The 122,113-nt window shown below is 42.4% G+C and overlaps 3 protein-coding genes, 2 long non-coding RNA genes and 3 pseudogenes across 10 annotated transcripts; 4 read left to right on the top strand and 4 right to left on the bottom strand.

Moving 5' to 3' along the window:
• Positions 1–17,566: 17,566 nt before the first annotated feature.
• Positions 17,567–34,666, top strand: LOC116532071. The gene is made up of 4 exons (XR_004260700.1): positions 17,567–17,581; positions 28,789–28,795; positions 29,241–29,245; positions 34,584–34,666. It is a non-coding gene; the product is annotated as an uncharacterized LOC116532071 (long non-coding RNA).
• Positions 27,296–59,923, bottom strand: ELOC (elongin C). Of its 3 annotated transcripts, none has more exons than XM_032251132.1 (4): positions 59,887–59,923; positions 40,190–40,245; positions 36,147–36,290; positions 27,296–27,716 (listed from the first exon to the last, which is right to left on the bottom strand). In XM_032251132.1, exons 2-4 carry the CDS (start codon positions 40,191–40,193, stop codon positions 27,526–27,528), a joined length of 339 nt encoding a protein of 112 aa, XP_032107023.1. In that variant the 5' UTR covers positions 40,194–40,245; positions 59,887–59,923; the 3' UTR covers positions 27,296–27,525. The 3 variants fall into 3 exon arrangements, with proteins under 3 accessions (XP_032107023.1, XP_032107014.1, XP_032107030.1); XM_032251123.1 differs by having other exon boundaries at positions 59,719–59,907; XM_032251139.1 differs by lacking the exons at positions 40,190–40,245; positions 59,887–59,923 and adding an exon at positions 59,719–59,835.
• On the bottom strand, positions 56,023–64,342 carry LOC116529936 (annotated as a pseudogene).
• Positions 64,220–74,326, top strand: TMEM70 (transmembrane protein 70). Its single transcript, XM_032251110.1, has 3 exons — positions 64,220–64,562; positions 67,241–67,346; positions 73,694–74,326. The coding sequence occupies exons 1-3, from the start codon at positions 64,353–64,355 to the stop codon at positions 74,146–74,148; spliced, it is 771 nt and encodes a 256-aa protein (XP_032107001.1). The 5' UTR covers positions 64,220–64,352; the 3' UTR covers positions 74,149–74,326.
• On the top strand, positions 64,569–65,432 carry LOC116532068. The gene is made up of 2 exons (XR_004260695.1): positions 64,569–64,951; positions 65,102–65,432. It is a non-coding gene; the product is annotated as an uncharacterized LOC116532068 (long non-coding RNA).
• A 5,848-nt stretch (positions 74,327–80,174) lies between the features above and the next one.
• On the top strand, positions 80,175–112,865 carry LY96 (lymphocyte antigen 96). Of its 2 annotated transcripts, XM_032251093.1 has the most exons (5): positions 80,175–80,394; positions 89,553–89,642; positions 95,744–95,872; positions 110,304–110,356; positions 112,744–112,865. In XM_032251093.1, exons 1-5 carry the CDS (start codon positions 80,283–80,285, stop codon positions 112,840–112,842), a joined length of 483 nt encoding a protein of 160 aa, XP_032106984.1. In that variant the 5' UTR covers positions 80,175–80,282; the 3' UTR covers positions 112,843–112,865. The 2 variants fall into 2 exon arrangements, with proteins under 2 accessions (XP_032106984.1, XP_032106991.1); XM_032251100.1 differs by lacking the exon at positions 89,553–89,642.
• On the bottom strand, positions 84,433–85,307 carry LOC116532022 (annotated as a pseudogene). The gene has a single exon (XR_004260679.1). The product of XR_004260679.1 is annotated as a 40S ribosomal protein S2 pseudogene (transcript).
• LOC116532028 lies at positions 105,159–106,651 on the bottom strand (annotated as a pseudogene). The gene has a single exon (XR_004260681.1). The product of XR_004260681.1 is annotated as a dnaJ homolog subfamily C member 8 pseudogene (transcript).
• Positions 112,866–122,113: the final 9,248 nt, after the last annotated feature.

Raw genomic sequence — 122,113 nt, 5'->3', positions numbered from 1 at the left:
CCAGCCTGGCCAACATGATGAAACCCCATCTCTACAAAAAATACAAAGATTAGCCAGGTGTGGTGGCGCTTGCTTGTAATCCCAGTTACTTGGGAGGCTGAGGCAGGAGCACCACTTGAACTCAGGAGGCTGTTGCAGTAAGACGAGGTCATGCCACCGCACTCTAGCCTGGGTGACAGAGTGAGACTTTGTCTCAAAAAACAAACAAACAAAAAAGAAAGAAACACGTTTCCTCTTAACACAACTTTTATGTATATTAATATACTCTAGTGTATTTAGTCTTTGTATAAAATGTAAGAAGCCAATGACAAACTTGTATTTACATTCAGCAATTTCAGGGTTTTTTTTTTTTTTTTTGAGATGGAGTCTTGCTCTGTCCCCAGACTGGAGTGCAGTGGTGCGATCTTCACTCACTGCAACCTCTGCCTCCCAGGTTCAAGTGATTCTCCTGCCTCAGCCTCCTCAGTAGCTGGCATTACAGGCACGTGCCACCACACCCGGCTAGTTTTTGTATTTTTAGTAGAGAAAGGGTTTCACCATATTAGTTAGGCTGGTCCCAAACTCCTGACCTTGTGATCCTCCCAAAGTTCTGGGATGACAGGTGTGAGCCACCGCGCCTGGCCAGCAATTTCAGTTTTTAAAAATCTTATGTGAAAATGATCCAGATATTTCTGAGTATTTATCACTTAATTTAACATAACATTAAGATTTCAAATTACGGGCCGGGCGCGGTGGCTCAAGCCTGTAATCCCAGCACTGTGGGAGGCCGAGGCGGGTGGATCACGAGGTCAAGAGATCGAGACCATCCTGGTCAACATGGTGAAACCCCGTCTCTACTAAAACTACAAAAAATTAGCTGGGCATGGTGGCGTGTGCCTGTAATCCCAGCGACTCAGGAGGCTGAGGCAGGAGAATTGCCTGAACCCGGGAGGCGGAGGTTGCGGTGAGCCGAGATCGCGCCATTGCACTCCAGCCTGGGTAACAAGAGCGAAACTCCGTCTCAAAAAAAAAAAAAAAAAAAAAAAAGATTTCAAATTACATGGAAATCTTATTAACATTTCTCATTTACATTTACATAATCTATTTGTAATTGTTATAACAATTATACCTAGATTAGTTACGAAAACTGATATATTAAATAAAACTAGTTATTTCAAGTTGTTTCCCTGTTAACCATTTTTATAGAGTATGACTATCAAGTGTTCACCTAAATAAGAACCTTAAGTTTAAATATATAGGTATTTTACCTATAACTCAGAAGATACCATTATTTTCATTATACCAACAATATTAAGACTATTCTGATTTTAGGTTGAATTTATGATTTGATAACCTTTGTGTCAAGCCCTTACACTTAAAACATCTAGTAGGCACAAATATAAAACTGTCTGACCGGTAAATCCAGACAAAAATATATACTGACAATTCTGAAGACATTTTTATTTTACTACCAAATTTAAAATCAGCTTGTCAAAATTTACTTAAGTCACATGAACCAAAAAGCATTGAGTTAATTACTTCATATGTTTATATGTATGCTAATTTATCTAAGCCAATCTGAATAGAATTTCTTAAGGGAATTTTGGTTGATAATGCCATATTTTACCATGTAAACACAACATATAACAATACACATGCATGTACACAAACATACCTAAACACATACACACACAACCCTCTCATAGTTTTCATTTTAGAATTTTAGTCATGTGACAGCAAAACAAACACATGAGTTTATAGAAGACAATTGGATCCAAATTACCTTTGGACAAAATGGGACCTGTTCACATGGCTAAATTTTTATTTGACCCAAAAAGTAATCTAATGAAGGCTGTGAACCAAAATTTTAGGCCAAACAGTTCCCACAGAAGTTTCAATTAAAAACAAACTGTTTTTACCCTTTTTATAGCTTCAAATGAGTTTAGGGTTAAATATTTAAAAGTTTACATTTTAAACTGGCTAAAATATATAAGAAAAACAAAATCTCCAAGAGGCCTGGAATTAGTAACAAATTTGTCTTTTGTTTACTGGTCTGGCTTGCTTGACTAGTCAATGCAGGCAGGGAAGCCTTTTAGCAGTTTTTCCCCATTGGCTTTTGCTTGTTTTAGCCTGTAAGACAGACAAAACAATGTTTATGCTGGACAGAGATTTATTATTATTGCTCTGAACTCAAGACTTCAACTTGTTTAACCTAAGAGCCTAACTTTTATTAACATTTATCTAGTTCTTTTTCTTTTAGGATAGCAATCCTTCAATTAACTGTTTTACTACCGGAAGCAACAATCAGGCAAACCTACTTTTACATTTTCAAATGGTGTCCTGGTTGTTGGTTATCATGGAGTTGTTGTAATTTATAAAGTCATTAATTTTTTTTTTTTTTTTTTTTTTTTGAGATGGAGTTTCAATTTTGTTACCCCGGCTGGAGTGCAATGGCAAGATCTCGGCTCACCGCAACCTCCGCCTCCCGGGTTCAGGCAATTCTCCTGCCTCAGCCCCCTGAGTAGCTGGGATTACAGACAGGCGCCACCATGCCCAGCTAATGTTTTGTATTTCTAGTAGAGATGGGGTTTCACCATGTTGACTAGGATGGTCTCAATCTGTTGACCTCGTGGATCCACCCGCCTCGGCCTCCCAAAGTGCTGGGATTACAGTGAGCCACCGCGCCCGGCAAAGTCATTAATTTAAAAGCCCTTTAAGACTTTTAAGCCAGGCATGGTGGCTCACGTCTGTAATTCCAAAACTTTGGGAAGCCAAGGTGAGTGGATCGCTTGAGTCTTGGAGTTCAAGACCAGCCTGGGCAACATGGGGGAACTGCTGCTCCACCAAACCAAACCAAACCAAACTGAACCAGAACCCAAAAACAGAAATTAGCTGGATGTGGTAGCACAAGTCTGTAGCCTTGGCTACTTGGGAGGCTGAGGTGAGAGGATTGCTTTAGCCTGGGATGTCAAGGCTGCAGTGAGCCGTGATCATGCCACTGCACTCCAGCCTGATTGACAAAGTGAGACTACGTCTCAAGAAAAAAACATGACCAGGCACAATGGTTCACGCCTGTAACCGCAGCACTTTGGAAGGCCAAGGCAGGAGGATCTCTTGAGGTCAGGAGTATGATACCAGCCTGGGCAACATGGTGAAAGCCCATCTCTACTAAAAATACAAAAATTAGCCAGGCATGGTGACACCTCTATAATTCCAGCTATGCGGGAGGCTGATGCTGGAGAATCACTTGAACCCGGGAGGCAGAGGTTGCAGTGAGCCAAGATTATACCACCGCACTACAGCTCGGGAGACTGAGCAAGACTCTGTCTCAAAAAAAAAAAAAAAAAATCTTGGCTAGAATGCCATAAGCAGTGAGTTTCACCTCAACACTTGAGGAAGAGTCAACTGATTCAAGGTAGGCAGAAAAAAAATAGAGAACTTCAAAGGCCCTACATGTTAGCTATAGTTGCAGGGCTTTCTTTAGAGAGTTCAAATAATGATCATATGAGCTCTGAATTTTCACTGATGTAATTTATTCAACAGTTTTAAAATGTGCATGAGAATGAGCTATAATATAGCAAGCTGGAGTCTCAGAAAATCTAGCATACCTTAATGTTTGAAAATCCTATCCTATTTCTTATAAGTTCTCAAGAGCAAAGAAAATCCTATAAATCCTTTCAGAGAATGTCAGAAGTTTGGACCAATGTTTTAGATGGTGGCAATCATCCCAATCATTTTTAGTTAGCCATACTGCACCCACCATTGAGAATGTTTGTTTTTGCTCTTGGGAGATTTTTAGAAACAAGGAAGGAAAAAGAGCCAAATAATTTAGAGGCACACATAGTCAAACCCAAATGAAACCAAAATCAGAGTGCTCACAAAAATTTTAACCCAGGCATGCAGATTAAACTATTAAATCAGATGTGCAGGCAGAAACAAAAATTAATATACCAGAAAAGACATGTCTCAGAGACAGAATGTAAATTCTATATACATTAGACTATTTAGATAAGAAAAACTTTTGTAGACTTTTTTTTTTTGAGACGGAGTCTCGCTCTGTCACCCAGGCTAGAGTGCAATGGCATGATCTCGGCTCACCACACTGCCTCCCGGTTGAAGTGATTCTCCTGCCTCAGACTCCCGAGTAGCTGGGAATACAGGCACGCGCCACCACACACAGTTAATTTTGTATTTTTAGTAGAGATTGGGTTTTGCCATGTTGGTCAGGCTGGTCTCGAACTCCTAACCTCAGGTGATCCACCTGCCTCACAAAACACTTTGCCTCCCCAAGTGCTGGATTACAGGTATGAGCCACCATGGCTTTTCTGAGACAGAGGGTCACTCTGTCACCCAGGCTGAAATTCAGCAGTGCCATCTCAGCTCATTTAACCTCTGCCTCCTGGGCTTAAGTGATTCTCTTGCCTCAGCCCCCTGTGTAGCTGGGATTACAGGCGTGCACTATTACACCTGGCTAATTTTTGTATTTTTAGCAGAGATGGGGTTTTACCCGTTGGCCAGGCTGGTCTTGAACTCCTAACCTCAGGCGATCCACCTGCCTCGGCGTCCCAAAGTGCTGGAATTATAGGCATGCGCCACCGTGCCCAGCCAACTTTTATATTTATACCAGAATGGATTTATCAGGAAACACAAAAAGTCTTTGATCATCCCAGGAAAAATGTATGGTTCTATATTAAGGCCGCCTTATACCCAAAACAAATCCAGAATAAAGTCAGAGTACCTCTACTAAAAAAGGAAGGTTTGGCCTGGGAGAAGATTCACCAGGACAGAAAGATGAGCTATAGAAGCAGAGAACTCAAAGGGCTCAAGTGAGTACTGCACACTGATTCTAAGAATTGCTGCTTCCTTCTTTTTCTCTGAGTCAGAGTCTGACTCTGTTGCCCAGGCTGCAGTGCAGTGGCAGCATCTTGTCTCATGGCAACCTCCTCTTCCCTGGTTCAAGAGATTCTCGTGCCTCAGCCTCCCGAGTAGCTAGGACCACAGGTGTGCACCATCACACCTGGCTAATTTTTTTTTTTTTTTTTTTTGCTTTTTACTTTTTTGAGACGGAGTTTCGCTCTTATTACCCAGGCTGGAGTGCAATGGCGCGATCTCGGCTCACCGCAACCTCCGCCTCCTGGGTTCAGGCAATTCTCCTGCCTCAGCCTCCTGAGTAGCTGGGATTACAGGCACGCACCACCATGTCCAGCTAATTTTTTTGTATTTTTAGTAGAGACGGGGTTTCACCACGTTGACCAGGCTGGTCTCGATCTCTTGACCTCGTGATCCACCCGCCTCGGCCTCCCAAAGTGCTGGGATTACAGGCTTGAGCCACGGCGCCCGGCCCATTTTTTTTTTTTTTTAAGCTGCAGTCTTTTATTGTTTTTTTTATTATAAATTTTGTTTGTTTGTTTTGTAGAGACAAGATCTCGCTCTGTAGCCCAGGTTGGTCTCAAACTCCTGGGCTCAACCACTACTCTCACCTTGACTGCTCAAAGTGCTGAGATGACAGGTGTGAGACACCGCACCAAGCCCTGGTTTTTGTTTGTTTGCCTGTTTTAAACACAAATGACTCCATTTAAAATCTGACAAGTTTCACAGTGCCTTATACAGGTACACTATTTTATTTTACTTTTTTTAATCTAGTTTTTTTTTTTTTTTTTTTTTTTGAGACAGAGTTTCACTCTTGTGGCCCAGGCTGGAGTGCAGTGGCACAATCTCGGCTCACTGCAACCTCCACCTCCCAGGTTCAAGTGATTCTCCTGCCTCAGCTTCCTGAGTAGCTGGGATTAGAGGCGCCTGCCACCATGCCCAGCTAATGTTTCGCATTTTTTTAGTAGGGGCAGGGTTTCATCATGCTGGCCTGGCTGGTCTTGAACTCCCGACTTCAGGTGATCCACCTGTTTCCGCCTCCCAAAGTGCTGGGATTACAGGCATGAGCCATCATGCCCGGCCAATTAAAAAAAAAAAAAGTCTTTTATAGCGCATTTGTACTGCACCTTTTCTATGGTTAGATAGATTCAGATACACAGACACCTACTATTGTGTTATAATTGCCTACAGTATTCAGTACAGTAACATGCTATATAGATTTGTAGCCTTGGAGCAATAGGCTGTACAATACAACTATAGTAGGCTAGACCATCTAGGTTTGTGTAAGTACAGTCTATGATATTCATATTCACACAACAAATTGCCTAACTATACATTTCTTAGAATGTATCTTGCCGTTAAGTGATACATGACTTACTGTGACTACACTTATATAAAGTACCTAGAATGGTAAAAATCATGAATTAAGACAAAAATAGAATGATGATTTTCAGGGGCTTGGGGGAGGGGGAAATAGAGAGTTATTGTTTAATGGGACTATTGTTTCAGTTTTGCAAGATTTAAAGAGTTCTGGAGATAAAAGGTGGTGATGGTTGTATAATATTAATGTACTTAATACCACAGATCTATACAATAGAAACTGGTTAAGATGGGCGAGGCGCGGTGGCTCATGCCTGTAATCCCAGCACTTTGGGAGACCGAGGCGGGCAGATCACCTTAGGTCAGGAGTTTGAGACCAGCCTGACCAACATGGAGAAACCCCTTCTCTACTAAAAATACAAAATTAGTCGGGCATGGTGGCCCATGCCTGTAATCCCAGCTACTCAGGAGGATCGCCTGAGGCAGGAGAATTGCTTCAACCCGGGAGGCAGAGGTTGTGGTGAACTGAGATCCTGCCCTTGCATTCCAGCCTGGGCTACAAGAGCGAATCTTCAATTAAAAAAAAAATGGTTAAGATGGTAAATTTTGTGTTATGTGCATTAACTTCAGTATAAAGTATTGGAAAAAACTAGTCAAATGATATAATGAAAAAGATCCAGGTATACAGCAACAAACAAGAAAAATACTTAAGTATAAACTTCATGAGAAACGTGAAAACCTATATGAGGAAAATGTTAAAAAGACACAAAAGTAGGATTGAACAAATAGCCACTCTTTGTTGTTGTTGTTGAGACAGAGTCTTGCTCTGTCACCCAGGCTGGAGTGTAATGGCGAAATCTTGGCTCACTGCAACCTCCGCCTCCTGGGTTCAAACAATTCTCCTGCCTCAGCCTCCTGAGTAGTTGGGATTACAGGTGCCACCTAGTAAAGATGGGATTTCCCCATGTTGGCCAGGATGGTCTCGATCTCTTGACCTCATGATCTGCCTGCCTTGGCCTCCCAAAGTTCTGGGATTACAGGCATGAGCCACTGTGCCCGGCCAATTCTGGGTTTTTTTTTTTTTTTTTTTTTTTAATATACAGGGCCTACCCTTGGGAGAAACTACCCCATAGTTTCTGTGCCAGAAAGTAAGAAATTGCTCAGAAAATAACAAGGGCATGTAAAAAACATCCATGATGCATCTTCAAGGGATTTCCATTGGCCATTTTTGAGATGCTTTGGATACCAAAGCAATAATAATAGTAATGGATTATAAAACACTGATTTATTTAAAAATTATAAATCATAATGTTACAGAATATCCAGGAGACCGGAGACCAATGGGTGAAACAGGTGGCCACTGGCTCTCAGAGGATTAGCATCCCAAGGCTGAGCACAGGAAAAAGAAAATAGGGTACTTTTTATACATCCAGGATGACATAGCAGCTAACAAGTTTACAGAAGCCAGAACAAAGAACAGTTAACTAATTTGTAACATGTTTTGTGCTGTATGTTACATTTGAAAAATAGCATTTTGATAAAAGCATTGTACATTCTTTGGGTGTTGTTTTGCCCTGTGACCTTGCAGCAAGGACGACAAGAAAAACAGGAATTTTGAGATGCCTGGGAACTTTGCTGTGAATGTGAGGAGAAGAGATAAGGTAAGTAGGTTTTACAGGAAGTTAGTTAATTTTAAGCAGAGTTGGGGGTTAGGTTTTATATTAAACAGCTCACAACACAGCAAAATTTACCTTATTATATAGCAACTATAAATTGTAAGGTTTTGTTTTTACTATTATTGCTATTGTTTAATTCCCTTCTTCAATAGCAATAATCTAAAAGAAAGAGGAGAGGAGAAAGTTCTTTTTATAGGAGAATGTCAGCTAATAAATGAAGAAGCAATTACAGAATTAGAAAATCACCATTTTGCAAACTCTGATGTAGTAACTGATTCAAGCAAAGATCATCAACGGACGCTAGTACCGTTAGATGAAATGTTGTTGAAGAGCAAAATAGTCACGAACTGTCAACTATCTGATCACTTGTACATTTCAAAGCCAGAAACACATCTTTATTAATAGAGAAATCTCGCAAATAGAACATGACCCAAGTGATCAAACTTAGCATTACTAATGATAGGACTGATACTATGTGTCTCTTGATGGGAGAGCATACAGCATTGCTTATTGTTGCTATTCACTCAGGGTGGTTGGCAAAATATTAAAGATATATTGGGAAAAGTTATAGATTCGTCTCAAACCTTTTGGAAGGCCGAAAGATTTTTATTGGGGCAAGCTGAAGGCTGCTGGCAATTCATTAAGTTAGGGAGAAGATAGGGACGAGGCTTTCTCAGTTAAGTCTGTTTACCCCACATCCCTTTGTCTCCACTCTGTTTACTTACGTGAACTTTGTGCTGGATGGCCTCCTCAGGGGGAGATCAAAGGTGAATTAACTGTAAATAGGGTTTACTCTGGGTCCAGAACCTAAAGCTTTATCACTCGAAAAACCACCCTTTTAACCATGTTAATTATCTACACGTGTGTTGACTTAGAACCTTTGTTGTGAATAAATGTGTGGATAGACAAAGGGTCTTGGTTGATTGGTTGCATTTCCCCCTCTGAAAGCAGCCAATGGCCATCCCTAGCCCACTTAAATCACTGCAATGGTATGAGAGTACATTCATTCATCCTTCCTTAAGTCAGGGTTTGCAGGCGGTGAATGTCTCAGCTTGTATAGTATAATTTGAGTAAAGTTTTAACCAGGGCCGGGTGCGGTGGCTCACTCCTGTAATCCCAACACTTTGGGAGGCTGAGGTGAGTGGATCACGAGGTCAAGAGATCAAGACCATGGTGAAACCCCGTCTCTACTAAAAAATACAAAAATTAGCTGGGCGTGGTGGCACCCGCCTGTGGTCCCAGCTACTCCAGAGGCTGAAGCAGGAGAATTGCTTGAACCCAGGAGGTGGAGGTTGCAGTGAGCCGAGATTGCGCCACTGCACTCCAGCGTAGCGCCTGGCAACAGAGTGAGACTCTGTCTCAAAGAAAAAAAGAAGTTTTAACCTGAATCAGTCATAAAGGAAAAAGTCAAACTCAAACATAGCTTGTGAGAGATTCTATAACAAAGTTGGCTTGGGCTCTTCAAAAATGTCAGTATGAGGCCAGGCACTTTGGGAGGCCAAGGCAGAAGGATTGCTTAAGCTCAGCAGTTGGAGGCTGCAGTGAGCCATGATTGTGCCCTTGCACTCCAACCTAGATGACAGAGAAAGATTCTGTCTCAAAAGAAGGGAAGAAAGGCCAGGTGTGGTGGCTCATGCCTGTAATCCTAGCACTTTGGGAGGCCAAGGTGGGCAGATCACTTGAGGCCAGGAGTTTGAGGCCAGCCTGGCCAACATGGTGAAACCCTGTCTCTAGTAAAAATACAAAAATTAGCCAGGTATGGTGGCACACACCTGTAGTCTCAATTACTCAGGAGGCTGAGGCAGGAGAATGGCTTCTACCTGGGAGGAAGAGGTTGCAGTGAGCCAAGATTGCAGCATTGCACTCCAGCCTGGGTGACAGAGAGAAGCTCAATCTCAAAAAAAGAAAAAAAGAAAAAATTCAATACGATGAAAAAAAAAAAGGTGGAGGATTGCTCTATAATTAAAAGATTAGAGACAACAATGAAAGGCAATAACTAATCTTCAGTAAATTCTGTTTTTTAAAAAGTTATTGGGATAATTGGGGAAATTGTAATGTTGTTGTATGAAAGTTAAATTACCTTGTTGTGCCAATAGTAAAGGAAGTCCCAATCCCTAATAGAAACATGTTGACATATTTGCGGATAAAGTGTAAGGATTCTGCAATTTACTTACAAATGGTCCATCAAAAATACAAATTTTGTGGATGGGCACGGTGGCTCACACCTGTAACCCCAGCACTTTGGGAGGCTGGAGTGAAGTCAGGAGTTCGAGACTAGCCTGGCCAACATGGTGAAACCTCATCTCTACTAAAAATACAAAAAGTAGCCATGTGTGGTGGTGGGCGCCTATAATCCCAGCTACTTGGGAGGCTGAGGCAGGAGACTGCTTGAACCCTGGAAGCAGAGGTTGCAGTGTGTCAAGATCATGCCACTGCACTACTGCCTGGGCAACAGAGCGAGACTCCATCCCCCCACCAAAAAAAAAAATTGCTTGGCATGGTGGCTCACGCCTGTAATCCTAGCACTTTGGGAGGCCAAGGCGGGTGGATCACCTGAGGTCAGGAGTTTGAGACCAGCCTGACCAACATGGAGAACCCCACCTCTACTAAAAATACAAAATTAGCCAGGCATGGTTGCACATGCCTGTAATCCCAGCTACTCGGGAGGCTGAGGCAGGAGAATCACTTGAACTCGGAAGGCGGAGGCTGTGGTGAGCTGAGATCGCGCCATTGCACTCCAGCCTGGCCAACAAGAGTGAAACTCCATCTCAAAAAAAAAAAATTTCATGGACACTTACAAACATATATGTATTTATGTTATATACAATGAGAGATGGAGAAATATATATCATTTTGATGGTTAATTTCTTTCTTTCTTTTTTTTTTTTTTTTTTTTTTGAGGCAAGTTCTAACTCTGTTGCCCAGATTAGAGTGTGGTGTCTCAATCACTGCTCACTGCAGCCTTGAGCTCCCAGGCTTGAGTGATCCTCTAACCTCAGCCTCCCAAGTAGGTGGGACTACAGGCATATGCCACCATGCTGAGCTAATTTTTGTATTTTTAGTAGAGACAGGGTTTCACCGTGTCGCCAAGGCTGGTCTCAAAGTCCTGGGCTCAAGCAATCCACTTGCCTTGGCCTTCCAAAGTGCTGGGATTACCAATGTGCGCCACTGCACCTGGCCTGATGGTTAATTTCAAGCATCAATTCTTCTAGGCTACAGTATCTAACTTATAATCAAATATTAATTTAGGTGATTTTGTAAACCTAGTTAACATCTATAATCTGTTGAGCTTCATAAAGTTTACCTTCAGTAATCTGTGTGAGGCCTCATTCAATCAGTTGAAGGCTTTTTTTTTTTTTTTTGAGACGAAGTTTCCCTCTTGTTACCCAGGCTGGAGTGCAATGGAGTGATCTCGGCTCACCGCAACCTCCGCCTCCTGGGTTCAGGCAATTCTCCTGCCTCAGCCTCCTGAGTAGCTGGGATTACAGGCACGCGCCACCATGCCCAGCTATGTTTTTGTATTTTTAGTAGAGACGGGGTTTCACCATGTCGACCAGGATGGTCTCGATCTCTTGACCTCGTGATCCAACCGCCTCGGCCTCCCAAAGTGCTGGGATTACAGGCTTGAGCCACCGCGCCCGGCAGTTGAAGGCTTTAAGAGCAAAAACAGGTTTTTCCTGGAGAAGAAATCCTCCCTTAAGATTGCAGCATCAACTCATTCCTGAGTTGCCAGCTTGCCACCCTACCCTCCAGATTTCAGACTTGCCAGCCCCCACACTGCATGAGCCAATTCCTTAAAATAAATATACATACAGATTGAGAGAATTTTTTCTATATAGAGATACAGATAGGTGATAGATATTGATATACATACATTCTCTTGGTTCTGTTTTTTTTTTTTTTTTGGACAATCTTGACTGATAGAATGATATAGATACATATACATAACAGATACATGTATGTGTATATAAAGACAGACATACAGCTAATGTGGTGAGATGTTAACAACTGACACACATGTACTGCTCTTTCAACTTTTTTCAAAGTATGAAAATTTTTATTACAAAAAATTGAGAGACAAGATTTTAAAAATGTAATTTAGGCCCTGTGTGGTGGCTCACACCTATAATCCCAGCACTTTGGGAGGCCAAGGTGGTGAATCACCTGAGGTCAGCAGTTCGAGACCAGCCTGGCCAACATGGTGAAAACCTGTCTCTACTGAAAATTCAAAACTAGCTGGGGGTGGTGGCTCACACCTGTAATCCTAGCACTTTGGGAGGCGAGGTGGGTGGATCACCTGAGGTCAGGAGTTAAAAACCAGCCTAGCCCATCATGGTGAAACTCCATCTTAAAAAAAAAAAAAGAAAGAAAATTCAAAACTAGCCAGGGGTGGTGGTACACACCTATAATCCCCAGCTGCTCTGGAGGCTGAGGCAAGAGAATTGCTTGAACCTGGGAGGCGGAGGTTGCAGTGAGCAGAGATGGTGCCATTGCACTCCAGCCTGGGCAACAGAGGGAGAATCTGCGGGATCAACTGAATCTCTGCCTCAAAAAAAAAAAAAGCCAGGCAGTGACTCTCACCTGTAATCCCAGCACTTTAAGAGGCTGAGGCAGGCAGATCATGAGGTCAGGAAATCGATACCATGCTGGGCAACATGGTGAAACCCCGCGTCTACTAAAAATACAAAAATTAGCTGGGTGTGGTGGCGTGTGCCTGTAATCCCAACTACTCAGGAGGCTGAGGCAGGAGAATCACTTGAACCAGGGAGTCAGAGCTTGCAGTGAGTTGAGATCATGCCATTGCACTCCAGCCTGGCAGCAGAATGAGACTCCATCTCAAAAAATGTAATTTAATAAAATTTTTTATCAGGGTAATACTGTTCAATTAGCTCAGAGACCTATCCTAATGAAAATACTAAAATTTAAATATAAATGAGAACTCTTATAGAGACTGACTTAAAAAATATCAAGAACAAATCAGTCTGGCATCAGAATTCTCCATGTTAGCCAGGCGTGGTGGCTCACACCTGTAATCCCAATACTTTGGGAGGCCGAGGCGGGCAGATCATGTGAGGTCAGGATTTCTAGACCAGCCTGGCCAACATGGTGAAACCCTCTCTACTAAAAATACAAAAGTAGCCGGGTGTGGTGGAGCATGCCCATAGTCCCGGATACTGAGGAGGCTGAGGCACAAGAATTGCTTGTGCCCAGGAGGCAGAGGCTGCAGTGAGCCAAGATTGTGCCACTGCACTCCAGCGTAGGTGAAAAAGTGAGCCCGAAAGGACATCTCAAAAAGCCAATCTTCATTTTTACAACGGTGCTGTTATTTACAGGAGTAATTGGGGAAGTTGCAAATTAATGACCTCCACAATAATGGTTGAATTCAGGCCACTCTCATTCACCTAACTTGGTGGGCTTTCATTAGTTTTGTGAGGGTAGGTTAGTTTTGAGGAGGATGATCATCTTCGCTTTTTTTTCTTCAGCTTTTAAGTTCAGGGGTACATGTGCAGGATGTGCATATAGGTAAACATGTGCCGTGGTGGTTTGCTGCACAGATCACCCCATCACCTTGGTATGAAGCCCAACATTCATTAGCTATTCTTCCCAATGCTCTCCCTGCCTCACCCCATCCTGTTTATTAATTTTATTATTATTATTTTTTGAGATAGGGTCTTGCTCTGTCTCCTAGGCTGGAGGCTGGAGTGCAGTGGTACGATCTCCATTTACTGCAACCTCTGTCTCCTGGGCTCAAGCAATCCTCCCACCTCAGCCTCCAAGTAGCCAGGACTACAGGGGTGCACCACCATGCCGGGCTAATTTTTGTATTTTTTGTAGAGACTGGTTTCGCCATGTTGCCCAGGCTGGTCTTGAACTCCTGAGCTCAAGTGATCCACCTGCCTCGGCCTCCCAAAGTGCTGGGATTACAGGCGTGAGCCACAGCGCTCAGCCCTCTTCCTGTTTTTTATAGGTGCATTGCAAGCATCCAGAGCTCTGTCCTCAATGAGCATTATGTGTGTGTGTGTGTGTTTGTTTGTTTGTTTTTGTTGTTGTTGTTGAGACAGATTCTCACTCTGTTGCCCAGGCTGGAGTATAGTGACGTGATACCAGCTCACTGCAACCTCCACCTCCCAGGTTCAAGTGATTTTCCTGCCTCAGCCTCCCGAGTAGTTGGGATTACAGACATGGGCCACCACATATGGCTAACTTTTATATTTTTAGTAGAGACCGGGTTTCACCATGTTGGCCAGACTGGTCTGGAACTCCCGAACTCAGATGATCTGCCCGCCGTGGCCTCCCAAAGTGCTGGGATTACAGGCGTCAGCCATAGTGCCTGGCTCATCTTTGGTTTCTTAGAATAAACATTACTGAAACATGGTGTAGTGGTCCTTGACGTCTGGGTTTAATTTGTATTTTATTCAGGATTATTGCTTCTATTTGCCTGTGGACCTCTTTTTCAGGGAGTGGCATTCTCAAGGTTTCTCAGAATTATATCAGTTTCGTACCATTGACTTGGAATTTGCCATTTTTGACTATATGCTGGAACAGTTTAGTGTGGGAATCATGTTACTTAAAAACTAAAACTATACTCAACTATAAAACAGTTGTATCGGCAGGGTGCAGTGGCTCACACCTATAATCCCAGCACTTGGGGGCCCGAGGCAGGCGGATCACGAAATCAGGAGTTCGAGACGAGCCTGACCAATATGGTGAAACCCCGTCTCTACTAAAAATACAAAAATTAGCTGGGCTTGGTGGCGCGTGCCTGTAATCCTAGCTACTCAGGAGGCTGAGGCAGGAGAATCAGTTGAACCTGGAAGGTGCAGGTTGCAGTGAGCCAAGATCGTGCCACTGCACTCCAGTCTGGGCAACAGAGTGAGTGAGACTCTGTCTAAAACAAAACAAAACAAAACAAAAAAACCAGTCATATCATTCCCCTTTGGAAGAGATCTCTTAACAATGACTTCAATTTCTTCCATGGTTGTTGGTCTATTCACATTTTGTCTTAGGTTAAATTTCATAATTATTTTTCCAGAAATCATGCACTTACAATTTAAATTTTTTGGGTATGGTATAAGTAATAATCTCTTACAATCTAAAAAAACTTTTCTCTATTTCTGGGTATATAACCTTTCTCATAGCAACATATCTATGCATTTTTGCTTTCTTATTTTCCTCCTGGTATGTCCTACAAATTCATCTACTGTTTTGAACCAGCCCTCTTATATTCTTCTGATTTACTGAGTCCCATTGTCTAATTGTTTCTATTTTTGCTAATGCTTTTTATCTTACTTTCCTTGGCATTTTCTTCAGATTTTTTGAATTTAATCACTTTTTTTTTCACTAGTTATTTTGATGTTTGAATGTTTAGTAATGTCTTTTGAGTTTATAACTAGCAGAATGGCTGCTCATATGGTAATTCTATTTAACTTTTAAAAGAACTACCTAAATTTATCATGGCAACTGCACCATTTTACATTCCCACCAGCAATGCATACATCCTGGACAATATTTGCTATTGTAGCTACAGTATCTTTGTGGTTTTGATTAGAATTTCCCTGACGACTAATGACTTGAGCATCTTTCATATACTGTTTATATGCGCCTTATTTGTGTATCTTCTTTGAAGAAATGTCTATTCAGAAGCTACTATCATTTTTCATAGAACGCCAAGTATCTAGATTGGCAACTAACAATCTAGAACCCAACTTTCCTCCTTCCAACTCAGTATCCTTTCTGGCAAGTGGGGGACTGGATGATGTGTAGACATCCCCAGTTAGGCTACTTCAGACCAAATCTTTTACTTCAACACTTACACATAGACAGTTAAGATGTAACACTAAAGAACCCAGAGGAATATACTTGAGACACTACCCTTATATACCAATAAGTTTAATTCAACTCCGTAAACATTTCCTGAATGCTCACTATGTGTAAAGCGTCTGTGCTTGGCACTGGGGGAGATACTGAGATAAACACTATCTCAAAAAATAAAAATAAATAAAAAATAAGGTCGGACCTGGTGGCTCACGCCTGTAATCCCAGCACTTTGGGAGGCCAAGGTGGGTGGATCACATGAGGTCAGGAGTTCATGACCAGTCTGGCCAACATGGCAAAATCTCATCTCTAATAAAAATACCAAAAAAAAAAAAACAAAAAAAAAAAAAATTAGCTGGGTGTGGTGGCAGGCGCATATAATCCCAGCTACTTGGGAGGCTGAGGCAGGGAGAATTGCTTGCACCTGGGAGGCAGAGGTTGCAGTGAGCTGAGATCGAACCACTGCACTCCAGCCTGGGCAACAGAGTGAGACTCCATCTCAAAAGCAAATAAACAAACAAACAAACCCCACCCCTACTCTCATTCCTGCTATCTCACAATCTAGTTTTCAGAAGATATCCATAGGACAAAAGTTGCCACTAGGCAAATAATGAAAACATAGTTACATTTGAAAACAAATAATGTAACTTCAAACTGTGGTTTCATAAGCCTTTGGCCTTTTATGATTCAAAGTACAGCCATTCCACCAGTCCATGTCACTTCATGGACCCAAATCTTTAGGAGTAGGTTTTTGTAGATCCTATTCTTGTCCAGAACAGGAAAATCATATTTCAGTGTGATGTGGCAAAAACAGCAACACGTTGGAAGCACAATGCTTACGCCCTGTCTACTGTGAGTGGAGTAACAGAGATGGTGTTTTGCATTCTAAGACAGCAGTTTTATCAAATCTGTTTGAATTACAATTTTGATGCAGCTATTTTCTTTAAAAAGCAAATACTTGGTGACTGCTTTAACAAAGAAAATTGAATAGAGGCTACCCTGTGAAATTACTGTTTTCACAAATATACCAGAAAGAAATATTTGAAGTCATGTTAAAGACAATTTGATTACTTACTTTTATTTCCAAGGCTAGGCTTGCAGCTTTAAATTTGGTTCTGTGACATGCCGGTTTTAGTTGTGCATCTTCTTCCAATCCAGCCTGGCCACTCATCTCTATTCAGTAGGTGTGGATAAAAAACATTTACTGACTATTCAAAACACTGAAAGGAAAGCATCTCCTACCACTGAGGCTATTCAAAAGAACATTTATTACACACTCTAAAGGCAGTTCCAGAAATGTTTCAAGCAACAATAGCCCTATTAAATGAAGGATGATGTTCATTTATATAGAAATATTATATATATTTCTTAAAAGATTTATGTTACAGGCACATCTCATGCATTAATTTCCTACCTCAATTTGCCATTTTAATATTCTGTATATTGTATATTTGAATACTTTAACAAAGATGACTTTCACTTCTTGGTGTGGGTCTCTAAAATCTAAGCACCATGTTTATTCTAATTAACCTGAACTACAATATGGATCTAGAATCTCACTGCAAATCAGCCTGTGACCTTAAACTCTCATGGGTTTGTCTTGAACATTTGTTTTTAAAAAAACCTCTAAACTGAAAATCAAAAGGGAATATGATGGGATTCAAATGGTGGCTTTAAGACACTAAAGAAACCTGAATTTTCAAAAATCGTTGAATGAAATTATGGAAAGACAAAAATTGGTTTTGATGGTCTGAAGGAAATGCACTTTCTAATTCAAAATTATACTTCATGGAAGCCCATTCTTGCAGTTTTCTAGAGCAAAAATGACACTACACTGATTTAAAAGATATTTGGTAAGTCTACATCAAATTTTAACAGGCCTATAGTTAAAATCCTACTGATGTATTAAAAAAACACTAACAGTGGATCTAGGCCAGTTAGGATGTATAGGTTGGATTAACCACAAGCATTACATCATGTTAAAAGGAGAATCTGATGAGATCTTAGACAATTCTGATTACACCAAAGTTGAATTATTCTTCTTATTCTAACCTGTCATATTATGCATGATTTTCTAAATAATAAAGCAACAAAGCCTAGCTCAAGTCTTACCATATAAATACATGTAGGTCAAATGTAACAAGATACTTTTGAATTAAAATAACTGCAAACATCTATTACTATAAAGAGGGTGATATGGTTTGGCTGTGTCCCCATGCAAATTTCATCCTGAATTCCCACATGTTGTGGGAGGGACCCAGTGGGAGGTAACTGAATCATAGGGGGCAGGTCTTTTCCTGTGTTGTTCTCATGACGGTGAATAAGTCTCATAAGGGCTGATGATTTTAGAAAAGGGGAGTTTCTCTGCACAAGCACTCTTCTCGTCTGCTGCCATGTGAAATGTACCTTTTACCTTCTGCCATGATTGTGAGGCCTCCCCAGCTGCATGGAACTGTAAGTTGATTAAACTTCCTTTTTTTTTTTTTTTTTTTTTGTAAATTAGCCAATCTCAGATATGTCTTTATCAGCAGCATGAAAACTGACTAATACAGTAAATTGGTACCAGGAGGGTAGGGCACTGCTGAAAAGATATCCAAAAATGTGGAAGTGACTTTGGAACTGGGTATCACGCAGAGGTTGGAACAGTTTGGAGGGCTTAGAAGATGACAGAAAAGGTTGGGCGCGGTGGCTCAAGCCTGTAATCCCAGCACTTTGGGAGGCCGAGGCGGGTGGATCACGAGGTCAAGAGATCGAGACCATCCTGGTCAACATGGTGAAACCCCGCCTCTACTAAAAATACAAAAAATTAGCTGGGCATGGTGGTGCGTGCCTGTAATCCCAGCTACTCAGGAGGCTGAGGCAGGAGAATTGCCTGAACCCAGGAGGCGGAGGTTGCAGTGAGCCGAGATCGCGCCATTGCACTCCAGCCTGGGTAACATGAGTGAAACTCCGTCTCAAAAAAAAAAGAAGATGACAGAAAAATGTGGTAAAGTTTGGAACTTCCTAGAGACTTGTTGAATGGCTTTGCCCAAAATGTTGATAGCAATATGGACAATAAAGTCCAGGCTGAGGTGGTCTCAGAGGGAGATCAAGAACTTGAGAACTGGAGTAAAGGAGATTATTGCTATGTTTTAGCAAAGAGACTGGAGGCATTTTGCCCTGCACTAGATTTGTGGAACTTTGAAGTTGAGAGAGATGACTTAGGGTATTTAGCAGAGGAAATTTATAAGCAGCAAAGCATTCAAAAGGTGGCTTGGGTGCTGTTAAAGGCATTCAGTTTTATAAGGGAAGCAGAGCATAAAAGTTCAGAGAATTTGCAGCCTGAAAATGTAATAGAAAAGAAAATTCCATTTTCTGAGGAGAAATCTAAGCCTGCTGCATAAATTTGCACAATAAGGAGTGGAATGTAAGTTCCCAAGACAATGGAAAAAAATGTCTCTAGAGCAAGTCAGAGGTCTCCACAGCAGCCCCTCCCATCACAAGCCTGGAGACCTAGGAGGAAAAGTGGTTTTGGGGCCGGTGCAGTTGCTCACACCTGTAATCTTAGCACTTTGGGAGTCCAAGGCAGGTGGATCACTTGAGGTCAGGAATTCGAGAACAGCATGGCCAACATGGCAAAACCCCATCTCTACAAGAAATACAAAAATTACCTGGGCATGTCAGCACGGCATGTGCCTGTCAACCCAGCTACTCAGGAGGCTGAGACAGGAGAATCACTTGAACCTGGGAGGTGGAGGTTGCAGTGAGCTGAGATTGTGCCACTGCACTCCAGCCTGGGTGACAGAGCAAGACTCTATCTCAAAAAAATGTGATTTTGGGGACTGGGCCCAGAGTCCCTGTACTGTGTTCAGCCTAGGCACTTGGTGCCCTGTCCCAGCCACTCCAGCCATGGCTGAAGGGGGCCAACATAGAGCTTGGGCCGTGACTTCAGAGGGTGCAAGCCTCAACCCTTGGCAGCTTTCATGTTGTGTTGAGCCTGCGAGTGCACAGATGTCAAGAAATGAGGTTTGGGAACCTGTCTAGATTTCAGAAGATGTATGGAAATGCCTGGATGTCCAGGCAGAAGTTTGCTGCAGGGGCAGGGCACTCATGGAGAACCTCTGATAGAGCAGTGTGGAAGAAAAATGTGGGGTCAGGGTGAGGTGTGGTGGCTCACTCCTGTAATCCCAACACTTTTGGAGGCCAAGGTGGGTGGATCACCTAAGGACAGGAGTTTGAGACCAACCTGGCCAGTGTGGTGAAACCCTGTCTCTACTAAAAATACAAAATATTTAGCCAGGCGTGGTGGTGCATACCCAGCTACTTGGGAGGCTGAGGTAGAATTACTTGAACCTGGTGGAGGTTGCAGTGAGCCAAGATTGCACTACTGCACTCCAGCCTGGACAGTGAAACTGTGTCAAAAAACAAAAACAAAAATGAAAAATGTGGGTTCAGAGCCCCCAGACAGAGTCCCTACTGGAGCACTCCTAGAGTAGCTGTGAGAAGGCCACTGTCCTCCAGATCCCAGAATGGTAGATCCACTGACAGCTTGCACTGTGTGCCTGGAAAAGCTGCAGACTCAGCACCAGCCCATGAAAGCGGCTGGGAGGGAAGCTGCATCCTGCAAAGCCACAGGGGTGGAGCTTCCCACGCCCATGGGAACCCACCTCTTGCATCAGCATAACATGGATGTGTTTGACATGGAGTCAAAGATCATTTTGGAGCTTTGACTGCCCCATTGGATTTCAGACTTGCATGTGGCCTGTAGCCCCTTTGTTTTAGCCAATTTCTCCCATTTGGAATGGCTGAATATACCCAAAGCCTAAACCCCCATTGTATCTAGGAAGTAACGAATTAACTTGCTTTTATTTTACAGGCTCATAGGTGGAGGGGACTTGCCTTGTCTCAGATGAGACTTTGGACTGTGGACTTTTGAGTTAATGCTGAAATAAGACATGGGGGACTGTTGGGAAGGCATGAGTGATTTTTTTTTTTGAGACAGGGTCTTGTTCTGTCACCCAGGCTGGAGTGCAGTGGTACATTCTCAGTTCACTGCAACCTCTGCCTCCCAGGTTCAAGCAATTCTCCTGTCTAAGCCTCCTGAATATCTGGGATTATAGGCATCCACCTGTAATCCCACTGTAAAATTAGCCTGGCTAATTTTGGTATTTTTGGTAAAAATGGGGTTTCGCCATGTTGGCCAAGCTAATCTCAAACTCCTGACCTCAAGTGATCCTCCCACCTTGGCCTCCCAAAGTGCTGGGATTACGGGCATGAGCCACTGTGCCTGGCCCATGATTGAGTGTGAAATCTAAGAACATGAGATTTGGGAGGGGCCAGGAATGGAATATGGTTTGGCTGTGTCCCCACCGAAATCTCATCTTGAATTTCCACATATTCTGGGAAGGACTCAGTAGGAGGTAACTGAATCATGGGGGCAGGTCTTTCCCACGCTGTCCTTGTGATAGTGAATAAGTCTCACGAGATCTGATGGTTTTAAAAATGGGGAGTTTCTCTGTACAAACTCTCTTCTCTTGTCTTGTCACCATGTGAGATGTGCCTTTCACCTTCCACCATGATTATGAGGGCTCCCCAGCTATGTGGAACTGTAAGTCGATTAAACCTTTCTTTTGTAAATTGCCTGGTCTCAAGCATGTCTTTATCAGCAGCATGGAAATGGACTAAACAGAGGGGAAAAAGTCTAATTCTGACGTGCTTTTGTCTGTCCCATAAGAGAGTACCATCATACAAAAATACTAAATTTATAGAATAATTTGACGATTAAGACCATGACACCTATCTCAAAGCAACTTTAAAATTTCCCTAGCTGGGTGGAGGTGTGTGTGCCTGCAGTCCTAGCTATAGGAGGTTGAGGCAGAATGATTGCTTGAGGCTATGAGTGGAAGGCTGCAGTGTGCTATGATTGTGCCTATGAATAGCCACTGCACTTCAGCCTGGGCAACATAGTGCACCATATCTGTTAACAACAACAAAAAAAAATTACCAATTAAAAACTCTAAGGTGAAGGAATCAAACAAGAGAATAAGGATGATGTAAATGGAATATTCCAAAGGGCATTAAAAATTTGTCTTCTGGGGCAGGCGCGGCGGCTCACGCCTGTAATCCCAGCTCTTTGGGAGCCCGTGGTGGGTGGATCATGAGGTCAGGAGTTCAAGACCAGCCTGGCCAAGATGGTGAAACCCTGTCTCCACTAAAAAAAAAAAAAAAAAAAAAAATTTGTCTTCTGTTTTCAGCTAGTGATCCACAAAGGAGATAAAATATGTATGTGCCTAATTCAGGAGGTTAACGAAGTTAGTACATGAATGCAAAATAAGCTGGAGGTTCACTTGGCATTAAATATATTGGTATGAAATAGCACATACATTTCTTTTTTTTTTTTTTTTTTGAGATGGAGTCTTGCTCTGTCGCCCAGGCTGGAGTGCAGTGGCATGATATTGGCTCACTGCAACCTCTGCCTCCTGGGTTCAAGTGATTCTCCTGCCTCAGCCTCCTGAGTAACTGGGACTACAGGTGCCTGCCACCACCCACAGCTAGTTCTTGTATTTTTAGTACATGGGGTTTCATCATATTGGCCAGACTGGTCTTGAACTCCCGACCTTGTGATTCCCCCCACCTCGGCCTCCCAAAGTGCTAGGATTTTAGCTGTGAGCCACCGTGCGTGGCCCATACATTTCCTTTTATATCAGCAATTACTGACAACAATTGCTAAAACAGGGTTTTCTCTATATAGCAGGCAATAAAAACTACAAGAATTCTAAATTCATTTAGCTAATATATTTAATAATGACTGTAATATTTTGTGCCTAATCCAGAGGCAGCAAAAAGCCCTATTTTCTCTCTAGTTCATCACTCTCATCTAATCATCTGCAATGTTATACAATCTTAGGTTTAAACAACAGCCACAAACACAAGCTTGTTCATCAATTTTTTAAAAGTTGGTATTATCCTATAGACAGATGTGCAAACTCCTAATTCTCTAGATGTAAAATGGAGGCACAGGGACTTGTTCAAGGTCACATGGCTAATAAACACAAGATGCCAGACTTTCACACTCCCAGGCTAGTGTGCTAATATACAATATTTCTAGGCTAATAAATGTTTGTTTAAATAAATACACCAGGGCCGGGCACAGTGGCTCACGCCTGTAATCCCAGCTGAGGCGGGCAGATCACGAGGTCAGGAGATCGAGACAATCTTGGCCAACATGGTGAAACCCAACTCTACTAAAAATACAAAAAAATTAGCTGTGGGTGGTGGTACACGCCTGTAGTCCCAGCTACTCGGGAGGCTGAGGCAGGAGAATCACTTGAACCAAGGAGGCAGAGGTTGCAGTGAGCCGAGATCACACCACTGCACTCCAGCCTGGTGACAGTGCGACTCTGTCTCAAAAAAACAAAACAAACAAAAAAGACCATTAGGTTTAATACTTAAGAGTTTAGCCTAATAGGAATATAAAACCTTACAACAAATGACTGGCCTGGAATTAAACCAGATATTGCAAATAAAACACAATACACAAAAGATTAATGGCATCTCTGACTACCAGACATTAAGTGCTCTATGGAACTTAGATTCAGGCAATCAGAGGCTCAACTTAGCACTACTAAATTTGGATACATTAAAACTTTAATTTGTATGAAACTTCTATAGACAATTAAAAAAAATTTTATTTTTGAGATGGAGTCTCACTTTGTCACCCAGGCTGGAGTGCAATGGCATGATCTTGACTCACTGCAACCTCTGCCTCCCGGGTTCAAGTCATTCATTCTCCTGCCTTAGCCTCCCAAGCAGCTGGGATTACAGGCATGCACCACTATGCTTGTCTAATTTTTGTATTTTTACTAGAGGGATTTCACCATGTTTCCAAGGCTGGTCTTGAACTCCTGACCCCAAGTGATCCACCCACCTCAGCCTCCCAAAGTGCTGGGATTACAGGTGTGAGCCAGTGCACCCAGCCAAGAATTTTTTCTTTTACAGACAGAATCTTACTATGTCACCCGCTGGAGTGCTACATTGTCATCTTGGCTCGCTGCAACCTCCACCTCCATGGCTCAAGTGACCCTGCTGCCTCAACCTCCTGAATAGCTGAAACTACAGGCACACACCACTGCACCCAGTTAATTTTTGTATTTTTAGTAGAGATGAAGTTTCGCTGTGTTCTCCAGGCTGGTTTTGAACTCCTGGCCTCAAGTGATCCTCCCAAAGTGCTAGGAAAACAGGCGTGAGCCACTGCACCTGGCCATTAAACCATAATTTTGTATTATTTCTCAGAATATGTGCACTATTTTCAAAGAATAATATTGATAAACTTAGCAAAATTTCACTAAGATGACAGCTCCATGTTATAGTAAGATGTCTCTAAATGTATTTCTGTTATCATGAGCTGAATTTACCACCTAAGATAAATCCAATAAAAAAAGTAAATTACCGAGTGTCACCAAGTATCAACAAGTATCTCCCTACTTTTAAGAAGAGAGATTGGCTGGGTATGGTGGCTTACACCTGTAATCCCAGCAATTTGGGAAGTTGAGACGAGAGGACTGCTTGAGCCCAGGAGTTCGTGATGAACCTGAGCAACAAAGTGGGACTCTGTCTCTACAAAAGATTAAAAAGAAAAAAAATTAGGCACAATAGTGCATGCCTGTAGTTCTAGCTTAGGAGGCTGGGAGGATCACCTGGGCCAAGGCTACAGGTGAGCCATGGCTACAGTGAGCAATGATCAAACCAATGCACTTCAATGTGGGCAACAGAGCAAGACTCTCTAAAAATAAAAAAAATTGAAAAAGGCAGATTGATAACTGCATGAAAGATAAGCAACTTAAAAAGCACAACCTAAGCCATGTGTGGTGGCTCACGCCTGTAATCCCAGCACTTTTGGGAGGCCGAGGTGGGTGGATCACCAGCCTGGCCAACATGGTGAAACCCCATCTTTTTTTTTTTTTTAAAGCATAGCCTAGTGTAAAAATCAAATAAGTGAATAAAGTAAAGCATTTTGTGGTTATATTTATGTAGAAAAAATAAGATCTGCACATAATTTGAAAAGTAAACTACCAAGTGTCACAAAACTTAAGATTTCAGTGTTAGGTCTTAAATTTAACCAAGTAAAAACTACCCATATTCAGTCATATGGCAGAACGTCCTGAGACAAAGTTTAATGAATTCTCAGAAGAAAATTAAGTCTAAAAGAAAAGAAATTAAGGCTAAAAGAAAAATAGAAAAAAAAAATTGGACCAGGCATGGTGACTCACACCTGTAGTCCCAGCATTTTGGGAGGCCAAGGTGGTGGATCATGAGGTCACGAGTTCAAGAGCAGCCTGGCCAAGATGGCGAAACCCCCGTCTCTACTAAAAATACAAAAAAAAATTAGCCAGGTGTGGTGGTGGGTGCCTGTAATCCCATCTACTTGTGAGGGGAGGCAGAGAACTGCTTGAATCTGGGAGGCAGAGGTTGCAGTAAGCCAAGATTGCGCCACCAAATTCCAGCCTGCAAGACAGAGTGAGATTCCACCTAAAAAAATTAAGGCTAAAAAAAAAAAATCAAACACAAAGTGTTCATCACACCTTTCAGTCAAAACTCAGCCTTTATTAACATGCAAGTACCATGTGCTTCAAGATATACAGGTTTACCTAATCTTTGATTCAGTTTTAATGCCTTCAGCTTAAGGTTACTTCAATATCCAACACATAAAATAACGTATAAAAACTGGTCAAAGTTAAACTTTATTTCTAGCTATGACTGTGCCTTTTTTTTTTTTGAGATTAAGTTTCATTCTTGTTGCCCAAACTGGAATGCAATGGCGGTCTTGGCTTACCACAACCTCTGCCTCCCAGGATCAAGCAATTCTCCTGCCTCAGCCTCCCAAGTAGCTGGGATTACAGGTGTGTGTCACCATGCCCAGCTAATTTTTGTATTTTTGTAGAGATGGGGTTTCACCATGTTGGCCAGGCTGCTGTGGAACTCCTGATTTCAAGTGATCCACCCACCTTGGCCTCCCAAAGTGCTGGGATTACAGGCGTGAGCCACCTTGCCCAGCCTGACCTTGACTTTGGAAATTCACCATTCAGGTTTATATTTGGTATTATTTGTCACTGTGGCAGAATATAATTCTTGTACTTGATAAATAATCTTCTATACTAACACATGTACCAGTATAGCTTAAGAAGTTACTAAGGCGGCTCTGGGCACACTGCCTAGAAGTTAGCCCTGCTCTGCAAGGAACAGCTTAAAAAAAAAGTTACTAAAAATAGGTAATTTATATTTAAATGCTTTCAATAAACTGGAATGTATAACGTTTAAGAGGAAAATTTACTTTTGTGTATGGTTTTTGTAGTTTCCAGAAAAGCTGGTCCATATTAAGCCAGTCTTTTTTTTTTTTTTTTGAGATGGAATCTTGCTCTGTCACCCAGGCTGGAGTGCAGTGGCGCAATCTCAGCTCACTATAACCTCCACCTCCCAGGTTCAAGCGATTCTCATGCCCCAGCTTCATAAGTAGCTGGGCTAACAGGCGTATGCCAACATGGCCTGGCTAATTTTTGCATTTTTAGTAGAGACAGAGTTTTGCCTTGTTGGCCAGGCTGGTTTCGAACTCCTGGCCTCAAGTGATCTGCCCACCTCATCCTCCCAAACTGCTAGGATTACATGCTCGAGCCACTGTGCTCAGCCATATTAAGCCAGTCTTAAATAAGCTATAGAGTTAAGTTTATGGACCCTATAATGACAGCTTTGTTCCACCTCTGAGATAAATACTAAATCCATCTCCAGTGCTGCTTTTCCCATGCACAAAGATGCTGTCAATACTTTTTCAAAAAAATTTTTGGCTGCTAAATAGAAAAGCTGAATGAGCTTGACTTCAGTAGAAGACCCACTGATTATGGGCATATTTATTGGGACATATTTTAATAAAAGTAATTCATGTAGGATATCTTAAGTGGATTATAAGATTTTCACTGTATCTCTTCACGTTATTTCATAATATCCAAATTCGAAGGAGAAAGACTAAAATCGTTCAGAAAGGTGTAGCTTTTAAGATCTGAATAAAGTTAATAGTGAGTCTTTTAAAATACATTTAAACAACTCGAAGTGTAATCACAAGGGATTATGAAGGAAGAATAAAAACTGCAAAGGAAGCTTTACAGTCAATGCAAATACAGTACTTTGAATTATCCAAAATGTATAATGCAGAAGAACTCTAAGTTATGTAGTTTGCTTGTTGACCATGGACTACAGTTCAAACAGTTACTTCTCCAAAAGCTAGTACCTAGTAACCTTCCAAAATTGTTTTTAAATAAAGTTCTTAAATTGTAACAATAAACAAAATGACAAGGTACACTTAAAGAATACTGCAGTTTATCAAAAGACGTAAGAAATTTCAGCTCATACTTGGAGAGTTATAAAAATCAATGTTTTGTCTAAGTTATAAACATGTTTATAATGCAATTATTTGCATAACTCTAGTAATGCTAACGGCGGCTGTAAGATCAGAACAGATTTCTAAAGAAAACCACTAAAAACACAAAAGTACTTAGCCCCATTATTTCCCTGTAGAATGTGTTCATTTATGCCTAAATTTCAGTATTTACTATATCATCATTGCTGATTTTAAGTCACATTCAAAGGATAAGGCAAAACCACCTACGAATTGGCATATTTGTTTATTTCTCAGTTTGTGAAAATGTCCTTAATTTGTTGATGTAGCAAACGAATTCCAACTTTGATTGCTATGCAAAAAACAGAAGATAATCTGCTTTGCACTGAACTATACAGTTCAACTGCATACAGGCAACATGCTATATAAGAAAAAATTACTAACTGAACTACAGGTATTAAATACTGAAAAGAGTTAACAGTTTATTATAATTTATTTTATTTAACAATCTAGGAAGTTCGCAGCCATCAGCAGTTCTAGTGCAATTTCAGGTGCAATTGGGAATTCAGGAATCTCAGTGGAGCTGTTAGTGTAGCGAACCTTGTACGTAAAATACATGCATACTTTTGATAGCACATGTGAAGGTATCTCTCTAAAATTGACCTCATTGGTTTCGTTCTCAGCAAATTGACCTGTAAAACAAAAGAATTATGTATGTTACTGGCTGAACTGGGTCCCCCAAAGTCATATGTTGAAGTCTCAACCCCTAGTACCACAGAATGTGACTGTATTTAGAGATAAGATCTTTAAAATGGTAATTAAGTTAAAAGAGTTCATTAGGTGACAATCCATTATGATTGGTGTTCTTATAAGAAGAGATCAGGACAGAGATGGGCAGAAGGAAAATCGCGTGAAGACAGGGAGAAGATGGTCGTGTACAAGACAAGAAGAGAGCCTCAGAAGAGACCAACTGTGCCAACACCCTAATTTTCAACGTCTACACTCCAGAATTGTGACAAAATAAAAGTTCTGTTGTTCAAGCCATCCAGTTGTGGTTTTGGCAGCCCTAGCAAACTAATCATCTTTAAAATAACCTTAATTAGCACCAAACAAATTATGGAATTCTAATTTTTTAGTATTAACAACATAAAAAAAGTGTTGTTTTTTTTTTTTAAGTTTTAATTTTGAGACAGGTCTCACTCTGTTGCCCAGGCTGGAGTGCAGTGGCATGGTTGCAGCTCACTGCAACCTCTGCCTCCTGGGTTCAAGTGATCCTCCCATCTCAGCCTCCTCGAGTAGCTGGGACAACAGGTGAGCGCCACCACACCAAGCTTTTGTATTTTTTGTTGAGACAGGGTTTTGCTGGTCTTGAACTCCTGGACTCAAGTGAATCCAAAGCTTTAGGAGCCTGCCTCAGCCTCCCAAAGTGCTAAGGTTAAAGGCTTGGGCCATTGCAACTGGCCAAAAACATTAAAAAAAAAACCTTTATTAAGATAGTACTTGAGGGCCAGGTGCGGTGGCTCATGCCTGTAATTCCAGCACTTTGGGAGGCCAAAGTGGGCAGATCATTTGAGGTCAGAAGTTTGAGACCAGCCTGACCAACATGGTAAAACACCGTCTCTACTAAAAACACAAAATTAGCCTGGGCAACAAGAACAAAACTCCATTTCAAAAAAAAAAGAAGATAGTACTTCAAATTCTTCAAGACTGAATTTTAAAATTCTAATTCTCTGTGGGTTGAAAACTTAAGTAGCTTTTCCCAAGAATCTTGGTGGCATGATTACTGAAGGGTAAGCAGGATAAAAAAGTAAAATCATTTTTGAAAAAGGTCAGTCCAGTGAATCAAGTCTTTATGGATTATCAGGATCCCTGTGTTGTACTGAATTGCCATGTAAAAATCAAGTCAGGGTCCGGGTGTGGTGGCTCACACCTGTAATCCCAGCACTGGAAGCCAAGGCGGGTGAATCACGAGGTCAGGATTTCAAGACCAGCCCGGCCAACAAGGTAAAACCCAGTCTGTACTAAAAACATAAAAATTTAGATGGGTGCAGTGGTGGGTGCCAGTAATCCTAGCTACACGGAAAGCTGAGGCAGGAGAATCACTCGAATCCGTGAGGCGGAAGTTGCAGTGAGCGGAGATTGTGCCACTACACTCTAGCCTGGGCAACAGAGCAAAACTCCGTCTCAAAATAACAGTAAATAATAAATAAAGTCAGGGCAAGTAACAGGTTTTCTGATTTGGCTTTTCTGAGAATGCGTGAATATATAAAATCACTTGGAATCCTGGAGGTGGAAGTAGCAGTGAGCTGAGATCATGCCACTGCACTCCAGCCTGGGTGACAAAGCGAGACTCCACCTCAAAAACAAAACAAAAACAAACAAAAATCTATTTTAACTATTTAACTAAAATAATAAGAAAAATACTAAAAATAAATGGTCTGAGCATGGTGGCTCATGCCTGTAATCACAGCACTCTGGGAGACCCACTTGTAGTCTTAGCTACTGAGGAGCCTCAGGTAGGAGGATTGCTTGACCCAGGAGTTTGAGGCTGCAGTGAGCCATGATGGCACCACTGTACTCCACAGCCTGGGCAACAGAGGGAGACCCCTGTCTCAAACAAATAAGCAAAAGAAACATTTCAAGAAAGGAATTCCATTGTTTCCCCCTTTAGTGTTTTTTTTTTTTTGGGAGATGGAGTTTTGCTCTTGCTGCCCAGGCTGGTGTGCAATGGCGTGATCTCAGCTTCCTGCAATCTCTGCCTCCTGGGTTCAAGCGATTCTCCTGTCTCAGCCTCCCGAGTAGCTGGGATTTCAGGCATGTGCCACCATGCCCGGCTAATTGTGTATTTTTAGTAGTGACTGGGTTTCTCCATGTTGGTCAGGCTGGTCTCAAACTCTTGACCTAAGGTGATCTGCCTGCCTCGGCCTCCCAAAGTACTCGGATTACAGGCGTGGGCCACCGTGCCTGGCCTCCTCCTTTAGTTTTTTAAAAAAAATATGATCATGTTAATGAGATTGCATTAGGGATTTTTTTTTTTTTTTCCCCTTGTTGCCCAGGCTGGAGTGCAATGGCACAATCTCGGCTCACCCAAACCTCCCAGGATCAAGCAATTCTCCTACTTCAGCATCCTGAGTAGTTGGGATTACAGATATGTGCCACTACGCCTGGCTAATTTTTTTGGTATTTTTGACAGAGACAGAGTTTCTCAATGTTGGCCAGGTGATCTCAAACCCCCAACCTCAAATGATACACCTGCCTCGGCCTCCCAAAGTGCTGGGATTACAGGCATGAGCCACTGTGCCTGGCCGACATTTTCCTTTGTTTAACAGCATTTCATAAACAGTTTTTCAGTCATTCCTCAAAATTTCTGTAGCTACATAAAGGTTCTATCATTTAGCAGTCTAGTACTAGCACTGTGTACTGAATATAAAATGCATTTAACATCTACAAATATACTTTGAGAATACAGTATTTTAAAACTTTTATATAGTATTTTAAAAAGTTTTAAGTATTTTATTTTAAAATACTATATAAAAGTTTTAAAATACTGTATTCTCAAAGAATATTTGTAGATGTTAAATGCTTTTTATGTCTCTGTTGTTTGGGGGTATAGTGGAGGAGAGAGAAAGGAGTACAGAAGAACTCAGCAAATAATTCACAATAATGAGGTAAATGTTTGGTTTGCCAATAACTAGAACTCCCTTTTTCTTGACTCCATGTCTGAAATATTGCCAATAGGCACTTATTAAAGCCTTTGATACTAGACAAACATTAGTGATTTTAAAAGGTGAGATTCATATAACACAAAATTAACCATATTTTTTTTTTGAGACGGAGTCTTGCTCTGTCATCAGGCTGGAGTGCAGTGGTAAAATCTCGGCTCACTGCAACCTCCGCCTCCTGGGTTCAAACGATTCTTCCACCTCAGCCCCCTAGAGTAGCTAGGACCACAGGCGCATGCCACCATGCCTAAATTTTTTGTATTTTTAGTAGAGATGGGGTTTTATTGTGTTGGCCAGGATGGTCTCGATCTCTTGACCTTGTGATCCGCCTGCCCTGTCCTACCAAAGTGCTGGGATTACAGGTGTGAGCCACCACGTCTGGCCAAAATTAACCATTTTAAAGTGTACAATTGAGTGGCGTTTAGCATATTTACAATGTTGTTCAACTATCCCTTCTATATAGTTCCCAAACATTTTCATCATTCCAAATTAAAACCCAGTAATCCATTAAGCAGTTATTCCTTGTCTTCCTCACCCCCTAGCCTCTGGCAAACACCAATCTGCTTTCTGTCTCTATGGATTTACTTATTCTGGATATTTCACATAAATGGAATCATACAAATATGTCACATTTTGTGTCTGGGTTCTTTTACTTAGTATGCTGTGGAGGTGCATATGCGCTGTAGCATGTTATCAGTACTTCATTGCTTTCATGCAAACAGTAGTTTGGAGCTGAATGTTTTCCTGATCCTTCCAAGATAAAAATCTTGTGTTTAAATTAAAGAAGATCAAATTTATAAAAAGCAAAAGCTCTTTGTTTCTAGCCTCTTGTTATAAAATGAAATTAATTTTCAATTAAAATTCTGTTGGCATTTGTGATTTTTTTCCCCCCTAAAGTACTTCCTTGCATTGTCCTGTGGAAAAGCCCAAAAGCAATTAATCAGATTATCACAGCCATCGGGTGGGTAAGTGTGTGTATGTTGGGGGGTGCAATTCAACCAAGGAGCAGATTGCCATGGGGGGTGTGTGTGTGTCTGTGTGTGGAATGGGAGATGCAATTCAACCAAGGAGCAATAAGTATCTTTAGCACCCAGATTGGGGCCCCTAATTACCATTTTATCCTAAAACACAACAGGGATTTTTTGAGAAACAGCTGTTTTCAGGACTGGGGAACAATGTACATGACATGCCTAAAATATCTTATTACAGAAAGTAGTACAGCTCTTCAAGACTAACAGAGTCACGTCAAAAGGACACAGGAGCTAACACAATGTGGCTCTTTCTGACATAAAAATGAAGCAAGTGGCTGAGTATCACTAAGAGTGACTGCAACAGACAGAAAAACATTAAGTATAAAGTCATGAGTTCATGATGACATGCAAACACTCAAAACAAAAACAAAGCACTCTTTACTATTGGATGATGTTGAAGAACTAATCCATTACTCTGAAAAATTATATTTAAAAGGAAAAAAAAAATCAAGTCTTTATTGTCTTTCCCATAGAATGTATTTCAATGTAACCAAATAGTATCTTATAGGAAAATTCTAGCTAATAAATGCAAAAAAATTTTACAGAATTGGGAAATCACTGTTTTGTAATCTCAAAGTAAATCTCAACAACAATCACAACGAGTGCTAAATCAGAGTAGGGAATTTTTCATGAATGAATCAGCCTTACCACTCTGGAACCCACGATCAAGCTTGACACTGCTCAAAGACGTGATACAATAGGAATACAAGAGTGCTACCTACAAAGGATCCTTTGCCTAGAAAAATGAACCAGCATCTTATCAAGTCTCTGGAATTTTAACTATGAGTTTACAGAATAAAACTCAAATATAATTCAATCTGAAATACGGACAGCACACACAAATGACCTTGCTTCTCTGTAAAGTTAATGGACTTAAAAAAAAAAAAAAAAAAAAAAAGGAAAGGTACAGGGGAACTACTGCAGATTTTGCAACTGAAATGACACAACATCAAGCACGTGCTTGAAATACTCCAAAAAAGTAGGGATAATGAAATGACTTAAGATTGGCAAAACAGGCTGGGCGCAGCAGCTCACGCCTGTAATCCCAGCACTTTGGGAGGCCGAGGCAGGTGGACTGCTTGAGGTCAGGAGTTCAAGAGCCGCCTAGCCAACATGGTGAAACCCCGTCTCTACTAAAAATACTAAAATTAGCTGGGTGTAGTGGCGGCATGCCTGTAATACCAGGTACTCAAGAGGCTGAGGGAAGAGAATCGCTTGAACCTGGGAGGTGGAGGTTGCAATGAGCCAAGACTGTGCCATGATACTCCAGCATGGGAGACAGAGCAAAAGATTGGCAAAATGTTAATAACTATTGAAGCTGGATGATGGAGACATGGAGGTGTATTACACAGTTCTCTTTACTTCTGAGTAGGTTTTAAAATCTCCATAGTAAAAACACAGAAAAAGAATTGTGGCCAGGCTCACACCTGTAATCCCAGCACTTTAGGAGGCCAAGTCGGGAGGACTGCTTGAGCCAGGAGTTCAAGGCCAATCTGGGCCAACGTCACTTAAAAAAAAAAAAAAAAAAAAAAAAAAAAACAGGTACATGCCTGTGGTTCCAGCTATTCAGGAAGTTGGGGTGGGAGGATTACTTGAGCCTAGGAGGGCTTGTGCCACTGCATTCCATTCCAGCCTGGGCAACAGAGCAAGACCCTGTCTCAAAAACAAACAAAAAAACTCAACAACAACAACAACAACACAACAAAAACCAGAAAGAAAAGAATTGCACAGGATCCCAAATAGCCAAAACAATCTTGAAACAGAAAAACAAAACCGGAGGCTTCATACTTTCTGATTTTGAAACTTACTACAAAGCTACAGTAATCAAAGCAGTGTGGTACTGACATAAAGACAGACATATAGATCAATGGACTAGAAATGAAAGCCCATAAATACACACATCTACAGTCAACTGATTTTCAACAATGGTGCCATGGAGAAATGGTTTCTTCAACAAATGGTAGCGGGATAGCCACATGCAAAATAATGAAGCTGATCTCTTACCTCACAGCATAAACAAAAATTAACTCAAGACCAAATACCTAAATTTCAGAGCCAAACCCACAAAACTCCTCTAAGAAAACACAGGGTTACATTCGACAACAGATTCTTAATATATGACACAAAAACCAAAGGAAAAATAAATCACACTTCAAAATTAAAAATGTGCTTCAACTTTGGGAGGCTGAGGTGGGTGGATCACTTGAGGCTAGGAGTTTGACACCAGCCTAGTCAATATGGCAAAATCCTGTCTCTACTGAAAATACAAAAATTAGCCAGGTGTGGTGTCAAGTGCCTGTAATCCCAGCTACTCAAGAGGCTGAGACAGGAGAACTGCTTGAATCTGGAAGAGGGTGCAGTAAGCCAAGATCATGCCACTGCACTCTAGCCTGGGCGACAGAGCGAGATTCCGTCTCAAAAAAAAAAACAACATCAGATAGGCTGGGTGTGCGGGGGCTCAAGTCTATAATCCTAGTACTTTTTGAGGCCCAGGTGAGCTGATCGCTTGAGGCCAGGAATTCAAGACCAGCCTGGCCAACATAGCGACAACCGTCGATACCAAAAATACAAAACAATTAGCTGGGCGTGGTGGTGTGCACCTATAATTCCAGTTACGAAGGAGTCTAAGGCACGACAATCATTTAAACGTGGGAGGTGGAGGTTGTGGTAAGTGGAGATTGTACCACTATACTCCAGCCTGGGTGACAGAGTGAAACTATCTCAAAACGCAACCACCAACAACCAACCAACCGAAAACCCACTAGATAACCACTTCACACCCATTAAGACAGCAGTAATAAAAAAGGACATATACAAACTGGAAGAATAGGACACTGTTGGCAGAAACGTAAAACAATTCAGTCACTGTGAAAACAATTTTGTGGCTCCTCCGAAAGTTAAACAGAATTGTCATTATGATCAAGCAACTGCACTTCTAAGAAGACATCCAAAAGAACTGAAAGCTGGTATTCAAACAATATTTGTAAACAAATGTTCACAGAACTACTCATGGTAGCCAGAATGTGTCAACAGCTCAAATATTTGTCAACTGATGAATAAACAAACTGTAAAATATTCACATCTGGATGAATGGAATATTATTCAGTCATAAAAAAGAATGAAGTACTGTACATACACCACATGAATGAACCTTGAAAACATGACAAATAACAAAAGCCAGATACCAAAAGGCCATATACTGTTATGATTCAATTTATATAAAATGTCCAAAACAGGCAAATTAGAAAGCCGACTGGTGGCAGTCAGACACTGAGGGTAGAGAATGGGAAGGGACAGTGACAGCTGATGAGTGTGGGGTTTGATTTTGGAGTAACAAAAATGTTTTGGACCTAGACAGAGAAGATGGCTGCAAAATACTGTGAATATAGCAAATGCCACTAAATTGTACACTTTAAAACAGCTGCTTTTATATTATGTGAATTTTACTTCAAGGAAAAATGTTCAGAATAGATTTGGAAGGTGGCAACTTGTATCAATAAACTTTTTATCTAGCTAGGAACACAAATCGCCAGTTTGGTTAAAAGGCTGACTATGGAAACTAATGTAGGGAAATACTTTCTTACTACAAAATAATCAATTCGGTCTTGTTAAAACTTATAGGATACATGACGGAAAACAGAAAATGGCAGAAAACAATTTTTTCCCAATGCAACATTATCAGGCCAAAGGCCGGGTGTGGTGCCTGCCTGTAAGCCCTGCACTTTGGGAGACCAAGGCGGGCAGATCAACTAAGGTCAGGAGTTCAAGACCAGCCAGGCCACGGATCACCTGAGGTCGGGAGTCCGAGACCAGCCTGACCAACATGGAGAAACCTTGTCTCTACTAAAACTACAAAAAATTAGCTGGGTGTGGTGATGCATGCCTGTAATCCCAGCTACTCAAGAGGCTGAGGCAAGAGAATCGCTTGAACCCTGGAGGTGGAGGCTGCAGTAAGTGAGATCGCACCATTGTACTCCAGCCTGAGCAACAAGAGTGAAACTACTTTTCAAAAAAAAAAAAAAAAAGACCAGCCTGGCCAATATAGTGAAACCCTATCTCTACTAAAAACACAAAAGTTAGCCAGGGGTGGTGGCACATGCCTGTAATCCCAGCTACCTGAGAGTCTGAGGCAGGAGAATCACCTGAACCCAGGAAGTAGAGGTTGCAGTGAGCCGAGATTGCACAATTGCACTCCACCCTGGGCGACAGAGTAAGACTCTGTCTCAAACAAAAAACAGAAACATAATCATACAACAATGTTAGAAGAGTTATTCCCTCTCTTTAAATGCTGAATCATTTAATTCAACCTAAAAATATCCACCAAACATTAAAGGTGAATATATGAAGAAAAAGACAGAACTGTACTTACCTGGGCCACTCAACATGGCTTTTATTGTGCCTGATGTTAATGCATGTTCTCTTTTTACAATAAATTCATGGCCATCAGATGATATCAATTTGACATACATGGCATCGGGTCCTTCACAGCCACCATAGGTTTTCTCCTCTCCATCTAAAGTAAAGTAAGTAGTGAAACAATTTTTGAATAACACAATGTTATTAAAAATAAATAGGTTTGGGCAGGTGCGGTGGCTCATGCCTGCAATCTCAGCACTTCGGGAGTCCTAGGCAGGTGATTGCCTGAGGTGAGGAGTTTAAGAGCAACCTAGTCAACATGGTGAAACCCCCGTCTCTACTAAAAATGCGAAAATTAGCTGGGCGTGGTGGTGCATGCCTGTAGTCCCAGCTACTTGGGAGGTTGTGTGAGGCAGGACAATCGCTTGAACCTGGGAGACAGAGGTTGCAGTGAGCTGAGATGATGCCACTGCACTCCAGCCTGGCCGACAGAGCAAGACCCTGTATCAAAAAATAAAATAAAATAAAAAATAAACAGGATTATTACTGAGGTTAACGTGGAGAACTCAGACCAGAAACATTTCTGGAAGGTAGTAGTCACCAAGACTTTGACAGGTTTAACTCCTTGTTTTATAATTCTCCAAGCATCTTCCAATGTCAGAATAAACTGTAGATTTAAGAATGCTACTTCAGGTGAAATTTTACTAGTATTTTTCAAGGAGGTATTAAGAGTTTTTGGTAACCAAAGCAGTCCATTCAAATTTGAAGACTAAGACAAAATATTTAAATAGTATAACTTTAATTCTATCACCTGAGATAGATTTTTAGAAATAAAAATGCATAGCACATTTATGAATCAGTGTTTACATACCATGTGAGCTCAGCTTCCTTTGACAAGCCCTAAATTCTAAAAGTTACGACTTCTTTTCCTCAGCATTTTACTCTTGATGGTTAAAAATAATGACCAAAATATGTATTTAAACAATACTCAGTTTAAACTGGTGCATGAATAAAAATAATATGGACAAAATTTTATTCTTTAAGCTGACATGGAGACAGAGTGCACAGATGTTACTCTGCTACTACCATTGCTGCTGTACTGACTTCAGTCACACTAGCCAAATACACAGAGTAAAAGTTACATATGTAAGTTAAAGATCTCCTTGATTTTTACAATTTTGTATTGTAACATAATTTTAATTTTTATGATGATCAACATGTGAAATAAAATATCTTAAGGTTTATCCTAAAAACTTAGGAAGCCCTAAAAAGAATGAGAAGGATGAAGCTGAAGTACTGTTCAGCCACAAATCTCCATTTATTAATTAATTCAGAAATCTCTAAAATTAAATATCAAAATCACTCATGTGCTACCACTGCCAAAAATTGTTTGATTCAAATCACAAGAAAACAACCACACAAATTTGAATTGAGAAGAGTCTTTAAGAGACTAAAGAGACAAGTTAATGCAGTATGATCATTTTAAAAACTTTGTCAGTCCATCCATCCATCCATCCATCCATCCATCCATCCATCCACCCGCCCATTTATTTATTTATTCATTCATTCATTCATTTATATTTTTTGAGACAGAGTCTCACTCTTGTTGTGGAGTGCAGTGATATAATCTTGGCTCACTGCAACTTCTACCTTCTGGGTTCAAGAGATTCTCCTGACTCAGCCTCCTGAGTAGCTGGTATTACACGTGCCCACCACCACGCCCAGCTAATTTTTGTATTTAGCAGAGATAGGGTTTCACCATGTTGGCCAAACTGGTCTTGAACTCCTGAAATCAAGTGAAATCAAGTGATCTGCCTGCCTCGGCTCCCAAAGTGCTGGAATTATAGGCATGAATCACTGTACCCAGCCTACTTACTTACTTGCAGTTTATTTTTTTTAGGAGATAGGGTCTTGCTCTGTCACCCAGGTTGGAGTGCAGTGGCACAATCATGGCTCACAGTAACCTGGAACCCCTGGGTTCAAGGGACCCTTAGGTCTCAGCCTTCAAAGTAGCTGTAGCTGGGACCACAGGCGGGCACCACTATGCCTGGCTTTGGTCACTGTTATTTTAAAATGGGCTTCCATTCCATGTAAAACTTGTAATAAATATGTATGCCGACTTAATTCTGAGACCCAGCCAGGACTCCAAGAGGACTGAGATGGAGTTTTGCCAACTCTACAATATGAAAACATAGACACACACACATGAACACACACACGCACGCGTGTGTGAAAGCAAATGTGGCAAAACGTTAACAATCTGGTGAAAGCTATGTTAGTATCTTTTTTTGTCTAATTTTTCATAAAAAGCTGGGGGACCCATAAAGATGTAAGTAGCTTCTAACTTATAGACTATTCAAGTATACAGATTTTTAGCAGTTTCTGCCAACCTCTAAGAAGAAAAATAAAAATAGTTACTTCAATTTATGCTTCTAATGTTTTTAACAACAGAAATCATTTTGTTGGAAGAGTTTCAAATTTCTTAAGGTAAAACTACTCACTAGAAATCACAAATTGGAGTTAGCACGATATTATTACTGATCTGCCTGTCAGGAATATACAGTCATGCATTTCTTAACAATGGGGATACCTTCCAAGAAATGTATCAATTAGGCAATTTTGTCATGACGCAAACATCTTAAGAGAGTACTTACAAAATCTATAGTATACTTACACCGAGGCTATATGATACAGCCTGCTGCTCCTACACTACAAACCTGTACAGCATGTTACTGTCTGAATACGGTAAGCAACTATAACATGATGGTATTTGTGTATCTAAACATAGATAAGGTACAGTAAAAATACAGCATAAAAGATTTTAAAAGGTATACCTGTATAAGGCACTCACTAATTTCCAGGACTAGTTTGCAGGACTGGAAATTGCTCTTTGTGAATAGGTGAGTGAGTGGTGAGTGAATGTTAAGGTCTAGGACATTACTATACTACTATAGACTTCGTAAATATTGTATACTTAGGCTACAGTACACCGATTTTTTCTCCAATAATAAATTAACTTTAATTTTTGGTTTATAAACTTTAATTTTTAAAACTTTTTGACTCTTGAAATAACACTTAAGCTTAAAATAAATATACTATACACTGTATTTATATATATATAAATATGTATTTTTAAAAATTCACTTCCCCAAAGAACCTCAAGCATTTTACTTATGTATTTATTTTATATTTTAGAGACAGGGTCTTAACCTGTTGCCCAGCTGGAGCGCAGTGCCACAATCATGGCTTATTTCTGCCCCAAACTCCTGGGCTCACTCCAACTCTCTCATCTCAGCCTCCCAGGCAGCTGGGCTCACAGGTGTGAGCCATGTACCCAGCGCTATTTTTATTTATATTCTTTTTTTTTTGAGATGGAGTTTCCCTCTTGTTGCTCAGGCTGGAGTGCAATGGTGTGATCTTGGTTCACCACAACCTCCACCTCCTGGGTTCAAGTGATTCTCCAGCCTCAGCCTCCCAAGTAGCTGGGATTACAGGCATGCGCCACCATGCCTGGCTAATTGTGTATTTTTAGTAGAAGACAAGGTTTTTCCATGCTGGTAAGGCTGGTCTCAAACTCTCGACCTCAGATGATCCACTGGCCTCAGCCTCCCAAAGTGCTGGGATTACAGGTATTAGCCACCGCACCCGGCCTATATTTTTAATCTATAAGCTTTTTTCTATTTTAAAAACTTTTAAATTTTGTTCTACTTTTAAAAGTTTTCTGTTAAAAACTAAGATACAAACACACATTAGCCGAGGCCTACACAAGGACAAGATCATCAAGATGTCACAGTAAGCAAAAGGAAATTTTCAGCTCTATTATAATCTTTCTGAGACCATGTCACACATTGGTCCAACACTGACTAAAATATCATTATACAGGGCATGACTGTGTAGTAGACATTAGCTGTTGATGTGGACAACTATTTTCAATCTACTGAAATTTACTTTGCTTACTGAAATTTTACTTGCATTCACTGATTTTGAAGATCTATCTTTGAAATGAAAAACCAGTTTCTACTAATGAAAACACAAAATTAATTATCTTTAACTTACCCATTTTGTTCTTATGAAAAATTCTACTTTGCTTCCCCAGGAACTTTAGCAGTTTCCTGAAAATATAATAATATCATATTAAGATTAATGCTGCAAGAGAAAACTTTTCCATTCACTGTTATTTAATATGTCCTCGGTGTTAAAAGTTTAAGAACTCTCCCTTCTGGTTACATTAAGAGCTCACCATTCCAACACAGCAAAAACACTGCATCTTTATGGATCAATTGAAGAGTACCAAAATGCTTTGTGAGCTTGATCAGCTGGCACTTTTGAATTGGAAAAAGACTACTTAAAATAGAAACATAATATATAATCATTATAAACTGACTGGGGATGGGGTTGTTGAAGAGGTTGTAAAGTATGACATGTTAAAAGCAACAGACATGTAAAAATGTTCATTCCATTAAAATACATATATAGATCGTAACTATCAAGAAAAAACTGCTATACTGACATGTTCTAAGGCATGGTCCTTTATTCTTTTTCTGGGTATAGGCCTTTGTTGAGAGTCCAAAGAAAACTATAGGTCCTATTGTATAACAAAGAATTTGGCTGGTTTTTTACCTTCATTTTGAAAGGTGGTCTCTAAATCCTTGTAATTTCCCTAGTGATACAAGTCTTTGCTATTCATCATAGGTCCTGGTAGTTTGTTAACCAGGTAACTAATAGTGGGCTTCTGAATAAACTAACAAGAGGACTCAGGACAAAGGGCTTTGAAGTGCCTTTTTTGATATCAACACGGTCTCCAGTTGGAGGGGTGCTGAAGACTGAGCTCAACCCTGTTGCTTAAGACTCACCAACTGTGTCTACAGAATGAAACCCCAGGAAAAATCCTGGACATCAAAGCTCAAGTGAGCTTTTGAGGTTAGCAATGCTCTGCACACCTTGCTATGCTACACATCAATGTACTGGAAGGATGATGTATCCTCACTTAACATAGTTAGGACACAGCAAGTTCTGGTTCCTGTATTTAGTACACAGTGGTAGACAATAAGCACATATTTGCTTGGATGAATGACATGATAAATCAAGGACAAAAAGTAACTTCCATGAAAATAAAAAAAAGACAGGGCTGGGTGCAATGGCTCATGCCTGTAATCTCAGCACTTTGGGAGGCCAAGGTGGGAGGACTGCTTGAGCCCAGGAGACTGAGATCAGCCTGGACAACATAGTGAGACCCTGTCTCTAAAATAAATAAATAAGAAAAAAAGAGAAGTCTTATATATTTTTATGCTTCCATCTCTTCCATATGCAGGCTACCTAAGTTTTTGAAATTTAATCATAAAGTGGTTAAAAATTCACAATTTTTAATATTTTGACAAAATAACAAGATGACTGCTAAAGGAAGTGGTTTCACTTTCCCAGTAATTTGTATTTTAGCAACACACTACAGCATTTATTCAAAGGAGGATCTTATTTATACTGGTATTTCTTTTTACGTCATTAACAGGAAAAAAGCATTTCCTAACTGTCCTGCTCTAGGAAATTCCTGACCAATTTTAGTTCTAGCCTTAAGATAAGGGTCAAGGAAATGAACCATAAATACTTCAGAGCAGAAAAGAAACTTGCAAGTAACCTCTCTAATACTTCAGGTTTGAATAATGCCATCCATGTAGAGAGGCTACACAGTTTGTTTCACATAGTGACAGCAGGAACAGAAATCAAATCTTAGTCTAGAACACTGGCTAAGCAAGAAGACAGATATTCAAAGTACTGTCTCTCTCTCTCTTTTTTTTTTTTTTTTTTTTGAGATGGTGTCTTGTGCTGTCACCAGGCTGGAGTGCAGTGGTGCAATCCTGGCTCACTGCAACCTCTGCCTCCCAAGTTAAAGCAATTCTCCTGCCTCAACTTCCTGAATAGCTGGGACTACATGTACACAACCACACCCAGCTAAATTTCGTATTTTTAGTAGAGATGAGGTTTTGCCATGTTGGCCAGGATGATCTCGATCTCTTGACCTCATGATCTGCCTGCCTTGGCCTCCTAAAGTGCTGGGGATTACACGCATGAGACGTTTGAGAGGGAGTCTCGTTCTATTGCCCAGGCTGGAACTGCAGTAGCGTGATCTCAGCTCACTGCAACCTCTGCCTGCCAGGTTCAAACCATTCTCCTGCCTCAGCCTTCCCAGTAGCTGGGATTACAGACATCTGCCACTGTGTCCAGCTAATTTTTTTATTTTAGTAGAGACAGGGTTTTGCCAGAGATTAAGAGGAAGAAGAAGAGACCCACCCTTTCTCCCGACATTGAAAGGGAAAATCAACATTAAGAAATAAAATTCTGGCCAGGCACAGTAGCTCACACCTGTAATCCCAGCACTTTGGAAGGACAAGGCAGGCAGATCACGAGGTCAAGATTTCAAGACTATCCTGGCCAACATGGTGAAACCCTGTTTCTACTAAAAACACAAAAATTAGCTGGGCGTGATGGCACGTGCCTATAGTCCCAGCTACTCGAGAGTCTGAGGCAGGAGAATCCCTTGAACCTGGGAGGTGGAGGTTGCAGTGAGCCAAGATTGCACCACTGCACTCCAGCCTGAATGACAGAGCAAGACCCCCTCATTAAAAAAAAAAAAAAAAAAAAAAATTTTGAAATTCCTAATTCTCAAGAAGTTAGAAATATTTAAAATATGATTAAGTTTGCACCTAACCTTTAAGTTATCTAAAGAAATCTAAGTTTGAGGAGACAGAAATCTCAGCTTGAGTATCTATTCCATGACAGAGTTGAATTCTGGAAATATCAATTGGGCAGGTAAAAGCCAGCAGTCATAGGGGAACTGTTGGATTGAGAGCAGTTCTAGGCAGAAGAAAGAGCATGAACAAAATGGCCTGAGACATCATTATGCTTTCAGGGTGTTACATATAAACATTACTCCTTCTAGTTTTTTTGTGTATGTGTGTGTTTAATAACAAATATTTAGAAAATCTGGATGAGCCTACGGCCTACACTGAAATTGTGTTGAATCTAGGAACAGTGAATATAAGATATCTGAAGCCTATCTTTTCTCTGATTTGAAATGTTACCTTTATCATATTCTATGTTGCTACATGGATTTCTAACTATCTTCTGTACATGAACAGAGTAAGTCCCCCATTTTGTTCTCATGTTTCTTGGTAGGTCTACTTTTAGGTACTTTTAAGTTTCCATCATGAATGGGGTCTGTTTTACTATGGTATTTTCTGAAAGGTTATTGCTGGTGTTGTGAAAAGCTTTAAAATTTTCTAAGTTGATTTTGTATCCCACCATTTTTTTGCAGAACTTGTATTAGTTTTAATAGTTTTTCAGTTGATTTGCCTGAATTATCTAAGTAGGTAACAGACACTCTGCAAATCTGTTCTTTGTATCATTTTGTCTTTTTACATTGACTATTTACTTGGATAAAATAAGGTTAGAACAGATCACTCACAAAAATGCACTACACATTCAAGAACCAAATGTAAAAAAATCCATGAGCTCTGGAAAAATAGCAGAAAAAAAAAAAAACTACCTTAGACAGGTATAAAAACGCTTGATGGGCTGGGCGAGGTGGCTCACACTTGCAATCCCAGCACCTTGGAAGGCTGAGAGGGCGGATCACCAGACTTCAAGACCAGCTGGCCAACATGGTGAAATCCTGTTTCTACAAAAATACAAAAATTAGCCAGGCATGATGGTGGGTGCCTATAATCCCAGCTACTAGGGAGGCTGAGGCAGGAGAACTGCTTGAACCCGGGAGGTGGAGGTTGCAGCGAGCCAAGGTCATGCCATTGCACTCCAGTGAGACTCTGTCTCAAAAATTTGAAAAATGCTTGATGGCTGGGTGTCGTGGCTCACCTCTGTAAACCTAGCACTTTGGGAGGTTAAAGAGGGAGGATCCCTTGAGCCCAGGAGGTTAAAGCTACAGTGAGCTGTGATCCTGTTACTGCACATCAGCCAGGGCAACAGAACAAGAGCTTGTCTCAAAAAAAAACAAAACAGCCTGATTCCAAAGATAATCAGGAAAATGCAAATCAAAACTTTAAAATTTGCTAAAAAAAAAAAAAAAAAAAAAAAAAATCAAGTAGGGGGAACTGGGCAATAATAAATAAATGGCACCAAGTTTAGAAGGGTAGCAATAGAGTACATTTTTAAACATACATAGCAGGAAATTCTATTTCTTGGTATTACTTTAGGGAAACACTAACATTGCATGCAAAGGCAAGTAGAAGAACATTTACCACAATGTGTATACATGAAAAACTTAAAATGCCTTAAAAGGTTCAGCAATTAGAGAACGAGATAAATACAATTATATGCATCTTTATGAAATATTATGGGGCAGCAAAAAAAAAAAAAAAAAAAAAAGGCAAATTAGTATATAGAAAGACCACAAAACAAATTTTAAAAAAAGAGGTTATAAGGGCCAGGTGCAGTGCCTCATGTCTATAATCGATCACAAGGTCAGGAGTTCAAGACCAGCCTGGCCAATGTGGCGAAACCCTGTCTCTACTAAAAATATAAAATAAGCTGGGTGTGGTGGCACATGCCTGTAATCCCAGATACTTGGAGGGCTGAGGCAGGAGAACTGCTTGAACCTGAGAGATGGAGGCTGCAGTGAGCCGTAATTGCGCCTCACACTAGCGACTAGGGAGGCTTAAGTGGGAGGATTGCTTGAGCCCATAAGGTCAACACTGCAGTGAGCTGTGATTGCGCCACTGCATTCCAGCCTGAGCAAGAGTGAGACCCTGTCTCAATAAAATAAAATAAAAATAAAAACAACTAGACAACGGTCTTGAAAGGCACTCTCCAAACTAATAATCCTTACCACTAAGGTAGACATAGGAAAAAAGAGGTGGTCAACAGAGAATAAAGGCTTCTCTGAAATATTTTTATTTTTCCATCAGGAGAATATATTCATATGTTATTATTTAAAATTGACTTTTAAAAATAAACAAATATGTAGAACCAAGGGGGTCATACATAATTGGAATAATGCTCAGCCTGGTGATTAGTTCCTATCTGTTAGAATGTGACTGATTTGGAAAACAAAGAAAATTACATTAACTCAAAATAATATAACAATCAGGGCTATTTGAAGGGGCAAGGAGAGACTTCATAATACAAACTGACAGTTGTAGAATGCAATTCTATTGCATAACAAGACACCAAAATATCCTGCCTCCAAAATGTGTTTATGCTGTGGTTGAATTTACCTCTTTTAGGAAGAGCTGAAACTCTCATTCTGATCTGTTTAACTTACAACAATGCTCACATTTAACTCTTGCCCAGGTAGTTTTTGTTTGTTTGTTTTTAGACAGAGTCTTGCTCTGTCACCCAGGCTGGAGTGCAGTGGTGCAATCTCCGCCTGCCAGGCTCAAACGACTCTCCTGGCTCAGCCTCGAGTAGCTGGGATTACAGGCACGCGCCACCAAGCCTGGCTAATTTTTGTTTTTAGCAGAGACAGGGTTTCACCACATTGGTCAGGCTGGTCTCCAACTCCTGACCTTGTGATCTGCCCACCTCAGCCTCCAAAAGTGCTAGGATTACAGGCATGAGCCACTGTGCCTTGCCTTGTTTTTTTTTTTTGAGGCGGCAGGGTCTTGCTCTCGCCTGGGCTGGAGGGCAGTGGTGTAATCACAGATCACTGTAGCCTCAAACTCTTGCCTGGGTAGTCTTAATACCTTTAGCCAATAGCCAATAGTCCCCCCTTCCTCCTTTTTACCTCCATTGAGGAATTTATAGTTTTCTTTTCTATGGGTACCAATGCTTGAGAGCTGCCTTGCTTTTTTAGATGCATTTTGTCCCCCACAACTAGCTGTAATTTTGCAAAAGGCAGGGAGGTTCTCCCCCTTTATGACCCGTGCATCCGGTACAATGGTAGTTACATAATAATGTTAATAAGGCAGAGCTTCATACAATGATGTATCTACTGCTGATATATTGATAGTATTGTCCTAAGCTTTCTAACAGAATAAAGTTACTAAACAGCACATGCTTTTGACCAAGACTGATTTATGTTTTACCTTGATGTTGGCATTTAATAAACTTAGAACTTTTACACAAACATAATTAAAATGGCTACTTCTAGAAAACATCTGTTTAGGCCAGGCACAGTGGCTCACAGCTGTACTCCCAGCACTTTGGGAGACCCAGGTGGGTGGATAATGAGGCCAGGAGTTCGACACCAGCCTGACTAACATGATGAAACCCCGTCTCTACTAGAAATATACTAAAATTAGATGGGTGTGGTGGTGCGAGCTTGTAATCTCAGCTACTCGGGAGCCTGAGGCAGGAGAATCACTTGAACCTGGGAGGCACAGGTTGCAGTGAGCTATCGCGACCCTCCACTCCAGCCTGGGCGACACAGTGAGACAAGAAAAAGGCAAAAAGGCAAAAGGCAAGGCAAGGAGACATCTATTTAAATTTATTGGAATATTTTGGATTTTTTTTCTTTTTTGAGACGGAGCTTCACTCTTTCGCCCAGGCTGGAATGCAGTGGTGCGATCATGGCCATAAATTGTTAATAAATGCGAGCGTATGAAACGTGTATTCCTGTATAAGATTTCTGGAGTTTCATGTTTCTTAGAACAAATTCAGTTATTTGAAGATGTTAATTATTTGATATGTCCTCAAATTTCCCAGTATTAAAGCTTGCTCTCGGCTGGGTGCAGTGGCTCACACCTCTAATCCCAGCGCTTTGTGGGGCTGAGGAGGGCAGATCATGAGGTCAGGAGTTCAAGACTAGCCTGACCAACATGGTGAAACCTCGTTTCTACTAAAAATACAAAAAACAAAACAAAACAAAAACTAGCTGGGTGTGGTGGTGCACACCAGTAGTCCCAGTTACTTAGGAGGCTGAGGTAAGAGAATCGCTTGAACCCAGAAAGTGGAGGTTGCAGTGGGCTGAGATCATGCCATTGCACTCTAGCCAGGGCAACAGAGGGAGACTCCATCTCAAAAAAAAAAAAAAAAAAAAAAAGCTGGCCGGGCGCAGGTGGCCCACGCATGTAATCCCAGCACTTTGGGAGGCTGAGGCAGGTGTATCACGAGGTCAGGAGATCGAGACCATCCAGGCCAACATGGTGAAACGCCATCTCTACTAAAAATACAAAAATTAGCTGGGCATGGTGGCGTGCGCCTGTAGTCCCAGCTACTTGGGAGGCTGAGGCAGGAGAATTGCTTGAACCTGGGAGGCGGAGGTTGCGGTGAGCCGAGATCGCACCACTGCACTCTAGCCTGGTGACAGAGCGAAACTCCATCTAAAAAAAAAAAAAGAGCTTGCTCTCTTAGCATAAAATCTCTAAGTTTCTGTTCTGAGCTTGTTCTAGTTTTGTCTTCAGTGGCAGTGGGTCAAAAAGGGAAGTTGTCTGTTTTTACTAAGAATTCTATCAGGTCATTTAAAGTAAAAGTACTTCTCTCTTGAGGGGAGCTCTAAAAAAAATTAAAATTAAAAAACAAAATAAAAGCACTGATCTCAGTTTCTAATTTGTTTCTGATAGGTAATACTTAGTAACAGCTGAACTGTTCTCCCAAATGATCAAACTTTTAGTAATGAAATAACGACTCACCTAATAATAACGAGTAATCAATGTTATAATATCTCATTAGCAGGGTGTCTATTTCTAGTAACACACCCTCACATATGCCAGTCCTATGATCTGTCACGTATTGTAGGGCCTAAGGAATTTTGATTAGAAGAAATCTCTGATACTTAAGAACTCTATTTTAGACCGGCCACAAATGATTAATCAGAAATATTACATATGGGCTGGGGGCGGTGGCTGATACCTGAAATCCCAGCACTTTGGGAGGCTGAGGTGGGTAGATCACCTGAGGTCAGGAGTTTGAGACCAGCATGGCCAACATGGTGAAACCCTGTCTCTACCAAAAATACAAAAATTAGCTGGGTGTGGTGGCTGTGCCTGTAATCTCAGCTACTCGGGAGGCTGAGGCAGGAGAATGGCTTGAACCTAGGAGGCGGCAGTTGCAGTGAGACGAGATTGTGCCACTCCACCACAGCCCGGGTAACAAGAGCAAAACTTCATCCCAAAAAAAAAAAAAAAAAAAGATATTATTTGTGGCAGTGTGGATTGCAACAATCACAGTAATGTTAGGTGGTCCCTGGAGAGTGAATGATGGTTCTCATTTATATTTTGGCGGGCTACAGTTGTCTCATATCAAATTATAAATAGCAAAAATAATAAGCATAGATTTCCTGAGTCCTTAGACTGGAAAAGTGAGTCAAAGTGTATGGCAAGAAAGGACAGTCTCTTCAAAAAAGAAAGCTGGAACAATATCCATATGGATAAGAAGCAGCTCACTGGGCCGGGCGCGGTGGCTCAAGCCTGTAATCCCAGCACTTTGGGAGGCCGAGGCGGGTGGATCACGAGGACAAGAGATCGAGACCATCCTGGTCAACATGGTGAAACCCCGTCACTATTAAAAATACAAAAAATTAGCTGGGCATGGTGGTGCGTGCCTGTAATCCCAGCTACTCAGGAGGCTGAGGCAGGAGAATTGCCTGAACCCAGGAGGCGGAGGTTGCGGTGAGCCGAGATCGCGCCATTGCACTCCAGCCTGGGTAACAAGAGCAAAACTCCGTCTCAAAAAAAAACAAAACAACAACAACAACAAAAAAAACACCATAGCTGGGAGCAGTAGTTCACACCTATAGTCTCAACACTTTGGAAGGACAAGGCAAGCCGATTGCTTGAACCCAGGGGTTGGAGACAAGCCTGGGCAACAGGGTGGTGAAACCCCATCTCTACAAAAAACAGAAAAATTAGCTGGGCATGGTGGTGCATGACTGTAGTCCCAGTTATTTGGGAGGCTGAGATGGAAGAATCAGCTGAGCCCAGGAAGGTTGAGGCTGCAGTGTGCCCTGAGGGTTCTACTGCATTCCAGCCCAAACAACAGAGTAAGCCTGTCTCAAAAACAAACAAAAAGAAAACCCCTCATAAACCAAAAATAAAAATGAAAAGTCATGCCATGAACTGGAAAAAAAAAAAAAATTCACAACACATATCTGACAATGGATTTCTATCCAGAGTAAATAAACAAATTCCTGTATATCAATAAAAAGAAAATCCAATTAAAATTGGGCCAAAAAATTGAACACATTAAAAAGTGCTCAACAGCCAGGTGCAGTAGCTCACACCTGTAATCCCAATGCTTTGGGAGACAGAGGTGGGTGGATCACCTGAGGTCAGGAGTTTCACAGCAGCCTGACCAACATGGAGAAACCGCATCTCTACTAAAAATACAAAAAATTAGCAGAGCATGGTGGCACTTGCCTGTAAACCCAGCTACTCGGGAGGTGGAGGCAGAAGAATTGCTTGAACTCAGGAAGCAGAGGTTGTGGTAAGCCGAGATCACACCACTGCACTCCAGCCTGGGTGAGAGAGAAACTCCCTCCCCCGTGTCAAAGAGAAAAAAAAAAAAAAAAAAAAGTTTTCAACATTATTACTTATCAGTGAAATGAAACTCAAAACTGCAGTGAAATACTACTATACAGCCAACAGTATAGCTAAAATTAAAAAGATTATCAACATTAAATGCTGGAGAGGATGTGGAGCAAACGAACTCTAATACAATGCTGATGGGGAGTCCATCATAATAAGAGAATGAATAAATAAGCTGTGACATATTGATTTCATACAGAGCAATACTATTCACAATATATATTTTTTTCTTCTTTATTTTATTTCTTAATGGAGTATGATCACAGAATACTATTTACAATAAAAATGGATGATCTACTGACAACATGGAAGAATATAAAAATGTTACACTAAGTGGAAAAGCCAAACAAAAAAGTATACACTGTGTTATCCAATTTATATAAAATTACAGAACAGGCAAAACAAACCAATGGTGAAAGCTCAGCAGGTGAATAGAGAGGAACATTCTGGAGTGGTAAAAATGCTGTCTTGCTATACATTTGTCAAAACTAAATGGTACAATTGGGATTTCACTGCATGTAAGTTATACATCAATTTTTTAAAATAAAGCTAGAGTTAAAAAAATTATTGATAGTTTGGCTGAGTACAGTGGCTCACACCTGTAATCCCAGCACTTTGGGAGGCCAAGGTGGTCAGATCATGAGGTCAGGAGTTAGAGACCAGCTTGGCCAACACAGTGAAACCCTACTAAAAATGCAAAAATCAGTCAGACGTGGTGGTGTGCACCTGTAGTACCAGCTACCTGGGAGGCTGAGGCAGAAAAATTGATTGAATCTGGGAGGCGGAGGTTGTGGTGAGGCGAGATCAAGCCACTGCACTCCAGCCTGAGTAACAAGAGTGAGACTCCTGTCTCAAAAAAAAAAAAAAAAAATTGATAGCATTTCTGAAGTTTATTTTACCTTAACTCCAAAGACATCATTGCTCTAGGATGGTTTTCTGCCTAATTAAGCTTTTGAAAGTGACACTGGTACAAAATAAAATGAACCAAAATTCTCTGGATATGCACATGCCAACAGAGGAGGAAGTTGGTTGTCCCAAAGAAAGTAAATATGAGACTACAAATGTGCAACAGAAAAACTGTTAAGTGGACAGCTATAAAGGAAAGCAGCTTTTCATCTGAGTCTCTATGGGTGTATTTTCACCAGGCAAAACTGGAAGAAGAAGATCCAGGCAAAGCGAACAGTACGAGCTGAGTCAGACGGCTTGGGGCACACAAGATAACTCAGTGTTGCTGGAAATCAGTTTACAAATTCATTCATTCAATAAATATTTACTGAGGATTAGTATGCTAGATGCTTGCCTAGGCACTGGGGACAGAGATGAACATAAAGATCCTAACCTCATGGGAAGAATGGTGGGGACAGAAAACCAAAACAAAATAGTATAAACAGGATGGTGAAGAACTAACATTAACAGAGACCTGAAGAAAGCAAGGAAGTGAGTCACAGATATCTGAAGGAAGAGCTTTATGGAGGGAGAACAGCCAGGAGACTAGTCTGGCCAGAGGAGTGAGTCAAGGAGAGAGGGCAGGAAAATTGGAAAAGAGGTGAGAGATTGAAGTTGGATATTATCAAACAGGGGAACGGTGATACATAAGGAGCACATGCTGAAATACTGACCAAGCCATGGGTCTTGTTTTGTTTTGTTTTGAGACAGGTTCTTGCTCTGTCACCCAGGCTGAAGTAGTGGTACAATCCTGGCTCAGTGCAGCCTCCACCTCCTGAGCTCAAAGGATTCTCCCATTTTTGCCTCCTGAGTAGCCTGCTACCAAGCCTAACTTTTTTTTTAAAGTAGAAGTCTCCCTTTGTTGTCCAGGCTAGCATTGCTGAGCTCAAGTAATCCTCCTGCCTTGACCTCCTAAGGTACTGCAATTACAGGTGTGAGTCACCACACCCAGCCCAAGGCAAGGGTCTTGAATGCCTAACAGTAAACAACACTACAGCAGAATGTATTCATTCTTTGCTACATTACCCTGTTTCATCACTCCTATCCTTTTGCGGCTTTCTATCATTTCTTAAGACTTGATTTCAGCCCTCCATATAATGTAGTGCTTAAAATCAATCAATTTTGGCCAGACACGGTGGCTCAAGCCTGTAATCCCAGCACTCCGGGAGGCTGAGGCAGGCAGATCACCTTAGGTCGGGAGTTCAAGACCAGACTGACCAACATGGAGAAAACCTGTCACTACTGAAAATACAAAATTAGCAGGGCTTGGTGGCAGGTGCCTGTAATCCCAGCTACTTGGGAGGCTGAGGCAGGAGAACCGCTTGAACCGGGGAGGCAGATGTTACAGTGAGTGGAGATCAAGCCCTTGCACACCCCCTTGGGCAAGAAGAGTGAAACTCATCTCAAAAGAAAAAAAATTAGTCAAGTCTTAGCTATGCCACTGTGGGAGAAGTTATGTAATCTTTCTGTGCGCCTAGTTTCCTCAACGGTAAAATGAGGATAATACAGCATCTTCCTCATAGAGCTGTTCTGAAGAATAAATAGCTTTATATATAAAGTACTCAGAATAGTGCCTAAGCATACATTAAAAGACTGGTCATAGCCGGGCGCGGTGGCTCACGCCTGTAATCCCAGCACTTTGGGAGGCTGAGGCGGGTGGATCACGAGGTCAAGAGATCGAGACCATCCTGGTCAACATGGTGAAACCCCGTCTCTACTAAAAATACAAAAAATTAGCTGGGCATGGTGGCGCGTGCCTGTAGTACCAGCTGAGGCAAGAGAATTGCCTGAGCCCAGGAGGCGGAGGTTGCGGTGAGCCGAGATCGTGCAATTGCACTCCAGCCTGGGTAACAAGAGCGAAACTCCGTCTCAAAAAAAAAAAAAAGACTGGTCATTATTCTATTTTTGAACCAGGATGTATTGAGGGCCTACTATGCGCTAGGCACTTCTCTACATGCTTGGGAGGAATCTGTGGACAAAATAAACCCAACAACCTCTCCTCCACCCGTACCTTGGAATTTACATTTTAGTGTCAGAATTGACACACTTTCTATAAAGGACCAGAAGGTAAATATTTTTTTTCTTAGCAGGCCATAAGGTCTCTGTTACAACTACTCCAACTCTGTCACTGTGGTGGAAAAGCAGCCACAGAAAAGATGTAAATGATCGAGTATGGCTATGATCCAACAAAACTTTATTTATGGGCAAGAAAGGTAAATTATATATATATATATATTATTTTTTTTTTCTCAAGACAGAGTTTTGCTCTTGTTGTCCGGGCTGGAGTGCAGTGGGGCAATCTTGGCTCACTGCAACCTCTGCCTCCCAAGTTCAAGAAATTCTCCTGCCTCAGTATCCTGAGTTGCTGAGATTATAGGCACACACCACCATGCCTGGCTAATTTTTTGTATTTTTAATGGAGATGGGGTTTCACCATGTTGGTCAGGCTGGTCTTGAACTCCTGACTTCAGATGATGTGCCCACTTTGGCCTCCCAAAGTGCTGGGATTACAGGCCACTGCGCCCAGCCTATAATTTTCATGTTACAAAATACATACTTACTTTGAATTTTGTCCAACTATTAAAAATTTTAAAGACCATTCTTAGCATTCTTAGCTTGTAGGTAGTGGGCCAGATATGGCCAGTGGTTGTAACTTGCTGACCCTGTTCTAGCAAGTTCTTAATCCGCAGTCCCCCACTCCCAAGGTTCATAGATTAGCAGTAGAATCCCAAATCCTTGCATCTGTATGTACAATTTTGTGCATATGTGCAGTTCGGGTAAGAGGAATGAGAAGGTACACAGCTTTTATCAGATTTCCCAAGGGGTCTCTTATCATAAAAGTCCATTCTGGCTCTTACGATTTCATGACTAAATCCATCTGAAACTCATCCTTCCCCTACAACCACCTGTAACTCACCTTCCCATATTCATTACACAGAGTCACCCTCACACAACACAGAACTTAAGGGCTCCAGAGTACTGCACGTTCTCACTAGTCTGTCTGCCTCACCCCTGCAAATGACCTCGTCATTCTCTCAGAAAGTATCTCCAAACTCCTTTGTTTCAGTTTTAAAGGAGCAGATATTCTCAACATATAATGTGTATTAACCTTAGACTCTACATATCATAATTAACAGAACCTTTAGAAAGACGGGCTAAAAAATAACCTGAAACCAATCACTTCAGTTGCCTTGTCTCTCCATCTTCAGCGTACCTGTATTTATATAACATATATTTTGTCCACCTTGCTGTTTCAAATATTGAATAAAAACCGTCCTTCCTACCAAAGGTCAGTATTTCCACTCAAGCACTGACTGCTATCCCCTCACCTAACTAAAGACTCTGCTAAGGCCATTATTCCTATCCACACACCAAACTACCATCTACTTCTTAACCTACTCTGATCAGCCTTTTGGCCCACCCGTCTCTTTAAGAGGTTCTTATCAAATTTCAACTACATCACTTAATAACATGGTCAATTTTTAATCCTCATCTTATTCTTAGCAGTATTTTATACAGTTGACTACTTCCTCCATCTTGAAACTTTCTTCCTTAGTACTCCAGATGTCACACCCTCCTGGCTTTTCTGCTCCCATTACTCTACGCTTCTCTTCTGACTGGAGGGCTACTAGTCATCTGCCTTCTTCTCCATTTAATATTCTCTATTTCATGTCCGCCAGACCACAGGTTAGTATCTATAAAATATGGCTCCCAGATCATCTCCCTAGTCCATAATTTAACTGCTGTTGTCCAGTATAATTTCAAAAATCACTATAGTTCCCACCACCACCAGTTACCACCGCCAGAATTTCCTCCTTCATTATAACCATCATATCCTCCACCACTGCCACCATATCCACCACCCTGGTTTCCCTATCCTGGCCCGCCACCACCATAGCCCCCTCTACTACTATAACCAGGACCATCACTATAGTTGCCACCACCACCTCCAAATCCATTATATCCACCATCACCTCCTCCTTAACTACCTCTGCTGCCACCACCTCTACCACCATAGCTTCCTCTTCCACCAAAGTTTCCAGCATGGCCAAAATTACCTCCACCACCTCCAAAGTTTCCTCTGCGACCCATGAAATCGCCAGGTCCACCTCCACAACCTCTCTGTGATCCAGCAGACTGAATCTCTTGTTTAGAAAGGGTCTTTTTCAGCATCCACAGCCATGAAGGAAGTAAGTGACCTAAGTGACAACATGTCAGAGGGTAGTGATGATTCTGGATTACACGGAGCCAGTTCCACAAGAAACCTAACAGAAAAAATGCAAAGGGAGCCTTGGCAGTCAAAGTGGCTAAGGGAGATTTTGTTTGTATTTTCTGCAATTGTTCTTTCAGAAAGGGAAAAGATTACAGCAAACTTTTCAATTGCTATTTGGTTAATATGTACTATCTCGAAGAAGTACATATTAACTCAAGGGCAGGAGTAATGAAACTTTGAACAAGGTTTCAGTTCTTAGTTTGTAAGGTACATTACATTTTATATTCATTTATAGTAGACAACCTTTTAAGATTGCTTTAATTAGTATCTGAGGCTGATTTTTAAGTGGCATTCTTTTCAACCATCTATAAAAAAAGGTTTTCTTCAAATGTTTAACACTAAAATTAGGAATTAGCTGTACCAATACACACACACACACACACACACACACACACACACACACAAAACTGATGGTTGGTATTTGAGATAAAAATTTGTTCAATATGGAACCTAGTGGTTTATTTACTGCAAAATCAAAACAGAGCTGTGAATTTACTACCTCCATTCAAAATAAATAAGTTATATGAAATACAGATTCTGGCATAGACATGATATAAAAATCAAAATCAGTGGATTGAATCTCTGTATTTCATTTGCTCACAAACTTGCACACACTATTATTCTGCAAAATAAACAACTGCAGCAAAGAAAACAAAAACTGCCTTTTTGCAAACAAGTCTAAAAGCATCCTTCCAGAAAAGCCAAAATAAACATGCACATATATATATACATGTATAAAGTGTTACTGTTCAATACAAATGCTCTATCTTGGAAAAATTTAACTGCATGGTTAAAAAAAAACCAAAACAAAATAAAATGTACAACGTCTTAAGCCATTAAAGTGGCAAAATACAAAACACACCAAAATCACTGTTTTTATGACAATTAACATACACAAAAAATACTGATCAAAACTGAGGAAGTAAATACTTGGACTGATAAAATATCTATTGTTGGGAGAATTTTTCTTCAATTTAAATGTCTTCTCATCTCTAAAAAAAAAATCTTAAAAGTGCTAACTTTGTATAAAGCAGGCAAATTCTTCAAGTAATTTGCTATTAATGTAAGCCAGTTTTTAATAAATCTCAATAAAAAAAACTAAGAAACTAAAGTGAAACAGGAAGATAGACATGGAGAAAAAAATGACAAGTTGTAGCTGGACAAAGCAATAAAACACTGCTGTACCATCTTAGCCTCATTTTAATTAGACACATAAGCTGAGAAATTTAGGTATCTGCTGATTTAGCACACTAACTCTTTTAGATTTGCTAAAATGTACACAACAGTCAACAGGTATACATAAAAAGTCCGAAGGAAAAGAATGCCACTTAAAAATCAGCATCAGATACTAATACAGTGAAAAAGGCTGGTGAAACAAATACCGTCCAGACTTTTTAACATCATACATTCTCAGGGATCTCCACAAACTAGTAGGTGTCCTGGCTGTCTCTGTTATAGTCTTTCTTTCTACGGGTGAGGCCTCAAATGAATTGCAGCTATCCTGGTATTCCTGTGGTGGCACTTTGTATGAAAAAGGGCATGTACTCCAAAATATTTTTGTAGGGTCTTTGGCCCATCACCAAAGAGTATGAAAGAAACTAATATAGAATTTTTCTTACTGATAGCAGTTACTCATTGTAGTAAAATAAAATATGATCCTAGGAGCGAATCTTGGAGGAAAAAAAAAAGGGCTTTCCACTTCACAATTATGCCCATTCATAGTGTGGTATTTCTGAAGAATTTTATCAACTGTATCATGATCATCAAAATTCACAAGGGGAAATCCTCTTTTTTCCACTCTGCCTATCTTCCATAACTTCTATGGTTTCAATCTTGCCATACTTTTCAAAGTAGTCTCTCAAATTATACTCCTCTGTATCTTCAATACCACCAATAAAAATTTTCTTCACCGTTAGATGGGCATCAGGCTTTACAGAATCATCTCTAGAAACAGCTCTCTTTTGGTTCCACCACACGCCCACCAACCTTGTGTGGCCGACCACACACTGCTGCATCCACCTCTTCAACACAAGAATAAGTCACAAAACCAAAGCCCTTGGAACATTTTGTTTGGGGGGACGGGGTCTCTCATTACCACACAATCTTTGAGCGTGCCCCACTTCTCAAAATGTTCTCTTAGGCCGGGCGCGGTGGCTCAAACCTGTAATCCCAGCACTTTGGGAGGCCGAGGCGGGTGGGTCACGAGGTCAAGAGATCAAGACCATCCTGGTCAACATGGTGAAACCCCGTCTCTACTAAATATACAAAAAATTAGCTGGGCATGGTGGCGCGTGCCTGTAGTCCCAGCTACTCAGGAGGCCGAGGCAGGAGAATTGCCTGAACCCAGGAGGCGGAGGTTGCGGTGAGACGAGATCGCGCCATTGCAATCCAGCCTGGGTAACAAGAGCGAAACTCCGTCTCAAAAAAAAAAAAAAAATGTTCTCTTAAACTATCATCTGTAGTTTCAAAGCTCAGACCACCAATAAACACTATTTTCAAATGCTCTGGTTCCTTTAAATCATGGTCCTCCTCCCCCCAGCGGCAATGGCGAGTGGGACAGAGTGACTAGGCGGGGCTTCACCTCCATTTTGAGATCGGATTTTCCTCTTCCAATTTGAACTCAATATCGCTAAAAAGCTTTTAAATCTTCATTATTTAGGTCCCTAGGTAATACATCAACTCCTCTGGGAGGTCTTCCTTCCCTAATGATCCCACCAAAATTAGACACCCGCATCCCCAGTCACCTAACCTTGCTATATTTTTTTTCATATTTATCGCTTCCTGAAATTATACTTACACACACATATCCTTTCCTCAAGTTCTTGAGAGTGGGCCTACGATAGTGCCTAGCACTTAGTAGATGCTCCATAATTATTTCTTGAGTGAATGTACTATTATTTTTCTAATCGCTGAGGCTTGAAATTTCAGGCATTACTGGATGAGCTTTTTCTGATTTTTTTTTTTTTTTGAGACGGAGTTTCACTCATGTTACCCAGGTTGGAGTGCAATGGCGCTATCTCGGCTCACCGCAACCTCCGCCTCCTGGGTTCAGGCAATTCTCCTGCCTCAGCCTCCTGAGTAGCTGGGATCACAGGCACGCACCACCATGTCCAGCTAATTTTTTGTATTTTTTTTTTTTTAGTAGAGACGGGGTTTCACCATGTTGACCAGCATGGTCTGGATCTCTTGACCTCGTGATCCACCCGCCTCGGCCTCCCAAAGTGCTGGGATTACAAACGTGAGCCACCGCGCCCGGCCTTTTTTCTGATCTTAATAACAGAACAATAAAGAATTTAGAATAGCAGTTTAGCTGAAATGCATTAATACATAAGTATGAGCGTAGCTGGCCAGACTTGGAGGCTCATACCTGTAATTCCAGCAGCACTGTGGGAAGCAAACGCAGGAAAACCACTTGAGCCCCCCAAAACAAAAAATTAGCTGGGTGTGGTGGTGGGCACCTATAGTCCCAACTACTGGGGAGGCTGAGGTGGGAGGGTGGCTTGAGCCCAGGAGGTTGAGGCTGCAGTGAGCTGTGATGATGCTACTGCACTCCAGCCTGGGAATGCAGAACAAGTGAGACACTGACTCAAAAATAAATATGTGCATAATAGCAAATATTTCCCTGATTAATTTCCAGTACTAAAAAATCTACCGAAAAAACAAGATAGGCTGGGTCGGGTGGCTCACGCCTCTAATCCCAGCACTTCAGGAGGCCGAGGAGGGCGGATCACGAGGTTAGGAAACCGAGACCATCCTGGCCAACACGGTGAAACCCGTCTCTACTAAAATACAAAAAATTAGCCAGTGTTGGCGCATGCCTCAAGTCCCGGGACTCAGCCTCGGGACACAGCGAGACTCTGTATCAAAAAAAAAAAAAAAAAAAAAAAAGGCAAATAACACAGTTTGAAGGTGAGCTTCTAAGACTCTATAAAGAATTTTGAGGCCGGGCGCAGTGGCTCACACCTGCAATACCGGCACTTTCGGAGGCAGAGGGGGGTGGATCACTTGAGGTCAGGAGTTCGAGACCAGCCTGGCCAACATATCGAAACTCCATCTTTACTAATAATAGAAAAATTAGCCAGGCGTGGTGGCACGTGCCTGTAGTCCCAGCTATTTGGGAGGCTGAGGCAGGGGAATCAACCTGGGAGGCGGAGGTTGCAGAGAGCGGAAATCGCACCACTGCACTCCAGTCTGGACAACAAGAGCAAGAGTCTGTCTCTCCCCGCCCCCAAAAAAGAATTTCGGTTGTTTTCCACACTCTAAAAGCACTGTGAAGAAGAAATGCTCACTCGGTAAATGACACAAACTCCACCGTTATGTTACTAAACAATCTCAGCTCCTTAAGAGAAACTCAATGGGAACAGTATTTTACCCTAATTACCTCCTTTCAGAAAAGACTGGGTGGGGGTGGTAGATGCACGAAACCCCCAACTCATCAAGTCGAGCGCGCCCAACAAGTTAACCCAGAAGGTAAACTTGTCGGGATACCGTAGCTAGATGAAGCGAGAGAACTCTCCTTGGGCTAGGGACTGACTTCAAGAAAATAACGAATCGGAGCGGACACGAGGAAAGCAAAAAGGGAAGGCGACAGGGCTGCCATGCTCCTAACTCCACCCTCCCGCGCTCAGCCTGGAGAAGGCCCAGTCTCGCTGGCTACTGCCCCTCCTTCCACCTCTTCCCAAACCCACCGAGCGGCGGCAGGAAAGGTCCCGCAGCCCTCTTCTCCCCTCCCCCAAACCGGGAGCTGGGGAGGCCCAGAGAGGTTAAGAGCTTCCGTTCCTTCCCCGCCCAGAAGTGAAGAGGTGGGAAGTGGAATTGCGAGTTCGTCCCGTCTCGGCCTCCCTCTCCCTCCACGCTTACCCGGGGCTCCGTTTCCGCCCAAGCCCGAGACTTACTCGTCAGCCCAGCAGCCACCGCAGCTGGGTCCCCGCGTACCGCCACAGCCCCTATTCCAGTGCCGCCCCCCCCACCCCCAGCTGCAAGCTCCCGTGGGTTCCGGGGCAGTAGGAAGAATTACTTCCGCTGGGTCAGGCCGCTTTCTGCGAAGCGCGGGAGACACGTACCTGGTGAAGCGAGGACGCAGAGTGTGTCGCTACTTCCGTCTGGAGGAAGTGCATACGCCCTACTCTCTTCTCCTATAGTAGGCCAGCCTATGAACGCCACCGGCAAATTTCGACCAATCCGAGTCTAGCTCTTCTGGATTCCCAGAATGCAGCGCCAACCCAGATCCAATAACTATAGGGACGCATCCTTAGAGAGGCTCTATGGAGTCGGAGACAGCACTGCATTCTGGGATTCGTAGTTTCTTTGGTGGATACCGTCGGCGTTGCGACCAAGGCAGGCCTGCATCCTGGAACTTGTAGTTTCTCGTACTGAGTGTTAAGATTTTGATGGTTTTAGAGATTGTCCTTGCCTCTCCTGTAGGGGTACGCTTGGAGGTGGGAGACTGCACAGCAAAGATTGAAAAGTGGGAGGGCGGTTTATTTGCTAACAAGATCGTGCTCTTTATGAAGCATTATCTGTCCCTTGTGAAAAATAGCTGTGCGTGCTGAAGAGCCAGCACAGCAATAACTAGCTCAATCGGCTGACCTCATTTCCTCTCTTCCCGGTAGAATTCAGTGTTAACTGAAAACTAACCATGCCCCCACTCCACCCCCGAGGGTCCTGCCTCTGCCTCTGTTTGCTCAGGTATCTTGGATTCTGAGCTCACGAACAGAAAATCCAACAAGTTTTGGGACCTTCTTTCTCACTCCACGCTCCACTTCACACCCCCTGTCTTTCCTGTGGTAAGATATACAGGCACCTTTCCTGGAAGGCTGAAACAGCTAAATAAAGTTCTCCATCTACTGTTTTCCAGGAGTGTCGCCTGAAGAGAATGTATGTAGGGCCAAGACAACATTGCAAGTTGCTCAACGAGGCACTCTGCGTGCTCAAAAAATAGATAATAGGCTATCCGGAGTTTATTGAACTAATTGAGAACTTGCCTGAAAGGATTTTTTCTTTTTTAAATTTAGTTGATTTGGTAGATAAAATGCATTGTTTCTTTTTTTTTTTTTTCTTCTAGAATTAATTGCAATAATCAAGGAGATTGTCCTGTATGAACTTTTCAAAGACTTTGTAGAAATCAGAACAAATATTTAAATATTTTTTGGCTGTAATGGTAGCTCGAAGTAGAGTTCGGTGGGGAGGACAGGCGTGGAGATGCAGATGAAGAGGCTGTAGGTCCATTTTCTTTTTTTCTTTTATTGAGAGGGAGTCTTGCTTTGTCATCCAGGCTGGAGTGCAGTGGTGCAATCTTGGCTCACTGCAGCCTCCACCTCCCAGTCTCAAGTAATTCTCGTACCTCAGCCTTCTGAGTAGCTGGGATTACAGGTGCGCACCACCACGCCTGGCTACTTTTTAGTGTGTTTTTCGTAGAAGCAGGGTTTCACCGTGTTGGCCAGCCTGGTCTCAAACTCATGACCGCAAGTGATCTGCCCACCTTCACCTCCCAGAGTGCTGGGATTACAGGCATGAGCCACTCTGCCCGGCCTAAAAAATCCTTAGATTCATACTAAAATCCCATTAAAGTAATTTATATTTAACAAATGTCTCTAAATTACTGGAACTGGAAAATCCCGCTAACATAAATAACAATTCTATGTAAATCTGTAGTACAGAGTTTTCAGAATATAATCTCATTTTATCTATTTAGAAATTTTGAGAAATGGATCAAATGTTTTTATTTTCATCTATTTACAATATCTGTAGGGGAAACAGCTTTACAGAAGATAAAGAAATTCTGATTCTCTCAATATACTTAAGAAAAACATTTTTATATGAAAAGTTTAGGGCCGGGCGTAGTGGCTCACGCCTGTAATCCAAGCACTTTAGAGGCCAAGGCCGGCGATCACCTGAGGTCGGGAGTTCAAGACCAGCCTGACCAACATGGTGAAACCCCGTCTTTAAAAAAAAAAAAAAAAAAAAGATAGAAAAAAAGAGAAAAATTTAAATATATTAGCAAAATAACAGAGTGAATATTGTGAATGAATTATCATAAACAGAATAATTTTTTTTTTTTTTTTTTTTTTTTGAGACGGAGTTTCGCTCTTGTTACCCAGGCTGGAGTGCAATGGCGCGATCTCGGCTCACCGCAGCCTCCGCCTCCTGGGTTCAGGCAATTCTCCTGCTTCAGCCTCCTGAGTAGCTGGGACTACAGGCACGCGCCACCATGCCCAGCTAATTTTTTGTAGTTTTAGTAGAGACGGGGTTTCACCATGTTGACCAGGATGGTCTCGATCTCTTGACCTCGTGATCCACCCGCCTCGGCCTCCCAAAGTGCTGGGATTACAGGCTTGAGCCACCGCGCCCGGCCAAACAGAAGAATTTTTAAAATATAAGTAGGCCAGGTGTGGTGGCTCAGTTTTATCCCAACACTTTGGGAGGCCCAGATGGGAGGATCCCTTGATTCCAGGAGATCAAAACCAGCCTGATCAACAAAAGGAGACCCTGTCTCCACTAAAAATACAAAAATTAGCTGGGCATGGTGGCATGGCCTATAGTCCCAGGTACTTGGGAGGCGTAAGTGGGAGGATTACTTGAGCCTGGGAGGTCAAGGCTGCAGTGAGCTATGATCATACCACTGCACTTCAGCCTTGGTGACAGAGCAAGACCCTGTCTCCAAAACAAAATAAAAGGTGGACACTGTGGCTCACCCTTGTAATTCCAGCACTTTGGGAGGCTGAGGTGGGCAGATAGCTGAGCCTCAGATGTTTGAGACCAACCTGGGATATATGGTGAAACTCCATCTCTACTATTTAAAAAAAAAAAAAAAAAAAAAAAATATATATATATATATATATATAAATTAAAAGAAACAAATATAAGTAGAAGCTTTTCATAAAATAAAGTTATTCATATAGAAGTGTTATCATTATCTCTTTCTGGATACTCCCTCCAATAGTAGACAGGATTTGGAGTTGCCAACATGATCATATTCTATTTATTTATTTTTATTTGTTTTGAGACAGGGTCTAGCTCTGTCACCCAGTGCAGTGGTGCAATCAGGGCTCACTGCAGCCTCAACCTGTTGGACTCAAGTGATCCTTCTGCCTCAGCTTCCCAAGTAGCTGGGTCTACAGGCAGGCACCACATGCCCGGCTAATTTTTAATTTTTTTTGTAAAGACAGGGTCTCACTTTGTTGCCAGGCTGGTCTCAAACTCCTGGAATCAAAGGATCCTCCCACCTGGGCCTCCATATATTACTGGAATTGCAGGCGTGAGCTCCTGCCCCTGGCCACACATTATTTTAGACTATGAATTTGTTCCTCTCCGGTGCAAATAATATGCCAAATCTAAAACAGTTATAGTTCTGTAAACAAAAGAGTGTCGCTATTACTAAGATGCTCATCCTTTAAGACTAAGCTGAATGTGAAGTCAGTCTGGAGACATACTGAGGCAAAATTAATCATATTCTTTGTACTTTTGTGGCATGTTTGTTATTTTTTTGAGATGCCGGGTCACTTTGTGGTCTAGGCTGGACTGCAGTGGTTTGTTCTCGGCTCACTGAAGCCTCGACTTTGAGCTCATGCAATCCTACCGTGGTCTCAGCCTCCTGGGTATCTGGGACTACAGGCACTCACTACCATGGGCCGCTTAGTTTTGTTTTAGGTTTTTGGGTTTTGTTTTGTTTGTTTTTGTAGAGACGGGGTCTCCCTGTATTGCTCAGGCTGGTCTCAAACTCCTGAGATCAGCGATCCTCCTGCCTAAGCCTCCCAAAGCTGTGGGATTACAGGTGCAAGCCACCAAGCCCGGCTACATTTTGTATATTGCGGTGTGTTAATTATATTACATTATATTGTAGCCCATTTTCAGGTGTTTCCTCCACTATTTAAGCACCGTGCATTCCCAATTTTATCTAGTATCTTTGTATTCTCTGCTACTAGCTTAGTCCTGGCAATAGGCACTCAGCGCCTGTTTAACAAGTAATTAATCAATGTGTATATGGATGTGAATGATGTCCGAACACAAATCTGATAAGACGTATCACTATTACATGAACAAATTCCATTTATTTTCCTTCAACCCGATGACTGAATTAAGCTATCATTCATTTTTGTTCAAATAGTATATTCTTCCTTCTGTGCCAACAGGCTAGAATCATTTTCCGCAATGAAAACCGTTTTTAGGGCTTAAAAAGTGTCGTCCACGAGAAAAAACGATTTAACCCTGGATTCTAGGTTTTGTCATTCTCACACAGCCCTTTACCCTTCCCCTCTGCCCTTCCACACTGTTAAAATAACATAGAACTATAGAAAGAGGAGCCGCTCAGCCAACAACAGAGCGGCGAGCTCACAGCTCACGGGACAGGTTACACGGACCGCCGGGAAGGCAGCAGGCGGGAGGCAGATTCTGCGCACGCGCCGACGGCGGCCCGCCAGGCGTCCCGGGGCTGGGCCTGCGCCGCTTTTGCAGCAGTCGGGTGGGAAGCCGGGTGTCTTCCGCGTGGCCTACTGAAGCTGCGGCGTCCCCACCGCTCATCACTCGCGGGATGCTCTTTCTGGCGTTAGGCCGCCCGTGGGCGGTCGATCTGCGGCTCGGCGGGAGGAGGACGGCATTGTGGGCGGCCGCCGCGTTCCTAGGCCCCAGGGCCTTTGTCTCTCGAGCGGCCTTCTGCAGCAAGCTCTCAGGGCCGGTCGCCGGCGGGAGCACGGGACCCTGGAGAGCCGCGCGCCTTCTCCAGCGTCCCGGCCGAGCGCAGGTCGGACGTCAGAGGGCCAGTGTCCCGAGTGAGGCGGGGAGGGCGGGCGTCGCGTCAGGCCTGGGGAGCCCTGGGAGCTCTCCGCGATCTTTCCGGGTTGTCCTTGACTGGAGCGCGTGGGAGCCCCCTCTGCGGGGCTTGCAGAAGTAGCAGTCCGAGGGCCCCGGGATGCTCAGCATCCGCGATCTAGGAGAACGGCTGGAAAGTGCTTACTTTTATGGTGGTTCCAAATCCAGCGGGTTTTGTGGTGACAGCTGTATGTAGTTCCTTTTCTACCCTTGAGCAGAAGCTTAGAAGTGTAACTTTGCAAAGAAAATTGGATGCAGCACCTTGAAATAGAACGGAGAGCCAGGTTAAACCTGACTTTGAGCTTGCTCTACTTTTAGTAGGTAGCTGTACTTTTTTTTTTTTTTTTTTTTTTAAAGACGGGGTTTCACCATGTTGGTCAGGCTGGTCTTGAACTCCCGACCTCAGGTGATCCTCCCGCCTTGGCCTCCAAAGTGCTTGGATTACAGGCGTGAGCCACCACGCCTGGCCAGGTAGCTGTGCTTTTAAGACTTACTTTGGTCTCTGGGAAAAGGGGTGATGCAGATGTTAATTCTTTAATTTTGATTTGAATAAACTGTCTCCCAATTCTAACCTGTAAAATATCAGGATTGGCAAACCTGCTTAAAACCTGGAAGAAATGCATAAAATGGAAATTGGAATCTAACTAAATTTCAGCATTGAGGAATTAGACATGGCTTTTACATTTTGAAGTGTATACACTGTGAAACTCATTTTCAGATGTTTGGGGAACCCTTCTGTTCCCTTGAAATTTGATGTAGGATTTCAAGTAAATTTTATTTCTTTTATATTTATTTTTTTTTTGAAAGTGGTCTCGCCCTGTCGCCCAGGCTGGAGTGCATTGGCGCGGTCTTGGCACACTGCAACCTCTGCCTTCCCGGTTCAAGCGATTCTCCTGCCTCAACCTTCCCAGTAGATGTAATTACAGGCGCGCTCCATCACACCTGGCTAATATTTTTGTATTTTTAGTAGAGACCGGTTTCACCGTGTTGGCCAGGCTGGTCTCAAATTCCTGACCTCAAATTATCCACCCTCCTTGGCTGGGATTATCCACCTTCCAAAGTTCTGGGATTACAGGTGTGAGCCGCTGCCCTGGGCCAAATTTTATTTATTGTCAAGAAATAAAAAAGGACCAGGGAATACACGGTATTTACAAGGTATTTAGAGAAATAGTTGATCTTGGGGCCGGGCATGGTGGCTCACGCTTGTAATCCCAGCACTTTGGGAGGGCGAGGCGGGTGGATTACCTGAGGTCAGCAGTTCAAGACCAACCTGGCCAACACGGTGAAACCCTGTCTCAAAAAAAAAAAAAAGAAAAAGAAAGAAATAGTTGATCTTTTTTTTTAATACTAACATATAAATATTTTAGAAGTCTTTAAAAAAAAAAAAAAGGCCTGGACTTTAAATATAATCTGAGTTTGCAGAGTGTTTTATTTATTTTAGTAAAATTTTGGTTTTTTTGAGATGGGGTCTTGCTGTGTTGCCCAGGCTGGCCTTAAACTCCTGGGCTCAAGTGATCCACTTCAGTCTCCCCAGTAGCTGGGGCTACAGACATGTTCCATTACGCCAGCTAAATGTATTTATTTATTTATTTTAAAGATGGGGTTTCACCATGATGGCCAGGCTGGTTTTGAACTCCTGACCTCAGGTGATCCACCCACCTCGGCCTCCCAAAGTGCTGGGATTACAGGTGTGAGCCACCAATGTATTTATTTTTTGAAAAGGTGTTGCATTTAAATAGAGTGGAATGATGTCCTCATTAACAGTGGAGTAGAAGAAACTTCCACGATTTTTACTTGTTCAACATCACTCTAGACCTAGAAACCTGAGAGCTGGGATGCAAACCTAGCAGACTCCAACTCTGCAGTTTTCTACTTGTGACTAGAATTAAGGCAAGCCATTCTGTCAGCTAATTGATTTCTTTAGCTCTAGATTATTTGGGAGAATTCCTTATGTCACCTCACATGACAAGTTCTCTTCATTACAATTTTATTTTTTTGAGACAGCGTCTCGCTCTCTTGCCCAGGTTGGAGTGCAGTGGTGTGATCTCAGCCCACTGCAACCTCTGCTGCCTGGGTTCAGGTGATTCTCCTGCCTTGGCCTCTTGAGCAGCTGGGATTACAGGCACCCTATTGGCTGGACTGTTCTTGAACTCATGACCTCAAGTGATCCACCCTCCTCAGCCTCCCAAGGTGCTAGGATTACAGGCATGAGTCACCCTCCTGCTCTCTTTACTGCAATTTTAAAAATAAACTTTAGGCCGGGCACGGTGGCTCATGCCTGTAATCCCAGCATTTTAGGAGGCCAAGGTGGCAGATTACTTGATGTCAGGGGTTCAAACCAGCCTGGCCAACATGGTGAAACCCCGTCACTACTGAAAATAAATTAGTGGGCGCATGGTGGCGGGTGCCTATAATCCCAACCCCATGGTGGGGTGCTGAGACAGGAGAATCGCTTGAACCCTGGAGGCGGAGGGAGGTTGTAGTGAGCCGAGATCATGCCATTGCACTCTAGCCAGGGCAACAGAGTGAGACACTGTCTCAAAAAAAAAAAAAAAAAACTTTAAAAAATTTAAGAAGGTTGATTGACCATAATGGTCTCTGTTTCAATAGATCCCTGTTTGTTGGGAAGGATGTGTTCGATGCTCACATACGCCATCTGACAAATCAGAAGATGGAAGGCTTATTTATACTGGCATTATGGCCCGAGCAGTGTTTGGTGAGTAATTGGAAGTGAGGATATTTACTCTTTTTTTTTTCTTTTAATTGTCAAAATATTCTTACCATATGTTATTTGTTATGGCATCCCTTAATTACAAGACATAAGGAAAATTAGATTTTCTTTTTTTGTTGTTGAGGTGTGTTGATAAGATGCAGAGACATTTGCATTTTTAGATTTTTTTTTTTTGAGACAGAGTCTCACTCTTTTGTCCAAATTGGAGTGCAGTGGCACGATCTTGGTTCACCACAACCTCTGACTCCCACCTTCAAGCGATTCTCCTGCCTAAGCCTCCTGAGTAGCTGGGATTACAGGCGTGCGCCACCACACTTGACCAATTTTTGTATTTTTAGTAGAGACAGGGTTTCACCATGTTGGCCAGGCTGGTCTTGAACTCCTGACATCAAGTAATTTGCCACCTTGGCTTCCTAAAGTGCTGGGATTATAGGCGTGAGCCACCATGCTTGGCCATTTTTAGGTTTTAAAAAGATGTTAGAAGGCTGTATTATTTGTGATGTTATGACTAGGCACTCAGACTTTCTTTGGTCATCTCTCACAGGATGTTTAACAAAATAAAAACAAAAAGTGTCTATATATGGCCGGGCGCAGTGGCTCACGCCTGTAATCCCAGCACTTTGGGAGGCCGAGGCGGGTGGATCACGAGGTCAAGAGATCTAGACCATCCTGGTCAAAATGGTGAAACCCCGTCTCTACTAAAAATACAAAAATTAGCTGGGCATGGTGGCGCATGCCTGTAATCCCAGCTACTCAGGAGGCTGAGGCAGGAGAATTGCCTGGACCCAGGAGGCGGAGGTTGCGGTGAGCTGAGATCGCACCATTGCACTCCAGCCTGCGGAACAAGAGCGAAAATCTGTATCAAAAAAAAAAAAAAAAAAAAAATTGTCTATATAATGTTTGAATATGCAGCCTTAGCCCCCAGGTAGCTGGGACTACTGATGCGTGCCACTACGACGCACAGCTAATGTTTGTATTTTTTGTAGAGATAGGTTTTTACCATGTTGCTCAGGCTGGTCTCAAACTCCAGACCTCAAGTGATCCGCACACCTCGGCCTCCCAAAGTACTGGGAGTACAGGTGTGAGCCACCATGACCAGCCCATTGCCAGTGATTGTTAATTGAGCAATAAATAATTACTGATATCATCATAGTATTCATTGTGAATTTTGTCAGGAACTTTGTGTCAGGGATGTTGCTCAAAGATAATGCAGAATCCTAAGGTCTGGTAGAAAAAAAGAATACATCATAATAATCATAATAAGTAATTTATTAGAATAGATTTGAGTTCAGAAGGCAGATACGTTATTTTCAGGTTAGGGAGAGGATGAGATAGGACAGACAGGATCAGGATAGAATTTTAGCTGGGTCTTTTAAGATAAGTAGGATATGAATATGAAGATGTACAGGAAGGGCACCCCAAGCTTGGAAGTCGTGTGAGCAAAGACATGAAGATGGGAAGTCCCAGAATACGTTTAGAAATAGCAATTATTCACAGCAGGCAAAATAATAGTGTATATGTATATTAGTTTCCTCTGGTTTCTGTAAAAAATTGCTACAAGTTTGGTGAATTAAAACCAACTGATACCTTAATTTTATACTTCCAGTCTCCAGAATTGGGAGAAAATACAGATTTTCTCCCAATTCTGGAAAGTATAAAATTAAGGTATCAGTTAAGGCCTCCTGATATCCTAGAGCCTTCAGATCTTTTGAAGCCTTCAGGGAAACATTCTTCCTTGTGTTTTCCAGCTTCTGGTGGCTCCTGGCAACCCTTGTCATTCCTTGGCTTGTAGCATGTAACTCCAGTCTCTTCGTCAGTCTTCACGTGGCCTTCCCTGTGTCTACTTGTCCTTTTCTGCATACACTGAATTTAGGGTCCATCCTAATCCAGCATGATCTCATCTCAGTCCTTAGCTAAATCTACAGAGACACTGTTTCCAAATAGAGTCACATTCTGAGGTTGTGGGTGGACTTGAAGTTTGGGGAGATACTAATAACCCACTACAGTGTGACAAAAGTAAGGAGGGAAAAGGTATTTTGGATGGGCTGAGGGTACTTTTTTTTTTTTTTGAGACGGAGTCTTGCTCTGTCACCCAGGCTGGAGTGCACTGGTGTTATATCGGTTCACTGCGACCTTTGCCTCCCAGGTTCAAGCGATTTTCCTGTCTCAGCCTCCCGAGTAGCTGGGACTGCAGGTGTGTGTCACCACCCTGTGTTTTTGTATATTTAGTAGAGATGAGATTTCACTGTGTTAGCTAGGATGGTCTTGATCTCCTGACCTTGATGTCTGCCCACATTGGCCCCTTTTTAAAAAAATTATTTTATTTTATTGAGATGGAGTTTCGCTCTTGTTGCTCAGGCTGGAGTGCAGTGGTGTGATCTTGGCTCACAGCAACCTCTGCCTCCTGGGTTCAAGCAATTCTCCTGCCTTAGCTTCCCAAGTAGCTGTAATTACAAGCATGTGCTACCATGCACGGCTAATTTTGTATTTTTAGTAGAGATGGAGTTTATTCATGTTGGTCAGGCTGGTCTCGATCTCCCAACCTTAGGTGATCTGCCCGCCTCAGCTTCCCAAAGTGCTGGGACTATAGATGTGACCCACCATGCCCGGCCTGGCTGAGCATAGGTGTCAACTTGATTTCTGTTGTTTCTCATGCAGTTAGCAATGTCATTGCAACTACCTGTGGGAAGAGGGAAATTTAAAATATTGTTAAGTTTCTGACACAAGATAATTAGGCTTTCAGCCAATAGCAATGTATAAGAGTGTTTACTTTGTTATAGCTTCACCAATAGTTTGGTGTCAGACTTTTGTGCTTTTGCCAATTTGGGGGGAAACCAGTATCTTACTGTGGTTTTAATAGCATGTTTCTTATCAATAAGGTTTAGCATCATTTTTTTTTTTTTTTTTTTGAGACGGAGTTTTGCTCTTGTTACCCAGGCTGGAGTGCAATGGCACGATCTCGGCTCACCGCAACCTCCGCCTCCTGGGTTCAGGCAATTCTCCTGCCTCAGCCTCCTGAGTAGCTGGGATTACAGGCACGTGTCACCATGCCCAGCTAATGTTTTGTATTTTTAGTAGAGACGGGGTTTCACCATGTTGACCAGGATGGTCTCGATCTCTTGACCTCGTGATCCACCCGCCTCGGCCTCCCAAAGTGCTGGGATTATAGGCGTGAGCCATCGCGCCCGGCCTAGCATCATTTTTTATCCGTTTAAGGGCCATGTACATTTGTCTCTTTAAAATACGGTTGTTCTCATATTCCAGAAGCCTTTTATGTATTAGAGATACTAACCCTTTGTGATATAAGTTGAAAATATTGTTAGCTGGGCACGGTGGCTTACTCCTGTAATCCTGCACTTTGGGAGGCCAAGGTGGGCGGATCACGAAGTCAAGTTCAAGAGCAGCTGGCCAACATGGTGAAACCCTGTCTCTACTAAAAATACAAAAAAGTTAGCCAGCGTGGTGGCGTGCGCCTGTAATCCTAGCTACTCAGGAGGCTGAGGCAGGAGAATCGCTTGAACCCAGGAAGCAGAGGTTGTAGTAAGCCAAGATTGCACCATTGCACTCCAGCCTGGGTGACACAGTGAGACTCTGTCTCAAAAAAGAAAAAAAAAGTATTGTCTCCATTTTTTCACTTGTCTCTTTGTTTATGGGTTTATGTCCATGTACTTTTTTTATGTAGTCAAACTGTCAATCTTTCCCCTTGATTGCTTCTGTATTTTTGAGTCATAATTAGAAAAGTTTTCCCATTCTCAGATTATAAGGGACTTCATGGATGTTTTCTTCTTATCTCTGTATGATTGTACTTTTTACAATTAAATCTCTGAACTATTTGGAATTTTCCTGGTATATTGTATGAGGGATCGATTGAAATTTGTCTTCCCTGTAGCTATCCAGTTGTCCCAACACATATTATTAAAAAGCCCGTCTGTTACTCACGGATTTTCGGTTATATCTTTACCCTATACTAAATTTCTGTATGCAGTTGTGTTTATTTCTGTATTTTCCATTTTGTTCTATTGATCTACTTATGCCCCAGTAATACACTGTTTTAATTATATAGGGTCTTCTATTACGGGTTTTTTTGTTTATTTGTTTGTTTTGTTTTTTTTGAGACAGAGTTTCCCTCTGTTGCCCAGACTGAAGTGCAGTGGCACAATATCAGCTTACTGCAGCCTCCACCTCCCTGGTTCAAGTGATTCTCATGCCTTGGCCTTCCAAGTAACTAGATTACAGGTGTGTGCCACCACGCCTGGCTGATTTTTGTATATTTTAGTAAAGACGGGGTTTGGCAAAGCATCTCAGCCAGGCTGGTCTCGAACTCCTGAGCTCAGATGATCTACCCACTTCGGCCTTCCAAAGTACTGGGACTACAGGCATGAGTCACCACACCTTGCCTCTATTATGTTTTAATATTTGGAATGTTTTATTTATTCATTTATTTTTTGCTGCTTTTGTTTTTTCCAAATGAACTTTATGATCAATTTGTTTAGGATCTCAACTTATTTTCCAACAGATGGTAATTTTTATTATGATCATGTTAAAATCATAAAGCTAAGATAAATTTACATTTTAAGTCTTTTTTTTATTGTGGTAAGATAAACATAAAATTTTTCATTTTAATCATTTGAAGTATATCAAAGGCATTAAAATTTTTTTTTAATTTTTATTTTTTAGAGACAGGGTCACACTCTCATCTAGGCTGGAATGCAGGGGTGTGATCATAGCTCACTGCAGCCTTAAACTCCTGGGCTCGAGTGATCCTCTCACCTCAGCCTCCCAGATAGCTAGGACTACAGACATGTGCCACCACACTTGGCTGTTGTTTTTTTTTTAAAGCCAGTCAAATTTAGCAGTGTGGGGGCTGTATACCAACTTTAGTGACACCAATGTTCTGATAACTCATAATCCATCAGACCAGCCTTGGCTAATTTTTTTTAAAAATTTTTGTAGAGACAGGTCCTCCTATGGTGCTTAGGCTGGTCTCAAACCGGTCTCAAGCACTCCTCCTGCCTAGGCCTTCCAAAGTGCTGACATTACAGGTCTGAGTGACTGTACTCCGCTAGAAGTCATTCGTTTTTTATCTTTCTAAGGTAATAGGTGAAAATGGTATCTCAGTGTTGTATTTTTATTTATTTATTTATTTGTTTATGTATTTATTGAGACAGAGTTTCACTTTGTTGCCTAGGCTGGAGTGCAGTGGCATGATCTCAGCTCACTGCAACCTCCACCTCCCAAGTTCAAGCAGTTCTCCTGCCTTAGCACCCCCAGTAGCTGGGATTATAGGCGCATGCCACCAAGCCCGGCTAATTTTTGTGTTTTTAGTAGAGACGTAGTTTTGCTACGTTGGTCAGGTTGCTTATCTCATTGTTTTAACTTGAATGTCTTTCCTTACTAAAGAAGTTACCTTTAAAGAAGAATACCTTTCCCATATGTTTCTCTTTATTTATTTATTTTTTTTTGAGATGGAGTCTCACTTTGTTGCCTAGGTTGGAGTGCAGTGCGCAATCTTGGCTCACTGCAACCTCCACCTCCTGGGTTGAAGGATTATCCTTCTTCAACTTCCTGAATAGCTAGGACTACAGGCATGTGCCACCATGCCTGGCTTTTTTTTTTTTTTTTTGTATTTTTAGTAGAGATGGGGATTTACCATGTTGGCCAGGCTGGTCTCAAACTCCTAACCTCAAATAACCCACCCGCCTCAGCCTCCCAAAGTGCTGGGATTACAGGCATGAGCCAATGTGCTTGACTGTCCCATGTGTTTTTTAACCAGTGATGTTATTTCTTTGGTGATTTGCTGTTTTAATCCTGGGCACTTAGCCTGATAGAATTTCCCATGTTTTAATATTTATGTTAGGTGTACTGGAGTGCTTATTAATAGAGAGTTTTGTTTGATAATCTGCTGTCTGAATCAACTTTGATAGTAGAGTGTTAGTAAGGATCTTTAACTAATATTAACTACTTTATTGTGGAACTGAGGTAGAGGCCACTTAAATGCTAAAGCAGATTTCCTGTGTGGAGAGGCAGTGCGTTCTAATGGTCAATGGCATGGACATTGGAGTCAAAATATGTAAAGTCCTTAAAACAGAGCTTGGAATGTAATAAGCACTGTATTTATGGTTTGATTTTATCATCTTGATCTGATACAGTAAGAAGAAAGATGGAAGAATTATTGGGATAGATTGATTTTTTTTTTTCTTCTTTTTTTTTTCCTTCATTTGACATGCAGGTCAAAGATCGATTCTTTTTTTTTTTTTTTTTGAGACGGAAAAGATCTATTCTTTTATAAATTTAAAAGTATTGATCCTCTCTCTTTTTTTTCCCCCATTTAGGTGTGAGATGCTTCTCTTACTCCACGAGTCTGTTTAGCCTTATATGTCTGCCATACTTCGTTATATACAATAGTGATTTCTTTGAAAGTCTGCCTCTGTCTGTTCAAATCGTATTTTGTGGCACCCTAGGAGTCTTTACGGTGATCTCCCCAGTGGTGCTTCACTTTGTTACAAAAAGCTATGTCATTCGGTTGTACCATGATGCCACAACAGACACTTATAAAGCCATTACCTACAATGCTATGCTTGCAGAAACGACTACAGTGTTTCACCAGAATGACGTGACGATTCCGGACACTACACATATATTTACCTCATTTCATGCTAAATCAAAAGCACTGTTAATTAATCCAATGCACTTTCCAGAGCCTGATGACTTTGTCCATCTAATGGGTTATGACCAAGAATTCCCTGAAGAAGCCAGTGAAGAGAAACAGCATAAAGATGAGAAATGAGCCTATTTTTTAATGTTGGTACTTAAATGTGATTTATGTTTCAACATATAGTAATAAAATTGCCTTTTGCATTCTGTTAGTGGCTGATTGTTAAACATAATATGAAACTATCAAAGCTTTTAAATTTCAGAGAATGATGTTTGTTTATAATAAAACAAGCTCTGTTTGAAAGCCAAAACGTAGTATCTACCATTTTTGTTTTAGAAAAAGGTGTGTGAGTCTGGGCATGGTGGCTCACTCCTGTTATCCCAGCACTTTTGGAGCCTGCGGTGGGCGGATCATGAGGTCAAGAGATTGAGACCATTCTGGTCAACATGGTGAAACCTCGTCTCTACTAAAAATACAAAAATTAACTGGGCGTGGTGGCATGGGTCTGTAGTACCAGCTACTTGGGAGGCTGAGGCAGGAGAATCGCTTGAACCCAGGAGGCAGAGGTTGCAGTGAGCCGAGATCGCGCCACTACACTCCAGCCTGGCAACAGAGTGAGACTGTCTTAAAAAAAAAAAAAGAGGTGTGTGAATAAATATGTTTATGCTGGTGTAAGAGTTCTGTATAACTGTGGTTGACTCTAAACTGGGCATCTGATGCCAGTAGCAAATGGGAGAGTTACTTTATTCTCTGTATGGATTTTTCTAAGTGTATGAATGATTTCCTACATTAAAAAAAACATGTTCTCTCTTGAGGAAGACAGTCATAGGTGGTGTGAAGCTGTGGTCCACTTGCTCCTGCTCTTGACTCACTGCTGTTTGCTCCTGCCTAGGAACCAAGTCACTCAGGAAGCTGGTCAGGAAGCCTTGTAGTACCCATGGCTTTTTTTCTGGGGAGGATGGAGTTTCGCTTTTGTTGCCCAGGCTTGAGTGCAATGGTGTGATCTCAGCTCACCGCAACTTCTGCCTCCCTGGTTCAAGCGATTCTCATGCTTTAATCTCCTGAGTAGCTGGGATTACAGGCATGCACCACCACGCCTGGCTAGTTTTGTATTTTTAGTAGTGACAGGGTTTCTTCATATTGGTCAGAGTGGTCTCGAACTCCCGACCTCAGGTGATCTGCCTGCCTCTGCCTCCCAAAGTGCTGGGATTACAGGTGTGAGCCATTGCCGGGCTTACAGCCATGGCTTTTAAAGATATCGGGAAACACCCGTGGAACCGGAGGTGGCAATTCGCCGAATTCAGATCACTCTAAAATGAGTCGCAACGTAAAATCCCTGGAGAAGGTGTGTGCTGACTTTATCAGAGGAGCAAAAGAAAAGAATCTGAAAGAACCAGTTTGAATGCCTACCAAGACTTTGAGAATCATTTCAAGAAAAACTTGTGAAGGTTCTAAGACACGGGATTGTTTCCAAATGAGAATCCACAAGCGACTCACTGACTTGCACAGCCCTGAGATTCTTAAGCAGATTACTTCCATCAGTATTGAGCCAAGAGTTGAGATGAAAGTCACCATTGCAGATGCTTAAGTCAACTATTTTCATAAATTGATTACTGGTTGTTAAAGAAATTTTTAAAAACCCCAGATTTCAAGAAATTCACAAATTACGGGAGCAGTTTTAAGTCTCCTTTGGTTCATAACACAGGTTTTTGCCTAACCCCTGGCATGATTGCCCATAGGAACATTCATGTACAGTTGAATTGGTGGTTAGCTCTAAGGGAAATAAGTAGTGTTGTCTTTGGTGGTCTTAATTTGTTTCTCCAGCTGTGCACTCCTCCTTTGGTGGCACCCTATGGGTGTAGGAAAACCACTGATACTAAATAGGTAAAAATACCTTGTGTAAAATTGCTATCTCTATGCTAGCCTTATCAAGAATATCCATTGTAAGATTTTTAACTCTATTGTAAAGTCTTGCCAAGGATTTTCAGCCAGGAACAAGAAGCCTCAAACCACACTGTTTAGATCAGTAGATATTTACTAAGTACCCAGTACTGTGCTAGTTACTAAAATCACAGTTAAGAGCAAAACACCCAGCCTGTCTTTATGGAGCTAACTAACATTGTCTATGGCCATCATGATAGTAAATTTAAACTTTATGGAGTACATGTGTATGAGGGATGTCGATGGGGAAGCAGCAGGGGCATCTCTTCAAAGAGAAAGATCACTCAAGTCCCAGGCTGCTAAAACTTATTCATAGGAGGTAAGACAGAAAAGCCATCTTTCTGAAACCTAGAGCCTGCCTTCTGCTCAGATTGTCCAGCTCACCAGATTCAGAATTCCCAACTCCATTCCTCTGTACCATCTTCTGCTCAGATTGGGCCTCTCCCTGCTTGTTCCTCTGTCCTTTGTTCCCTAGATGTATCCTAGCAATGAATGAGAGATGTCTTCCTGGTTTTTTGTTTTTTTTTTTTCATAGCAACCTACTAGACAAGGCAAGCTTGTCCAACCTGCAGCCCAAGACAGCTTTGAATGTGGCCCAACACAAATTTGTAAACTTACGTTTTATTTTTGAGATTTTTTTTAAAGCTTAACAGCTATCATTAGTGTATTTTTTTTTTCTTGAGATGGAATTTTGCTCTTGTTGCCCAGGCTGAAGTATAATGGTGTGATCTTGGCTCAGCGCAACCTCTGCCTCCTGGGTTCAAGAGATTCTTCTGCCTCAGCCTCCTGAGTAGCTGGGATTACAGGCATGTACCACTATACCCGGCTAATTTTTTGTATTTGTAGTAGAGACAGGGTTTCTCCATGTTGGTCAGACTGGTCTCAAACTTCTGACCTCAGGTGATCTGCCCGCCTCTGCCTCCCAAAGTGCTGGGATTACAGGCATGAGCCACTGCGCCCGGCCATCATTAGTGTATTTTATGTGTGGCCCAAGATAACTCTTCCAATGTGGCCCAGGGAAGCCAAAAGATTGGACACCCCTGAGATAAGAGATATCTTTCTATAAAAAGTTATTCCATGATCAAATGTTCACTATGGCCATATTAGAAAGTAGAAGGAAAATATGAAAATAGATTAATATGGAAGCTAAAGTTAAAAAAAAAGGTAGAAGAAAGAAAGAGGCTGGTTGTGGCTCTCTCCTGTAATCCCTGCTACTTGGGAGGCTGAGGTGGGAGAATTGCTTGAACCTGAGAGATCAAGGCTTGCAGGGAGCTGGGATTGCACCACTGCACTCCATCCACAGTGACAGAGCAAGAACCCTATCTCAAAAACAAGGAAAAATCACTCCTAGTTCCCCCCAGAAAAAAATAGCATTTTTTACATTTTAAAGTTCTCTTCCAAGATGTTGAAAATGGGTTTATAACGCCAGGAAGAATTCACAATGAGAAATTGATCGCTCAGCAAGGCCAGTTTACTTTCTGCACAAAAGGTGCGACTCACCAGCAGTCTTGCTGTGAGAGCACGCCTGAACAAAGGAGACGGACATTTATAACTTCCATAACCTGAAGCAGTTGCTCTACTGCTGTATCCAGTTTTCATTGGCTGGAATGGGGCCTCACATTCTATGCTTGACCCGATTGGCTAAAAACTTGAAAATTTCCTAAACAGATAAGGGGGAAAGAAGACAAGGAAGAAGACGAGGAAAAAGAGAAAGCTAGTCAAGAGAAGGTCGGGAGGGTTTCCAAATAAGGAATGGCATGCACCAGGGTTTGGAGCTTGCCCAGTTCTGTTCAGACATGCTGGAGCGAGTCAAGGTAGCTGATTTAAGACATAGCTGATTTAGAGAATATACATGGGTATATGTTTATGCTAATAGCAGATAATGGCCATTGAGCAAGAGATTGTAACTCCTTATAATGTAGTCTAAAAGATAAACTTTGAAGAACTTTCTCATCTCTCACACAGGATTACCTCTCTTTCTAACTTGTTTTGAGTACAATGTATTTTTTCTTTACATGTTCTATATCCATGTGATCATTTTCTCACTGTGTAGCTGAGTGAAAAACTTGTTTTTATTGGTTGATATCAGAATAATTCTTCAGAAGACAATTTAGTAGTCTAGCGGAAAAATACACTTACACTAAGTGGGAGGGGTGACCTCTCAAGGGCATGATCTGGAACGAGAGGCTAGGAAGGAGAGAAGATCAGCATGCATAGGATAATAGGGTGATTCATCCCTGAAATAATCAGCAGAATCAACTCAGGCCAAAGTTAAAAGGAGAAACATACGCACCTCCCTCATGCCACTTTACTACCCTACCCCAGGCAGAGTAATCTCAGGAAGACAGGGAAGGTAATGAATCTCTCACTGTCTCGGGAAGGTGAATCACTTTTTTGCATCTCAAAAGTCATCTATTTGCATCTGAAAAGGCAGGGTGATCCTAGCTGACATCTGGGTTATATCAGGTAATAACCCTGCTAACAATAAAATATTGCAATATTTTCCGTAATGTAGATCTCACTGTACCGAAAAGGCTTTTGGAAGCAAAAGTAACGAGATGGCCATTAGAAATGAATGACAGTCTTAGTGTGGATGTATTTGTAAAAATTTTATTCTGATTCTTTTAGAACACCTTGTACTTTTGTTGTTGCTTTTATTTTATCGAGAATTTCAAACACACAAGTAGAAGATTACAGTGAACCTGCATGACTCTATCATCTAGATTCAACAATGACCAATTTGTAGTCAATATTGTTTCATCTAGACCCTAATCATTTGCCGTCTACTTTTTTGGGAAAGCAAATTCCAGTCACAACAACATTTCTTTCTTAAATATTTATTTTGATAACTCTACAAAATGAGGACTTCTTTAAAAATGTAGCCACAATACCATTATCGGATCTACAAAAACAAAACAACCCCACAACCCTAATGTCATCAAACATCAGTCTGTTTAAATTTCCAATTGCTTCATAATTTTTCCCACATTTGGTTTGATTTAAGATTCATATAATCAGACCAGAATAAGGAGTTGGTTAAAAAAATTACATACAATTAGCTGGGCATGGTGGCGCGTGCCTGTAATCCCAGCTACTCAGGAGGCTGAGGCAGGAGAATTGCCTGAACCCAGGAGGCGGAGGTTGCGGTGAGCCGAGATCGCCCATTGCACTCCAGCCTGGGTAACAAGAGCGAAACTCCATCTCAAAAAAAAAAAAAAAAAAAATTACATACATATCTCCAAATAAGTTTTATATCTTACATACACCAATTGTTTAAATATCTTTTAAGACTTCTAAAAGACATTAAGAAGACATTCAGACACATCTTTTAAAAGATGGCCAGGCATGGTGGCTCACGCCTGTAATCCCAGCACTTTGGGAGGCTGAAGCAGGTGGATCACCTGAGGTCAGGAGTTTGAGACCAGCCTGGCAAACATGATGAAACCCCGTCTCTACTAAAAATACAAAAAACTAGCCAGGCGTGGTGACACACGCCTGTAATCCCCGCTACTCAGGATGCTGAATCAGGAGAATCGCTTGAACACGGAAGGCAGAGGTTGCAGTGAGCAGAGACAGCACCACTGCAGTCCAGCTTGGGCAATAGGAGCAAATCCCTAAACTGTATTTTAACTCTTGTCTTGGGAAAAAAAAAAGACATTTAGACGTTGAGTCCACACTTCCCAGACTCAAACAATATTCCCACCTCAGCCTCCAGGGTAGCCAGGGACTACAAGTATGTTTCACCATGCTGGGCTAATTTTTTTTATATAAATTGAGACAGAGTCTCGCACTGTCACCCCAGCTGGAGTGCAGTGGCACGATCTTGGCTTACTGCAGCCTCCACCTCCCAAGTTCAAGCGATTCTCCCTCAGCCTCCGGAGTAGCTGGGATTGCAGTCGTCTGCCACCACTCCCAGCTAGTTTTCTGTATTTTTAGTAGAGATGGAATTTCACCAAGTCAGCCAGGATGGTCTTGAACTCCTGACCTCAAGTGATCCATCCGCCTCAGCCGCCCAAAATGCTGAGATTACAGGTGTGTGCCACTGCGTCTGGCCGAAGTGTCTTGTTTTCTTTTTAAAGCTTTGATCACTCTCATTTATATTAAATGTTAGAAAAGAGTACATTCTGAATAATTTTCCTCTCTTACCTTGCAGGAAGTACTCAAATGTTGAACACACACACACACAAAGAGGAAACAGTTGGATAGGAACTCAGAAATCACGTGACTGATGACTAAGTTAAATCTTTTCTGCTTACTGAAAAGGAAGAGTCCGATGATTAGTTACTGATCGTCTTGCATTTGTAAAGTTTTGGAGATACTGAATCATGCTACCATTTATATTTTTTTCCACCCTATTTTCTTCCATGTTTACCGAAGCTCAGAAGCAGCACTGGATCTGCAACTCCTCCGATGCAAGCATTTCATACACCTACTGTGGTAAGTAAAACAGCAATAACAAATAATTGTAGCATCAACTATGTCGAGGGTGAGTTTTCACAAGATCTTTACACTGTTGTGGCTGGAACACAGGAAACGTCAGTGTGTTCCAGCTGCTGTGGCGGAAGCTGCCAGCAGGAAAAGCAATAGCTGGCAGCTGCCCCGTGAGAAACTTCTCGACACCTCCCAGAGCTCGCGAGTGTCTAAGCGGTGCTGTGGTTGACCTCCAAATGCTTCTGCTGCTGTCTGCGTCATCTATCTCTACGCTGAGCCCAGTTTCGGGTTCTGCCTGGTTTCAGTAGAACCGTCTGCTTCTGAGCTTTCGCCTCTGCCTCAATCCCTACTAGTTCTTCTTGAGATGGTGGAGCAATCCCAGCTCCTTCCTGGAGTTGATTTCTGCTCCAAGTTGTGACTTTTGAGGGCTCTTGGAATCCTCTCCCTAACGATGTAAGCCTGGTTCTGTCCCTAGCTGTGTGGCCTTAAGCAAAGTATTCCAGCTGTTTTAGCGCTAAAGCGAAAGTGATTTTGAGGCTACTTGATCAGGGTGTTGTGAGGTGAAGTTTTTTAGCATAGGGTCAACATAGAGTCAATACTATTAATTTCTTTTTTTTGAGTCAGCCATACCCTAATGCTATTCACTGGTTGTATCACTGTCCCCTGCCCCAGCTGCTCATTAGCAAACGTCCTCAGGTCTGAAGGCACAGTGTCAAGGCCTGACAGCTGTTTTGGTTAGGTACTTTCCACTGCACTGCCCTTGTCCACCCACTAGCGATATCCAGAAGGTTTAAAGTGATGCTTCCCAAAATACCAGTTCTTTGAGATTCTTTTGGGAAAATAGGATCTATGACCTAATCATCCGTGAGAGATTTACAGGTGTGCTTTGAGTTCTGAGAAGTTCTGCAATAAAGGCACCTGTTTAACCGCAACATTTTCAATTCCATTTGTTTTCTGTTTTTTAGTCTGGAGTGTATGCTAACCGGCTTGAGAAACATGCTCTGGCCAGTGCTGACGTAAAGTGACTTTCGGGGAATTAGGATAATTGCCACATATGAGGAGGAGACTTAGGAGTGTGGCCAGTCACACACCGTGGCCCTTCTCCTCCTGGTGGCTTGCACTGAATTCCCTCTCAATGTATCTCTAAAATCTCTCCATGCTACAAGATCTGTTTGCATTCCCCTCTTCGAGCAAGGCTCCTACTCTACACGGCCCCCACTTTCCTCTCCCCCTTTGGCTCTTTTGTACCATGTGTGGATTATGCCACTCTTTTTGTTTTTTTTTTTTTGAGATGGAGTCTCGCCCTATTACTCAGACTGGAGTGCAGTGGCGTGATCTCTGCTCACTGCAACCTCTGCCTCCAGGGTTCAAGTAATTCTCCTGACTTAGCCTCCTGAGTAGCTGGGACTACAGACATGTGCCACTGTGCCTAGCTAATTTTTGTACTTTCAGTTGAGTCAGAGTTTCACCATGTTGGCCAGGCTGGTCTTGAACTCCTGACCTTGTGATCTGCCCACCTTGGCCTCCCAAAGTACTGGTATTATAGGCCTGAGCCACTGTGCCTGGCTGGATTATGCCATTCTTTATATGGTCATTATGGATATAACATTTTGTATTATTATTTAGCTTTTAATCTTTCTTAATAACAATTTGTCTTTTAAAAAAATTTCACATTTTATTTTATTATTTATTTTTGAGACAGGGTTTTGCTGTGTCATGCAGGCTGGAGCGAGTGGCTTGATCTCCACTCACTGCAACCTCCACCTCCTTGGTTCAAGCCATCCTCCCAGCTTAGCCTTCCAAGTAGCTGGGGCTACAGGCACATGCCACCACACTTGGCTAATTATTAATTATTATTATTGTTGTTATTTTTGAGTTTTGCTCTTGTTGCCCAGGCTAAAGTGCAATGGCGTGATCTCGGCTCATCTCAAAAACTACCTCCTGGGTTCAAGCGATTCTCCTGCCTCAGCCTCCCAAGTAGCTGGGATCATAGGTGCCTGCTACCACGTCTGGCTAATTTTTGTGTTTTTGGTACAGATGGAGTTTTGCCATGTTGGCCAGGCTGGCCTCAAATTCCTGACCTCAGGTGATCTGCCTACCTCGGCCTCCCAAAGTTCTGGGATTTCAGGCATGAGCCACCACACTTGGCCTAATCATTAAATTTTTTTAGAGATGGAGTCTTGCTATATTGCCCAGGCTGGTCTGGAACTCCTGGGCTCAAGTGATCATCCCACCTTGGCCTCCCAAAGTGCCGGGATTACAGATGTGAGCCACTGCACCTGTTCTAAGATTTCACATTTTAATCATTTTTGAGTGTTTGGCTCAATTGTATTAAGTATATTCAGATTGCTGTGAAACCGTAACCATTGGGTGTCTTTTGATTTGACTAATTTTTTTTTTTTTTTTTTTGAGACAGAGTCTTACTCTGTCATCTAGGCTGGAATGCAGTGGTATGATCTCAGCTCACTGCAACCTCTGCTTCCTGGGTTCAAGCAATTCTCGTGCCTCAGCCTCCTAAATAGCTGGGATTACAGGCGTGCACCTCCATGCACGGCTAATTTGATCTGACTTACTGAAGGAAGATCTTACCTCTTCCTCTCTGAGAAACCCTGTGGTCCTTTCCTGCTACCCACTGACAAAAAGACTGTGGCAAGCCACTGGGGTACACATGTACAGCAAGATGCTGCTTACTGCCATCCCCACTGCCATGTGACTGCCTTCCTGGCCTGAGAAATCCATCCTGCATGGCCGGAAATGCATTACCTGTGGGAAGCACTGACTTTTCTAGGTACTATTGTGAGGGTGGTGGTGACAACAAACTCTAATTCACTGTAAGGATGATTTCCATGAAAAAGAATAGATAACTTTCCATTTGGCCAAGCTGCTGGGCGCATGAGTCTATTTTTTTTTTGAAGTCAGGGTCTTGTTCTGTTACCGAGACCGGAGTGCAGTGGTGCAATCATGGCTCACTGCAGCCTCAACCTCTAAGGCTCAGGTGATTCTCCCACCTCAGCCTCCCAAGTAGCTGGGACTACAGGTGTGCACCACCATGTCCAGCTAATTTCTAAATGTTTTGTAGTGACGGGGTTTTGCCATGTTGTCCATGCTGGCTTTGAACTCCTGGACTTAAGCAATCTTCCTGCCTCAGCTTTCGAAAGTGCTGGAATTACAGGCTCCAGCCACTGATTCCTGGCTGCAGTGTCTTAATTAGGTCAGGTGCTGTAACAAAATAGACTGGATGGCTTAAACAACAAAAATTTATTATTTCATAGTTCTGGAGGCTAGAAGTCCAAAATGAAGGTGTCTGCGTAATTGGGTTCTTCTGAGTCCACTCTCCTTGGTTTGCTGCTATGTTTTGAATTTTGTGTCCTTGCAAACTCAGGTTGAAATTTAATTGCCATTGTGATGATGTTAAGAGGTGGGACCTTTAAGAGGTGGTTAAGCCATGAGGGCTCTTCCCTCATGAATAAATTAATGTCATTTTTAAGGGAGTGAGTTTCTTATAAAAGGATGAGTTTAGCCCCCTTCTGTCTCTTGCTTTTGTCTTCTCTTGCCCTTCTGCTCTTCCACCATGGGATGAGACAGCGGGAAGGCCCTTGTCAGATGCCAGCACCTTGATAACGGAACTTACCAGCCACCAGACTGTGAGAAATAAATTTCTGTTCTTTATGAAGTACCCAGACACCAGTATTCTGTTACAGCAGCACAAAGTGGACTAAGACACTCGCAGCTGGCTGCTTTCTCACTGTGTCCTCACATGGCGTTTCCTCTGTGTGTGTCCTAGCTTATCTCAATGATCTTTGAAATGCCTTTCAGGTCATTCTCCTATTGTCTTGATATAGAAGAACACCTGGCTCCCTTCTATCCATACTAATTTTCTTTATCGAATGACCACTTGGCCACACCTTTGGTTTGCTCTCCTAATGATGCCTTTTCACTATATTTACAGCTAGGCTGTGAATTTTCCAAATCTTTTCACTCTGATTTCCCTTGAATTATAAATTCGGTTTTTTGTTTTGTTTTGTTTTGTTTTTTTGCAATGTCAATTCACTTTATTTTTCTTGTATAAAAACCCTATGTTGTAGCCACAGCTGGAGCTTGGGTCCTCTGCATGGAGACTCTGGTGTGGGTCTTGATGAGGTGGTCAGTGAATTCCTGATAGGGAGACTTGGTGAATACAGTCTCCTTCCAGAGGTCAGGGGTCAGGTGGCTGTAAGTCTTAGAGATGGCATCAAACATGGCCTTGGCGAAGTTGCCCAAGGTGGCAGTGCAGCCCCTAACTGAGATGTAGCAGTCATCGATACCAGCCATCATGAGCAGCTTCTTGGGCACAGGTGCCAGTGCCCCTGGGTGCGGGGATACCACTGCCCCTGGGAGCGGGGATGAGGCGCACCAGCACAGAGCCACAGCGGCCTGTCACCTTGCAAGGGACAGTGCGGGGCTTGCCAATCTTGTTCCCCCAGTAGCCTCTGCGCACGGGGACAATGGAGAGCTTGGCCAGAATGATGGCCCCACGGATGGCAGTGGCCACCTCCTTGGAACACTTAACACCCAGACCGACGTGACCATTGTAGTCCCCAATGTAGTCCCCTGGTGCACTGGCCAGCACGGGCCTGCTTCTGCACCGGCATAATCTTCAAAACCTCATCCTTGAGAGAGGCCCCCAGGAAAAAGTCAATGATCTCAGATTCCTTAATGGGCAGAGAGAAGAGGTAGATCTCCTCCGGAGACTTAATCTTCACGTCTTTGACCAGGCGGCCCAACTTGGTGACAGGCATCCACTCCTTATCCTCAGCTTTGCCTCCGTGAACTCCGCGACCTCGGCCCCGACCCCCATCCACGGCCGCGACCCCGGCCCCGATACCACTGTGGAAACCTCCGCGGAAGCCACTGCGGTTCCCCATCCCAGGGCCCCCGGGCCCCCCTCCACCCGCCCTCCGCTGCACCGGCGTCAACCGCCATTTGGTGTTTTATCCGAGAAGAAGCTAAATTCGGTTTTTAAGTCACTTCTCTCTTCTGTCATTTTATTACACGTGGCCAAAAGAAGCCGTGCAGCACCGTGAGCACTTTCCTGCTTGGCTGTTTCTTCTACCAGATAGTATAGATCTTAAGTTCTACTTTGCACATAGTTTTAGGACACAGACAGGAGTCCATCAAATTCTTTGCAACTATGTAGCAAGATGATCTTAATTGTAGTTTCCAATACCTTGTTTTTCATTTGTGTCTGAGACCTCATCAGAATTGCCTTTACTTTACATATTTCTACCAACATTCTGATTATGACCACTGAAGTAATCGCTAAGAATTTCCAGATTTTCCCTACATTTCTTCCCTTCTTCTGAGCATTCATCAGAATTGCCCTTAATACTCTGTTCATGGCAATATGGACTTTTTTCTAGCTGTTCCTCCAAACTCTTCCAGCCTCTACCTGTTACCCAGTTTCAAAGCTGCTTCCATATTATTAGGTACTTCTTATAGCAACACCCCACTTCTCTGGCACCAATTTTCTATATTCATCGGTTATGTGCTGCTATAACAGAATACATAAGACTGGGTAATTTATAATAAACAGAATTTGTTTGGCTCGTGGTCCTGGTGGTTGAGAAATAAAACACTGAAGCATTCCATCTAGCAAGGGTCTTCTTGCTGCATCATCCATGGCAGAAGGGCAGAAGGCCAAAAGGCACGTGTGAGGAATGAGGAAGGAGGCTGTACTCATCCTTTTATCAGGAACCCACCCCCACAATAACTTATCAGCTCCTGCAACAACAGCATTAATTCATTTGTAAGGGCAGAGCCCTCATGAACTGATGACCTCTTGGAGGTTCCACCCCTCAATACTCTTGCATTGGGGATTAAATTTCCAATGCATGAACTTTAGGGAATACATTAAAACCATAGCAACATCTTATAGTTATGACAGTCTGGTTTAAGCTGATAATAACTTAAATTGAATCACATAACAGCTCTACACTTTAGGAGTTGGAGACCAGCCTGGGCACCAAAGAAAGACCCTATCCTTCATTTAACACCAAACTCAGTGCCTCAAAAAAAAAAAAAAAAAAAAAAAAAAAAAAAAAAAAAGAAAGTCCCTATCGCTACAAAAACAATTTTTTTTGTTTTGTTTTGTTTTTGTGACAGTCATCTAGGCTGGAGGCTGGAGTACAGAGGTGCGATCTCAGCTCACTGCAACCTCTACCCAATAAGTTCAAGCAATTCTCGTACCTCAGCCTCCTGAATAGCTGGGATGACAGGCACGTGCTGTGCTGACATGCCCAGCTAATCTTTGTATTTTTTGCAGAGATAGGGTTTTGCTGTGTTGGCCAGGCTGGTCTTGAACTCCTGACCCCAAACCATATGTCCTCCTTGGCCTCCCAAAATGCTGGAATTACAGGCATGAGTCATCTGGCCTCTCCAAAAAAATTTTTTTAATTAAAAACAAAACAAAACAGGCCACGTGACGTGACTTATGCCTGTAATGCCAGCACTTTGGGAGGCTGAGGCAGGAAGATCACTTGAGTCTAGGAATTCAAGACCAGCCTGGGCAACATAGTGAGACCTCTTCTCTACAAAAAACAAACAAACAAACAAATAGATAAGCATGGTGGTATGCACGTGTAGTCTCAGCTATTGGCAAGAAGATCACTTGAATCCAGGAAGTAGAAGCTGCAATGAGACATCATTGCATCACTGCATTCCAGCCTGAGTGACAGAGCAGACCCCTGTATTTAAAAACAAACCAACAAACAAACAAAACTGTTTCATTGGGCTTCTTGGGTTTGTATTTCCATTATCTTCCCTAGATTTGGGAAGTTTTCAATCTTTCTTTCTTTCCTTTTCTTTTTTCTTTTTTTCTCTCTCTCTCCCTCCCTCCCTCCTTCCTCCCTTTTTCTTTCTTTCTCTCTTTCTCTTGTTCCTTCAGCCAGGCTGGAGTGCAGTAGCATGATCTTGGCTCACTGCAACCTCTGCCTCCCAGGCTCAAGGGATTCTCATGCCTCAGCCTCCCAAGTAGCAGAGTTTGTAGCCATTATTTATTTGAATAAACTTTCTGTAGTCTGTTCTTTTTTCTTCCACTTCTGGAACTCTCATAATGCATATATGGTTCTGCTTGGTGGAGTCTTATCAGTACCTTAAGCTTACTTCACTCTTTTAAATTATTTTTTCTTTTTGATTCTCTGATTGAACTCTTTTCCAGTGACCTGTCTCTGAGTTCACTGATCCTTTCATCTACTTGGTCTAGTCTGCTGCTGAACCCTTCTAATGAACTTTTTTAGTTCAGTTATTGTGTTCTTCAGCTCCATGATTTCTTTCCTTTCCTTTCCTTTTTTTTCTTTTCTTTTGAGATGGAGTCTTGCTCCGTCACCCAGGCTGGAGTGTAGTGGTACAATCTCAGCTCACTGCAACCTCCACCTCCCGGGTTCAAGCTATTCTCCAGCCTCAGCCTCCCAGGTAGCTGGGATTACAGGCACATGCCACCATGCCAAGCTAATTCTTGTATTTTTTTTAGGAGAGACGAGGTTTCACCACGTTGGCCAGACTTGTCTCAAACTCCTGACCTCAGGTGATCCTCCCCCTTTGGCCTCCCAGAGTGCTAAGATTACAGGCATGAGTCACTGTGCCCGGCCTTCAGTTCCATGATTTCTGTATGGTCCTTTAAAATGTTTTCTTTCTTCTTGCTGAAATTCTCACTGCATTCATGTATTGTTCTCTTGACCTCAGTGAGCATCTTTATGAGAGGTATTTTACATTGTCTGTCAGGTAAATCATATAACTTCATCTCCCTAAGGTCAGCGAGGGAGATTTGTCTTGCTTCTTTGTTTGAAACATCTTTGCCTGATTTTTCTTTTTTTCTTTTTTTTTTTGAGACGGAGTTTCACTCATGTTACCCAGGCTGGAGTGCAACGGCGCCATCTTGGCTCATCGCAACCTCCGCCTCCCGGGTTCGGGCAATTCTCCTGCCACAGCCTCCTGAGTAGCTGGGATTACAGGCACGCACCACCATGCCCAGCTAATTTTTTGTATTTTTAGTAGAGACGGGGTTTCACCATGTTGACCAGGATGGTCTCGATCTCTTGACCTCGTGATCCACCCGCCTCGGCCTCCCAAAGTGCTGGGATTACAGGCTTGAGCCACCGCGCCCGGCCTTTGCCTGATTTTTCATTTTCCTTGTCTGTTTGGCATCTGCATGTTATGAAGCAGACATTTCTTTCAGTCTTCACAAGTTGGCCTCAAACAGGAAAACACCCTCATCTATTAGCCTGGTTGGAGATCCTGGGAGCCTCTACCAACTCTTTCTCACTTCAGGGAGAAGCAGGCAGCTGTGTTTTTTTTGTCCTCTTATTCTGTACTGAGCCAGAGACGGGGTGGTAGAGGGAACTGTGGCATCTACCAGCCCAAGCTGCTGTCTCCATTCCCCTGCCAGGCAGCTAGACTATGGCAGACCTGTCAGAGCTCCAGGACTGATGAGAAAGATGTAAATTTTGGGGGATCCCCAGAGAAGTTGGGGTGCTGGATTCATGGATTAACTCTTTCCCACCCCAGGAGAAAGCTGAGAGCTAGGATTTTTCATCTGCTCACTCTGTGCTGAGCAGAGGGGAGGATCAAGGATGCCTGTCTGTTCAAGCCACTGTCTTTATTCTCCCCTGGGTGGTAGACTGTGCCATACTAATCAGAGCTCCAAGACTGGCAAGACAGAAGCCAGTCCTCTGGGGAGCCCTTGTGAAAAAGCTGGGGTGCTAGACATGTAAAACAACCTCTTTCCTCCCCTGGGTAAATCTAGGAGCTAGGGAGGGTCTCTTCCTGATTATCTGACACCACACCAGGGTAATAATCCCTGGATAGAGAATGTCCCAAGGCTCCTACTGGCTTTGCTGAATCTGGTTTTGTGTTCTCCTTGGCTGCAGGAGTCTTTCGATTAGTTTGATTTCTCACAAAGGGAATTTGTCTGTAAATTGTTGTGTTAGTGGAGGCAAGGAGAGTTCAGGGCTTCTGATTCTGCCACATTGCTGATGTCATTCCTCTGGGGAGATATTTTCAGCCTCCGTCAATTTTTCTCATGTTATAGTTTTAATGCAAAATTCAGCTTAAAAGGCTGATATCCAGAGCACTATACTTATTGGAGGGGATTTGCAATAATTTATTGACATTGTCTTTATTGCTTTTAGATAAAATGCAATACCCAATTTCAATTAATGTTGATCCCTGTATAAAACTGACGGGAACCAAAGGATTGTTGCACATTTTCTACATTCCAAGTAAGTACAAATTTTGCTTTTATAGGCAAATTGAAAGAGTTAAGAAATATCAATGATGGCGGGCATGGTGGCTCACGCCTGTAATCCAAGCACTTGGCCAAGGCGGGCGGATCACCTGAGGTCAGGAGTTCAAGACCAACCTGACCAACATGGTGAAACCCTGTCTTAAAAAAAAAAAAATCAATGATAAATGATTGTGTTCCAAATATACTTATATTCATTATCTATTGCTATGTAACAAATTACCACAATCTTTGTGGCTTAACACAGCACACATTTATTATCTCATCATCTTTGTCGACCAGTATTCTGGGCATGGCTTACCTGTGTCTGCTTCAAGGTCTCCCATAAGGCTACAATCAAAGTGTTTGCCAGGACTGGAGTCCCTTCTGAGGCTCAACTAGGAAATATATACTTTTTTTTTTTTTTTTTCTGAGACAGAATCTTGTTCTGTCACCCAGGCTGGAGTGCAGTGGAGCAATCTCAGTTCACTGCAACCTCCGCCTCCTGGGTTCAGGTGATTCTCCTGCCTCAGCCTCCCAAGTAGCTGGGGCACCTGCCACCATGTCTGGCTAACTTTTTGTATTTTTCATAAAGATAGGGTATCTCCATGTTGGCCAGGCTGGTCTCAAATTCCTGACCTCAAGTGATTTGCCCATCTCGGCCTTCCAAAGTGCTGGGATTATAGGTGTGAGCTACTGCGCCCGGCAGGAAATATACTGTATACGTCTAAGCTCACGTGCTGCTGTCAGTATTCAGTTGTCAGTATTAAGTCCCTTGCTGGCTGCTGACCATCCCTCAGTTCCTTACCACATGGGCATTTTCAACATGGCTGCTTGCTTCTTCAAAGCCAGCAAGGGGGACAGACAGCTAAATAGACAAAAGTCACAATCTTATGTAGCATAATCATGGAAGTAACACTCCATCACCTTTGCTGTGTTCTATTGGTTAGAAGCAAGTCACTAGGCCAGCCCATACTACTGGGAGAGGATTACACAAGAACATATGGGTGGAAATGGAAATAACTTAAGATGTCCAACGATCTTACAGGCATATCCTTTGTCAATCATTAGCTATAAGTAATATTGGGTTTTCATTAGTCAAAGATCTGTGTGTGAGCAAGCCGGAACTTCACTTTTTTTTTTTATTCTTTTAAGGCAGAGTCTTGCCCTGTCACCCAGGCTGGAGTGCAGTGGCACGGTCTCGGCTCACTGCAGCCTCTGCCTCCCAGGTTCAAGTGATTCTCCTGCGTCAGCCTCCCAAGTAGCTGGGATTACAGGCACCCACCACCATGCCTGGCTAATTTTTGTATTTTTAGTAGAGATAGAGTTTCACCATGTTGGCCAGGCTGGTCTCGAACTCCTGACCTTGTGATCCGCCCACCTCAGCCTCCCAAAGTGCTGAGATTACAGGCATGAGCCACCATGCCCAGCCTAAAAATTATTAAAGTTGATCTTTTTAGAGAAAAATACAGTAATAACAGGATGACAGAAGGCAATGTATTTTGTTTTGCTTTGTGTTGTGTCTTGGTTTTTCTCTCTATGACTTTGCTTGTTATCAGCTTACTAAAAACTAATGCATGGGGCTGTAACTGAGTCTCTGTGGAGACACAAAATTTTATCCTCTACCAGTTACCTAGCATTGCTTACTGCCTGTAAACTCTGGAATCCCAGAAAACTTTAATTTAGTCTTTATCGTCATCATTATCACCATAATTCACATCCTAGGTTAGATTTGGGGCTTGTTTTATATTAATACTTTACAAAGTAGTTTTACGTAAATAAGCTTAAACATTTTCCCCCTGATTTTAGTTATCTGACTTACCAGAAAAATGAAAAAATAGCAACAAACTCCCCAAAACTGAGAACCCAGGAATGATAGACAATAAACTTGTGTTTTAATTTTTATAATTCTAGTCATTCAACCTGTTTTTTTGACACTCTGTATCTGCATTCATTTATTCACTAAAAAATGCATAGTAAATGTATAGTATATTATAAGTATTGTGCTAGGCACTGTGAATTCATTGATAAGATATTCTTTTTTTTTTTCTTTTTTTTCTGGAGATAGAGTCTCTCTCTGTTGCCCAGGCTGGAGTGCAGTGGTCAGATCTTGGCTCACTGCAACCTCTGTCTCCAGGGTTCAAGCCATTCTCTTGCCTCAGCCTCCTGGGTAGCTGGGATTACAGGTACCCACCACAATGCCCTGCTAATTTTTGTATTTTTAGTAGAGATGGGGCTTCACCATGTTGGCCAGGCTGGCTTTAAACTCCTGACCTCAAGTGATCCACCTCAAGTCTCAGCCTCCCAAAGTGCTGAGATTACAGCTGTGAGCCACCACGCCCAGCCAATAAAATATTCTCTTCGTCTTCAGGAATCCATCAGTGCAATAGGAGAGACAGATCTGCAGATAGTACAGTGTAAATGAAGTGATAGCAATAGGGTTTAGTGACAGCACGGAGCAAAGGATGATTAACTCTATTTCCCCCACCTTCCTGCCCAAGGATAAAATAAATAATCTAAATTTTGCTTGGCTAAGGCTCTACAGTTTCTTCCTTTTTCCTAGGTTCTGTTTTCTGGTCTGTTGGCAGGTTTTACCCCTTTGGCTTAAAGGATGGTTTACATAATGAATAATTTCACTTTCAAGTGAATTCTTTGCCCTTACACACAGGAAACAGGTTGTATCCTTCCATGCCAAAATAATAAGACAGTACGAAATCATTTGGAGTTATCTGAAAAGCAGACACTAAGAAGGAATTAGACAGGCTTGAGATTTCTTGGAGGAAATGCTTGTGAACAGTAAAGGGGAGAGGAAGCCAGAGTAGGCTGGGAGAAAATTCAGGCTGGGGTACAGGTCTGATACCTTTGAAAAGAGAGTAGGGAGGGATGCCGGGCACAGTGGCCCACACCTGTAATCCCAGCACTTTGGAAGGCCGAAGCGGGTGGATCACGAGGTCAAGAGATCAAGAGATCAAGACCATCCTGGCCAACATGGTGAAACTCTGTCTTTACTAAAAATACAAAAATTAGCTGAGCGTGGTGGCACACACCTATAGTCCCAGCTACTTGGGAGGCTGAGGCAGGAGAATCACTTGAACTGGGGAGGCGGAGGTTGCAGTGAGCCAAGATCACACCACTGCACTCCAGCCTGAGTGACAGAGCGAGACTCTGTCTCCAAAAAAAAAAGAGAGTAGGGAGAAAGGATTAGGTAGGATAATCCTCAGACCAGATTGCATCCCTGAGACATTCTTGGCCTGGGGAATGGGGAGCCCCAGAGCAGAATGCCTGTCATAAGAGTCCTATGATAGGCGGAGTAGCCTGGATCTAGGATCCTTGCAGTGCTCAATCATTATAGGAGCAGCCTATGAGAGTGTGGCCTCTGGCTGAGTGCTGAGATAGATGGGAAGTGCTGCAGCTGCAGGCTGTCTGCCAGCTACTCTCCTCACAGCAGCTGCTTTTGAAGGGAACTTTGAGGGACATACCTCCATGGCCATCACAAATGTTATATAATTTCTCACTAAATATGACATTTATATAAGAAATTATATTAATTCATTAGCAAACTATTCAGTCATACATTTATCGTGCAATTATGACCCAAGTTGCCATAGAATATACTATAATGTTGGTATAAAGTGTGGGGCCACATTCCTGAAAAGCAACCTTATTTTTATGACCTTATTTCTGCTTGAATTCAGGAAAAGATATAAGTACAAACTGGAAACAAAAATAGGTTGGGAATGGAAATGATATATTTTGAGATGTCATAGCCTTGCTAGTTAATTGTTTGTATATTATTAACTGATCGACAGATAAAACTGGAGCATAAGCTTCCTTCGAGGTTATTTCTGGAAGTTCCTGGAATTGTCTTAGGTGAGCTAAAAAATAATCCTCTTTTATACCACATGACAGCCACCATGTTTTTTTAGTTTTTTTGAGATGGAGTCTCACTGTCTTCCAGGCTGGAGTGCAATGGCATGATCGCGGCTCACTGCACCCTACGCCTCCTAGGTTTTAGCAATTCTCTTGCCTCAGTCTCCCAAGTAGCTGGGATTACATGCACACACCACCACACCTGGCTAATCTTTGTATTTTTAGTAGAGACGGGGTTTCCCCATGTTGGCCAGGCTGATCTCGAACTTCTGACTTCAGGTGATGTGCCCGCCTCAGCCTCCCAAAGTGCTGGGATTACAGGAGTGAGCCACCGCACCCGGCCCATGTTTCTGGTCTCTCACTCCAACACCCACATTGACATCCCCAGCCTGCTGAGCCACAAAAGTGGTGTCTCATTATTGCCATTGTTCATGTTCTTAACATGACCACAGTGGTGTCCAAGGCCAATGAGCCTCTCACAATGTAAACTATAGAGTTGTCAAAGCAGGACTTCTTTCCCTGGAGTCATTGAAGCCTGGAATCATGCTGTGTTTCATGAAGAAATGGAAGAAGGTCCTTTGTCCTGCATTGTCACTGCACACCACAGTGGCTCTGTCTTGTGCTTCTGTGTCTCCAGGAATTTCTTGTGAAAACCGTCTTTCAATTTCTACGCACAGCCTCACTTTTAGAAAAGTTCCAGCCCAAGTCCATGGAGTAGGCCATGGGATCACTGTTTGAAAAAGACTCCATGATATTCTCCACACCCTACTCTGAAAGTCCAGAAGTGAAGACAAATTAGGAAGGTTGGTGGTGCTTCAGGCTCAGAGCAATGGGGGCCTGCATGAAGGCAGTGGTAATGGGGATGGAAAGGAAGTTAGAAAGATTTACTGGGACTGGGAATTCTAGTGCCAATTTGGTGATGAAGAGGAGGAAATCACTTTTAGATCTGTTGGGTGAGGTAACTGGGTAGAGATATTGAATAAATACATGGGATAGGTGCTAAGGAGAAAGGTTGAGTCTAAAGTTGATTTGAGAATTGTCACCTTATGTGGTACTTGGCTCAGGAGAGTGTGCAGAGTGAAAATTGAGGAGAACTGAGGATAGAACACTGAGGAAGAGGAGTCAGTGCAATAGGCTGAGGAGGAGGAGTCAGAGCGGTTGGAGGACACCTGGAAGAGAGTGGTTGCACCAGCACCAAAGAGGGTTTAGGGAAAGGAGCAGTAAGTTCTGTTAAACAACCAATTTCACATTAAAGTTAGAAAAGTTGTCTTTTGATTATGGCTACAAGGAGTCATGGTGATCTTACTAGGAAAATATTTTCCAGTGAGGTGGTGGTTACAAAATTGTTTTCATTATAAAAAGGACTGTGCATCTTTTTCACTTGGGCCAACTGAATACGTTGAAAGAGTTGAGAAAAATGCATTGATTACTGGAATTTTTCATGTTAATTAAAAATAGGGAGATCATAAGGAAATAAAAAATAGCCGTATATTTAATTTTTCATCAAAAGATTCAATGTTATTGTAAAAAACTTTCATTACAACTCCTAGTGAGTTGACTGTCTTACTGTTCCTTTCTTTTGAATTTTCTAGCAGAACCATGACTAGAACTAGATATTTTCTGTCTTTATTTGATAGTTTTCTCAATGAAGTTATGAAGGCTCTTCTATTTTTAGGCATAGCATGCATAGTTTTACTGTGGAACATTGTGTTTGATTATGATCAAGTGCATTTGCCCTCTCAGAACTTCAGTTTTCTCATCTGCAGAAGAGTAATAATTCCCACCTTATAGATAGTTGTGATGATTTAATGAAATAATGTAAGAAAAGCACAGAGCCCCTTTTAAATATACAACAAATGTTAATTATCATGTATAAAATAACCTGTTGGCTGGGCACGGTGGCTCAAGCCTGCAATCACAGCACTTTGGGAGGCCGAGGTGGGCAGATCACGAGGTTAAGAGATCAAGATTACCCTGGCCAACATGGTGAAACCTCGTCTTTACTAAAAATACAAAAATTAGCTGGGCATGGTGGTGCACACCTGTAGTCCCAGCTACTCAGGAGGCAGAGGCAGGAGAATCACTTGAACCCAGGAGGCAGAGGCTGCAGTGAGCAGAGATGGTGCCATTGCACTACAGCCTGGGCAACAAGAGCAAAACCCCCTCCCCAAGAAAAAAAAAAAAGAATCTTGGTATTTGAGGGCCTAATGGGATTTTTTCTTTTTTAAGGGAGAGATTTAAAGCAATTATACTTCAATCTCTATATAACTGTCAACTCCATGAATCTTCCAAAGCGAAAAGAAGTTATTTGCCCAGGATCTGATGATGATTATTCTTTTTGCAGAGCTCTGAAGGGAGGTAAGTGTTCAGTTCATATTACTTTTATAATAGGAAATAATTTTTTATAAAAAAGTTACAAAAATTATACACATTGAAAATATGAAGTTCCTTTTCTGCTGATAATTCTTTTTCCAGCCAAAGTTTTTACTTTTAGCAGCTTAAATAGCATTTTACAATTATGTACCTGACTTGTTAAGACGAACTTATATGATTTGTATTATTAATATTTTTCATAGTAACCCACCAGATTTTCTATGCAGTCATTGGTTTCTTCAATGACTTCTCCCTTTATGTTCCTCCTTGGAATTATTTACAAAATCATAACATTCAGAAATTAGGACCCTTACAGAGATCTTGCACCAAGGGATTAAAAAAAATAAAAATGAGGCTGGGCGCATGGCTCACGCCTGTAATCCCAGCACTTTGGGAGGCCAAGGCAGGCAGATCACCTGAGATCGGGAGGTTGAGACCATCCTGGCCAATGTAGTGAAACCCTGTGTCTACTAAAACACAAAAAACTAACAACTGGGCATGGTGGCTCATACCTGTAATCCTAGTACTTTGGGAGGCTGAGGCGGGCAGATCATGAGGTCAGGAGATCCAGATCTACCTGGCTAACACGGTGAAACCCTGTCTCTATTAAAAATACACAAAATTAGGTGGGAATGGTGGCACGTGCCTGTAGTCCCAGCTACTCAGGAGGCTGAGGCAGGGGAATCACTTGAACCCGGAGGCAGAGGTTGCAGTGAGCTGAGATCGCGCCACTGCACTCCAGCCTGGGTGACAGAGCAAGGCTCCTTCTCAAAAAAAAAAAAAAAAAAGAGGCCGGGTGAGCAGGTGAGGTGGCTCACAGGGGGGCTCACATCTGTAATCCTGGCACTTTGGGAGGCCAAGGTGGGTGGATCACAAGGTCAAGAGATCGAGACCACCCTGGCCAACATGGTGAAACCCCCTCTCTACTAAAAATACAGAAATTAGCTGGGCATGATGGTGCACACCTGTAGTCCCAGCTACTCAGGAGGCTGAGCAGGAGAATCACTTGAACCAGGAAGTCAGAGGATGCAGTGAGCTGAGAATGTGCCACTGCACCCCAGCCTGGTGACAGAGCAAGACTCCGTCTAAAAAAAAAAAAGAGAATAAAAAAAGAAATTAATCACTTTAAAGCTATATTCCAGCTTTTCCATTTACCAGCAATGTGACTTTCAGCATGTTATTCACATTTAACCTTTCTTGGCCCCATTTTCCTCAGCTGTAAAATGGGAAAGTAAAACACATCATACATCGTTTTAAGAATTAGAGAATGTGGGCTGGGCGCGGTGGCTCAAGCCTGTAATCCCAGCACTTTGGGAGGCCGAGGCGGGTGGATCACGAGGTCAAGAGATCGAGACCATCCTGGTCAACATGGTGAAACCCTGTCTCTACTAAAAATACAAAAAATTAGCTGGGCATGGTGGTGCGTGCCTGTAATCCCAGCTACTCAGGAGGCTGAGGCAGGAGAATTGCCTGAACCCAGGAGGCGGAGGTTGTGGTGAGCCGAGATCGCACCATTGCACTCCAACCTGGGTAACATGAGTGAAACTCCGTCTAAAGAAAAAAAAAAAAGAATTAGACAATGTGTATTAAAAAAAAACAAACTAGAACAGTGTTCAAAATAAGAATCCTTCTTTTTTTGTTGTTTTTCCAGTCCCGTTATTTTTGTAATTGAAGGAACTGATGTCTGCAATGGTTCAGTCATGTGTCCACGGTCATTTGGAGAACTAGTAACAGAGCAGTCTCCTAACTCTAAGGCATCACTCTTCTACTGTGCCATGCTTTCTCTCTGAAAAAAAAAAAAAAATCCCTTAGCAGATTACTGGCTTTTAAAAAATTGTACATTTCTTTTCTTTTTCTTTTTTTTTTTTCTTTTAGATGGAGTCTCGCTGTATCACCCAGGCTAGAGTGCATTAGTGCAATCTTGAAGCCCACTGCAGCCTCTGCCTCTGGGTTCATGTGGTTCTCCTCCCTCAGCCCTCCCAAGTATCTGGGACTACAGGCGCATACCACCACACCTGGCTAATTTTTGTGTTTTTAGTAGAGACAGGGTTTCACCATATTGGCCAGGCTGGTCTCGAACTTCTGACCTCATGATCCACCTGCCTTGGCCTCCCAAAGTGCTGGGATTACAGGCATGAGCCACTGTGCCCGACCTAATCGTGCATTTCTTTTGCGCAACTGTTTTATAATTATTTCATGCAATCTCTGTGGGGTTACATTGATATTTTATCTGAATCTTCAAAGTGTCTCTTTCTTGAGATCTCAGAGGTACCAGACTCAAGTCAACTTGCCTGTGTTTTCTTTCCCTCCTCCCACTTTCTTCCATACACATCTGTTAAACCTAATTTTAGCAAATCATGATTTAGGTTCTGGTTATCTGAAGTTGAATGGTAGGATCTCCTTCCTCAGAAAGTCACTCGGGGAAAACTGGATTGCCATATGCAGAAGAATGAAACTAGACCCCAACTCTCACACATTCAAAAATCGACTCGAGATGGATTAACAACTTAAGTACAAGATCTGCAATTATAAACATACTAGAAGAAACCTAGGGGGCTGGGCGGGTGGCTCACGCCTGTAATCTCAGCACTTTGGGAGGCCAAGGCAGGTGGATCACCTGAGGTCAGGAGTTCAAGACCAGCCTGGCCAACATAGTGAAACCCCATCTCTACTAAAAATACAAAAAGTTAGCTGGGCATGGTGGCAGGTGCCTGCAATCCCAGCTACTTGGGAAGTAGAAGCAGGAGAATTGCTTGAACCTGGAAGGCAGAGGTTGCAGTGAACTGAGATCCCACCATTGCATGCCAGCCTGGACAACAAGAGCAAAACTCCGTCTCAAAAAAAAAAAAAAGAAACTTGGGAAGATTCTTCTGGACGTTGGTCTAGGCAAATAATTTATGGCAAAGCTCTCAAAAGCACAGGCAATAAAGACAAAAGTAGACAAATGGGATTTAATTACATCAAAAAGCTTCTGCATAGCAAAATAAATAATCAACAGAGTGAACAGACAACCTATAGTACATGAGAAAATATTTGCAAACTATTCATCCATCAGGGGACTAGTATTCAGAATGTACAAGGAACTCAAACAACTCAACAACAACAACAAAAATGAATAACTTCGTTAAAAAGTGGGAAAAATACATGAATAGACACTTTTCAAAAGAAGATACAGAAATGGCCAACAGGTATATTAAAACATGCTCAACATCACTAATTATTAGAGAAATGCAAATTAAAATTGCAATGAGATATCATCTTACCTCAGCCAGAATGGCTATTACTAAAAAGACAAAAAGTAACAGATGTTGGCAAGAATATGGAGAAAAGAGAACTCATCCACTTTTGATGGGAATGTAAATTAGTACAGCCTCTATGGAAAGCAGTATGGAGATTTATCAAAGAACTAAAAATAGACCACCATTCCATCTAGCAATTTCACTACTAGGTATCTACCCAAAAGAAAAGAAGTCAATATATCAAAAAGATACCTGTACTTAATGTTTATTGCAGCACTAGTCACAATAGCAAAGATATGGAATTTACCTAAGTGTACATCAACAGACGGATGGGTAAAGAAAATGTGGTATATTTATACAATAGAATACTAGTAAGTCGTAAAAAGAATGAAATAGTGTATTTTTCAGCAACACAGATGGAACTGGAGGCCATTATCTTAAGTGAAACAAGACAGGCACAGAAAGTCAAATACTGCATGTTCTCACTCATAAGTGGGTACTAAAAAATGTGTACACATGATAGACCATGAAGACCTGGAAGGGTGAGGGGTGAGATAGGGGTGGAGATGAGAAATCAGTTAATGGGTATATGTTACTTGGGTGATGGACACCCTAAAAGCCCTGACTTAACCACTACACAACCTATGCGTGTAATGACATTGCACATGTACCTGATAAATCAGTATAAATAAAAAAAAAGTCACTTCATTCTGGGAAAGACAGTCATAAGAACAAATTTACAATGAAATTATATGTAATTTTATTGTAAAAAAGTATATGGTAAGAACATATAATTCTAGGGCCAATAGAACTATATGTTATTAGTTTTAAGTATATAGTCGCTAAATAACTGTGACAGAAGAACTGGGACAAGATTTTTTTTTTTTTTTGAGACAAGATCTTGTTCTGTCATCCCGATTGGAGTGCAGTGGTGCAATCATAGCTCACTGCAGCCTCAAACTCCTGGGCTCAAGTCATCTTCTGGTCATAGTCTCCTGAGTAGCAAGGACTACAGGCACAGGTCACCATGCCCAGCTGATTTTTTTTTTTTTTTTGGGTTGGAGTGTCACTCTGTTGCCCAGGCTGGAGTGCAATGGCACAATCTCAGCTCACTGCAACCTCTGACTCCCAGGTTCAAATGATTCTCCTGCCTCAGCCTCCCGAGTAGCTGGGACTACAGGTGTAAGCCACCATGCACAGCTAATTTTTGTATTTTTAGTGGAGATGGTTTTTCACCATGTTAGCTAGGCTGGTCTTGAATTCCTGACCTCAGGCAATCCACCTGCCTCAGTCTCCTAAAGTGCTGGAATTACAGGCATGAACCACCACACCCAGCCCTAATTTTTCATTTTAATTTATTTTAATTAAGAAATAGAGATAGGGTCTCACTATCTTGCTCAGGCTGGTCTTGGACTCCTGGGCTCAAACGATCCTCCTACCTCAGCCTCCCAGAGTGCTGGGATTATGGGAGTGAGCCATTGCTCCTGGCCATTTTAAAATTTTTTGTAGAGATAGGGTCTCACTATGTTGCCCAGGCTGATCAGACAAACTTTCATAGAGTATTTTATTACAGTCTTGAATCTGAGAACATCAGAGAGTGAGGGGGAAAACATTCCCTGGAGAGGAAACAGCATATGCAAACACATCTAGTCATAAAACAGTATGGTTTATTTGGAGAGTAGTTTTTTTGTAGTTGGAGCAGAATGTGCTTGTGGGGAATTGCTGGAGATAAGCCTAGAAAAGGGGGCAGTGTGAGCATGTAAGTCATGCGCAAAATATTGGCCTGTATCCTATAGTCAGTGGGCAGGGATGACCCACTGAGATTTCCATTTTTGCAGATAACTAGCATCCATATGGCAGGAGGCGGGGGTAGGCTGAGGCAGGAAACTTGGGTGGAAGGAAGAGCATCCAGGAGGTTCTGTGAGAGACCATGAGGGCTGAATGAGATGGCGGCCTGGGAGTAGCAGGGAGGAGATGAAAGAGCTTTTTGGGAGACAAAAGAGGCAGGATACACTGATTTAATATGGCAGGCAAGGATTAGGTAAAATTAAGGATCCTGTGGGTTGGGTGCCTGTAATCCCAGCACTTTGGGAGGCTGAGGCTGGGAGTTTGAGGCCAGCCTGGGCAATAAGGTGAAACCCCATCTCTAAAAACAAAAAAATTAGCTAGGTGTGGTGGTACCAGCCTGTAGTCCAGCTACTTGGGAGGCTGAGGCAGGAGGATCACTTGCGCCTAACAGGTCCAGGCTGCAGTGAACTATGATCCACCACTGTGCTCCCAGTCTTGGAAAAGAAAAAGAAAAAGAAAAACAGCACCACTTGAGGGCCAGTGATTGGATGTATGGAAGTGGCATTATCTGAGATGATGTGTACAAAAGAACAGGCAGGTTTTAAAAGGGAAACATAATGAGTTCTGTTTTGGGCATGTTAAGCTCAAGGTAATTTTGGAACATTCAAATAAACATGCCCATCTGGCGGCTGAGTATGTGGGCCCAGATCTTGGGACCTTCTGATTTAAGAAGCATTGACGTATCAAGAGACCCTTGAAATTTGGGAGTCAAATTTGCAAATACCATACATATCTATTTTTAAAATAACTTTCCTTTTTGTTGTTATGAAAGTTATATATCTTTATGATATGATATTTAGAAAATATGAATAAGCAATAAAAAGTAAGTTACCCATTCTCTTACCAGTTTTTACACACACACGCGTGCACACACACACACACACGTGCACACACACACACACACACACACACCTGTTTCTTTCAAAAACACATTTATGAATCAATAGATGGATATTTCAAAGCATCTTAAATTTAATAAGCCTTAGCTGGGCACTGTGGCTCACTCCTGCAATCCCAGCACTTTGCGAGGCCAAGACAGGTGAGTTGCTTGAGCTCAGGAGTTTGAGAACAGCCTGGGCAATATGGTGAAATGCTGTCTCCACCAAAAATACAAAAATTAGCTGGGCATGGTGGTGCATGCTTGTTGTTCCTGCTACTTGAGAGGCTGAGGCGGGAAGATCACTGGAGCCTGGGAAGTGGAGGCTCTAGTGAGCTGCGATTGTACCACTGCACTCCAGCCTGGGTGACAGAGCAAGATCCTGTTTAAAAAAAAAATTCATGGTGGCTCATGACTGTAATCTGAGCACATTGGGAGGCCAAGGCGGGCTGATCACGAGGTGAGGAGATCGAGATCATCCTGGCTAACATGGTAAAAACCCTGTCTCTACTAAAAATATAAAAAATTAGCTGGGTGTGGTGGTGTGCGCCTGTAGTGTCAGCTACTTGGGAAGCTGAGGCAGGAGAATCGCTTGAACCCGGGAGGCAGAGGTTGCAGTGAGCTGAGATCACGTCACTGCACTCCAGCCAGGGCAACAGAGCGTGACTCCGTCTCAAAAAAAAAAAAAAAAAAAAAAAGTGATAAGCCTATTAGTTCTGTTACAGGGATTTTATTGGGGCTGCTGTTACTAAGTACCATAAACTGGGTGCCTTAGAAAAACAGAAATTTATACTCTAACAACTCTGGAGTCCAGAAGTCTGAAACCAAGATGACGAAGCCATGCTCCCTCTGCAGGAGCTGGGGCTGGATCCGTTCCAGGCCTCCTTCCTAGCTTCTGGTGGCCTAAAGCATGTCTTGCCTTGTAGATGGCCATCTTCTTCCTGGGTCCCTTCACTGTGGTCTTCCCTCTTATATGTGTCTATCTCAGGGTCCAAGTTTCCCTTTCTTATTAAGGACACTTTCATATTGGATTAGGGCCCACACTAACCATCTCTTTTAACTTGATTATCTGCAAAGACCCTTTTTCCAAATAAGGTCATGTCCACAGGCACTGGAGGTGAGGGCTTCAACATGTCTTTTGGGGAGACACAATTCAACGTACAACAGCATCTGAGGCTTGGATCCTGCCCCCTGCATACTTGCCAGGAACACCAGAATGGACCATGAGTGAGCCTCATGAATACCTTCCGGGAAGAGGAAAGGAGGGCCTAAGAAGGAGTTCTGTTCTTCCTTGCCCTGCCTCAGTTCCTTCTTGCCTTCTTCAGTGTGGGCAAAGCTTTAAGCTAACTTCCTAAGTAAAGAATGGAAGGTATGACCAAGACATGAGCTTTCTGGCTGGGCGCCGTGGCTCACACCTGTAATCCCAGCACTTTGGGAGGCCGAGGTGGGCGGATCACTTGAGGTCAGGAGTTCCAGATCAGCCTGGCCAACATAGTAAAATCCCATCTCTACTAAAAATACAAAAGTAGCTGGGCGAGGTGGCACATGCTTGTAATCCTAGCTACCCAGGAGGCTGAGGCAGGAGAATTGCTTGAACTCCGGAGGCAGAGGTTGCAGTGAGCCAAGATCCCACCACTGCACTCCAGCCTGAGCAACAGAGTGAGATTCCATCTCAAAAAAAAGAAAAAAAAAAAAAAGATAGCTTTTAAAAGAGACAAAACAATTGAAAAAGGTCTATCCAACAGAAGAGGTTAGAACTCCCTCAACCCACCTGACCTGCTGTGTCAGGACAGTCTCCCTAAGGAGGAATCTAGGGGTTATTCTTAATTTCTTTCTCAAACCCTTCAGTCTCATCCATCTTCCTTCCCCCCTTCCACAAAGTTGACAGAGTTGGCTTCATGACCAGGGCCCAGCGCCCCATATACAGAAAGGCCCCGCGTTGGAGTTTAATGCCCTGTGATTATAATCTTGAAATTCTTAATGGTTTTATCTTCAAGTGTATATTTTGTAAGTGAAATCTAATGAGATGATGGGGTATGAACCCACCTTCCCTGGACTGGTTCTTGGTTCCCGCTGCCTACTTCCCTGCTGACACCCTGGGATCCCTGTCCCTCCTCTGTCCAGTGCCACCTGCTACCCTCGACCCCTGGTGAAATCCTGGCTACAGGGAGGGTCAGGATCCAGCGTGGGTGCCTGTGGTATCTTGGATGAGTGTGACAGTGGCTGCCCTACCTGAGCTGGCAGCACCACAGCCCTGTTCAGCAGCTGACTGGTTGGGCACACCATCCCCTGACCCACCCCCAAACAGATGGCATGTGGTGGTATTGCACAGAGCTTGCAGTATGTTGAAAGTCACTATTGAACAGCAGGCTTGTGGGAAAGAAAGGTACTTGCTTCGACTTCCTGTCCCTCACTGGAGCATGGGGCATCCAGCCATTTGTGGAAGCAGTTTGTGGAAGGAAGCAGTTTCTGACAGGCAGCTGTCAGGCCCAAGCTTGCCCAGGAGCCCCCAGTCGTGGAGGAGCCCCTGGGTGTTTCTAGACTCACCTGTGCTCCTCGCTGAGGGAGCGTTCCCTCAGGCTGTTCCATGCCTTGGGGACCTTCTCTTTTTCAGTTCAAACTTCCTGCCTCTGGCTTATATTAGTTTCCTCTGGCCAGCTCAAGGCACCCTCTGGAGATGAGCCAGGACATACAAATTGTGTAATCTCAGTGATTCTACTTTGAAGTTAATGCTTTGATATTGGCATTTAAACCTGGCATTGATTTATGAAAAGATGAACAGTGAAATTCATACTAATAGTTTAAAATGTTCTCTTTATTACAAATGATATTGAATTGCAGTAAAAACATGGCAAGTTAGAGAGAAACACGTTGAAGAAAAGAAAAAGTTTGCCGGGAGCAGTGGCTCACGCCTGTAATCCCAACACTTTGGGAGGCCAAGGCAGGTGGATCACCTGAGGTCGGGAGTTCAAGATCAGCCTGACCAGCATGGTGAAACATGCAAAAAAATTAGCCAGTGTGGTGGCTCATGCCTGTAATCCCAGCTACTCTGGAGGCTGAGGCCGGAGAATCGCATGAACCCAGGAGGCAGAGGTTGCACTGAGCCGAGATCATGCCACTGCACTCTAGCCTGGGCAACCAGAGCAAGACTCCATCTCAAAAAAGAAAAAGAAAAACGTTTTATGTTCCAGTGACTTTAACAGATTTTCCCCATCTTTTGAACAAGGAGCCTCACATCTTCATTTTGTGCTGGGCCTTGCAAATTATATATTTAATGGTGTAGTGATATATTGCATTACTTTCTTTCTTTTTTTTTTGGGTATAAAAATTTATTATACATAAAGAATATTACCACTAACAAATGCAGACAAGCTATGACACCATGGTACTGGATGGAGGACAGCTAGCTCTTTGGAAAGTGAAAGGTTTGGGTGGCGTGGGCCTCATGCCACGCTGACTGGTCAGTAGGCGGGAGGGCACATGCCAAACGCCACAGGGCACCAGGACAGCGGGTGCCTGCTCTGAGTGTCCACAAGTGTTCCCTGTCTCATCTGGGGCTTCAAAGGGAGCACACCCAAAAGCTAGCAACTGAAGCGAAGGGGCTTCCTAAGATGCCCCAGGCCTGTCTCTGCAGTCACAGCAACACCATTTTAAGCAATATGTTTAATTGGATGATTTCCACAAACTAGCCACGAAGTTTCTAACCATCGCAATTCAGTGAAGTACAAAACATTAAGTTACAGGCTGTGAGAAGAGAAGGCAGCACCAGTGGTGGCACCTTCCAATCCTGGTGGTTCTAGGGGCAGGGAGAGGGGAAGGTCTTCTTTTTAAACCAAGCCCCTCATTTCAATGTACTAAAGAATTACTCTGATCGATATTAAATTGTATTGAAAACAAAATGGACTAAAAAGCAAATACTACTCTATGTTGGGGTGGAAGTGGGAGGAAAGAATGAGTCCTTCGAAGCAGGAAGGGAGACAGCAGGGGGAAGGTTCTGTGCCTGTGACCCTGGGCGGTCACTCACACTGCTCCATTTTTACTTTTGGTGGTCTCAGGAAGGTCCGATTTTTCTTCTCTTTCTTCCCCTTTGTATTGGCTTGGAAATTTCGCCAGCTGTCTACATGACCATCTCAACTTTCCTCAAAGTTTTTCTGCCACTCTCTTTCTCGTTTGGCTTTTTCTTGAGCTTCGATCTCTTCCTCCCTTTGTCGTTTCCTTTCATGCATCTCTTTGGCTTCTCTCTCTTTCCTTTTAATTTCCAGCTCGGCAAAGAGTTTCATTGTCTGTTTATATACAGCTTGTTTGAACAGCTCAGGGTCATCCTCCTTTACAATCGTAGGTTTTCCTTCCTTCTTTAATTGTTTTTTTCGCTCTTTCACAGTGTGTTCCACGTATTCTTTTCCTGCCTGAATTACATCCAGGGCCCTCTTCTTTTGCTCCTGATCCAGTAGCAACTTGTAAGCTTTGTCCACAGCTTCAAAAGCCTTTTGTGCTCTGTCAGCATCATCTTGATTTTTGTCAGGATGCACCAATATGGATAACTGCCGAAACCTCTTTTTTATTTCTTCATCTGTAACTTCAGGATCGATCTGAAGAACCTCAAATGGGTTCAAATTGAAGTAAGAGGAACCAGGACGGGTCAGTCTTTCAATCTGATTTTTGGATGTTAGAACCGAGTCTCTCTTCTCTATTTGTTTCACCTCACTGTAGAAGGTCATAAATGCTTCCTCTGTGCTGCCTCCGCCGCCCGACGTCCCGCTCTCTCCTGAAGCCGCCATTTCCCCGGCCAGCCACCACCGATATATTGCATTACTTTCAATGACAAAAACTGCAATTACTTTTATACCAACCTAATAGTTGGTACTGAAGCAGCTGGGTACTGAGAACTAGGTACTAGGAGCCACATTCAAAAATGTCCAAAACAAAACCCCTGTCCTCATGGAGATTATAGACTAGTAGAGAAAACAAGATCCTAATGAAGTAATAAGATAAAGACAAGGAGAGAAATGAAATATGATTCAGTTTGTGATAAATACTCTCAAAGAAACCAGCAACTAAATAAGATAGAGCTTATTATTATTATATAATATATAAATATATGACTAATATATTAATGCATTAATATTCACAAGATGCCATTGGAAGGAGAGTTTAGAAAGGAGAAGGAATAATATTAAATGTTATAAGTAGGGCCGGGCGCGGTGGCTCACGCCTGTAATCCCGGCACTTTGGGAGGCCGAGGCGGGTGGATCACGAGGTCAAGAAATCGAGACCATCCTGGTCAACATGGTGAAACCCCGTTTCTACTAAAAAAAATACAAAAAATTAGCTGGGCATGGTGATGCGTGCCTGTAATCCCAGCTACTCAGAAGGCTGAGGCAGGAGAATTGCCTGAACCCAGGAGGCGGAGGTTGCGGTGAGCCGAGATCGCGCCATTGCACTCCAGCCTGGGTAACAAGAGCGAAACTCCGTCTCAAAAAATAATAATAATAAAATAAATAAATAAATAAATAATAAATGTTATAAGTAACAGTTAATGGTAATAATATTTAATAAGTGCTATGTCCCAGGCATTGTTCTTAGCACTTAACATGTATTAACTGGTATAGCCCTTGTAATAATCCTATGAGGTAGGTGTTATCATCCATCTCCATTTTACTGAGGCATAGGATAATTAAGTGACCAAGTAGAGGAGCTGGGATTCAAACCCAAGCAGTTCTGGCCACAAAGCCATCACTCTTACAAAGATGTTACCTTTTTTGTTTTGTTTTGTTTTTTGAGACAGAGCTTCACTCTTGTTGCCTAGGCTGGAGTGCAATGGCATGATCTTGGCTCACTGCAGCCCCCACCTGCCAGGTTCAAGTGATTCTCCTGCCTCAGCTTTCCAGTAGCTGGGATTACAGGCTTGAGCCACCATGCCCGGCTAAGTTTGTATTTTTAGTAGAGATGGGGTTTCTCCGTGTTGCTCAGGCTGTCTCAAACTCTAGACCTCAGCTGATCCATCTGCCTCGGCCTCCCAAAGTGCTGGGATTACAGGTGTGAGCTATTGTGCCCTGCCTAAAAATGTTATCTTTATTCTTACCATATCTTTCCCATTGCATATTGTATTTGGAATGGTGTCTTCTTATTTTGGGGGGCTTTTTTGGTTTTAAATTTAAATTTAATTAATTAATTAATTAATTAATTTTGAGGCAAAGTCTCCCTGTCGCCCAGGCTGGTGTGCAGTGGTACAAACATAGCTCACTATAGCCTCTACCTACTGGACTCAAGTGATTCTCCCACCTCAGCCTCTCAAGTAGCTGAGATTACAGGAACATACCACCACACTCATCATATATATATATATATATATTTTGCACAGACAAGGCTCCACTGTGTTGCCCAGGCTGGTGTTGAACTTCTTGGCTCAAGGGATCTGCCCTCCTTGGCCTTCCAAAGTGTTGTGATTACAGGAGTGAGTCACAGCTCACAACTGGAATGGTTTCTTTGCATATCTGCATCTCCAATAGACTTTAGCTCTTTGAGAGAAGGGACAGAGTTGCACTACTATTGTCTTCCCAGTCCCTGGTGGGTACTAGGCTTTCAAAAGTATTTGTTAAATTGTGAATTGGATTGGCCTTGAACGAAAGATCATACAATTATGAAGCCACAATCACTTTACTGAGCTCAAGAAACACCTCAGCTGTCAACTCCTTTAGTAAGAATATACCCGGCCAGGTGCAGTGACTCACACCTATAATCTCAGCACTTTGGGAGGCCGAGGTGGGCAGATTACCTGAGCTCAGAAGTTCAAGACCAGCCTGGCCAAGATGGTAAAACCCTGTCTCTACTAATAATACAAAAATTAGCCAGGAGTGGTGGTGGGCACCTGTAATCCCAGCTACTGGGGAGGTTGAGGCAGGAGAATCGCTTGAACCCTGGAGGCAGAGGTTGCAGTGAGCCAAGATTGTGCCATTGCACTCCAGCCTGGGTGACAGAGTGAGCCTCCATTTCAAAAAAAAAAAAAAGATACACTCTTGATTTGCTTTAAAGAAAGAGCAAAAAGGAAAGGAAAAAACAAAACAACAAAAAAGGATACACCCAGAAGTAAATAAATAAATGCTTATTTGTGAGACTAGAAGCATACATGCAGACACAATCTATTTACTTCTAAGAATAATATAGTTTTAGATTTGGTCGGGCGCGGTGGCTCATGCCTGTAATCCCAGCACTTTGGGAGGCTGAGGTGGGTGGATCACGAGGTCAAGAGATTGAGACCATCCTGGTCAACATGGTGAAACCCTGTCTCTACTAAAAATACAAAAAAAATTAGCTGGGTGTGGTGGCGTGCACCTGTAGTCCCAGCTACTTAGGAGGCTGAGGTAGGAGAATTGCTTGAACCTGGGAGGCGGAGGTTGCAGTGAGCCGAGGACTTGCTACTGCACTTCAGCCTGGCGCCTGGTGACGGAGTGAGACTGTCTCAAAAAAAAAAAAAAAGAAGTTTTAGATTTAACTACTTAGATTAAAAATATTTTCGGTCACTATTTTTCTTGTTTGAGATTCAGAACATATATTTCTATCTTTATCCCACCACATTCACTTTTTTGTTCTGACTAGAACAGTAGGGTGTGGTTTTTCCTGCCCTTTTGACTCTGTGCTCCGTGCTTCATGGCTTGTGTGGGCCAGGCCCATGGCTATGCATTTAAACAGAAGCTAACTTGAGCTTCTCTGTGGTGTAATTGGGAGGAGATTCAGTATTCTGGCTGCCTCCGAAATATCTCATCTGTCTTTGGGAAGATTCTTCTCTTTTATACCTAGCCTAATGTGTATCAGTATCTCTGAAAACGTTTTTTTTTTTTTTTTGAGATGGAGTCTTGCTCTGTTGCCAGGCTGAAGTGCAGTGGCATGATCTCGGCTCACTGCAAACTCCGCCTCCCGGGTTCAAGTGATTCTCCTGCCTCAGCCTCCTCAGTAGCTGGGATCACAGATGCACGCCACCACACCCAGCTAATTTTTGTATTTTTAGTAGAAATGGGGTTTCATCATGTTGCCAGGATGGTCTTGATCTCCTGACCTCGTGATCCGCCTGCCTCGGCCTCCCAAAGTGCTGGGATTACAAGTGTGAGCCACTACACCCGGTCTGAAAACTAGTTTAAAATTCACATGTGTAACTTGGTCTGAAGCATACTAGCCCTAGCTTGTTCATCGTTTATTCATTATTAAGACCAGTAGGTCTTAATAGTTTGTGTCTCCTAAGGGGTAAGATAGGGGCAGAGATAGAGAGAGGCTCTAGAGGCGGGGAAAGGAAGCCACAGGAGAATGGTAGCCAGAGTATATAAAAGGTTTATTATTTTTCTATAGTTTTGCTTGGGACTGCGTCTGTCAGTAGTTAGTGTATGCCATAAAGGTATACCCTATGCTACCAAGAAAAAGATCACCTAACGATGACCTGTATTTTATATTTTGTTTGCAGAGACTTTGAATATCACAGTACCATTCTCCTTCAAGGGAATAAAATTTTCTAAGGTATTGTTCCAGATTTATTTTGTAATTTCCTAACCTTTAGCAGTAATAGACTGTTAAGTATTTGAAACAAGCAGTTCACAACTTCTTCTTATTTTTTTTTGAAATGGGGATCTCAGTCTGTCACTCAGGCTGGAGTGCAGTGGCATGATCTCCACTCACTGCAACCTCCACTGCTCAACCCCCACCCAAGCAATCTTCCTGCCTCAGCCTCCTAAGTAGCTGGGACTACAGGCGCATGCCACAATGACAGCTAATTTTTTGTATTTTTGGAAGAGATGGGGTTTCAACATGTTTCCCAGGCTGGTCTTGAACTCCTGAGCTCAAGTGATTCACTCTGCTTAGCCTTCCAAAGTACTGGGATTACAGGCATGGGCAACTGCGCCCAGCTGAGAATTTTTTGAGTAGCAATTCAAGATTAAGATGTTCAAGATTTTTTCCTTCACTTTTATTTAGGATTTGCTTTTTTGTGTGTGTGTGACAGAATCTTGCTCTCTTGCGCAGACTGAAGTGTGTTCTGAGCTCCCTGTAACTTCCGCCTTCCAAATGCTATGGATTCTGTGCCTCAATCACCTGAGTAGCTGGAATTACAGGTGCATGCCACCATGCCCTGCTAATTTTTTTTATTTTTAGTAGAGATGGGGTTTCACCATGTTGTCCAGGCTGGTCTCAACCTCCTGGCCTCAAGTGATCCACCCACCTTTGTTCCTGGACCAAACTGAGGGTTGGCTGCTATTTCTTGCAGCCCAATAACGAGATGCAGATGAACAGGGGAGGAAGAGAGCTTTTATTTCTGTAACCGGTTACAAGGAGAAGGTCTGGAAATTATCGGCAGACCAACTCAAAATTACAAAGTTTTCAGAGCTTATGTACATTCTAAGGACATAAGTGATTAATTTCTTTTTTTTTTTTTTTTTTTTTGAGACGGAGTTTCACTCACGTTACCCAGGCTGGAGTGCAATGGCGCGATCTCGGCTCACCGCAACCTCCGCCTCCTGGGTTCAGGCAATTCTGCCTCAGCCTCCTGAGTAGCTGGGATTACAGGCACGCACCACCATGCCCAGCTAATTTTTTTTTTTTTGTATTTTTAGTAGAGACGGGGTTTCACCATGTTGACCAGGATGGTCTCGATTTCTTGACCTCGTGATCCACCCGCCTCGGCCTCCCAAAGTGCTGGGATTACAGGCTTGAGCCACCGCACCTGGCCTAATTTCTTTTAATTTATTAACTAAGGTCAAAGTCCTGAAGACCTTCCTCTGGAGCCACAGTAAATTTACTTAAATAGATCCGGGTGCTGGGGTGATTACCTTTATCTTGTCTCCTGCTAAATCATGGAGATTTGAGGAGTTCCTTCAGACCCTCAATACACTTGTTTTTAAAGGCCTGGGGGCTTTCTTCAGACCCACAATAAAACTTGATTAATCCTAAATGGGTCCTATTAAGAATTCCTTTATTTTGTCACGCTTTAAGGCCCAGGAAAGGCCTGAGAATAATTCTGGATGGACTTTTGTTACATCCCATCCTTTGTATAAGGCCACTGGCTTTTAATATTTAACTTTACTCAATTAGTACTGAAACAGTTGTTAGTGAAACCTGGCCTGCCACACATTGGCCTCCCAAAGTGCTGGGATTATAGGTGTGAGCCACCTCGATTGGCCTTAGTATTAAGTCTTTTGGTATTTCTTTTTTCTGTAGAATATGGAAAAATTGCACAAATGATAGCACTTTTTTCCCTTCATTTTTTTTCCCTCTAGCATTTATGTCTAAAAGTAATTTGAATGCAAGTGCTCATTATTAATCTGTTGAACAGTCTTCAGATGAAAGCACTGGATGACCACTGTGTATAAGCCAGTAAATCTCTATAACTGCTCATGAAATACACTAAATATAATGTAAGCCTTGTTTAGGAGAATAAAAATTACATAAATTATAGACTTATTTTATTCAAGATTTTTCTTGGGTACTTAGTCTGGACATCCATGCCTTTGTGAAAATAGTTGCTGCCTCAATGAATACTACCATTGTGATTTTAGATATTTGCATGACATATCTAGTAATGAAATTTTATGCATTTTACTTTTGGTGACCATTTTAAAATAAACTTTAATAATGCATATTCTTTCATTATTTTGTTACAAACTAATATCTAATGTTTTAAAACCTCTTAGGTTAGTTTTTAAAAATTATAAATAACATAATCTTATAATTGGGAAATAAATAGGCTCTATGCTCATTGAATTCAGACTTGGAAAATTTTATTTCATTGGAAAACTAATAAAATCAATCCAATTTAAATGGCTTTCTGCTAGTAAGAGAACATTCTTACAAAAGCATCTGAAACAGTAGCATTAATATTTTGTATTACTTGTATTTCTTATACTTCATTTTAGGGACGATACAAATGTGTTGCTGAAGCTATTTCTGGGAGTCCTGAAGAAGTGCTCTTTTGCTTGGAGTTTGCCATCATACACCACCCTAATTCAAATTAGAATAAATTGAGTATTAAAAAAAATTTTTAAGGTATTTTTCTTATTTTAAGGGTACCCAGGATTTGTTTTAATCAGATATGGTAAGATAGAAAGACACAGAAATGACTGTCATGAAGGAGGATGCTTATCCTCACAGATCTCTAGAAACAGGAGCCATGGTGCACCATGTGGAGCCACTCAGGGAGGCACCACGGTCTGTGAAGAAGTGGAGGGAGGGGAAAAATGTGGGCAAGCGTTGTTTATTATGTTTTCCATAGGAAGCAATGGGCAAGATAGGGTAAGTAATTGAAACAGTTTGGCTGTGTCCCCACCCAAATCTTATCTTGAATTGTAGTTCCCATGATCCCCATGTGTCATGGGGGGGCGCCCAGTGGGAGGTAATTGAATCATGGAGGTGGTTACCTGCATGCTGTTTTCGTGATAGTGAGTGAGTTCTCATGAGATCTGATGGTTTTATAAGGAGCTTTCCCCACCCATCCCTTTGCTCTCTATTTCACCTTGCTGCTGCTACATGAAGAAGGACGTGTTTACTTCCCCTTCTGCCGTAATTGTTTCCTGAGGCCTGAACTTCTCTCCATTTGCCTGCTGCTACTTTAAGGCAGGTTACCAGTGCTGTTCCCCCGGACTACTCCACAGCTTCCTGACTGATCTTTCCACATCTGCTCAGGTGGCTCTTCAAGCTTTTCTCCACAAGGGCAATTTCGATAATATTTTCAAAATCTAGATCTGGTCATGTCATCACAATGAGAATGGAACAGATGGCTTCTGCGGTAGCAAAGGGATCTTTTCCAGCAATCCTATTAAATCTCAAATTTCCTCTTTTAGGGAGGAGAAATCTCCCATGTCTACAATCCTGTACATGCCTAACCCTGTCACCCATAGCCATCAGCAAAGAATGCAGATTAATTAGCAGTAACCTGTTCTTAGCCGAGAGTGACTTTACGGAGAGGGATCTCTAACCCCCTAAGTCTTAGAAGGGACTCTAACCCAAGGTCAGTTAAGTGTCCTTGCCTTTTTTTGTTTGTTTTTTGAGAAGGGGTCTCGCTCTGTCGCCCAGGCTGGAGTGCAGAGGCCCGATCTTAGCTCACTGCAACCTCTGCCTCCCGGAGTCAAACAATTCTCCTGTCTCAGCCTCCTGAATAGCTGAGACTACAGGCATCTTCCACCATGACTGGCTAATTTTTTATTTTTAGTAGAGACGGGTTTCTCCATATTGGTCAGGCAGGTCTCAAACTCCTGACCTCAGGTGATCTGCTCACCTTGGCCTCCCAAAGTGCTGGGATTACAGGTGTGAGCCACCACACCCAGCTTCCTTGCCTTTTATTAAGAGGGGCCTCTAACCCACTCTGTCTTAGGAGAGACTAACTCCCCTAAGTTGGGCTTCTAACCCAATCCCCTTCTTTACCTGGGTACCCCACCACTTAATCAAAGTTATCCAATCAGTGCTGCAGCCTATTTCTTTTCGGTCGGGGGGTCTCCTCAGTATTGTCCCTTTTGTGGTTCATGAGGAAGATGTTACTGGACCCCACCACTTACCCAAAGTTAGCCTTTGGCTTGGGGGTTTCTGCAGTATAGTTGCTTCCGTGGTCACCAGAAATAGGTTACAGGACCATGACACTTACCCAAGGGTAGCCGTTGGATCAGGGTTTCTGCATTAGAGTCCCATCTGTGGTCACCAGAAATAAGTTACAGGAAAGGAGTCCTGATCCAGACCCCAAGAGAGAGTTCTTGGATCTCGCACGCTGCAACCTACGCCTCCTGGGTTCAAGTAATTCTCTTGCCTTAGTCTCCCAAGTAGCTGGGTTTACAGGTGCATGCCACCATGCCTGGCTAATCTTTTATATTTTTAGTAGAGACAGTTTCACCGTGTTGGCCAGGCTGGTCTTGAACTCCTGACCTCAAGTAATCCTCCCACCTCGGCCTCCTAAAGAGCTGGGATTATAGGTGTGAGCCACTGTGCCTGGTCTCATTTCCTCCTTAAAAAAAAAAATTGGGAGGCTGGGCTCATGCCTCTAATCCCGGAAATTTGGGAGGCTGAACTGGGTGGATCACTTGAGGTCAGGAGTTTGAGACCAGCCTGACCAACATGGTGAAACCCTGTCTCTATTAGAAATACAAAAAAATTAGTTGGGTATTGTGGCGGGCACCTGCAACCCTAGCTACTTGGGAGGCTGAGGCAGGAGAATCACTTGATCCAGGAGGGTGGAGGTTGCAGTGAGCCGAGATCACACCACTGCACTTCAGCCTGGGTGACAGAGCAAGACTCTGTCTTGAGAAAAAAGGAAAAAAAAATGAGGGAAGCAAATCGTCTAAGAATGAGGAAAAACAAGTCAGGCACCCGGTTTGGTTTTATGGTGCCTCTACTTGCAAGTGGTTGTATAAACAGAAGGTATGCCGGGTTTTCTAATAATCCAGATGGTTACACATTAGGTCTGTTCTTGTGCACATTTTAAATAGAGGGACATATTAGATCACAGAGAATTCAGAGCCCAGAGGTCAGCCTGAAACTATGAAGTTCCTAAGTTCTCTGTTTATCTTTTTCTTCTTTGCTGTTTAAGTCTGCTGTTATTTTTCTACTGAGATAAAATTGATTGTTTACATTCAACCATTTCTTTTTGTTGCTGTTTTTGCAAACCAGTGAATCTGTATTAATGTCTCATGGCTAGAGTTTTGAAGTTAAAGCTATAGGATCTTTGTATGAGTGTGTATGTGTGTGTTTATGTGTATGTACATGTATTTTGTTGTGTGTTTTTGACTACAAGTTACCTAATTGGCTTAAAGTTAAAGAGTACTCATAAATTAAGTAATAAGCACAAACGCTTTTCAAATTCAGATGACTTAAGTAAAATATTTAATAAATAAGTTGGCTTTAAAATTATTGGTAAAGTAATATTAGACTTTTTTTTTTTTTTTTGAGACGGAGTTTCACTCATGTTACCCAGGCTGGAGTGCAATGGCGCAATCTCGGCTCACCGCAACCTCCACCTCCTGGGTTCAGGCAATTCTCCTGCCTCAGCCTCCTGAGTAGCTGGGATTACAGGCATGCACCACCATGCCCAGCTAATTTTTTGTATTTTTAGTAGAGACGGGGTTTCACCATGTTGACCAGGATGGTCTCGATCTCTTGACCTCGTGATCCACCCGCCTCGGCCTCCCAAAGTGCTGGGATTACAGGCTTGAGCCACCGCGCCCGGCCTTAGACATTTTTAAAGGATTGTCAGCATGTATTTTTGTTTGCGTTTATTGATCAAGCAATTTCATACTTATCCTTGCTAACTACTATAAGGTGTCAGAATTTAACATAAGGATTATAAAATTATAAACCCAGCCAAAAGCAGAATGATCTTTGCTTCTGTAATTTTTGATAAATAAGACATTAGTATTGTTGACTTAATGAGAATAGCTAAATCTTGAATTATTAATAAAATAATCATATATTTAATCTTAAGTTTCTTACTTAAGGGACATGGATGAACCTGGAAACCATCATTCTGAGCAAACTGACACAAGAGCAGAAAATCAAACACTGCATGTTCTCACTCATAGGCGGGACACATGAGAACACATGGACACAGGGAGGGGAGCACTACACACTGGGGTCTGTTGGGGGGAAATAGGGGAGGGACAGCTGGTGGTAGGGAATTGGGGAGAGATAGCATGGGGAGAAATGCCAGATATAGGTGATGGGGAGGAAGGCAGCAAATCACACTGCCACGTGTGTACCTATGCAACAATCTTGCGTGATCTTCACATGTACCCCAAAACCTAAAATGCAGTAAAAAAATTTTTTTTAAATACAAAAATTAACTGGGCCTGGTGGCGCATACCTGTAATTCCAGCTACTTGGGGGCCCGAAGCATGAGAATCACTTGAGGTTGCAGTGAACCGAGATTGTGCCACTGCACTCCAGTCTGGGTGACAGAGGTGTTTTAGGTGAAGTTTATAAAAACAAAAGGAGGGGTTCTTTTCCGTTTGGTAACTCCTCTCTGTCTATAGAGAGAGCTATTTCTTTCTCTTCTCTTCTACCTATTAAACCTCCACTCCTAAACTCCTCATGTGTTAGTCATGTCCTAAGTTTCCCGCATGAGATGACAAATCCCAGGTTTATGCCCCAGACAACGTAGCCAGTTCATATTGGAGGCTCATCTGGGATACCAAGGTACAACATTCATTGAAATGGTGAGAAGAGGAGTGAACTCCAACTCTGTCCTTTCATTTCAAGGCTCTCAGCCTCCATTTAAGAATGAAATCTAAGCAACTACTAGGCCATGTTCGGCCATTTAAAAACTATTAGCATGAATGCCAGCCTTATAAGACTTAAAGGACAGGCTTTCTGGAGAGAACATGGAGAACCCATGGGTACAACCCAGTACTCATGGGTTGCTGGGCGTATTGGCCATGTTTGAACTAGCTTCCTTTCACAGGGGACAGCCGTTGCATGGGGCTGGAAGAGGTTTGGGGGCAACTGAGGATTTCTGGCTGGGGCTACCTGTTATCCTAAGGTGTTATCCTTAGGTGTTATCCTAAGGCTTCTGGACTAGTCCCAGCTTCTGACCACCTGATGGGGTGTCAGTAATAGGATCTCCACCTTCCCTATTGTAATTTCCTCCTTTCCTGTCCGTGACCACCATATTTCTCCTTTCCTTTGTGCAAAATCTGGCGTATATGCCGCCTGCTGGTCTTTTCTGCTTGGAGACCCCTCTCTCTCTATATGAAGCGCTGTTTCTCTTTAAATCTCTGCTCCAAAAAACAAAAAACAAAAAAACACAGGGATGTGTGTTTTGCTAAAGAAAAGGTTTTTTATTTTATTTTATTTTATTTTTTTTAGTTAAGCGGCTATTTAAGAATTGCTTTAGAGTAAAGGAAAAGTTATGCAGATAAAACTAAATGGATAAAGAGACAAACTAAGCCTGGGAAACAAAGTTACCTCTTTGTTTGTTACCCGGCCATAATAACATAATAACAAAGTTACCATAATAACATTTTTTTTTTAAAGGGGTAATGAATGCCTGCCCATGTCCGTTCCTATCTGGACATTTAATTGGCTATAAGTCCCTTGGCCATAGTAAGTCCCACCAAGGGACAGGATGGACCCAGGGCACCTTTTCATTCTCTTCTTCAAAAATTCAAAGACTAACAATTTTTTTTTCCCAAGCAAATTATCCCATTTAAACATTCATGAATTAACCACATTAACATACTTTCAATGCAAAGAGGAAAAATGATTTCTTTCTCATACATTTCAGCTGTCTTGTCAGTGGGTTGTCAAGTTCAAGGATTTTTTTTTACATTCCTATGAATCCCTTGGTCTCTATGAACGAAATTTTACTTCGAAATGGAAAGTAGGTTTTGGTTCATCTCGAAATTTTAACTCACATTATACAGGCTCTGTGGTTAAGCTGTGAGAATGTATAAAATTCCTGTCAGTCACTGCTGGGGCTTCAGAGCATGACTGGGTAGTGCCCAGGTGGGCAGAGCACTGTCTGATAATCTCTGCTCCCTAATAACTGAAATCCAGAATAGATGATATTCTCCATTCATTCAAAATGTCTGTCCTGTGCTTGATGCAGAGGATATAAACAGAAAAACACTTGGTCCCTGGCTTCAGGACATTCACAGACTTGTCAGTCCAGACATTTGAGAGGATAAAAAGTGAACAAGCAATAATCAATGGGAAAAAGCTGTTTCATGCCTTAACGTGACATAAATATAAAAACCATACGGGAAACAACAGATGAAAATAAAAGCACAAAGGTTATAAAAATGCCAATGACAAAAATGAAGGCGCTGTTCAGTTCTACTCAACAGCAGACAGACTTAGGAATCAAACCCTGACACATTTTAAAGTTCTAGGTCTACTGTTTAAAAAAATCCAAAAAATGTTATCCAAGTCTGAATACATTAACAAGACACTGTAAAAGCTTTTAGCTGTAAGGTATTATTACTGTGTCAGTCAGAGTCCTTGAAGAAAACAGAAGACACATTTATATTGGGATTACTTAAAGAGAGTTTAATAAAGGGAGTGTTTACAGAGGTGTGGAGCAGGTGTAGGGAAACCATAAAGAATGGTGTAGTCCTTCAGGGCTAGTGGCAGAGGGGCTCCATTATTGCTCTAGGTCTAAAGGGTCAAGGGTGGAGGACCAGGAGACAGGGGTCCTATCTAACAGAAGGGAAGACCACCCCCCACCTCCTTTATGTAACCAGACCAGCTGGAAGTAACTCTGCAGGGAAGGACTGCACTATGCTACACCCTCAGATCTCCTGCTGGGATCCGCATTGCTGGACCCAATGGAACCAGAAGACAAGGGAGCCAGCTGACCTATTGTACACTGGTCAGCTTCCCAGAGCACAGAGAAGGGTGGAGAAGGGCAGAGAGCATCTGGAGGGGTAAATGGAAGATATCCAGAACTATGCAGGCACGATGGCTCACTCCTGTAATCCCAGCACTTTCAGAGGTCGAGGTGGGTAGATCATCTGAGGTCACAAGTTTGAGACCAGCCTGGACAACACAGTGAAATCCTGTCTCTACTAAAAATACAAAAATTATCTGGGTATGGTGGCGTGCATAGTCCATACCCAGCTAATTTTTGTAGTCCCAGCTACTTGGGAGGGTGATGCACAAGAATCACTTAAACCCCGGGGGGCGGAGGTTGCAGTGATCTGAACTTCCACCTCTGAAAGCGCGGGTGGGTGAGAGAGACACAAAAAAAAAAAAAAAAAAAAAATGTCCACAACAACTAAGTGACCAAGAACCTGAAAGTCAAGTGTTCACAAAGACCTTTGTGACACCTTCCCAGTCAGTATCTGACAACTCCTAGAACCAGTAATTTAATGGTTACTGGATGTGGATGGCAAAAGCTTAACAGCATACCCACCAAAACTCTTGCTGTTTATTAGGAACACATTTTTCAAGTTAGTAAGGCAGTGTAGTTTGAAGAAGAAAATTCTGCATACCAAAAAAGTACTCTTCTATGTTTTTCCAAAACAGAATATAAATATGCATGTCCCCCGCAAAAAAAAAAAAGCCTAGACAGTATACATGAACATTTTCTGTTATTAACAATAAACAGAAAGCCATCCTGAACTTGTTTTTTGGTGGTATATGATCAATTAGAAAGACCGAGAAAGCTGCCGGGTGCGGTGGCTCAAGCCTGTAATCCCAGCACTGTGGGAGGCCGAGGCGGGTGGATCACGAGGCCAAGAGATCGAGACCATCCTGGTCAACATGGTGAAACCCCGCCTCTACTAAAAATACAAAAAATTAGCTGGGCATGGTGGCGCGTGCCTGTAATCCCAGCTACTCAGGAGGCTGGGGCAGGAGAATTGCCTGAACCCAGGAGGCGGAGGTTGCGGTGAGCCGAGATCGTGCCATTGCACTCCAGCCTGGGTAACAAGAGCAAAACTCCGTCTCAAAAAAAAAAAAAAAAAAAAAAGACCGAGAAAGCTATACCAAGAAACAAAGGCTATTCTTAAATAACGCAGCCTCTGCTAATTGTGAAGGGTAAACTATGAATTTATCTTCATAATCCTTTACCTTCTCTTCCAGCAATCCCCCTTCTCCTTTCCTACATGCTTGTTTTTCTAAATTAGAGCTTATCTCTTCTGGATTTTTAGGGGAGGTGAGCATTTTTCCTGACCCACTCATTCTCATTCTTTTTTGTTTTGTTTTGTTTTTTGATACGGAGTCTCACTCTATCACCCAGGCTGGAGTGCAGAGGTGCGATCTTGACTCATTGCAACCTCCATTTCCTGGGTTCAAGCTATTCTCCTGCCTTAGACTCCTGAGTAGCTGGGATTACAGGTGCACGCCGCAACACCCAGATAACATTTACATTTTTAGTAAAGATGGAATTTCACTATGTTGGCCAGGCTGGTCTCAAGTGATCTGCCTGCCTCAGCCTCCCAAAGTGCTGGGACTACAGGTGTGAGCCACTGCGCCTGGCCCTGACCATTCATTCTATATGGATTTTCTACATGAAGAGATTTAGTTCTGAATTCAGGGAGGAAACAGTTTTATGCACTAGAAAGACATTTCTTTCTTAATAAGCTTTCTGGCACAATAGAACAGACTCAAACATTGTCTGACTTCTTTGCACAGCCAAGAAGGTGTGATGGAGTCTGTGTCTCACACTGTGCTCCTGTCCCCACAGCTTATGGTGAGCGTGGAGGCAGAGGGTTCAGGAACATTTTTCCACCAGAATCAGGGTACAGGAGGAAGAATATCTTAGCAGATCAAGCTGCTTGCCTACTTTGAAAGTTGGGTAAAGCATCATGCCCAATAATATAATCCTTGTGCATGAGATACAGAGAAAAGCTATTCTGCTACCTGAGTGCAATATCTGGGGACTGGTAAATAAAGTATGGCAATGCTGTTAGAACACTCTTTGACCTGGCTTTGCATCCTGGCTCAGCTACTAATTGTGTGACTAGCTCTATTGTCCAGGCTGGAGTGCAAATGTGCGATCTTGGCTCAGAGTTTCCACATCTCTAAACTACAGTTAATACTTACCATCTCAGGTGGCTGTGAAGATTAACAATACAATGCACGTAAATCACCAGCGCCTATAACATAGCAATTTCTCCATATACAAACTCTATGAAGATGGTAATGATAATCAAACTTACATTAATGCAACCATAATTCAACCAACCAATATTATCAAATCAGGTCCAAGCTCATGCTATTTCAAATCTCAAGCATCTTCCTTATTTGCTCCCTTTCTTCTATTCTCATGCTGCTACCTAGGTCAGGTTCAGACCATTCACCTAGATTAAAGCCACAGCCACTTAACTGGTCTTCCAGCTTCCAGGTTTGCTCCCTTGCACCTGTTCTTCCCTCTGCAGTCTCAAGCATTTTCCCATTTTGATCATTTGATCATTTTGACCATTCTTACTGGGTCAAGTTTTCTTACTCCCTTTCCCTGTCTTCCCTTTCTTCCCTCCCCTTCCCTTCTCTCTCCTCCTCTCCCCTCCCTCCCTCCTTCCTTCCTTCCTTCTTTCATTCTTTCCTTCCTTCCTCTCTTTCTTCTCTTCTTTCAATAGCGGGATGCAGAAAAGTGTACAATGGCTAGTACACACAGCTTAAGGAATCATCATAAGCTATTCTGTAGGTCAGAAATTACGCAGTGTTCGTCTTTAGAGGCCTTCATCACCCCTCCTGTTTGCCCTTCCTCAACGCTAATCCAGCCCTTGCTTCAAGAAGTGGCTCCATCCTGATTTCTTTTTTATCTTTTTATTTTATCTTTTTTTTTTTTTTTTTTTTTTTTTTTTT

This window comes from Sapajus apella, unplaced genomic scaffold (assembly GCF_009761245.1).
Source record: "Sapajus apella isolate SASKATOON/1434 unplaced genomic scaffold, GSC_monkey_1.0 scaffold3, whole genome shotgun sequence".
Lineage (NCBI taxonomy): Eukaryota > Metazoa > Chordata > Mammalia > Primates > Cebidae > Sapajus > Sapajus apella.
The sequence above is the reverse complement of the archived record's forward strand: the minus strand, read 5'-3'. Positions and strand labels throughout refer to the sequence as shown.

Coding starts and splice junctions, on each gene's coding strand:
- ELOC (XM_032251132.1), bottom strand. Junction 27,717..36,146: donor AGCCATGTTGAGTGGCCCAG/GTAAGTACAGTT, acceptor TTTGTTTTACAG/GTCAATTTGCTGAGAACGAA.
- TMEM70 (XM_032251110.1), top strand. CDS start 64,353: ATGCTCTTTCTGGCGTTAGGCCGCCCGTGGGCGGTCGATCTGCGGCTC. Junction 64,563..67,240: donor AGCGTCCCGGCCGAGCGCAG/GTCGGACGTCAG, acceptor CTGTTTCAATAG/ATCCCTGTTTGTTGGGAAGG. Junction 67,347..73,693: donor TATGGCCCGAGCAGTGTTTG/GTGAGTAATTGG, acceptor TCCCCCATTTAG/GTGTGAGATGCTTCTCTTAC.
- LY96 (XM_032251093.1), top strand. CDS start 80,283: ATGCTACCATTTATATTTTTTTCCACCCTATTTTCTTCCATGTTTACC. Junction 80,395..89,552: donor CATTTCATACACCTACTGTG/GTAAGTAAAACA, acceptor TATTGCTTTTAG/ATAAAATGCAATACCCAATT. Junction 89,643..95,743: donor GCACATTTTCTACATTCCAA/GTAAGTACAAAT, acceptor TTCTTTTTTAAG/GGAGAGATTTAAAGCAATTA.